The sequence below is a fragment of the Nesoenas mayeri genome, assembly GCF_963082525.1.
Source record: "Nesoenas mayeri genome assembly, chromosome: 4".
Taxonomy (NCBI): Eukaryota; Metazoa; Chordata; class Aves; order Columbiformes; family Columbidae; genus Nesoenas; species Nesoenas mayeri.
In genome coordinates, this window is record NC_137540.1 from 14,578,256 (window position 1) to 14,722,434 (window position 144,179).

The 144,179-nt window shown below is 38.6% G+C and overlaps 4 protein-coding genes across 11 annotated transcripts; 2 read left to right on the forward strand and 2 right to left on the reverse strand.

Moving 5' to 3' along the window:
* Positions 1 to 1,135: 1,135 nt before the first annotated feature.
* Positions 1,136 to 13,190, reverse strand: MFSD8 (major facilitator superfamily domain containing 8). Of its 2 annotated transcripts, none has more exons than XM_080343305.1 (12): positions 13,081 to 13,190; positions 11,513 to 11,598; positions 10,451 to 10,494; positions 9,042 to 9,282; positions 8,590 to 8,703; positions 6,981 to 7,125; positions 6,311 to 6,369; positions 5,117 to 5,225; positions 4,048 to 4,182; positions 3,560 to 3,663; positions 3,206 to 3,462; positions 1,136 to 2,456 (listed from the first exon to the last, which is right to left on the reverse strand). In XM_080343305.1, exons 1-12 carry the CDS (start codon positions 13,173 to 13,175, stop codon positions 2,241 to 2,243), a joined length of 1,605 nt encoding a protein of 534 aa, XP_080199431.1. In that variant the 5' UTR covers positions 13,176 to 13,190; the 3' UTR covers positions 1,136 to 2,240. The 2 variants fall into 2 exon arrangements, with proteins under 2 accessions (XP_080199431.1, XP_080199432.1); XM_080343306.1 differs by lacking the exon at positions 13,081 to 13,190 and adding an exon at positions 11,124 to 11,146 and having other exon boundaries at positions 11,513 to 11,601.
* Positions 13,191 to 13,331: 141 nt separating this feature from the next.
* ABHD18 (abhydrolase domain containing 18) lies at positions 13,332 to 35,826 on the forward strand. Its single transcript, XM_080343223.1, has 14 exons — positions 13,332 to 13,439; positions 16,707 to 16,826; positions 17,643 to 17,751; positions 21,029 to 21,113; positions 22,232 to 22,332; positions 24,141 to 24,219; positions 24,515 to 24,609; positions 25,413 to 25,430; positions 27,723 to 27,861; positions 29,840 to 29,929; positions 30,522 to 30,623; positions 32,110 to 32,488; positions 33,822 to 33,984; positions 34,966 to 35,826. Exons 3-14 carry the CDS (start codon positions 17,660 to 17,662, stop codon positions 35,015 to 35,017), a joined length of 1,395 nt encoding a protein of 464 aa, XP_080199349.1. The 5' UTR covers positions 13,332 to 13,439; positions 16,707 to 16,826; positions 17,643 to 17,659; the 3' UTR covers positions 35,018 to 35,826.
* A 6,391-nt stretch (positions 35,827 to 42,217) lies between these two features.
* On the forward strand, positions 42,218 to 76,258 carry LARP1B (La ribonucleoprotein 1B). Of its 7 annotated transcripts, none has more exons than XM_080343505.1 (19): positions 42,218 to 42,859; positions 50,948 to 51,009; positions 52,091 to 52,150; positions 55,159 to 55,327; positions 56,723 to 56,866; positions 59,338 to 59,493; positions 59,722 to 59,890; positions 63,618 to 63,762; positions 64,029 to 64,203; positions 65,622 to 65,770; positions 66,283 to 66,654; positions 68,385 to 68,508; positions 69,363 to 69,574; positions 70,004 to 70,110; positions 70,620 to 70,777; positions 71,052 to 71,196; positions 72,917 to 73,026; positions 73,246 to 73,373; positions 74,045 to 76,258. In XM_080343505.1, the coding sequence occupies exons 1-19, from the start codon at positions 42,577 to 42,579 to the stop codon at positions 74,297 to 74,299; spliced, it is 3,123 nt and encodes a 1,040-aa protein (XP_080199631.1). In that variant the 5' UTR covers positions 42,218 to 42,576; the 3' UTR covers positions 74,300 to 76,258. The 7 variants fall into 7 exon arrangements, with proteins under 7 accessions (XP_080199631.1, XP_080199632.1, XP_080199633.1 ...); XM_080343506.1 differs by having other exon boundaries at positions 42,219 to 42,859; positions 59,338 to 59,481; positions 70,617 to 70,777; positions 74,045 to 76,253; XM_080343507.1 differs by having other exon boundaries at positions 42,220 to 42,859; positions 70,617 to 70,777; positions 74,066 to 76,253.
* Positions 76,259 to 80,777: 4,519 nt separating this feature from the next.
* Positions 80,778 to 92,442, reverse strand: PGRMC2 (progesterone receptor membrane component 2). Its single transcript, XM_080343353.1, has 3 exons — positions 92,064 to 92,442; positions 82,736 to 82,891; positions 80,778 to 81,984 (listed from the first exon to the last, which is right to left on the reverse strand). Exons 1-3 carry the CDS (start codon positions 92,428 to 92,430, stop codon positions 81,887 to 81,889), a joined length of 621 nt encoding a protein of 206 aa, XP_080199479.1. The 5' UTR covers positions 92,431 to 92,442; the 3' UTR covers positions 80,778 to 81,886.
* Positions 92,443 to 144,179: the final 51,737 nt, after the last annotated feature.

Consider the following 144,179-nt stretch of genomic DNA (forward strand, 5'->3'; position numbering starts at 1 on the left):
ATATACACAAATACAGTTTTCTTGAAAAGAAACATTTTGTTTTACTACTTTTAAATCAACTGACTTTTCAAGTAGCACATCAAGCTTGGCAAGGTGTTAAAAACTTGCATTATGTGCCACACTGATTATCTTAACTGCAGACATAATATAATCTAGTTGGATGTGAAAGCTCAATGTACAAACAGTTGAAGAAAGCCTAAGCAGTAGATAGCAGAGGTTGGAAAGGCATAAATGCTTAGAAAGAAGAATCAGCTAGTTTGTAAGGAACAGTGTGACTTAAGTGCTGTTTCACTACATTGTTAACCAGAAGAAAGAAAGAAAAAACCCCAGAAGCCCTACCTTAGAATAACAAGAACATGTTGTGTAAGAATGAGAAGATGATTATCCATAACAAGCAAGACATAGCTTAAAACACAGCAGACCTTGGAAAATAAAAACAACTCTCATGACCAAAGAATTTCAAACCTTGCTTTCTTATTTTAATAGTTATGTATACTATTAACGTGCACAGGCTACCCCTCCTTTCCATGGGTATTCTGTATTCCATAGGTATTAACTGAAGAAGAGTCTTGAATCTAGTTTTATCCTTAACCCTTTAAATAAGTTACCACTACAATAATCCCTCCATGTACCCAAACATCTTCTCACTCATAAATTAGAAGTTAGCTAGCTTAAAGAACAACGGTAATAAACCCCCCAAAACATACATACTTTGTCCAGACATTCAACACAAACTGGGTTGTAATCATGTTGTAACCATTTTGAAGACTTCCATTTCTCATTTTCAAAGTAACACCAGTTTCTCATAACTGAAGTAACTTTCCATTGCTGTAGCTCTGGGCACTTCATTTTGCAGTCTGTTTTCACCACCAAAACACAGTATTTCTGGTACTATTTATTACAAATTAGCATATAAAATAAATGCTTATAAAAGCAAAGTTCTTTCTCATAACACCTTGCAATCCTGCAGCAGAAATACAAGGGAGAATACAACTTCTGTATTCTCTTCAGCCAGTATCGAAAAAAATACTGTTAACTCAATAGTCTTTTAGTGTTTGAACAATCACATAGGAATATTTAATTACATTTAATAAATTCAGTAAGCATCAAACATTAGACACATTAAACAGCAGCTACAACTCTCATACTGGAGTTATTCCAGATTTTTTTTTCCTCAGTAGTATTGAAACAGATCAATCCATACAGATGATTTTAGGCCCCATTATGAAGGAAATCTATTCTTTCACGTTTTAAAATAAACACTGAATTATTCAAACATCGTAAATTCCTGTTTCTTGTACCGTATTATCAGAAAAAATAAGTCTACACATAACAGTCAACACCAGGAGCCAGTTTCCTCCTTTTTAACTTCACCAACCATGGTCACTCAGCACAGTTGGTTCCTTCTCACAAATGACAAACCAAAGTGTAAACTATCTTGCTTAGTATTTCCTTCTGGGAACTGTATGTAATTCAACTCTGTGCAGGTTCTCTTTCTTGTTACAAAAAGGCACTCGGCAAAACAGTAGAAGAAAAACTGCACATATGATTTCCTGTAGTTCAAGTAACAACCACTGAGACTGTGATTTTCAATGGCTCTTAACCAACTTAAATACTCAAATTCCAAATAAACTGCTTGTGAAGTAGGCACCCACCTTCCTCTACCATTCTGTCACATTTAGTTTTAAATCCTGGAGGAGATTTGTTATTGATATGTAAGTTTCCAAAATGAGACATTTTGTACTAACCAGTGCTTACAAGCTAGCAAACAACATCAGGAGGTTCACTTAAGAAATTATGTTTTCATACAAAGTGCATGCAGCTCAACTAATCTTGTAGTTACAGAAGAGTTACTAATCCTGATTCACAGAATCAAGATAATATTTATTTTCATTCTTTCTGAAAAGAACGCACTTAACCTGTGACCTTCACAGCTGCATTCAGTACACAGACACATCATTTGAACTATACACACTTCAAATGTGCCATTGCATTGACCTAACTCGTTCACATCCCTTCTGCTGCTGCTAGGAAAGCAGAACAGAAAAGCTCTACTGCAGCAGGTGTAAACATCGGTTAAAATATGACCAAGTTACATGTTCTGTCAGTGTGTAAGTACAGGTCCACAGTTCTTAGCATACAGCCAACAAGGTCATTGGTTAGGTACTCCTTGTTAAAAAGCAGTAATAAACTAAGTATTATTTCAGTTTACTTTTGTTGTTGCTTTTTAAAATACTCATTTAACAATTCTGTTCTTGCATCCTTCCATATCTGACAGAAAATGCAATAAGTCTCTTGTATACTATCTCCAAGAGTAAGAGGGAGACTACAACTACTCCACAGATTAAGCTAAATGCCCAGCGTGGTCCCAGGTGAGTGTATATTTGGCTCACAAAGACAGGCCCAAGTATTCGTGCTCCACTTCCAGAGGCAGTTAACCATCCCATGTAGACACCCTACAGAAGATCAAAAGCTTGTGTTAGTGACACAGGAATTATTTAGCTAGCCAATAATTCCCACCAATTATCCTCATTAGAAAATTTAGAAGTGTTTTAAGTGATCTTTTGTAAAGCATTCAGATACTTAGTTTCTAAGAGCACTGCTCAGCTTCTCCAAGCATTAATTTAAAGGCTTCACTGAGCTATATACTCCACAGCTTTCTAATGAAAAGGCATTATGGCTCAAAGCTTTTAGGCTCTTATAGCAAAATATAATGTGGAAAAAATAAGGCAAGTGGTGAAAAAAAAGACTCTTTTTTTAAGCAGTAACGTGAGCTTGCTATGTGTTTCACCACTGTAAAATGTCAATAACTTAGAGGTATCACAGCATTTGTAGTCTTTTTATAATATACTTAGTAAGTGGAACTTTCTTCCAAACTGATATTCTAAATATATAATTGGTTGTTACAAAAACGACTCTTCCAGCACAGTTGTGAAAGCCATAAGCTTTGGCCTTAGTTGTTCTGAAACTTTCACATGGTTAAGTTTTGCCATAAATTGTAGTACAATCTTTGCTTTCTCATTCCTCTAGGGAACTTGCCTTGGATTTTAAATAATATTAGAGTTCCTGGAAGCTTCTGCCCCAATTGAAATGTACTATTATTTTGGTAATGACTAAAGGAATTTTAGCCAGATCACTTATTCTAATAAAGAGGGTGCAAGTCTTAGAGAGCAAATGAAATAAACTGTTCAGATATCACGCTTACCTGAGGCTTTGGTCCTAGAATTTTTGAGTATAAAGTGTAGGACATGACATTACAAACTGGATAGCCCAATCCTATTAGGATGTCAGAGCTGATATACTGGGCCAGATAGATCATAGGAGTATTCAGGCACCAGGACTGTGTGACGGGGCAGCCTACGGGTTCCACTGTGTGGTTGGATGGAGGCTCCATCGCTTCCAAAGTCCAGAAAGGCATTAATGTGTCAATGGAAGTTCTGGGAATTGAGTTATTCTTTATTTCTGTAACAATAAGTTATGCATTGCATTAAGAAAAAAATACAGTAGAAAGCTTTCAACAAAACATTATGACAATAGTTTAGCATGACTTGAATTATACCTTGCCACTGAATATTTGGCAGTTTTTTCCCCCAAGGCAGTAAGATAAAGAATCCAACCAAGACAATCAGTAAGCCTCCATGGAGTATGGCACGTTCACCAGTCCTATCAAACAATGAAATCACAATTAACTATATAATTTAATTAAAGTAAAATTTATGAAGGTGCTAATGACACAGCCCATTAGTTTGTTGAAAAGGTGCCTGACCAAAACACCTGCAACAAAAATTGCAAAATCACAGTATCTTAAAACCTGTTTTTCTTGTGATTCAAGGGTTAAAGACAGATAAGCAAGGTGGTTACATTAACAGAATAAAGAACAGCAAGCATCATGGCTCTGTCAAAATCGGATCTACTTCTTTGTCATAGTAAGCCCAAATTCATTAGCAAGTAAAGGATTTCAGTAATGCAGATTTGGCCCTGCCATATAGCTTTTCAGACTTAGCTAATAACATAAGGAAAAAAATACCAATAAACTCCAAAACTTACCTTTTAGATAGTGCTTTAACCGCCATGAAAACAATAACTGACTCAATGCCAACCACACTAAGGATTATTCCATTATAAAAAACAGCTTGTTTCCTGGTCCACGAATACATATCCATTGTCAATGGAGTTGCTATACTAAATTCATGGGAAAAAAAGGACATTAATTAACAAAAAAGCTTCTTCTATACAGCCATTTCCATATACATATTGTCCCAAACAGCAAGCACAGGGCTACATAAGTCTTTCCTTTTGATGGACATATCAGGAAGCACAAGATAGTTATAAACTAAGTCTGTTATGCATCATTTATTAAAAATAAATCCACTAGACAAAATCTGCAACTGCATTACATCAGCCATACACTGAAGCATGCTTAATCTACTTCCGATAGTTTACAAAAAGATGATGGAGTTAAAGCAAAGCGAGAGTAATAGAAAGATAAAGGAAAATCAGATCCAGTTAGTATAAAATTAATAAATATTTAGACTGTTTCAGTTTTGGCAACAGTCTCTAGAAACTCAGTTTTCTAAACACAATGCAATTAAGACAGACACATACTGTTAAAAGAAATTTTAGCTACATTACAGTTAAAAAAACTTTCAAAATAAATCTTATATCCTCAAGGTATTTTATAAATCAAAAAAATACTTCAGTCCGAGTTAATGTTGTTATATTTTACTTATTTTCTTACAGAAAATTTGGGAGTGAATAACACATCTCTTTAGGTAAAAAAAAAAAAGTCATGTAAAATAGTGTATTTAAAGATACAATTAGATTAACTATATCAAATAATTGCTGAAATAAGAGCTTCACTGGAGCTTTTGGGGCTAATTAGAATCATACTAAGAAATTACCCAAAATTAGAATAAAAAGTATAGAACAAGGTACTCAATTGAAGACAGTTTCTCCAAAGATTTTAGGTAGCCCAAGTTAAGCTACTTCTGGTTTGCACTTCTATTAATGAAGAGTACAGTTAAGAAAATGAGTGCAACAGAAAAGCTTTTACGTGCACGTCCAGTTTAACTACATTATATGTCTAAGTATTTTGAGAGAAAATAGGCAAACTTACGTTTCAAAGACAGCAAACACAAACAAGATGACAAAGAAAAGAAAATTGATTGCTACCACAGCAACATGGTCAACATTTCCTTCTGCGTCCTGATCCACACCACCACTTCCTGCAATAAAACAAAATAGTCATCTAAATTGTAAACTGAGCTTTTTTTATACCACCACCAGTTACAAACTGTAATGCTTTCCTTACTCTGTTACATATTAAACATGCAGTTTGGTGGGCAGCTAAGCAGCTATGTTTTGACAATCTATGTATAACATTCTTCCATCAAAATGCAATTGTTGAAACTTCAATTTCTCTGACAACAAGGGAGAATTATTTCCAAGTTGGTTATACCATCCTTTGTCCTGCTGTAATGCTGGGACTGACAAATCCTGAGTCACAGCAAAATAAGCAAACTTCTTTAAATGTCTCTACAACGGAAACAGAAACGCTTTCTGTTCCTCTGTCAAGGTCAAAAGTGTACAACTTTGCTCCTCTAACCCCAGCACAGCATTTCCATACATGGAACACCTGTGTGTGGTATGCACATACAGCTCCCTTTTTAAACAGAAAACAAATACAATACTGAAACTGGAGACTTCCATAGATTTTAAAAGAGGTTTAAGATAATCTTTCATATACTTTTTAGTCTTCAAGTAAAAGGAGCACTCACAACATTTAAAAAGTTTGAACTGTGTACAAAAAGGGTACATCTTGGTATATAAAAGGGCACAAAAAGGGTATATATTGAAGATAAGCTGTTTCACTGTATGTGGCCATTACTATAGCGTCAGCAACCAAATTTACTTATATAACATATGTCTTTTAATAAGATGCTGTAGGGGAAAGCTGATATGCAGTAACAAAATTACTCAGCATGATACAGAGCAGAAGTATGGCTAGAGAGTAGAAGTTAAGGGATATTTTTTTGATGTCCATATTCACTTAATCCTGTCTCTTGGAAGAGACAGTTCCAGGGTGAAAATCTAGAAGGATCCATACAGATTTTACTTCTTTGCTGCCAGACAGGACTAGGGACACATATGGACACAAAGTAATTTCTGGACCAGTTAGAAAGAGACATAGTCTATTTTCCAGTTGGAGTTCCCAGTCCATCAGACTTTAGAATACTTCTAAATGCTTGCATGTAATAAGAGAGTACTTCAAAACTATCATCACAGGATAAGTTCTCAAGAAAACAGATACCTTCTCCTTCAGAATTGATACTTTTGCATTGACGTCCCATGTCATCCACACGATGCTCTCTAGAAATGTAGAACTGTTTAATTAATACACATATTTATTTGATCTACTATTGACTGAAGTTTCTACTAAAATATTTCTAAATGGCATAATCTTAGATTCTACTTATTCCCAGCTCCTTTAAACATCATCTGTGTAGTCTACATCTGACTGCAGTGAACACCATCATATTCAAGAAAGAAAATATTCTAGCAGGTGAATATCACATATCTGTGTGAATCTCTCTCTTCTCCTCACTGCGACCAATAACATAATGCATAAAAATTCCTCCTCGGGATTCTTAAGAGAAAGACACAGACAGTGAGAACCCTACAGACAAGCTAACCTTATTTCTCTTCAGATAAAAACATGGGCAGATACCATCAACATTAAAAATAAACCAAGGCTAAGCTAATAATCTAAAAGCTCAAACTTTTTTCATCAGTTTATATTCTAGCTGTTACATCACTTAATTTATCAGCATAATGAAAAAGACTTGTATTAGAGCAGGTAGAAACCCTAAAAAGTAAATAACAGCTTATAGTTTAAGTGCTCCTCCTTCTGAGCAGCATATTATTCATTACAAGTCAGCCACTAAAACAGGTAGAATATTTCTCTTTTTTGACTTGATTACCTGAATATGGCAAAGATGAGAATAATATTAATTACTCCTAAGAGAGCTCCAAATAAAACTGGTGCCGTATACATGTTTAGCTGAAGACGAATTAATTTCCATGTTATTCCTTCTTCTCCAATAAGTGTAAAACATGTCTGAAAAACTTAAAAACATAATTGTATTAAGAACATCTTGAGAATCATTAATATAAGAACACATCAAATAAACACATAAAACTGGATAAGCAAAGTTGTTCTAATTGCTAAGTGAAATTTAAACATTACACTTGTCAAACATTTTACATTTTGAGAATCTTACTCTAAATAAACTGACAGATACCAGTGGGATCTCAACTACCCAGAACACTATTTGGTTAGATATAAATATACTGCATAAGCAACAGCACAACACTGAAAGAACAGGAACTGAATTCTGAGTGTACGAATGGTTAAATTTCTGGATCATGTGCAGATGGTTGATTCACTCTTTTTATTCTTCCCCCTACATGGAAAACCTTGGTCGTGGGACTGGACTATCCCTCCTGCTAAGGGCAAGCTAGGGAAAAAAGAAGTTTGGGTTGTTTTTGTTTGGTTGGTTGGTTTTGTGGTTTTGTTGTTGTTGTTGTTGTTTGGTGTTTGTTTTTTTTTTTTTTTTTTAATCAATGTTTACATCAGTGCAGAGCAAAAGAGGATAAGATCAGGTCATCTGCTTACTACTAGTTAGGAAACAGACTGATATCTCATAACAAATTAGGAAAGTGAATTAGTTGAATTTATACCCTATGTAAATCACACAAAAAGTGCAGACTGTTGTTATAGACACTTCAATGCTCTATTAACAGCACTAGTAATAATCAGATAGAGAAAAATCTTTCAGCCTTAAACATTCACCTCATCATATTATTATACACAAAGCATTTCTGCTGTACTAATTGGATAATCTTAACCTCCAGCTATAGGAGACAAGTAATCTGTAGAGGCTGTTTAGGACAACACTGCTGTTCCCTTTCTATAACACAAGACAAATAAGCACATTTCTCCCTTGAAGCAGATAGAACATCTCAGAAGACACAGGTAACCCTGATGTAACCAAGACCCCATGAGCTCTTTGTTCCCTTAGCTTTCTGTAATATCTGTGCTATGTCTTAACTTTTTTGCCAATATGAAGATTATGTGATTGATACTACAAGATCAGAAAGACCTGTTGGATGTCATTTTCTACAAAATGTGAGACACTGAAATTTTCAGTCATTTTGGAAAGGTGGAAATGTTTGTGTGAGTACAGTAATGTTAAATTCCTTTCTTTGTGAATAAAGAGCAATTGGTCGTAGACTCTTTAGTGCTTATCAGTTACAAGAAAGTATCTAGGAACTTCTTGTTCCTACAGCCAGGAGTCCAAACCAGCTAGTTTTTAACTACAAAAAGTTAGAATTTCTTTAGACTGGAATATTCCATTTATGTGGGCATACACAAGTACATATGAGTGGCTCCCATTTATTTGGTTTTGATACTATTAACAAACAAATGCCTTAAAATCCCCAACATACAGCTGCTGAGGTTTCCTATTTCCAATGCCTAATTTCATCCTAAAAAGTATTAGAGAAGTGAGGAAAGAAGATATGCTTTACCTGGTCCTAATATGAAGCCAACTGCTTGGCAGGCACTGGTATTGGCCATGGCACTTGTTCTTTCTCTAAGAGAAGTGGCACCCGCAATATACGATCGAACTACAGCCACATTTCCTTAAAAAAAACAAAACCAAGGAAGTGTTCATGTAAATACTAAATTATGTCCTTAAATTATCCAGGTACATATATTTTAGTCTTTTTTTTTTTTTTTTCATACTTTACAAGAAAATAAAAGCCAGCACTCCCTCTAGTATTCATACACAACTGCATGATTACAAAATTTTATTAATATCAATTTTATTAAAATCTAGAATTGGCTGAGTCTATGCTTCATTAAGTAATACATTTTCAGGTACCAAATGGTAAATCTTGTACTAAAATATCATGTTAACTATCTTATAGAAGATGCGGAAATAATTAATTTTCAGAAACATACGTTCCGCTGGGGTTACCTGCTCCAAATCCCACAAGAGCACGTGCAGTCAGCATGTAGTATTTGTTGTGCGAATGAGGTACATGGACGTAGGCATAAAGACAATTAGCAGCTACAGAAATGGCAGTTGAAACAACAAGAGGTTCTCTCCTTGGCCTGTAATTGGACCAGAAGCCAAAGAGGGGAGAGGCGACCATTTGGCCAATGCTATATGAAGCTATAATCCAGCCCAAGAAACTCGCATCTGCTGTTGGATCAATCTGCAGAAACAAATTAATCAACTATATGAGTAAAGAATTTTAATATTTTATAATATCATTGAAACCATTTTAGAATCAGTACCTGAAATATCTAAGTCTCTGCAATGTAATTAATTCTGAGAGTAGATGGCACTATGCAACACAGTGTCAAACCTAAGCTATCGCTACATGTTAGTGCGTCTGCATAGCATTGCATGGTGTTACAGAAACACTCCACTTGTGCTCTCTGAAGCTGTTGTTTTCATATAGCACTTTGTCTGGGACAACACAACTTGGCTAATTGTCTCCAGCAATGCACCAAACCGATAAAATATGCTTTGCTTCTGAGACTGGAAATGGCTCGCAGCAAATTCAAACAGTTCTCATACCGCACTGCTGATGTTATAGACCATAGACATAATTTAAGCAGCACGGTAGACAGTTTACAGGCCAGGAACAAGGAATCATTTAAATCATCTCTGCACACGTCTGAGTCTGTCCAGATTTACAAGGCTGATGATGCATTTTCTCTTCTCCAAGAATTCAGCACCAGCCTCAATTTTAACAGTATCTCTAGGACCCTGCCCAGGATAAGTTCTTTCACATTTGCATCTGGAACTGCCTCTACAATTCCAGGAGTAGTAAAATCCTAGAGCAGATTAAAGTTTTAGAGACCATTTATGCCACTTTTAACAATAATGTAATAAAGAAAAAAACCAAACCAAAACAACAACAAATTAAAAGCACTATCCAGGAACACAGGCAATTTCTTATTAAGAATATCAAGAAGGTCTACATGCAACAATCTGACATTTCCAGAGCAACTTCTACCATCAGCTCCATTTTTTTTTGTTCCAAAATGCAGACAAGTCTTGTATATTATGTTTGAACACTACAAATGCATTGTTTTTATTGATTCATTGTCCAAGAAAACAGTGAAATAATATTGGAAAACCAAACATGTTTGGATTATGATGTACCTTGATCAATTCGGTAGATCAACTGACTGATTTTACATCAAATAATGAAAGCTAAGCGGATGGCAAAAATAAAACTCTCATATAACCACACACTTTCCCTTACTGTTTCTCTTTCCTAAATAAAATGGCAAGTTTTGTACTACATACTTTCTGAGCAGGAGTTTTGTGTTCTTATTAATTTTTAAATAAAACAACACATATTTACAAACCTTTTGGAGATATGGCCACACAGACATAATTACAATTGAGAAACCTGTAATGCAGTAAAAACACAATTGAAGTTACTTTACTTGCCATGTTTATGAGTAATTTGCTTTACTGAAACAGTTGCTACAGGTTCATTCTTCTGCTCTTAAGCGTATTACAGTCTAAAACTGCACATCAGTCTATCACCTCAAAAAACTAGGTATTATGTGCTTGCTTAAGCAGTGGTAATTCCTCCTAACAGGAGGAACTGTTTTTAAAAGGACATTTTATAGGTCTGTACACACTAAACAAAAAAACTCTTATGAAAAGAATACTGATGTGCCAAGCAAACTACATGGGATTTTTCTTCTCAATGGAAAGACAACAAGGTTCCCAGAGCAAAAAAGAATTTCTTGATATACTGACATACTTATATTAATTTAGCAAAGATATTTTAATTCAGCAAGTTTAAAAAAAAAAAAAAATCACTGAAGTATCCTATGATTTTCAAGATCATTTCTAGGCCCACAGAAAATCATCAGAAGTCAAAAATCAACAGAATTCTCATTTCCAGGGGCAATTATTTAGGAAAGAAACACTAGTTTGTTTTGCATTGGAGATGTAAAATCCCATAGGAGAAAACAAGCTCTCACACACATTTGAAATAGATAACATATATTTCTACAAAGATCATACCTCTTAAGAACTCAGCATTATTTCTATTTTCATTCCTTAGTAGTTTCACTCTGGGTGATAAAAGTGTGACATTTGTTTTGCTTGGTTCTGAGCAATAACCTTATTTTGCCACTATCTTTTACCCCAAACTATTACAAAGCCATACAACAAAGACTTAGGTAATAGTCATTTAGTCTCAAAACAGAGTATTATTTATCTTATTAAATGTAACTTTCTGCTTGATTTGCTCATGATATCTTTTAAAGAATCAGAAAATGCAGCTTTGTAAGGTTATAAAAGAACAGTAGCATTACAGGAGCTATGTAGTTGCAATCCAAAAACCATATAATTTTCATACCAAAATGTATTCAGCAAGCAAATAACATTGAAATCCACCTGTGTTTACTCACCTACACTACTGAGGAACATAGTAAGATACATAATCCAGATGGACCGCCACCTGCTCTTATAGTGCTCTTGTGTTTCCACAACATCCCTGGTTTCAACCAAAAGCCAAGAGAGAAATAAATCATTATCAGACTCTCTTCTAGTTGTTCCCACAGAACACTGAAAACATTTTTCACAAGCCTCTCAGCACAATTGTGTAAATTGTTTTGCAGGAATGGACTTCTACACAGTAAAGAATACAAACAAATTATTTTAGAAGCAAACTTATTTTTCACTGAAAAATACTAGATTGACAAATCAAAAAACTAATACAAATGCTATCACATACCATTGCATTCAAGTGTTACACAAACAGCTCTTTATCTAGAGATCTTCAATCCTGCAAACTCTTCACAGACACTTTGAAGCACCACAAATCTCAGGTAAAGGCTTTAGGAAGTGTGTATTAAACCATAAACCCCTAGATATCTCCTCAGAACTGTGACTGTAAAGCAAAAAAATCAAAATCTGAACAACTACTGATAAGACTAAAAAGGTATGGCCAGTCTGTTCTTACCATGAGGAAATAACTAAAAAAATGTAAAAATATGTCTGTCAAAAATATTGCTAAAGATTGTAAAGGCTGCAAAAAAATTTACAATAGAAGTTACAAACTTGATGAGCACTAATACATTTTTCTGAAATTCATAAGCACCTTCTGAGACCCACGTACTTTTTCAGATGCAAGAACATTTCAGGGTTCCTCACTTGTTTTGATTTTGAAGTATTGTAAACAAAATAATCTCTGTCCAAAAGATGCAGACCTAGGTTATATATGCCTGAACACAGTTTATAAACACTGTTTACCTAGGCCTTAGGCATATACACAATTTTAAAGCTAATATAGCTATTCCACAGCATGACTTGTACATTTGTTTCTTCAGAAATGTTTAGACCATTGAAGTGCCCTGGTTCAGTGAAACTCTAACCATATAAACAATGTTTCTAAATGTAATCTTATTGCCTGTCACGCATAGGAAGAAGTCTGTCAAACTCTTGTATATGCTATGTGCATGTTATGTTAGGTTATTTTCAATATTTTAGTTAAATCAAGCAGCACACTTCAAGTATGAGAACACTTCAGCAAAGACCACAGCAGCTGCTATCCCAGCACATTCAAGATGCTGTTGTTTTCTTGACAGAAGGAAAAAAAAACCCCAAGCGATCGACTGCTGCCTCCACAAGAAGAGTGCTATTAAATATATAGATTACAGCACCACAATAATCGATTTTTGTGGTTTTTTTCAGAAACTTCCCAAGCGAGTGCGTTTTGTTCCCACAGACAGAACCAGCCCGGCCGGCAGCCTCCCCCAGGCTCGGCCTTTCCCTGCGGGGTGAAGCGCCCACGCAGGGGCCAGAGAGGCTCGTCACCCACGGGCGGTTCCTCTCAAGACCCGTGGGGGTGTCTCCCCAAGCCCCCGTCATTCGCGGAGCCGCAAGCGCCGTCGTCCCGGAGCGGGACGGACAGCAGGCGCCTGTTGGCGCAGCGAGTCGCCTCAGCGCGGAGCGCCGTGGGAAGGAAGGAACCCACCTGCTCGCCTCCTCCTCCTCCTCCGCCCCTCCGGGACCCAGCAAAGGCTCCTGCCCTTCAGCAGCCACCTCCGGACTGGAAACGGCAGCCGCCATACCGACCTGCGGCCGCTCCCGAGCCCCGTAGCGCCGGGATCCGCCCCCAGGCCGTCCCCCCCCGCCGCCGCTGGCACCGCCAGAGGGCGGGTGAGGAGCGTGAGCGCGGGGCGAGCGGCCTCCCGCGTGACTGCCGGGCGCATGCGCACATGTGCCCGCCCGCCGTGAGCCCGGCCCGCTCTTCTCCCTCCGCCTCCTCCTCCTCCCCTTCGCGCCAGCTCATGTGGTGCCCGAGCACGGGCGGGCGTAGCGCTGGACCTCCGGGTGAGTGACCTTCGTGGGGTGGCCGGGAGGAAAAGGGACAAGACGCTTTCTGCCCGCCCAGGTAGAGGCAGTTGGTCTCAGCGCGGCTCTCAGCTGAGGAGCAGCTGCACCCCACTGGGGCTTTACCCCCACGGCTGCGCCCGGTCCGGGGGCGGTGCGGACGCGTCCGTGCTGCCAGCCCCAGGGTGGTCTGCTGAGCGCTGCCCTGGCTCGGGGGACGGGCTCGGTGCCCGGTGAGCCCTCGGAGGCTGAGGGGGCGCGGGCGGCCGTGTCCCCGCCGGGCTTGGGGCGTTAACGGGCCGCTGGGTGGCTCGCGCCGCGCCCCCCGCTTCCCGCCGCGGCTGCGGGAGCGCCGGGGACCCGCTCGAGGTGTCCTGACGGGCTGTCCGCGGGTCCCGCTGAGGTTGCGGGGCTGCCTGCAGGGCAGCGCCTGTGCAGCCCGGCACTTTGGACCCGTGAGTGTTGGGTTTGGGCTCCCCAGCCGCTGGAAGCCCGATAAAGCGAGTGCAGGGAACGGCTCGGCGTAGTGCTGCCGGCTTAGGCCCCTTTGTTTATCCGCGGGCTCCTCTGTATCCCAGCGAGTGGAATTGTTGTGGGGCTTGTTTTTGACTCGTTGTCGTGACTGCTCAGTGACTCTTGTTTTGTTTTTTTTCCAAGCCTACTCTCTTCTGCTAGAGGGAAAGATGAAAAGCGTGACCTGATGTTAATTGGAAGAGAGTTTTCGTTCTTGTTATTTTAGTGTTTTTTAGTAATGGAACAGGGGAAAGTTAAGACTCTCAGTAAGCCTTTTAAAATAAGTATGTATTCCTGGCTCTATCAGGTTCATTTCTTGGTTGGAGCTGTTTCATATTAGTGTGTAGAAGCAGTAGTCTGTGTATATAATGAAGTCTTTATGTACTTTTCAGGGGTGCACTGGATAAAAGGAATAACTGACCTTTATGTATTGGATTTAGGATGATTTCTTGTGTTTGTTTCTATGAAATAAGTGTACACACACACAAAAAAAATATAATTAGTATTAAGTATGAGGGTTCTGGAAGCAAAGAAGAACACTCTTCCTAGAGCAAGACCCTGGTTTATAATTTATCTCTAGGTTTCCTTGTCTTCTGTGGAAAATACTGTTTTCAAATGTAGAGGGTTTTTTAGTGGATCACTTCTCAATGTGCCTTTGTATCTGTCACAATTTTTTTTCACAACTTAGAACATGTAAAGCTTACCATGTTAGCAATGTACTCATTGAATATTTGTTACACAGCTAGTGTTTCTTGGCCCACACAACTATGCAGCATCTTTGTCAGGTCATTGCTTCCAACTGACCTGTCTTACAAAGGGATCATGATGTGACATGTGGTACCAGGTGGTGGAAATCCAGTCTGGTTCTGAAACAAGCTCTGCTGATTATTTTCTCAAGTTCAAACTGTCACTGCTAAAATAAACGTTTTACTTCTACTGTGAAGTTACACATATTCAGCCTCCAGCAGCTGGATTTTTTTTCTGACAATGAAAGTACTTGTAATTGTCATTCCTTGTAGACACTGATGGGCAGTGACTGAAGCATTTCCAGCCTTTTTGTTACTAAGATGATAAACAAAATGGGAGAATGACCCTTAATGTGCCTCAGGAATATTTCTGAGAAGTTCTATACAACAGACATCACATACTGTCACCGTTTACTGCAGGGGTGTATGATGTGGATGGGATGGAATACTCCGTTGGTCAATTTTAGTCACCTGTTCTGTTTGCCCCTCCCTCTTAGAGGATGTGCAAATATTTCCAGTAACTTTGGCTGCTATAGTAAGAAATCTAAACCTGGGGCTCTTCTGCATACCATTGCTCACCTTATCAGCTCCGGAGTGAACAATGTCTCTAAAAACATGCAGCTAAATAGAAGTTACATAGCAGAACTTACCTGAAAGGAAAATTCACTGAAAGAGAACTGGTCTTGTTTTTAGTAAAACCAGGACACATACTTGGAATATTTTTTTTTTCAGTGTTTCCTGTACTCCTTCCAGTAGTGCTTTAATCTTGAACCTGATTAATTGAAATATCCTGAATTGCTTTGAAGTCTTTATTCAATCAATACAATAAAATACAGCATAAGCGAGCCCTTTCACCTCAATCAATATTGCATTTAAATATAATTTACTTTTCTAGGAACTTGTTTTGGCATTCCCTTGGTGCAACAGCTCATCATGCCAGCCTTAGAACTCATAGCAAAATCAATATCTTGTTGTTTTTTCTCTTATTTGGGTTTTATTTTGGAGAGGATTTAAAAACAAACACCAAAAAACCCCACAAACAAACAAAACCAACCAAACAAAAACCCCCAAGCAAACTAAAACGTGCAAGGCTGATTCTCTAGGCATCAAAATATTTGTTAAAATTTCTTCTCACAGTGACTGGTATTCAGTATACCAATAGAACTGCAAATATAATTTTAGTACATTTTTGACTGTATAGATTGTTCTGTGTGCATTCACTCTGAAGTGTCTTTCCAGCCCATAGAGTGCACTCTGTATTGCTGTCCCTTTCTCTACCACCCGGTTCTCTTCTAGCACCAGGAAAATATCAAGCTGTCTCCCTGCTCCAAAAAGCAGAGGAGGGACCTTGCGGAGGCTGGCAAACATTTCCCATCTGACACCCCAACAGCATGTGAGGTCAATGAATATCTCCAGAGTGGACAAGGAAAGAGATTGTATTGAGGTTGTGATTCTATTCGACCAAGCAGATATGCATCAGAATAGTAAGATTATGCAATCAGCTGTTTGGGACTGGTAGAGTAAAAACTACAGTGTTAAAATAGAAGGTTCCCGCTTTGGCTCTCTGGTGATTTCAGGTATTTATTTCTGTCCTGTAATGACTGAACACAGAACTGTTGTGGTTTTCTAGGATGCTTGTTCTAGTGTTCAAGTACCTTAAGTTGTCTATAATTTCTGTTTTGATTGTAACTTACTCTAGGGTTTGGGTTTTTCTCTGTGTATCAATTCTTAAGTATTGGATTTTTAGAAGTGCAAAGGAGTGTATTTATTAATCTGACATAATTCTGTCATGTTGTATTCAGACAAGTTTATTTTAAGAATAACCATATTAAAGTGAGGCAAAAGAAATGAACTTTGGATTAAAATGGGAAAAAAAAACCCACTTCAAAACTCTCAAAAATAGTATAATTTATTTAAACCACTTAGTATGGAGTGATCTGGAAATACAAGAAAAAAGTTGAAGTAACTTACTAACCAAGTCTGATTATTAAATCTGTTGTTCTCGTAGGTATACACAGATCCTGGACTTCGGTTTCCTTTACTTTTTTTTTTTTAACAAGAAACGAGATTACAGTTTTCTTTCCCTTCCTCATTGGAAGAGCACAGTAGTGGCTCCCTGTTCACTTCAGTAAGTACTACTTTGAAAAGAATACTGAGCTTGCCTAAAATCTTGTTGGCTTTAGCTTTATTTGAGCTAGTGTATTTGCTAAAAGATAAATGGTACTGTTAAGGATTTTTCTTCTGTGAAGGGAGTGGGAGCTGTGTTTTCCAAACTGTAAGAGATGGGTCAGTAAAAATTGGAAAGAAAGGGATAAAATAAGGGTTAGGATGTGTGCTTAAGATACTAATGAAGAGAAGCTTACAAAAATCAGCTTTCTCTTTATCAATGACTAGAGAGCCTTTTCTTTTTTTAATATAAACAAATAATTACATAGCTAGAGATATAGTCTTCTAGTAGTTTAAAACCAAATATTGTCTCAAGCTTCCATTCAGAAATGTGTTTATGAAAGCCTGTTTTGACTGAAAAGTTTTTGCCATCATAGCTGTGTAGACAGGACAGAGGTCAATGCCAGTCTTTTTTTTTTTTTGTCTGTTCAAGTAAAATAGAGTTAGGACTGGTTGAAGATGTACTTCTTTGACCTTGTGTGCCTCTTTAGTAGGCTTGTCGTCGATTTATGTAATAAATTTCTGTTTCTATTAGGCATGTTAAATTCCTATTCTTAAATCCATTTTCCTAAAAAAGCTTGAGTTTGTATTAGCTTTATTCACATTTTGCTTAAAATGAATTTACCTGAATGTCAAGGTTAACTTCTTGGACTAAAATGATATGGCTTTTCATTAATACAGATACCAGAATAAGAACCTACTTTGTGTTACAATCAATGAACTTGCTACTCAGGTTAACCCCTTTAACTGTCCTGTTCTTATCTGTTCTTTTTTCTAGATGTCAGTTTGCTGCTAATGGGTGTAAGTAAATTAGATGTCTTGTACAGAAGGCTTCTCCTTACTAAACTTTTCATCAGAGGATGGGGAAAGCCAGAGGATCTGAAAAGGTGACTCATTAAAAAATAACTGTATGAACAGTACTTGATATTAAAAAAATACCTTAAAGTACCAACAATTGTTACTATCCTGTATTTAAAAAAAAAAAGAAAAAAAAAAAAGGCAAAAAAAGCTAAAGGTTGTTCTGTTAAGGAAATCATTTGAAATCATTTGCCACCATACCAAGAGACGAACTGGATTTAAAACAAGTCTTTAAAGGGATTTGCTAAATCTTCTGTGTCTAAAGAGGCTCTTCTTGAGAGAATGTATATGTGTCCAATTACATTTTTTGCTTAAGCATATCTACTAACATATTTCAAGCAGTATGTCTGAAGAGCAGTGTCAAAGAACAAAACTTGCTGAATTTTTGCAGAGGAATTGTTCTATGTAACACTGAAGAGGATCTTGCTACCTTTCTGTAACTTATTTATGATAATGAGCTTTAAAAGTGTAAGATATGATCAGAAATTTCTCTCTTAGCTCTAAGTAGTAAACCTATTTTCTTTCTTGTTTTCAGACTCTCTCTTGCATTTTTAATTTGCTGATTTATTTTTTATTAGTTATTATTAAGAGTAACACCCGGAAGCTGAGCACTTGCATTTCTTAAGTTTGAAAATGAAGTGACTTAATATGTTCTGCATTTAATAACCTAATTCTTATGTATTTGAAAATCAATAAAGAAAATTTCAAACAAAAGAATACTGAAAGAAAATTTTGTTCACTGTGGATAGCAGTGGAGTAATGTGATATTTTTAAGTCCAAGTGAAGCATTTGTTAGATTCACAGCATGTCATCTTGAAATAGCAATTGGATTGTTTTATATGTCTGTCTTCAGTTGATTTTTCTTCTGGAAGTAGCAAACTTCCCTGCAAAATGAGTGTTGGATTTTGAAAATGTTTAGTTTACTTCTGTTGGTTTAAGCAAAAGATGTGGTTTTTGTTTTGATTGCAGCATTTCTGTATTCTATTATGTATCTGAAATTAGACATTTTAATATTATCAAAACCCTGTCATAACTTGTAAGTTATTGGTGAGATATGATGAAGTTTCACTCCCTCATCCTCAGCACAAATGCTTTATAGTTCTACTATTAGCTGTTGCAATACTAGGCAAGGCTTTTCTCTTGCTAATGTCAAACAGCAATAAAGAAGCATTGCTGGTAGTAAGAATGGTATTGGCTCCAGCTCTTTGTTTTTAAAAGGGGGTGGGCAAAAGTCTCACATGAGATCAAAAGCTTTTGAGGAAACAAGGCAGGCTTGCTGGCCTACTGATCTGAAAACTAGAAGAAGAACTTGGTCTATATATTGCCCATGAATGGGAAGAAGATGAGCTGTTCTCCAGCAGCTTGGGTTCACCAGGATGAAGAGGGAAGAGTTCCACCTCCTCCTGACTCCTCACACTGGCTGTTGGGAGGAGGGAGTACCACTCCCTAGTATGCATATGCCCTGTCATACCAGAAGCAGTGACAGTGCTGTTTTGTTTTGTTTTCTTTAAACTGATCTGTCAAGATCCAATAGAAGTAGTGATTAAATCTCTTCAAGCATTGAGTTTGATTCATATTGCAGACTACGCTGTATAGATGTAATCTGAAGTGTAATGTGCACACCCTTGATGTGATGGCTTGATATCCTAATGCTTTATCCTCAACTCATTAGCATGTGTTGAAATTCCTCAACACATACAAGATCTAGCCTTCAGTATCCTAACTACAGAGGACATACATAGATATACTACTTTTAGAGGATTTAGTATCAAGTAAAACATCTCTCTATTTAGCCTACCTCCATACCCATGTCTCGTACATTTACCCTTGTTTTCTCAGAAATACTTAATGTGCTTGCTGTTCTTTGTAAGAAAAGCAAAGGCTATAGAGTAGGGTGTGGTGTGGTTTCTTTTGGTTTTTGTTTTTGTTTTTTAATATGGTAATAAACTGAATTTTCTTTTCTTCTCTTTGGCTTGGTTTTCTTTGTTGTTGTGAAGGTGGACAGATCACTCCTGTTATACTATTGTTTTGTACTTTACACCCAAATCTGCTGGTTTAGTTGGTCAGATAGCATCTTTGGGTGTATTTACAACCATAAGAATGAGCAAGTTAGTCTTACCATAGAGCATTTAAGATTGAGAGGATCATCTTGAGGACATCCAGTCCAAACCCCCACCTGAAACAAAGCTAACTTTGTAGCTGATTCAAGTCACTTGGCACCTCATCCATTTGAGTTTTGAAAGTACCTTGAGCATGGAGATCATTCATAGAGTCCCTGGGCAGACTTTTCCAGTGCTTAACCACTACCATTGTGGAAAAAAATAAAAATCTTTCACTGTATTCCAGTAGTAACTTATGTTGCAACACGGAGCTGTTGCCTCTTGTCCTCTCAATGTATACCTCTGAGAAGAGTCTTGTCACATCTTCTCTGTACAGCTCTGCAGCCTATTTAAGTAGCAGAAGAAAGCAACTACGTTTCCCCCTTAGCCTTCTGTTTCCCAGCCAATGCAAATCCCATTCCCTTGACCTGCTGGCTGCCCTCTTGCTAAATGCAGAGGGTGTGCCGTTGATTTTTCTTAGCTCCAAGGATGCACTGCTAACCCTTGTTGAGTTTCCTGTCAACCAGAAACCCCATGGCTTTTCCCACAGAGGTGCTACCTGCGTGGGAAGTCTCAAGCCTATATTGTTGCATGGAGTTATTCTGTCCTAGGTGCAAGATTTTGCATTTCTATTGTTGAGCTTTAAGATGTTTGTTGACCTGTTCCTCCAGCTTATCCAGCTTGCTCTGAACTGGAGCCCTACTTACTGGCTATTAACCTCACCCTCCAGTTTGTGTCATTCATGAGCTTCACTAAATGCTGCTAGTAAACTTGTTTCCAGCTAGATTTCAGATCATTGGTAACTACACTTAGATGCTGGCAATCCAGGCCTGTTTTTCACCTGTTCCTTCTCTGTCGCCTCAATGTACCTACAAGAATGTATAAGTGTAGGAGGATTCTATGTCTTAATTTGGCCCTGAAAAATGTTTTCAAAATATCAGGTGTAAATACAATTTAAAAGCTGTGCAACTGCAAGCAGTGTACCTAAGCCTTTTTTTTTTCTTTTTTTTTCTTTTTTTTTTTTTTTTTACCTTAAAAATATTCTTATATACCCGGTTTATGGTAGGCTAATTAAACTGTAAATGCAAAGCTGGCTTCATAACTTTTATTTTCTTTGTGGCTTACTTTAGCTCCTGAAATTATGTATATGTATATTTTATATATATGTATTAAAAGTTTAACTTCTCTACTTGTTTCATTTCAACAGAATATTTGAATTCAGAAAGATTATTGGAAACAGGGAAAAATGCCAGACACTGGTTTCGAAAGATTACCCAGTGTTCATTGACAAGGTATTTAAAAGCAAGAGACAATGCAGTTTAACTAAATTTATTTTCCTGATGGTATATAAAGGTACAATCAATGTAGTACTTACTAGGCTTCTTTTATACGATAGAGTTGAATCTTGATATTATGTGAATCTACGTTTTCGTGACGTTTGATGTTATCACAGCATGAATTGCTGCTGGGATTGACAACTGGGGACTTGGGTTAGGGAGTACGTAGAGGTAGGGTGGTGAATGTACCTCTAACAATATTCAGTTAGCTTTTGCCGATCACCGGTTTTCTAACAGGTGACATTAACTGACTTCACAGGTGTTATTAGCCCTGTATCAAGGAAAGGATATTAGAATTTTTCTGAGAGGGAAGAAGTGGTGAGGCTGTAGAGGCAAAAAAAAAATCAATATAGTGTGAGTTCTTGAGTACTCTTGGTTGGGGAAAGGACACCTTGTGCTCACAGGTGAGATATTGCCCTGAAGACTTTTCAGTCTAGGAGTGTGAATAGAGAGTCAGAAATGAAGAATAATTCTAAGGTCAAATAAATGCACTGGTGGGCAGTGCTATGGCAAACTAAATGCTTTAACAATTTTCTGGGGGTTTTATGTCTTTTTTTTTTTTTTAATTAACCTGATGTGGATAGAACTAGGAGGCAATGGCAAAAATGTGAAATGGGGTTGGAAGGGATGGGAAAATGAACAGTTACGTTGGTTGCTAGCAGAGGATGGAAGGAAAACTGAAAGAATAAAGCAGTGGCTGTACAGATACTGATTGGTTTGTGGTTTTGTCTGTTTGTTTGTTTTTCCCATTAATATACTAGATGGCAGTGGGATGTCAGATCTTAAAGCTCAAAATTTAGTATGTGTTGTTGAAGTTATTTTAAATGGGACAGCATTACATTCCTTTAAGGTCATTTAATGAAAGAAAAGTTTGAAACAGATATTTTGATTGTGTTGATATGTGTATAGGAACATCCTATATTTGAAGTAGACCTTAGCTTTGTTTTTTTAAGTACATTTTCATCTTGTAACAAATTCTTCTATTTTAAGAGATGTTTGGTGTTTGGTATTTGGCTTTCAGAGCAAGTTAAACATTGATATGAAATATACTGCTGTCATCCTGTTCTCTATAGGTTGAGGAGCAATCTGACTGTAAAATCCTTGAGGGGCATTTCATTTCCCCGTTGGCTCATTATGTCCCAGGTATCCTGCCAGTTGAATCTCTTGTAGCAAGGTAAGAAAAAACAAGTGGTATTTCCTTTCTGAAACTAGTACTGCAGTGAAATAAGAATGGTCCATAAGTAGTTTCATTGTGAAACTGATTTATTGTAATAAAAATCGTCTGTGAGATATTTCAAACTGGTTTCTTTACTAACATGTTGAAATGTATTTTGATCTCAAAAGTGAAAATCTTATTCATGTGATAGTTTAATCTGTGTGTAAATTTAAAAAAAAAGTTCTCTGTCAAAGTATATACTTTGTGAGGGGATTTTTTTTTTGGGTATAGAAATCATATTGCACAAAGCTATGGAATACCCTGGGCTGTTTTTTTAATTTATTTGGGGGGACAGGGAGATGTGTGTGGTTGTTTGGTTTGTTTTTCCCCAAATGAACAGGATGCCAGAAATGAAGGATACTATGTATAGCCAGGGCAGCAGTTTGTGTTACACGTAGCAGGAAAGCTGCGTAAGCATAGGAAGCTGTTTATATGACAGAAGCATGTTATATTGTATTTGAAGGAACTATTTCAGCCTTTCATTCACATTGAATACAAAAATAGTGCATATGTACTGAAGTAGTAAGTTCATTTAATTATGGGAAGATAATCTGGTGTTCTCCTGACTTGGCAAGCCAAAAATAATTTTTTAAAAAGCATCCTCACAGAAAGCAGGATGATCCCTGATAGTCAGAAGATACCTAGGGGCATTTTTGTTGGTTTCACACTAACACTGCTTTGCAGTTGAGAAGCGGGTCTGGAAAGGCAATGTAATTTCTGTTTGCTTTTAGTTTTCAGCTAAACTTCCATGATGGAGTTTTTTTTTTGGTCAAGCTTTGTTTAGTAGCTTAAAATGACACACTTTTCTGTTTAATTTTTAAGTTGATATTAGCATTGTCAATTTTATCAGTATCACTGATTGGCTTTTTTATGTGTACTTAAACATGTAACACTACGAAATGTCAGAACAAGTCTGATAGTCAAAATATCAGTTCTCTTCCACCTCTCCATTGGTTAGAAAAAGAAACTGTCTCTTAACTTTGGACTAATTAGTACCATACTGGAAAATAGAGTATACTGATTATTTCCTTATCAGTGTTTTCTTACAGTGTGTAATCAAGTTATGCTAGTTGTTACATTGGACAGCATTGTTACAGTTTTCAAATGCTTTACAGTTTTCCCTTAAGATATTTGTGCCGTGTGTGAATATTTTTTCTGAAGTGTATCACTGTTGTCGGTAACAGTGCTCCATCTTGTGGGGAAAATACTAGTGGCCTAGTGGCTCAGAAGTGTTTTGGTTTTTTTTCTCAGTAGTCAGACTGTAAATAACTTCAGTAGCAGCAAAAGACACTAAGTGGTTGATGTTGGTGTATGAAATAGTTTTGTCATTTGTTTGTTGGGTTTTTGTTTTTTTAAAATTTAAATATATTGCTCATCTTAATATTCAATTTCAGCTGTTGTACCCTCAGGAGAAAAATAGCAATGCTGCCTAGGAGAGCTAGTCATACGTGTTTAGGCTGTTCTTCATCTGAAGTTCCATTTTTCCACTCTGCAAAATTTACATTGTGATGATGAGGTAGTGGTCTTTTTTAGGAACATGATCTTTCAGCTTGGCTTCTTTTCTTGTTTGGCATTTGTTCTGTCCTACTTTCAGATTCCTTTCTTTGCTGGACGTGTTTATGAAAAATGATATTGCTGAATTGCTGGCAGTTTGCCTGTATGGTTTAAGAGAATACTTTATTCTGGCTTTTTTTAAATTAATTTCCCTGACGCAGCTTGTAAATATGTATGCTCACTTTGCTAAAATAGGTGTTTGTTTCTCATAGATTTCAGTTCATCATACCCAGAAGATGGAATAGCAAGCACAGACCTGTGTGCATTCATTTAGCAGGCACAGGAGATCATGTGGGTATATAAGATGTAAAATTGATTGTTATCAAGAAATTAATAATCAAATTTCTTCACCATGAGGGTGATAAGGCACTGGGACAGGCTGCCCAGAGAAGCTGTGGATGCCCCAATCCTGTGAGTGTTCAAGGCCAGGTTGGATGGGCTCTGAGCAACCTGGTCTAGTGGAAGGTGTCCCTACGCCCATAGCAGGGGGGTTGGAACTAAATGATCTTAGAGGTCCCTTCCAACACAAACCGTTCTGTGATTCTATGATTTTATCTTAATATATGTTTGTACATCTTTTCTTTAGCACTTCTGGAGGAGACGCACGTTAATGGCACGCCCGATGATTAAAGAAGCCTGTATGGCTTCTCTACTGCTAGAAAACCCTTATTATATCCTTTTGTGGAAAGCAAGACACTTATTCTCAGTGTTCTCTCCAGAAGGCAGAAGACTTGTCGCACTGGCATAATATCTATAATGCTTTGTGGATCAATTTCCAGTGGACTTTTCAGTGGACAGAAACAAAGTATGACCATTGCATGAAACACAATGTGGAACGCTGTTAATGTAATGCGCTACTTTTACACCAAGTATTTATTTTCTGAATTTTTTTTAATGTCTTCTACAGCTTCTTATTGTAGTCATTAGAGTAAAAGTTCTGATATGAATCTGTGTACTGATCAAAGTACTGATATGATTCCTTTAGCCATGACAGAGTGAAAACTAATGCATTCATTCTGCATCATACTGTGTGACTTCTGAATGTATTAAAGGCAGAAGAAAAAGTTGCCTTTCCTGCCTTCTCAAATGCAACCCTTTGGTACCTCAGATACTTTTGAGAAACTTACAGCTACCATTTAAGTTGTTTCTTTTTTTTAAGTTAAGTTTGGTCCTGTGATCAACTCATCAGTAACTTCTGTAACATTGTTACCCTGTTTTATTAAATAGGATCTCTGGTTACACTTTTTTTCCTGCCCATATACCTAACAAAATGAAAATCTTCTGTTGCAAATTATATCATCAAACTACATTTAACTTGATTTCATTCCAGTGAAACATTTGAAATTTAAGTTCCACATTTCAATTATTCAGTGTACTATTTATGTGAATTATTTATTTTATTTTACTTTATTCTTTATTTTGATTGCCAGTTATTATATTGGTGTGTTTTACTTTCTTTAACTTAGTCTTCTACATGGCTGTAGAAAACCTAAGGATCAATTGTAAGTATTCCCATTACATTCATAGATACTGTCTTTTCAAAATACCATTTTTGATAGATACTGTCTTTTCAAAATACCACTTTTGGTTTTTTCTCAAGAAACTCAAAGTAGTGTAAACTTTGCTAGCTTATTAAGAAAAAAAAATCCCAGGCATGGACCAATGGACCATGTGTAACTTGCTGATGTGAAATTGTGCACCCTTTGCTAAGCTGCTTTGTCATTTTTTTTTGTGTTAAGAGATCACAATGACCGGGGAAGTCTGCACAAGATGAATTGCAGTATGGCGTGAGATGCAAACAAGTTATGTGAATGCAAGCAGGTGTCAGTTTATTTTCCTGATTCACAACTGTGTGTGTACAAATGCTGCAATTATATTTCAGTCAGCTGTGGATAATCTTTGTTCAGATAGTATATTTTCCTGTTATAATTCCTAAGGTTTTGTTTTTCCAAGGTATTTTAAGGATTTACAATCAGAAATGTAAATAAATCTGGTGTTTCTTGCTTATTAGTCAGTGGAAATTCAGTATTTTTCAGGACTTGGCTCCCTTAGTCAGTTTTTAAACATGAATTTAGGAACCTAATTAGGAAGTCCTGTTTTTTGCTTTTCACGTTTTCTGAACTGCTGGAGTGTAAACAGAATTCAATAGGATATGTGTCTGAGGCAAAGTTGTTTTTTAATGTACCAATATTTATTAAAGTCCGAGTATGATTTGGTGTTTTAATCCTTTTTAATCCGAACTTGAACATTTAACATGAGTAGAAGACTCATAGAAGGTGATTTATTTTGAAGCTGAAATTCTTAAACCTGTCCATTTTATGAGGACTTCTCTAGGAGCACAATCTCACACTGCAGCATTTTAGATTTCCTAGGTTTTATTTAGATTTCTTAAATCCAAAAGCTTAAAAAAATTGCCTTTAAGGAGGAAATTTTTATTTGAAAATAGTTTATAGTTTTGTTTTTTTTTTTTTTCAAAGCAGATGCGAATTTTATTTATTTTGACATAAGAAACACTTTTTAAAATATTTAATTACATTTTCCAACTAAAATGAGTGTAAAATTGGGGGTTTTTTTAATAGGAAAGCTGCTTAAAAATATATTTATTACTGCATTTAGAAGTGGGAGATTATAGGGAAGTGACAGGAGGGAGTGTGTGCTGGAGTACATGCATTGTGTTTTTTCTAGTTATTAAGGAACTGATGCCGAAGAATAAATAATTTGGTGAGGATATTTCTGACTCTCTTCTCAGTTGTCTAACTGGACAGCTTAGTATATGCATAATATAGAGAGGGCTTCTAGTCCTCCAACTAGTAATTGCCAGTCTTCGATACAAGGTTGCAAAGCAGCAGCAGTGGTTTTAGTTAATATGCTAGTAACAGTGTTTAAAGCAGCTGGAGAGGGCTGAGGAATCTCTCATAACAAGGCTGTGGGAAAGAATGACAGCAGCCTGTAAATACTGCTCTGCAGCAGGGATGTTCATTTCTCCTGTGACTTGCACAGTGAGCTTTGTCCTTGGGCTTCAGAGTGTCTCAAATGTCATCAAATGCTGGCAGAAGCGGCCAGTAGCCTCTTGTAACCTCACTGTGTGATACTGAAAATACACAGCCCTCCTCCCAAAATTAGAGGTGTATTAATTGCTCTGTAAAATACTTATTTTTTTTTTTTCCCCACACTTTTTGAGAGTCCTGCTGATGGTTCAGCTGAAGAGATTTATACTTTTTTATTTCTTGTCTTTTAATGCTTTGCAGTTCACTACATGAATTTCTCAGTACAGTGATACACTTTGGACTTTACAATTTCAGTCTTATAGTGACACTGAGTGCTTCCAAAACTGACATACTGATTGCTCTTCAAAGGTTGTGTGCAATTTTTCAATTATATAAAAAAAAAAAAAAAAGGATTGTTTCTGCCAATGGGACAGTGTATGTCTAGGACTGTATCACTTTGATTCTATTTCTAAGAGACCTGTTGTAACTTTACAAGACAGCCGATTACTACTAATGAGATTCTAATGTTGGTAATATCTGTTTCTAGAAGACTAGGCTGTCAGTTATGTTCAAGAAGATATTAGAAGCTTAGCAGGTGTCTGTTTCTAGTCCTCATTTAGATGAAAAGGTACAAGTGGTAAAGAATCTAGACTAGTTTTTTCACCTGTTGAATCAACAGGAGTTCAGCTTCTAAATACTGTGGAAGTGTGATCAGGCTTTGTATAAAAGTATGCATAGAATGATGAGCACTGTCAAAATCTAATCTTAGAAAATAAATCCTATATTTTCCTTTTCTGGGGAGAAAAGACGGTCATGTTTAAAAAATGTCTCGGACCTGTTTGTGATGGGAGGAGCTCTTGTTCTAGAATCGGCAGCTCTTTTGCACTGGCTAGAGAGAGAAGGCTATGGACCGCTAGGGATGACTGGAATATCCATGGGAGGACATGTAAGCTTTTTATATTTCCTGTTGTAATTTTTGTTGTAACTTCTCATTTGATCATTTAGCGTATGGAAATAATTTATTTTATAGTGATCCTCTCAGAAATACTTTAAAATAAACATTTAGAGTCATGGGAAACAAATTGTTGGCAATTTTTGTGTTCTGTGGTGCTGAGTTGGTATAATCCTCAATAAGTACTGACAAATCAGAGACCTTTGTCAGCCATCTCCTGACAGGCTTAATACTAATATAAGCAGCTCACATAATTCTGGTTTTTTTCCACAAGAAAGGGGGAGAGCATTGTTTTCTGAAAGAAGGTCTGTACTATCAATTGCTGGTTCTCCTTCTTTTACTCCTTTGTTCTTGCTTAAACTTTGTGTTTGAATGCATTGTATGAAATGCTTCCTCTTTGTAGGTGTATTGTAATTGAGATGATTTTTGGTGTCAGTTCTGTTCTCAACTCATCTTTTTTCCTTGATCATTGGTATTGATTAGAGAAGATTTCTGTGGTGACGTGGATAACATTCTGTGTATGACGCTGTGCATATTCAAACTAAAACAGCAGTGTATTAGTAAGATGCTTGAAAGACTAATAGACATTTAAAGTAGTACTACCTGTGTCTCTACAGATAATCATTGGTCTGTGAGACATATTAACAGATGTTACTACAAAGCTTATTAAAACAAGATAGCTTCATTTTGCTTATCCTTATTTGTTTGTTGTTAAGACCTAAGTAAATAATGTTGGAAAGGAAAATTATTTTGCCCCAAAGCACAATTTTATAACTCTAAACATTGTAAATGTACAAAGCACCTTTGATTTACATAAATATTGAAACAACAACTTTTTTGTTAAAAGTGTCTTCCTTGTCTTATTTGTGAGTTGGATTGGAATTATCAAACTGGTATATGCACCACTAACCATGCAGGACAATTCAAATGCTCTGCAAATGCTATAGGAATAATGGACTACTGTACCCACACCAATTGTCACATATAACATGGGTATAGAAGGAGGCAAGATCTGAGAAAGTGAGTTTGGAAAACCTTTTGAAATTTTTTATATTTTTTTTTGTCCAGGAAAATACATTTTTGGTTAGTCCTGACTTGTAGGAGTTCCCGTACAATTTAAAACAAGGGAAACAAATAACATTTGATGTTGATTGTCTTTAGATGGTGTTTTACAACAGGATGTAGGTAGCATTAATTCAGTTCTACTGATGGGGAGAGGTGGAACGAAGCCAGAAAATCTGGCTTTTTTTTCTTCTATTAGAACATGGATATCTGGTGTTCATATCCCTTTTTATTAAAAAAAAATAGAATTATAGTTCAGTTGTATAAATCCATTTATTAGAACAACTGACACAGACATAGGATATTTTGTTTTGGGGGGTTTACACTTGTTCAGTTTAGAGCACTAAAATAAAAGTTGGCCAGAACATACCATGTAGGGAAGTTCTGTATGTTGAATTTCTGTGCTCTTTTTAAATTTTTTTTTAATGTAAACTTTAAGGACAGAAAATCAGTCCACTTAACATACTGAATTACTTCTCTATACTTTGTTTCTAGTGTACAAATTAAAAAAGTATAGAATTTGAAATAGTCCTTCTCATAGATTGCCTTCACTTTGGTTTGAAATAAATTTGCAAGAGTTTAATTAAAAGGCTTAATGTATGCTTTTCATGATTTTAAACAACTAAAAGGTCAGAATAAATATTCCATCAGGAATTTTTATAGTTAGAACAAAAGCCCATTCAGCCTTGAAATTAGTCCAGAGCAATATATACTGATAGACAAATCACTGAAGAATAGGCTCTGTCTTCTTAATAGGTGAAAGTATATCCAATTGCCACCATCCTTAACTGCTTTGGCACTGCGTATTTGATTGATACTGTATAAACAAATAAATTGAAGGTGAGAATGTTTTTTATTACCATATTGTGAATTCAATATTAAAATATGTAATAAGTGCATTTGATTCCAGATGGCTTCACTGGCAGTGACAAACTGGCCTAAACCATTGCCATTGATTCCGTGTCTTTCCTGGTCAACAGCTTCTGCGGTCTTTACTACGGTAATTAATGTATATTTTTGTTAATATACTTGAGTGTGATTAGATATGTAAGTTGAAAGGCTTGGCTTGGCCACGTTCACCTGTTCAGTTAGGGCATTTCATCACCCTTTGGCTTCTGTTAGCGACTAGTGGCAAACCCCACCCTTCCTGCCTCAGGATGTCCGACACATGATAAGGTTGGTAGCGTTGAGCTACTGCAGTGGGTTATGTACTAAGTGAGAGGCTCGCACTGGTTTGTAGGACAACAATCGGGGTCCTGGTCTGAATGTGGGAAGGTGAGGAAGCGAGCTGTGTAAACAGGTTTTTTCTACTCAAAGCCTGGCTTTAATAGTTATGTGATAATGCTGCTACTACCGTGAGTACTGTTTTCAGTACTGCTGCTGGGGTGGGTGAATGAGTAGACTGGCTTGGACACCATGAATGCTTATGCTTTGATTCCAATAATTCTAAGGGTTATCTGGAAACTTGGGCAGAAGTCCACTGGAAAAATCAAGTCACAGAGAGAAACACATTGATTTTCTCTGTATATTGTTATTTTAGAATGATGTCTCGATTTTACTTGTGTACTAGACGCTTGTGTTTATAATCTTAGGGTGTGTTGAGCAAGGCAGTGAACTGGAGAGAGTTGGAAAAACAGTATTATACACAAACTGTTTACGAAGAAGAAATCATTCAAATGCTTGAATACTGTGGAGTAAGTAGAGTTTATTTTCCCTATTTGCTAATATTTACATGTGCAAATCTAACAAATAATGTAAATTCTTTTTACTTCTAGTAAAACTAACCAATTAGCCAGAATATGTTAGCTGGGTTTTTTTCCCCTTACACCTTTGATAAATTTAAACTTTGAAGGAAAACCTGAAAACCAGAAGCTAGTACTTTGGTTATATAATATCTGTTAAGTGTAGCCCTTGCTACAAGTTTTTGTCATGACCATGCTTAGTGTAATCTGCAGCATAAAATAAATTCAATCAAAACATTGAGACTCTAGATAATATTTCCCTGTAACCAGCTTTGTAGTCTGGAAAGCCGGTAGCCTGACATGTAAATATAAAACCATGATTTATTGCCCTTTGAAGCATTTTTTTCAAATATTCAATACTGTAGAATATTTTTCATATGTAGCAAAATTAAATTACTTTTCTAGGTTGTTTAGAGTACTAAGTCTCTCTGTTTCTTTTTCTATGTGTGATGGTAGCCCTCCCTCAGCTTTAGACTTTTATTGCACAGGCAGATGATGTGAGGTAGAGCTTTTGTAATTAGCTTCTTGCTCCTTACAAAAAATAATTTATTGTCTACATTTCTTTTTCTTTCTTCTTGGATTTTTTTGAGTAGGGTTGAAAGACTCTTCCCAAGGAGAGTTTTGTTGCCTCAGCTCTACTCTACATCGGAGTGATAACTGTTTGAGAGTTTTTTGTGTGTTGCAAGACTGCCGCCTCCCAATTCTGATAAATAACTTTTTTCCTAAGATTCTTTACTTCGTGACAGTCCTTTTTCAAATATCTTATGACAGGAGAAGACGGGCTGGGACAGAGACTTAGACACTTGCCATTCTTAGGTAAAATACACTCCATAAAGACGGATGGAGCAGACAAAATGAAAAGAAGAAACATTTCAAAATATTCAGCTTGTGTCTTCCTAGTATAACATTTAGAGGCAGTAGATTTTTCAGTCCTAAACCTAACATTAGACTTAGTCACGTATGTTTATTGCTATTGCCTGTGTTTCTTCATGTCTATTAAAAATTGCTGTAAGTGTTAATTTTTTAATACTTTGCCAAAAAGACATTACTCCTCTTCTGAGAGTGGAAAAAATACCTGAGAAGTGCATAGCTTTTATGAGTTATTTGCCCAGAAGTTTAAGCTTAAATGATTGCAATTATAAATTCAGAGTTTAATATAGAGTTTAAACCAGACAAACTCTTGTCTCATAAGCTACCATGTATAATTACTTCCTGCATATTATAAGCTGACAGAAATGTGGAATTAAATTATCAAGAGGTTATGATGATCAGGAATTAATTAATTGAGTGTTATGCAGGCTGAAAATAACAAGTACTATGGGCAGTGATGTTGGTTTGGGGGTTTTTTGGTAATAATATTGAGTTGATCTTAAAAATAAGTTTAACCAACTGGTTTAAAGGAGAAACCCTTAGTTAATGACCTGTTGTCGTTGTTTAGACAGATTCTTTCAAGATGGGACAAGACTTTGTTAAAAACTTCCCTGATGGTGTGGACAGTGTGGAGGATGTGGATGTGACTTCCAGAATGTTCAACCTTGATTCCTCAAACAGGATTGTATCTAAAGAAGTTGTTCACAGCTTTGCCACAAATAAAAGTACTCTAAGTGCCTCATCAGAAAGACTCTTAGTACAAGATGGTCCTAAAATGCAGTTCATAAATCAAACATTTTCAACCAGTAGTAATAGCAATAAAAACTTATCAAGCCAACAAGGACACAAGATAAATAAAATAAGGAAGAGTGACACTTTACAGAGAGAATCCTTAAGGTTCATGAAAGGAGTAATGGATGAATGTACCCATGTAGCTAACTTCTCAGGTATGTATTTCTTTGTTTTAATGTGTAGTTTGGAAAACTGAATAAATACTAGGGAGGGAAGGTGTCTTCGTTCTCCATTTTGTAGACCTACTGGCATCTTAGCTGAAATATGAAAATATCTTGAGGTTTATTCAGTAATATATATTTACCACCCCATTGCCTAATTGTTTTTCTGTTTTTTCTTAGTGACCAACCTGTGATAAAGTGAATTAAAAATTTGCCCTTCGGTATCTTTGCTTATTTTTTCTCTCCCTTGCTGTGGCTACTTTCAGATACAAGCCGGTGCAAATTTGTGTTATTTCAAAGAACAAAACTTCTGTGTGATTTAATATCTAGATCTAATTAAGCTGCTAATAAGGTTTTTCAAGCAGCTTCAAGTAAATTCCCTAAAGCAGAGATGTGATATTGACTTCAGATAGAAAATAGCCCATGTAGCTGAGAACCAAGCTTGAATGATACTTTTAGACAAGTGTGACCAATAAAATGCACAGAGGTCCTTCTGGGATGATGCAGTCTGATGAATATAATGTTTCCCAAGACTGACATAGCATATAGAGGGAGCTGTAGCTCAGTGAGCCTTAGATCTGATGAACCGGGGTTTCTTGGTGTCCCAGAAAAATCCTTTTCAATGGCCCACTTACAGGCAGAGCAAACATGTGGTTTATCCCTAGAGCTGATTGAAGGTGTTTTGCTGGAGTGAGAGCTTGTGGCAGTCCGTTCCGACAAAATGGTTCAACTGTGCACTCTCAACATGTTTTAGAAAATGCTTTGACTTCAGACAGGTTTCTGACAGAGTTGTCTGTGAATGTCAAAACATTATGGATACTGAGATCCTGTGCCACCTCGTTTTTGAATTCTGGCATTCAGTACTCACCGATAAATGTTAAAAAATCCCAAGATTTCTACACTAGCATAGATTTATTGACTTGGAAAATGACCCTGATCACTGCTAGTCAGGGATGTTTTGTGACAGATACCAGTTAAGTGCTTTCCTTAAAGCTATACAAGTTTTTTTTTTCTGTCGACAGAAAAAACCCTGTAAACTTCTGTTGATAAGAGGAAAGACAATTCTTCTGCCATTTCCCAAAAATGTGTGAAATTTTCTGTTTTAAGGGCGGGAAGGGGATTGATTAGTTTGTTTTTCTACTGCTGGCATCACTACTGTAGTATTAAAAAACTGATACATTCTGCTGGACTCTTCATACAATATAATTTTATTAAAGCTTAGATTTTTTTTTTTTTTAGCAATAGAGGGCATCTTTATAGCAGAAATTTCAGCTGAATCGTTTCTATTTCTTAACCTTAAATTACATTTTGATTTGTTTTTCTTTAGTTCCAGTTGACCCAAGTTTAATCATAGTTGTACAAGCGAAGGAAGATGCTTATATTCCTCGAACTGGGGTGCGCAGTCTTCAGGAAATCTGGCCCGGATGTGAAATCAGGTATCTGGATGGAGGTCATGTCAGTGCCTACCTCTTCAAACAGGGACTTTTTAGGTAAGTTTAAAAATAATAGAGAGCTTAAAACCATAATGTTGAGACATATTTTTTCTTTTAAAATCAAGTCTATAATTACTTCAAAAGAATAAATACCAAATACTGCTTTAAAGAACGAGGTATGGGATCTCAAATAATTTTAAAAGAATGTCAGTGTTTCCATTTTATGGGCAAAGATGAGGTGAAATGTGGCTCAGATTGTTCAGTGACCTGATAGCAAGAGAATAACCCTTCTCATTCTTGTTTTCCTATAAGAGCTTTTCATTAGTTTGTTCACTGGACACTAGAAAATATTTTTAGGTGGTGACCACTTACGTTGTACTGTGCAGCTGCTCTCCTTTTGTAATTGTTGTCTTTAAAAAAACCCACACAACTGAATATAAGAATTAAAAGCTTGACTGTGTATCAGTAGTACTTGCATGAATTTTTGTCTTAGCAATGCTTCGTATTGACTTTCTGAAAACAGTTAAATAAATGCAGCTCCTTAGTTTTAAAAAGTTAAATAATTGTGCTGTTATTTTAAAATAAAAGGAATTATTAAGAGTGTGCATCCCATTTAGGAAGTCTAAGCAACAATGAAAAAGAATAGCAAGTTACCGGGTTAAGGTATATGCTAGCCACTAACATATTGCTATTTAAAACTACAGCCTTATGTTATGACACTTACTCAAAAATTATAACTTATGCATGTGTCTTTGACCCATCTCCTGACATGTTTGAGTAGAAAGCTCCTAATCCTTTAACATCTGCACTCATTATAAAGTTGGTAAACGGTCCCACTCATTCCTGAAGCATAAAGAATTTACTGGATTGAAGTGAGAGATCCCGGAAGTAAGTGAAGGAGAAAAGAATACCTAATATCCCATTTTTAATGAATACTGTTTTGAAATAGTGATGATAGCTTTGTAAATTTGGACATACATGACTTATATCTGCCTTTCCTAAATTATACAAATAATCTTCTTTTTTTTCTTGTTTTAGACAAGCAATTTATGATGCATTTGACCGCTTTCTTCAGAAATACGCAGTTTAAAAACCTTCATAATGTATTCAAACTGATCTCATTTGTACTTCTGCTTACTGGAACTCCTATTTGGAAAACAAGCCTCTTGCAATGTTGAGTAGATGGTCACTGATTTGACTATTGTAGGTAACAATTATCAAAAATGGTAAAGTACCAGTGTTACTTTTATTTCAATCAAATGCTATTCTGACACACTTCAGCTTTACCTGTGGAAAAAAAGCAATGGCAGCAATACATTTGTTAATGTATGAATGGTTCATGTACTTCATGTTTAATCACATTGTGTATTCCTTTAATTCTGAATAAATTCTGAATTGTGTATAAGTTGAAAACAGAGCAATCTAAGTATTGAAAGAATGAAATATTTGCTGTAGGGCTAAGATGCCGTCCTGCATTTAGTGTATTTCCAGTTTGTTCCAGGTACCTTGGTTTCCTCTTGCTTCCTTGTCCCCTTGCTATTCTTATTGTGTTGTACTGTGGTTTTGCCAGCACTCAAACTCTTGTATTTGTCACTGATTTTCTCTATTATGAATTGAAAATGAGCTCTAATAGAAGGGCCGGCATCCAATCTTGCAAAAAGAGACTTTCAAAATTAATGAAGGGTGAGAGACATTTTCATTCAATATTTTTCTGCCACTGAACTAAACCGTGCCATTCCAGAATCATGTAGCCATTCATGGTTCAGTTTCAGAGACTAGAATAAGTGAAAATGGGAGTATCTAGTAATTAATTTTTTACATACATGCAACTGGATAACATATACGCCTAGATTTTTTTTTTAGAATGCTAGAGGAAATAAAAATGTAATAATTTTTATTTAGAAGCAGTCACACAAAGAGTCTGATTCTTAAAAGTTAAATCAACAACAGATTATATGGTGCTATGAAGACCTGTTGGAAATATTTCAACGAGGTTCCTTTTCAAAGTGCACTCAGTGCTGATATGCAAAATACAGTTTCTTTGTATAGTAATAAAAATGTGTATGAGACTGAGAATTATCAAAACAGTTAAATTAGCTCCTTGTTTTTCAACACTATTTTTTTAATTGGATGGGAAAATTTAAAAAAAATAGTATTATGAGTGTCTTCTAAGAAAATCCAAAGTCTGTTTCATCTTTTGGGGTCAAAAATGCCAACATATTACAGTAGGATGAAAAGTTCATCATGTATCAGCTGTGTATGTTGTCTGTCCACATCTTGTTTTGTAGTAATCTCCTGTAACATTATTTTAAAGCTAGTTTGCAGATAAATTGAATCTGAAACATTTCTATATTAATTTTAGTACAGTAATGACCAGAGTTACACAGAAACAAACAGAAAAATCCAGCCATTTCTTAGGATATGTGACTTCTGTACCTTTCAAATCAAACACTTCACTGATCTCTGAGGCCAGCACCATGGTTTTTAATAGGCAGAGTATGAAGCAAACAAAGCTCAGTTCATATATTCTCTTGAATTTTAGTCTGGCGGACGGGACTAGTAACTAGGAAGAAATCATGGTTCACTTGAAAATCAGATATGTTCAGGTGAAACTGAAGCGCAACAGTTTGTAATAACCAAAATTATTTAACACATAGATTTACTGAAAATGCAAAAGGAGTTCTATTCTGTTGGAAGTTAAACTGCTTGTTTCAAGCAGGTTTTAATAATTTCTTCAGACAGTGTTGGTTTTATATATATGTAGGGAGCACGTGTGAGGTGACTAGCACATTTAAATATAAGAAAAGCATTGAATGTTGGAAGATTGGAAATCCAATATAAGTAAGCTTATAATTTTAAAATTAATGGCTTGAATACTATACTAAAGGATTTATGGGGCTTACCTTTTACAAGCTCATTCATCAACTAAGGGTGTTTTACAAGAACATTGTCTGCTGTTCACTAGCTTTTTTTGATCTCGCATTTTAAATGTATTTCTGTGCTTTATGTCCCTATTTCTGTTGCAGCCATGAGAAAGGGAGATAACTGATGGCAAGGGAAAGGGCTTGAATAAATGGAAGAGGAAAAAGATTTTATAAGGAGGGAAGTAAGCACAAAAAAAAATATCAACTTCTCTACTCTGCAAAGTATAACATGCCAAAGTAAATATTTTCAAAGCGCACAATATTAGGAATTACACAACCGATGGGAACTTGGCATCCTGAGGTTAGTGTTCTGGTGATATTACTAACAAGGTTTAACTTGCCAAACGGGCATACTGTTCACAGAAGCAGAGTTATGCTACTGTAACTCATGTTTGTGAGAGTGTCTTTGGTATAAATAGTGAAAGACAAGAATGAGAAATCATACTTTGCTATGTAACTGAAGTAATGTTGCCAAATATGAAATCCCAGTAAGAAGCATTTAAGAAATTTCTCAGGTTAGAATAACAAAAAGGAAAAGTGAGCTGTGTAGTCTATTTCTACCAGCTATCAGACCCAGGAAGCTATTAGGTGGTCTGTGAAGAGAGAGAATCTTGCTGTGTAAATGTTTTTAACCTTTGAAAGTTGACTTTTTAACCCAGATTTTAAGGTTAAAACCTTAGAAAGTATTATTAATAATCCATTTTAATGTTAAATGAGAATGTGATTTTTTTAAATCCAGCAATTGCATGAGAAAAATATTGGAATAAGGTTCCTGCACTAAATCTAAATAGCAGGTAAGCCATGCTGTATGTCTTAAATTTATTGTAAAACTGGCCTTGATCATTTTTTGTTTTAATGTTTTTCAATAAAAGTAAAAAAAACAACAGTTAGGTGTGAGGTTTTTTCTTTCTTATTAACAGGAATTCAGAATTCATCTCGCTCTTATCCTGTAATCCTTTGTATTCCTACTAGTACTGTAGCATGAGATGAGTAGGTAATCTATGGTACAAGATAAAAGCTTCACCTAACAAAAAACGATACTGCTTTCATGTTTTTCTATATATGGTACGTATTAAAGACAATAAGCTTGTAGCATCTAATTAAGATACTGTTGTGATTCCAATTTTAGACTATTCTTTTCAGTGGCTTCATTGTGCTAGAATTTCCCAGACTTACTTAAAATCCCTTCTACTTTTAAAAGGGTCCAAAATGTGTACAACTTCTTCCTGCTTGCTGCTGTGTCCCTAACAAGAATGTGTTATATCATAATAAACTCAGAACACATTGTAGGACTGTCCATCAGTAATTGAAAAAATCATCCTTGCTGTTGATGGTTGTTGAGGTCTAGGGGTTTGGGTGTTGCTCCTGGGAGAAGAGGAGGGTATTTGATTGTCTGAAGCAGTCTGTCCTGTGAATGGGAATATCACACGCTAGCTGAAAGTTTGCTTTGAACAGGTAGCTGTAAATGTTTCTGATGCATCCGTCTTTGAGTCATGCTGGTGTTTGTATTCAAAACAAGAAAAAAAGCCTTGGAAAATTGTTGTGGCTTACTCAGTGGAACTGGAGCAGTCAGTCTGACTGAAGCCTGCCAGTTATACCCAGCAACTGAGATGCAATCAATTTTATTTTGATGCTCAATAATGCCATCTGAAAAGTGAAGACTGGTGTAGCACCTCTGCACAGTAGTAGTAAAACTGACAAAATATGGGTAGTACTACCGGAGGGGGTAGCGAGTCTTGTCTCCATTTGAAAGGAAAGGCCCAGGACAGAATGAGAGATTGGTTCTGGTGTGTTATCTGTGAGTAACTCAAGTAATATATATATATATATATTTTTTTTAGTGTTTTATTTACAAGTTTTGCTCCTGGTACCTCTGTGCTGGTCACGGCAAAAAAATGCATCTAATGATTGTCACTTGGAGCATTTTCTAATTATTTTCCCCAAGTCTGAAAAACACCCCTCTTAAAAGTGGCCACTCAGTTGTGGTTTTTTTTTAGCAAGGGTAGATAATTTCTGTTGCATTAATCTAGAAAATGAATTACGCTTTCAAACTGAAAAAAGGTACCATTAAAGGAGTCTTACTGTTTTTTCTTACAGGAATATCATATGCGTATGTGTAGATACTCTTCAAAAAGTATATTAGAAAGTCCTCACATTCTCAAATGCTGGTTTTGCTTGGTAGGCACTAACATTTTGAGGCAGTTAATATTTTTTAATTTATCTTTCAAATTGTTTCTGTCTTGTGTCACTTTTTTTTTTTTTTTAATGTTGATCTTAATTACGGTTGTTTGGGCAGGGAAATTTCTTTATCTCAAAGTGTCAGGTTCTCTGTCAGCTTGGCTCCAATGATAAGTTATAGAGTATTGAAGGGAGGTTCATATAGTCTGTAGGCATGTAATTCCTCATGCAAAACTATTACATGAGTAAAATGCTGCTATATTATGCAATCCTGTAATTTGCTGTGTTTCCTGACATGCTTGGATGCTTCTACACAAGATAGTGCAAAAGCTTTAAAATGTAAATTAGCTTGTAAGGATTGTTCTTCTCCTGGTTTCATGTAGTGTAAAGCAGCCTCTTTCAAATGTATTTTAAATACTATGCTCCTAAGGGAAAAAGTATTGTGAATTTTGCCAAGGAAGTCTGACTTGCCCTGCTAGAAAGTAACAAGAGGCATGATACAAAGTGGAAAAAGAATTAAAAATGAGTCTCAATGCAACTGTAAAAGTTTTTTATACGCTACTCAAGCCCAATAAAGTATACACTAAACCGTCTGTTACCACAAAGTTAGCCAAACAAGTATCTATAAAAGCTTCTCACGCTGCCATGTTACTGGTCACCTTTACTGGTTTTGTTTTGGTTTGTTTTTTCCCCTGCGTAGTTAACTCTTAATCAGTTTCCGGTGTTTTTCCTGGTCTGTTCAGGTTCCAGCACTGCAGTATTGTGGTGTTCCTGAAGTCCCAGCTGGCCTACACATCTGCTTCCTTATCTTCTAGCGCTTGTATGAGAAAAAGAGGAAACAGGAGGTTAATCCCCTTCTTACCAGTGACTTAGGTAGGGCCTCCGTACTTTCGTATCACTCTGACCTCTGCTTGACTTCTGAGTTTAAGGAACCAAATAAAAGATGTGAAAATGGTTTTGAGCAGGAAGCATGACTGGTACTTCTTCAAGAATGTAGATGTAAACTTACACAGATATTGTGGGTTTTTTCCCCATTCAAAATTATTCACTAGGAATGCTTTCCTCTGTTTCAAATGAATTTGCCACTGCAGTGTGCAACTGGCATGTCCTTTACTTGTAAATTTATTGCATCTGAAAAAAGTGAGTTCTTAGTTGCAAAGAAAATACATCTAAGAGTTTGAAGATTTGCTTTAATTGTAATAATACTACTTTTTTTCCTCTTTCTTGGTATAAATTTAAGATGAAATAATATATGTGTAACTTCTTGTACAAAAAGTGCTTAGAAGAAATAGCTGTCAGGGTTTTTTTTTTCTATTTATGAGAAGCTCCTTTAATACCAATGTTTGGAGCTTAAATCTGCAGTTACACAGATGTACATTAAAGTATCTATGTGGTTTGCTTATAATAGCATAACAATTGTGGTAGATGCTTTAATTTCAAGCCTTTACCACAAAAGGTCATTAATTTCCAAATCTTGAACAAAGCAGAAAGCACCAAAGGGGTTTCTTCTTTGAGGTGGACCTGGGCCTCCCCCAGGTGATCTCATCTCATCTCATCCCATCACACCTGATGCAGTGGCAGTCTGCTCGGGAGGGACACGTCCATGAGCTGCTTCTGCTGGTTGGGAGAGCCCAAGTCCTTGGTGTTATAGATGGCCTGTGCATCTACAGTTCTAGAATAATCATAGAAATGCTGTGGTGCCTAAAGAAGTGTGGGCTATGGTAGAGGTTTGTTGGGTTCCTTGGGGGATTGTGGTTTTTTTTTTTCCTGGTGAAGGGGTAAAAACTCCACACAAATCTCATTAAAGCAGAGAATAATGTTACCCCAAACAAAATATATTTTGCTGCTGCAAAACACTGGAAATACAGCTAATTGTAGCACTACTTTTAAAATATTTGACTAGCTTTACAAAAGTCCATTAAAGAATTTGTTTAGTCTGTCAAGAAGATGTTGGCATTTTTTGTGGAAAACCTCTTAGAGGGAGTAAAACAGGGCCAAGAAACTGAACATAAGAAATGGGAGAGGAAAGGGTGTCTTAAGGTGTAGTTAAGGAGAATTATAGGAGCACTAGGAGTCTGTGAAGAGGGAAAGGCCTGATTAATTTTGTGCTATAGTGGCTTTCCTGGTTCTGTGACCATGGTGTTTGTGGGGTAATGCAGTGGCAAAAATGTGGGTATAACCTCCTAATGAATCCAGCAGGTGTGGTATGAGTGCTCATGTGCTGTTGCAACATTACTTTTGGGAGATTTCTGACAGAAAGTAGAAAGGTACATGAGATGTGGCATGAAAGCAAAGAAAGCTATTGATGTGCTTAAATTGTATGTGATTCCCTTGCTAGTTGGGCCCAAGTGTGTTCTTAGGTGCTGGCTGAACAGGTTCTGGAGGCTGTGCTGTTGGAAGTGATGAACCAGAAATGTCTACTCTGCTTCAACAACACCTGGTCATCCGCCTACTGTATTTTGAGACCCTCATCATATTGTGCAAATATGGGAAAGACCTATAAAAATGAAATGTCCACTGAGCATTACTTGAGAGCTTAAACCATCTTTAATTGGGTGTGTCAGTAAGGCAAAGTAGGAACACACCAGCTGCTGTATTTTGTGCTTTCATGTTCTACACTGCCTACTGTCTTCACCTGTTTTGTTTCGGCCAGTTTCAAAGTAGGCTTGATATTAAAAAATCACTTATTTTACTGTATTTTTTGAAACGGAGCCATGCCCTCGGTTCAAATAAAAGCGACTGTTGGCTGATTTATTGTTATTTCTCGCAGAAGCGAGGAGCGCTGAGTTGCAGAGTCGGTGTGTTTGTGTTTGCGGTGGTGGGTGTGCCGCGAGCTCGGTGCGGGGCGCCTGCAGCTGACTGGCCGCCTGGCACCGGCTCCCGCTTGGGTACCTAAGTGGACTTTTGTCTTTTAATTAGTGCAAGCTCATTAATGCAAAGTCAGAACGGGGTATGTTACTAACAAAGGTGCCTAAGCAACGAACAAATTACAAGGTTTTTTCGCAGGGTCCCCCTGCTGCCCGGGGGCGCACTCGGTACGTTACTTAAGCAGGTGCTTTCCGCGGGGGGACGCGGAGCCGGCGCGGGGGGGGCTGGCGCCGCCGCCGCCGTGAGGTCATAACGCACAGGAGTGTCCCGAGGCCCCGCCCCTCCCCTTCGCCTCGCTGCTACGGCGGCCGCCACCCGCGCACCCCCCTGCAGGCGGGCAGGGCCGCGCCGGGGCGGGCGAGGCGCAGCGGGGCCGGCAGCGCCTCCGTCCTCCCGGCCCTCCGGAGGCGGCGAGTGGCGCCGCGCGGCTCGTTCTCCGCCCGCGCCGCAGCGTGGGGAAGGGGTTGCGCTGCGGGAGGCGCTCGCTGAATGAGCGGCTGAGGTGAAGGAGGAAGCGAGCGGCGCTGCGGCCCGGCCGGGGGAGCTGACAGGGGATCCCCCGGAGCCCCGGCCGGCGGGGCGGGGCGGCGGCGAGGGGAGGAGGCGGCCCCCCCCCCCCCCGCCTTGGCTTCCCCGCGGCCGTCCCGGCTGGCGGCCCCTCGCGGCGGGCGGCAGGGGCATGTCCGCGGCGCAGGTGTCAGCGGCGCCCGCCGAGCGGCGGGGCTGGGGCGCTGAGAGCGGCAGCGGCGGCCCGGCGGTCAGCCGGCCCCGGGAGCCGGAGGAGCCCCGGCGGCCGGAGCTCGGCTCACCCCGCGGGGAGGAGGCCGCGGAGGAGGGCGGCCGGCGGTGGAAAGCGGTGGAAGCCCCGCCGCCCAAGGAGAACCCGTGGACGAGGCGCAGACCCGCGTGGGACAGCCCCTCCCCGCCCGCGGCGGACGGGCAGCTCGTGCCGCAGGACCCAGGTGCGGCGGCCGGGCCGGGACCCTGCGGGGAGCGGCGGGCCGGGTGCTGGCTGCCATGGGGTGGGGAGCTGGGGTGGTTTGTTCGGGGTTGATTGGTTTTGCTTTTGGGTGGGTTGGTTGGTTGGTTTGTTTCGGTTTTTTTAGAAACGAAACGCGCGTGTGTGCCGTCGCTCCCCGGGCCGGCAGCGCGCTGCGGAGCAGGGCCCGTGCGGGGCGGCCGGCGGTGCCGCTCCGCGGGAGCCCAGCCGGGCGCTCTCGCTTTTGACATACATGGGCAGAGGAGGGAAGCGAGCGAGGGGAGGTGGGGTCCGGCCGCCGCCTTCGCCCGGCTGGGGAGCGGGAGGGAACGGACGGGGCGGCTCGGCGAGGGGAGCACCCGGGGACACGGTGAAGGGTGAGCGAGCTGCTGGCTGCGGGCTCCCGGGGCTTGCAAATGGTTACTGCGGCCCGGGGCGGCGAGGGCGACCTCCAGCGAGCCCCGCGTTGCTCTGGGCTCTGGTACGGGAAGAACAGGACTGGTAAGCTGCTTGTTTCACTTTGTTTTTCTTGAGACATATTGCTAAATCCCGTGTGTTTTACCACAGGTCTTTTTTTTCCACCTAATTATATAGTAAGGCCCTCCGTATGATCCGTTACTCGGTTTTGCTTTCCAGAAGATTTGGGTTGTGGAGGCTTTAAACATTAACAGAAGCAGCTGGTTTGCTTGCTTTCAGGATTCAAACTGTTTATGTGGAAAAAGATGAACCGAGAGTAGCCACAGTATAATTTTCTGGTCTTTAATCCCTACACATAAGATAAAGCTACTTTATAGGCTCCTTACTGACTAAATAGGCAGATGGCTTTACAGAATTGGTCACTGAAGACCTGAGTTGAAATTGTCAGGCTTTGTGCTTAGGCTAGCAGAGTTCCTAGAAGTTAGCAGCTTCTTGGAGTACTTTTCTTGGCTGGAAGCAAACTGCTGACCTCAAAATACATATTTCAACCCACGTTTCCTGAGAACGTCAATCTCAGCACTTGCTCCTGAAGGCACTTGACAAACCTTTTTGTGATCCGACAGTCACTTTCATCCTTGAATTAAACATGTACTTCCTTCACAAAGAGAAGTGTGTAATTTATAGTTTCATGTATGCAGGTCATGCAAACAAAGAGTTTTCCAGACCACAGCATTGCTGCTTACCTGAAGATGAAACCTTTTGGCAACATATATACTAATCTTTATCATCTCGACTGTTTTGTTTGTGTGTACTGACGCACTCGTAAATACCTACTTAGGCATGGCTTCTACAGTCTGCCTTGCTGGGCAGCAGCTTGTGGTCTTGCCCATACATGAAAGAGAACTTGTCACTCGTTGCTTGATGTGGCAGTAATAATAATGGTACGTCAGAAGCACTGGGAAAACTTCTTTTGTTGCATTAGCACCTCATGGTCCCAGTCAAGCCTCATCTGAAAATGCCTAACCTTCTGTGAAGTTTACTCTTCCACTTAGGTAAAACACACAAATAGCTGTTGAAGGGAGAGAAAGGAGGCAGTAAGTTCATATACTATGCACATTTTGTGCTTAATTTGATTATTTCAGAGAACTTTATTTTTTTTCTATATAAAAGTTATGCTCACCATTTATCAAATTAATACTAAATTGAGTAGTTGCACTAGGATATCTGTTTTAGTGGTGAGTGTATAATTTAGCAAATATGGGAGTCACTGTTGCTGGTAATGGCGTTGGTGAAGAACATACGCCAAGGTGCTTGTTTTGGTTTGGCCACCACCGAAAGCACCTTGAAGGAGCCACCGCTCTTTCCTTTGTAAAAGATGAAGCAGCTGATCTTTCCTGGCTGTTTGAAGGAAGAAATTGCCATGTGCCTCCATCTGCAATGAGAGTTGAATTTTGGAGTAACTAATTGCATGTTGGCCAAGCAACATCAGTCACACTAGGCCCCTGTGAAGGTAGTAGTATGGAAATTAGTCATGCAAAATAATAAGTAGATGAGCAGAAATACTACTGAGTTGGAATGTAAAAATATCCATAAAGAGGATAGTAAAATGTAAAAGAATCTCACATCAAAGTAGTGACTGAATCCTGTTTGACTTGTTGATCCTGGCTTAATTTGTTGGAAGTTTCCTGAGACGTGTACGTATGGCATGTTCAGTGATAGTTAACGCACTGGAGAAGATTGACCCCAGTCATCTTTTGACTTTCAATTTAGTGCAGTATTCGTTTGTGACACAGGCAAGCTTGACTGTTGCTACTGAAACTGTTAACGTGACCTGACAGTAGAAGGAAAAAAGTAATCTAAAAGAAAATTCTTGGCAAAAGAATTTGGTCAAAGCATTGTTAATGTGACCTATTATTTTTTTTTTGTCTCAGATATGTTAGTAGGTTTTAATCATGTTCTAGTAAACTGAACACCTAATGTAATCATATTTGAATTTTTCATGCTATGTTACCGCAATTCAGTGTTCCTGACTAAGCCTGTTATTAAACTTCTCTTTTAAGCATAATAATTTCAGAATTATACAACTACTTTTGCTTCCTAATCTGCATTTAATTCAAGGAGAAAGACTTGTAGCAGTATGGAATTGCGAGTGAAATTAGGCTTCTGTCTACTCGCGGCGATCCCGAATGCAGGGAGTCAGCTTTAGCATAGGCTATCAGATGGCGACAGGTACTGCTGGGCTGTGTCTTCCTCCCCTTGTAGCACTCAGGTGATATATCACACTAAGTCTTCAGATCTTTGAGTTGAAGCTCTTTGAGTAAGAGGAGAGGAGCAGTTGTGAGGAAGAAGTCCTCTATAATCTTGTAGATAATTTTTTACAAGGTTACAAGATAAGCTTTTTTTAAATTGAACCAACAAGATGTGTCCATATGGAAGCTGTGGAACAGCCTCGCGTTACTCGTGTGTTCCCTGTCTTTCCTTTGAGTCAGGTTTTTCCTCAGCTATACCTCAGAGCTGGGCTCTCATGGAAGGGGCTAGTTACCCTTCCTCCGTATAAATCATTTGTCCAGTATAGACTTGTTGAAATTGTTTTATTACAAAAGTTCTCCCGCCTCTTTGATGAACCCTGAAGTGCTCCCCTTTATGTAAGCTTGCAAAGGGAATCTGAAGGACAAGTTCTCTAGTCTTTGCGTGATTTGTTATGGCTGATGTGGATCTCTAATGATTATTTAGATAATTATCTAAATTTTTTTCATTAAATTTATTAAAGTACTCAAGCAAAATACCTGCACTGTGTGAGTGGTTGAAGTGAGTTTGCTTCCTAGTGTGCTTGAATGATGTAGTTAATTAAAATAACTGCACGTTTCAGCCTTTTGTGTTGTGCTTGTTTTGTCTTTCTTCATTGCATTTATTTCTGGGCATCAAAGAACACCTTTTATCTGATTTATATTTTGGAAGCAGAACTAGTTCATTGTAGTGCTCTTGTATAAATTAATTTGCTTTAGTTTGTTAGCAAACAGGTTGTAAAAGTACAGTTTAGTGAAGATATACCGTATCACTAGGAATAGCAAGCTTTTGATTAGTAAATTGTTAAACTGTTTATCAATTTTTTTGGTGTATCTGAGACAGGTATCATCATTAGTTTTCATGAATTCGCTGAGTATTTGAATAGCAGCTTTTAAAAATTATTTTAAGATTTATGAGAAAGTACAACATTGACAATTACCCCAACCCTGAACGGATTAAAAACATTATAAGCTGTCTGTATTTTAGTTGTACATAATAGCATATGTAATGGGGGTGGGGGGGGGAGGTGTCTTTCCAAACCAGAGACCTGTTATGAGACAGAAACCCCTCCTGCTGCCCAGTCCCTAAGATACAGCACTGGCTTGCTGTGTTCTAGCATAAGTTCCCTTTAAACCACAAAAGCTTTTGTAGAAGTAGAGTCACAGGTTGCAGAAGCTTTCTATGAAGAACCAAATTAAAAAATCAAGGTGAGAAATGAAGTGCAAGGAAAATAAATAGTATAATGATTATTCAATCGTGTATCAAGGATTTTTTTCCCCTATTGCTTGTTGTGTTGAGAAACGGACCTTTTCTGAATGTAACTAGGTAGAAGGATGCAAGTGTCATAACTGACTGCCTTGGTTAGTTATTCAGTGTGAAGAAGGTCAGTCTAATGTAGTTTGGCTACAAAGTGCTGAAGTATTGCAGAAAAGGATGTTAGCATAATTACTGGGATTTTTCTTTTATTTCTCAGAATCTTGGATCTAAATCCATGCTCTAGATTTAAATTGTTATATACTCCCATGGATTGTTTTGTCACATTTGCAACACTTTCACGTTTATCCGTTAAAACAATAGATAAAAGTATAGCTTATCTTGTTTAAAAATTGATTAAATTGTGAAGCTTCAAACTGAACATTGAAAGCAAAATGTTGTACAAGTTCAACAAATGTGTTCCTCTGAAGTTTTGAAGAATTGTTCTGCTAAGTGATTTCAGCTGCCTCCTGAAGCACTTCTGATGTTTATATGATGTTACTTCTTTACTAAAGGAAATATATGTGCAGTCCAAGTAAAAATAAAACTTGAACATTGCCTAGAAATCCTTACAGCATAAACTACATTTGTATCAAAGTTAGAATGTGTTCCACCTTTCATTAGTAGACTTTGCTTTCAGAAGAAACTGGCAATATCATCCTTCTCCTTCTATCAGAAAAATAATTACTTGCTGACTGGTTGTTTGCAGAGCTTCAAACCATCCAAAGTACTACTACTGAAAATGTAATTTGTCTTGTAGTTGGTTGTACTTTCGTGATACATTTTTTTGGTACAAACTTCTCTTATTTCTGCACAGCATCCAGTCTGCTTTTCCTTTTCTGTTGGCATTGTCCCAGAGGATTGCTGCTGTTTTCATGGTTCCAAAATTCATCTTAAATTTTTCAGAACTCTCGTTCCATATATCTTGACATACTGCACTTGGCGTATCTACACATCTATGTCTTTCTGCAGAAAATATCTCCTGTTAAGATGTGGTGTATTAAGAGACTTGGAAGAACCGTAATACAAGTAGCTTTGAAGGCTGATTTCTGTTTTCAAGTGGATGGCATCTTCACTGGATAGAGTTCGGTGATTGAAATATGATCATGGGCAATTAAACTTTCTCATCTTTGGTTGGTTTTATTATGTCCTACCTTCTGAAAATTCAGCTGAAACTCAGCAAGTAAAGTAATTGAAGAGAACTGAATTATTTTATCTACATAGCATGCCATTACTGAACAAGTTAGCTTGTAGCATATGACTGAATAAACCATTTTAGTACAGTTAGGTTGTAACTAACAATAAATAGTTTATTTGCAAGGGCTTGTTGGGTTCTGCTGCAGCAATGTACTAAAGATACCATTTCTGGGTGTTCAGCGCTGTTATGTGATGTTAAACCCAAATGCCGGGGTAATATTAAGCGTAGAACATTTATCTAAATGCACACTGAAGTGAGTTTTGCCTGAACAATGGCTTTAGGCCTGTTGATGACAGCACAACAAACATGATCTGGCTAAAACCTTCAAGTGATCTGATGTTTTGTCCTTTTTCTCTTTCATCCTTTTTTTTTTTTTTTCCTTCTCCTTTATCTCCCCTTTCATCCTTCACGCTAAAATCTGACTCCCATTCAATAAGCCCCAGAAAGCTGGTCAGGAAAGATGAGTTACCTTTGGTTTTGAGCACGGCTCTTTTGGGAGGACCAGGAACTCTGTGGAGTTGTTGTGGGTAGGGAAGTAGAGTGCGGTGAGATCTCGGGCCTTTGAGTTTGGAAAGGGCATCATCAACTAGGCGGCACATTGCCTAATATTAATTTTCTATTCATTTAGTGTGCAAATACATCTTCCGAATCCTGGATTGCTACACACAGATAAGACAGATTCCTTAAAACGAGTTGGATCTCATTCTACTTGATTCAGATGGCCTCTCCTGCCATCTGGAATAATATCTCATGACTAAGATAGTGCAGTGACGCTGAGTCTTTTCTTTTTTTGATCCCTTGTTACGCCCTGGTGACACACAGAGTAGAAGTTCTGGCAGAGCAGTCCTACAGCAGCAATTTAAGTAAAAGTGCTGTGAGATGGGAAAACGGTTTCAGTAAGCTAATTGAACAGCTAAAGAGAGATGTGTATTTACAGACTATGGAGGCCAAATGCTATGGCCAGTCAGTTTACCTTTACAGATAATTAGCAGTTTTGGTATTGGAGAAAATTGCAAATTTGTTTGCTATTCCACCTCTGTAGCTCTTTGTCTTGTTTTGTAAAGGGCCATTAGTTTACTATTGAATGACAAGTAAAAATGAGAACTACACAGTCACTGTGTATTTCTAAAACTGAAAGCTCTCAGTCTACAGCTAATTGGGGCTGAATGACAAGAGAGAGGCAGTTTGGAGGGAGGAGGTGCTTTGTTTTAAAAAGCAGATCTTTAGGAGAGGAAAATAACCTGCTGGTAAATGGTGCCGCAAAGGTCCCAGGTTGATCAGGATTCACGTCTCGTGTTGCATATAGCAATATTAATATAAATTACAGTGGAATATTGAGTGTACATAAGTTTATGCCTCTAACGTTCACAGTATATTCCAGGAAGCAGACAGAGGGTTTTCAGAGTCACTGGGCACGAGGGTGGGGTTCCCAGTGTGAAGCTGTGATAAGGAAGATTAGCAAAGTCAGTGGATGTCAAAGAGATAAGGGCTGAGGAGGTGATGTTATCCCCGTATGAAATAATAATCCACTAGTGATTTCAGTCATGTTCAATGTTTCAAGCTTGTCTTGCAGTAAAATACTGAATAAGAAGTTTCAAAGAAAGGTTGTGGCCACTTTTCTCTGGGAAAATACGCGTTGGGAGAACAGAACCAGGATTTACCAGGCAAAATTAAGAGGTGATTTCCTCTGCCTCAATTCTAATCTCCAAGAAAAATTACCTCACACTAGTGGTTTCTTTCCCCTGAATGCCCAACACAAAAAGTAAAACACAACCGTCCAGAACAAGCAAATTGAATTAATATACAGAAGGGTAATTGCCCATGTATTAAAAACCTTTGTAAATTTAAATAGACTGTTTTTTAATGTAAGTTTTTGATCCCTGATCATTAGACCAAATAATATTGCTGTATAACTTGTTTCCCCCCAAATAAGACAGGATCTTATATTAACTTTTGCTCCAAGAGTTGCTTACTTTTTTACATGTATAGCTGCCTGGGTGCTATTTCTATTGACGTTTTTAATGAACTGTAACTAGGGCTTATTTTTGGTGTAGGGCTTATATTTCGAGCATCTTCAAAAATCCTGAAAAACCATGCTAGGGTTTATTTTCTGGGTAGGTCTTATTTTTGAGGAAACAGGATATATCCGAGAGTTATTTATATTGATTTCTGACAGATATTACTGGTAGACATATAACAGACTCTTGCTCAGGAGGTCAGACAAGATCATTATTATAAAGTTTAGGTCTTGACTCAGGATGGTTTTGAAAATGTAGGAGTGTCAGCTTCATTGCACATGCTCATATTTATCATGTATCCATTCTGGAATTTGGACATTAAAATTTATTAGTCTTAATGTAATTTTTTATAGTAATTTTATCACCTTTCCTTTTAATTTTTGGCTTGATTATGAGCAATATGGCTACATTTTATTTGGCATTTGAGTAAATGCTTATAAAATGAAATTTATAGGAATTTGTGAATATGTCATTTCTTCTATGCTTTTTCATGCTTGCATGATGATCAATTTTGTAAATTAGTTCTGTTTTCCAAATATAGCTTCTAATAGGAAAACTTTAAAAATATGTTCATTTTCTTTGCTAATTCTTAGGTTAAAATACCAACATTTTGAGATAGTCTTGATCTTCTAGCTGAGCAAATGATTAAAGAGTGTGCTATGCAGTATCCTGCACACCCAGTTTTCAAATTATTTGCACTCATTATGAATGTGAGTTTTTCAATATTATGTACTATTAGTTACTTTTGGGAAATGTTCCTTTACTTTGATACCAAGGCATCAAAAAACCTTTGGTGTAATGTGACAGATAGTTAAATAGAGCTGTTACAGTATACCTTCCATACTCTTCTAAAATGCAGTCTAATTCTTCACCTGAAAATATTTTTTGTCTTTTTCAGAACTGCAAAATTCCACTAAAGTTATAAAAGCAGCAAAACCCAGGACAAGGAAATGCAGCAAGGTTTGTATTTGCCAGAAGGATGTTTAGTTATGTTGAACTGATTATGGTAGAAATCCAAGTTAATCTAACCTGTTAATCTAAACTGGCATGTAGCTCAGCTGGTAATATGGTAGGAAAATAAAATAATTTCAAAAGAATATTTCTGGCTGTAAATATTCACTATGGTAAATAGCTAATATTACTAAAATAAAAAGATAGCAAGGTATTTTGAAGTTACAACTGAAATATTATGTTCTGTCTTGGTGACGGTAAATTTTGAAGACAAAAAAAGTAAAAAAGGAAAGGAAATTAAAATTAGAAGGGAAGCTAAAGTGCTATATGTATAAGAGATAAAGAAAGGCACTGTTATTTAACAGAGCAATGGAAGTATATAAAATGTGAAGAGTCTGCAAAGAAACAACTTCATTTGAGCACGAGTGATTATAGATTTGGTTTGGAAATCCTTTTTGCATATCATGTTAGTGATATGCTTTATGTGCTGTTATAAAATTGTTATTATGACAACAGGAGACACTGAATCCTTTTACTGAAAATTTAAGTTTCTAAAATTTTGTATAACCACCCCTTTTCAGGTTGAATTAACACCTCTGCTCAAAGGTCTTCCAAAAGCTAAAAGACTTTTAAAGCGTAGATACCCTTAAATCACATAGGAAGCTACATGTAAAACAATATTTAGTCTGACAGTTTTGTGTGTGCTCAGAAGTTATAAGCCCTCTTAGTTTTTTTAATAACAGAATGTAGAAAATTTTGCTTGCTTGCTGTCTTTTTGGCCGTGCTTACTTAATGTATTCCTCATGAAGGTGTTCTTCAGACAGTTATACTAATCACAGGCTAGGTAAGATGTGTTGGACCGTGATTTGGATGTAACTGCAATTACTAGCTCTTTCTACAGCTGATCATATTCTTTTTTTTAAGAGTTTTGTGCTTATTTTCTGTTGTATTTCTCAGTTTCTAAAATTTGCTACTTCTAACAATTCTGCTCAAAGGGATAGTTAGGGCGTCTGAGTCATGACTGACATCTTTCATGTGTTAAAAAGGACTGAATTTAGGAAGTAGTACAAACTGTTTGTCGTCTTTGCAGGCTAGTGATTTTGGTGATATCACAAACTGGCCAACACCAAGTGAGATAGCAAACAATGAAGTAAGTATCCTTGGTTACCTTCGGTATTATTTTTTAAAAACTATATTGACTAAATATGATTCCCTTCCCCCCCCCCCCCCCCCACCAGATGTGCTTTGGGTGTTGTAGGGTTTCAGCAGAAATGTCCGTAATTCGGAATACTGATCCATGCTTAACTGTCTGCATTGGTACAAGAGTTCTGAACCCTTCACAAGCCCACACATCTATATTCCATGTATCATTAGTGGTGTGTCATGGACATGTAGGCAAAATTGTGCCGTGTTTACTGTACCATTTTAGAACTTCTATTTTCCACTCTTTGGGAAGTTTATGTGCAGACAAGAGGACCCACGACCTTTGGGTTTGTGAGTGTGCTGCCCTCCCTTGTCACTCAGATTGATTTGTGCAGGTTGTCTTAGGACAGCTTATTTGTCCTTGCTCCATCCCTATTCCTTTGATCTAGTTTCGCCTTGCTGGATGTTTAGTTAACACTGTTCCATTACATTATCTTCCTTTTCCTGCATCTTAAGTGATAAGTACATATATACCTTACACCTCTTTTATGCCATGTTATTTAAAATGAGGACAGAGCACAGCAAGCTATTAGGTGCCTGTCATCTTTCACTGCAGGGTGACAATAAACTGAGGCAGATGCTCTCCCTTAACCCCCGCCCTCCCCACTAAGGAAAGGGAATAGGAGGAAAAGGGAGAGAGACTTGCAAGTTGAAAGAAGTTTAAAAATGCTTTACTAATGCTACTAATAATTAGAGGAAACAACACAAAATATACAAAACCAATCTTTAACTTCCCCGGGGGCAGAGCCAGCACAGCTTGAGTGGCTGCAGGGCAGGCACCCGGAAGTCCTGGGCTGGGCTCCACAGCAAACTGGAACTGGATTGAGGGATGCAGGGTCTGGAACCAGGCCTGGGATCGTAGGCACGACTGGCAGGGTCCTCTTCAGATACCAGCCATGGTTGAAGAGAGTGAGACCCTCATGATCTCACACTTTTTATAGGGTGTATGATGTGTATGGGATGGAATACTTAACTGATCAATTTTAGTCACCTGTCCTGTGCACCGCTCCTTGGAAATACGCCCCTCTCACTTACAGAATGTGTGAAATGTATCAGTAACCTTGGCTGCCATAGCGATAAGTTCAAACCTGGGGCTCTTCTGCATACCATTGCTACGGTTAACACCTCCAGAGCAAAGAGTATCTGAAAAACAGGCAGCCAAGTTCAGAAAAGTGCAGTTACTTATAAGAACTTAACTGAAAGAGAAACTGGTCTTGTTTTTAACAAAACCAGGACAGTGCCATTTCACTCTTTGCTTTAGTTCTGCAGCACCCCTGTGATGCTTTTACTGTTTTCTTGGTGAGGGAAACCAGTAGATTTGGGTTCAACCATGTGCACTGTATAATTGAAAGTGTCCAAACAAAAACTGAAAAAGAATACTAAGGTAGTTTGGCATGAATCATTTGTCCTGCGGGCTCAGTTTCCAACACCCTCACTTCTCCCCCAATTGATTGTCAGAACTTCGTTGTTTATATCAGCAACAAAACGTTTTCAGGTTTCTAACCAGACTTTTAGCATCAAAGGTCAAAATTATAGGTGTCTGTAGATGTGACACAACCTTATGTTTACTACTAGGTAGAATTTGCCTCCTCTGATAGCTTGTTCTACAGGATCTCAAAGAAAATCCTTGAGATTGCTAGAAGAATCTTTAAAACCTGAATAGATTATATGCCAAAAATTTAAATTGATGCTCAATCGTTTGCCCAGATACCAGTTAGAATATTTTGGTGTGTGCATACATCCCATCAAGGCTGAGGATTTAGACAAGATCCTTGATTTGACTTTTTTTGAAAAAAGTATTTATAAGCTTTGTCAGAAGTACTCATTTACTGTACTGTAGCATATACTTGATACTAGATACATATGTAGTGTTTCATAAGAATATACTTCTTTTATGTTTCTGTCTGAAATAGTCTGCGTTGAGAGTATTTTCTTTCTTTGTTTTACCAGATGATCTAGATTGTGTTGCATAGATGTTAATTAACTTTTTGCAGACTTAAGTACATGAGAATTTCAGTACACAAATTCATGTTGTGACGGTTAAACCAAATAACATTTAGTTGGTCTTTAATTGCAATTGATTTGTCTGGGGGAAGTCTTTGCATCCAAATTCGTTACAGCATAGTACTGCAGTATCTACCATATGTACTCCAGCAGGTTCAAAGTCATCTCCACAACATAGGAGAATTCTTTCCGTTTGGCAGAAACATCTGCGAAGCTTAATTTTGCAGGTAGATATTATATGCAATCCAAAGGAAGCTTTCCACTGATTGCTAAAACGCTGTTCATTTTGCCTACTTTGAAACTTGTTGTTCTGTGGGATTTCCAAGAAGTGATGATCTGCAGGATGCTGGCACTATTCAAAGGCACACAGTTCTCAGTAAATGCCATATCCTAATGTGGGGAAAAATAAATCTGTAATCATACACCTCCACATCCTCTGGTCTTTGGTTCATGTGCTGATTTAGTGGAACAGAACTGTCGGAGTTAAAACCTTGGGCTCCCTATAGTTTACATGAGCTTCTGGCATGCTCTTGAGATTGTACAGCATCATGGGGATTTCTCATTTACCATTTAGCATTCTGTAAGCACAGATTTTTAGAGATAATCCATCTGAATAATAGGTACCAGTAAGTAATCTTTCTTTCTTTCCTATAAAATATATTTTGAGGTATTGGAACATGATTGTTATGCGCTCTGCCATTTTTTTTTTTTAAAAAAAAAAGGCAAACAAACCTTTCTTAATCTAAAAATTATTTTTATAGTCTTGCCAAACTAGCCAAAAGTAGAACTATTTAAACTGAGACTTTACAGAACAGCTCAGTTCTTAAAACTCACCCTGCTGAAGATGCTGAGAACAGGTAATAATAAAGGAATTTTAATAGGTAAAGGAGATTTATACCTTTTGCTGCCAGCAGCTGTACTGTCAGAAATAATTACTGATATCTCTTGCAGTGTAAGACTGTAAGTCACACTAAGAAGCCAACAAATAAAAAAGAAAAGGAGGAGAAATCTGATCAAAAAAGCAATAATGGAATCAAGGACAAACTGGAGGCAAAGCCAGATGGTCCAGGAGATAATATTAGTGAAGATGAAGCTCCAACTAATAACCAAAGGAAAAAAGGTCAGTTTGGGCACTATGTATAATGCAGTAAGTCACCATTGTTACAGTTACATTAATTCCAGTTGAAAGACTCAATGAAACATTTCATGTTTTGCATTTTCTAGGTGATAACAAGATATATTGCCTTCTGCTATGAAGCTTAAAGCAGGTTTCCTTTCTCAGGTTTTGGAGTGTTCTCTTTAGTCAAATAGGAATTCTGAGGAAAAAGCAGTTTGTGTCCTGCTGGTGTTCTTACAATTTCTGGAAATTTTTAGCATGGCTGTTTAAAACATTACTGTCTCTCATATCTTTATTTCAATAAATAGCATTATGTTAATTTATTTGCATATGTATGTGTGTCTGTTACTATATATACTAACACTTTAATTTTCATGTTTTACTATTAGCTTACACCTTGAAGTGATCACTTGAAAACTAAACCAGGTTATTCATTTCCTTTTGATCCATCCTGTTACATTAAAAATAAGAAGCAAACCTGTATCTCATCTGGTCAATTAGACTGGAGAAGGCTGGAGAAACAGCTGAGATAGTTTAAGATATTGCTGCCATCAGCTGCTTTTTTTTCTTGCTTCTCTGCTGATATTTCTTCAGATCCTAAAGACCTTTGTTGTTTATATTTGTTGATCTTTTTGTAGATGTATTTAAAAACAAATCCTGTTTTGCCTTATTTTTTTCAGTCTAAGTGGAAATTGAAAGCAAAGCTTTCCACATTCACAAGCTATTATTTTTTTTCCCCTGGTGTGGATAACACATTTTATGTATTTGCTTATATTTCTTGGCTTCGATGGTATGAAGCCCACTATCTCAATCAAGTATAGAACAGAAAATATTATAGTTAAATAAATGGTTAATGGCTATTTTAGGCCAGCCTACAACAAAATACAGCTTTGCTAATAATTTTTGATGCACATGAATGAACTTAATCTGAATATTTCGAGGTAAAACTATAGTACTACAGCTAAATTCACGGGACATTTTTTATGGTGTGTGATTGAAGTCTTTATTTGAGTGGTTAACCTGATGTGTTATTGTTTACCTTTAAGTTTCATGTGTAATTTTATGATAATGAATTTATATATTTAACACTTATGTGGCTATAAATTCTCAGTGATGGAGCTTACATCTAAAAATTCATTAAATAAAGAAGCTCACCTTCATTTCATATATTTAAAACTTAGGTAAGGTTACCTTTCAGCTTGAGAGATTCCTGTTTACTGCACTTATTATTGTTTAGTCATTCATAACCTCTTAAAATTTCTATGTTAAGCTTCTCCCAGTTTTTAAACTTTGAAATAAACTGTTACTAGTTCTACAAAAAGAATTGTATAGAAACTTCTCAGGAGCTGAAAAATAAAGTAAGTACCATAATTAAGAGTAATATATTAACTTTTCAAGGTAACAAACAGAAATGGGTCCCGCTTCACTTGGATGATGTAAGGTCAGACAGTCAAGAAAGACCAGGCTCTCGAACTAGCTCAAGATCTCTGCTGGAAACAAACAAGTTAATATCTCACAACAACAGACGGAATGAGACAAGAAGTAAGTAGTTTTCACTCTCCGAGTCTTTCTATTTGTGGCAAATCAAGTATAATACTGCGTGAGTAGGTATTAGAATGGTAGGTTTTGGTGAAACTTGATTTTACCTGTACTGGGTAAGAGCTAGTGTTAACGTTTGCCAATAAATAAATAAATTGTACTGTATTTTAACAAATTTTAAATTGGGAAGTTTTGTTTAAAAGCTGTCAGATTTGATTTTTTTTTTTTTAACATCTTCACAAGCTCATCAGAGTTGTGATGTCTCAGTCACTGCCTGTGTTTGGAAATAGCTTGTCTTTACAGCATGTGCTGGTGCTCTGAATCAGCAGTGTGTATTTTTCTCTTTACAGCCACCTACAGAGTCTTGGGCCACAGCTTTACAATGTAGAAAGCTTGGAAATAGTCTTATAAGGTGGCTGCTCTGTCCTGTTCTTATTCCTGCAGCTTGTTGCTACCAGAGCACTTGCTCATGGACCTACACTTTGAACTCTGCTTTGGCAGTTCTACTGATGTTTTTCCCTTTAAGCTGGACCAGTTCCCTCAGCTCCCTGACCTGTTTCACAGCAGGGCTGTGCAAAAGGTTGTACTAGCGCAACAGAGGGAGAAATGCACCATAGCTGGTTCTGCTTCTGGTCCTCAGGTGTTCTGAATACAGCTTGTCAGGTGGCAGAAGTCTTAGGCTGAGGGTAACTCTTTGGTTTATGCATTTGCATTTAAGTTTTAAGATTGTAATGTACATTAACAATTTAAATATTTGCTCATTATAGTAAGTGCTGGATGCTACTGAGATGGGATTGGTTTATGAGGTCATTTTAGGAACATTGATAGAAGGGTTTGATATGGATGTCTGAGGGATGGACGAGGCGGGGGAAGGATTTTTGTTAGTGTACCACTTCAGCAATTATTCCTCAGCAATCTAGTGGTCAAATGACCAGAAACTTGTAGCGTGTACTCTACCTCAAGGCTCTAGTGATTCAAGACCAGTTTCAGTATGAGAGAACATAAACCATCTGCTTTTCAGGAACACTGGCTGTTTAAATAAAAAACTTGTTTCAGGCTTAAATACAATACTAGCTCATTATGATGTTATATGTAGGACTTTTGCATGTGTCTAAGCCACATGTACTCTTAGAGTGCAAAAATGAAACTGATTTGGGGAACAGTTCAAATGATGCCCATGTATTTGGCGTCTCTAAGGCTGCAAGTGCAAAGGCTAAAGTCCAAACTCCCAGTGAGATGCACACATACAGATTATGATATTCATAAATTCAGAGTCTTATTTGACAGAATATGGCGTGCAGCAACCTGAATGTATGAGTGTACATATTTTGTTGTAGGGTTCATTAAAATAGTTTCTAGTGAAACAAGATTTCTAGTATGAACAGAGAATGTCTTTCTTCAATCTTGTGTTAAATCTAGCAGCTCTCAATTTGCTCAGGTAGGGGCTGCATCCCCAGGCACTCCACTGACAAAGAGGCCCCTGGGATCTGGAAGACAATCCAATTACAACTTGGAGAAACTTTAAACAAGGGTGACTGACTGAAGATGGAAGTCTCAAATGTTAGGAAAAGAGAGGGAGAGTGTGTGTGAGAGAGGGCTTTGTTTTCTCTCATGGGTAGAGTGAGAATTATACCTGTTTTGAAGTCTTGTGATGAGTGGAGCTGAGGTCCCTGGGGTCTGTTTTAGGTCTTTTGTCATGTGCAGGCCACATACTTATGTGGAAATCTTCCAGAGATTGTCACAGAATCATCTTAAATTTGTGTGTGTTGCCAAGAACTGGTTCTTAACTTAAAAGCTCAGTTTAGGGCGTGACCAGTGGAGAATAAATGATTGCTGTTAAATGGGCGGGTCAGGGAGGGGGAACAAAAGGGACTCTCCAGAGAGCCATTGCTGTGGAAATCATACCCGGAGCAGGATCAAGAGCTGACAGCTCTTCCCAGCTCTCTCTAGGTGCTGGGAGTTGTTCAGTAGAGGAGACTGTATTACCTTGCCTAGAAGGAGAACTGCGTGATCGCTCTTTCCTGTCCCATGCCCATTGTAGGTACTGCAATCCCTGAGCTGGCGCCAGAGTGTCCAGTTGCTTCAGAAGCGTTAGAGACTGACTGCTAGTCAAGCCAGTTTACTCTTCTTTATTGCTAAGAGCTTCTGCCTGACTCGCCCTTAGGCATGGCTGGTGGGGCCTCACCCTTTCACCCCTGCAACTTCAGATCTGCCCTTCTGCTCTAGCCAGCATGGCTGAGTCAGTGGATTGCCTGGGCCCAAGCTGAGAGCTCCGTGTTACAAAGGCCTTTTTGTCACTGATCAGATATTCTGCAGTGCCATTTCCTTCAGACTTTCTGAGCATCCAGAAAGCAGAGACACATGTTTTTCACTGCAATGTTTTCTTGTTAATACCTAGGAATAAATCAGACACTGCTTAATTATCCTGTGATATTTAACTACGATTGCAAGTATTGTGCTTTTTTCTCTTAAAGATTGGCGTCGCGATAGAGAAAAGAGAGATGATCATGACGAAGTGTGCAGCGTGAGAAGTGAGGGTGGCAGTGTTCGAGGATTCTCCAGAGGCAGAGGAAGAGGACGAGGCAGAGGAAGAGGACGAGGCAGGGGAAACCCCAGAAGTATGCAGAGAAGTATATACTTTAAAACTGTTTTTATAATGTTATTGTTTGCACATGAAGTAAGAGTTGTCTCGAAAAACATATCCTGTAACGTAATATAACTAAGTAACTTGAGTCTTTTTAAAATCAGATACTGAAAACCAACAGTAAAATAGCAGTGTGTATCTTGCCTTAAAGTATTTGTGTGCTCGAATTAATATTTTTCATCATCTTTCTTTTATGTTCTCCTTTATTTTGAAGTGAACTTTGAATATTCAGTTGGTTATCAGGAACTGTATGGTGAAGGAACTGACCCAGTGTTTCAACCTGAGCTTAGTGCTAGTATGATGTATTACTATGGGGACGGAACAGGAGTGCAGATGTATTCTGTGGATGAAGCACTTCTCAAAGAATATATAAAACATCAAATGTAAGTAGATTGTTTAATGGACAATTTTAGAGAACTCTCTACTTTTAGAGAACTAGTTAAGTTAAAATAACTAATTTCAAGCAGTGTTGAATCCCTAATATCTATATAAAGAAGGATATTAATGCATTTCAATTTAACTTTTTGATTTGACCATCACCAGTGTCAGTTTGAATTTATTGACAGTGGGGTGGAAAAACTCGAGCGATGGGGAGGAATTATAAGGAAGCTGTTCTGCATCGTGTGCTGTAGTCTGGCTCTAACTCGTATACCCGCTTTATTTATGGTACATAGCCCTCTTTTCATGTTGTCATGTAATTGAGATATGGATGTCTCTGAGCTTGTGCTTTTGAGTACCGTTGGTGTTTGCCTATAAAGCTTTTCTTGGGTGATGTAGCTAGAGGTCTCCCCTGTTTGCTCTCAATTTCACTTTGAGAAGTCTTGTTAGTTTTATATGTTCAGAGTGTTTCACCTGAAACATTTAATTGAAAGAGAGTGGTTTTGCAATGGTACTTGATTTTTCGATAATCTGAAATGTTTACTTTCTCGTGTGCACCATTAGGCAAGGAGAAACCATCTGGAAGACTGATTATCACCAGGAGGCATGTCAAAAAGGGCCTGGAAACCACTAGTTCATTTTAAAGAGACAGTTTCCACCACTGGCAGATATTTCATCTTCTGTACTTGCAATGGCATTTCTCTGCGCTGCCTTCGTGGTGGTTTTTGATTGCCCTCGTATTCCATAAAGCAACTTGCTTATTGTATTCTTGCTTCTTTTGTTACAGTTGACGCAAAAAGGAAGAAAAAAGCCTCTTTAAGGGCAGAAAGTATCTGGCATGGGGCTATCAACTTCAAAACTTCTATTGCAGTCTTTTTTGTTGCTCTTGCTGCCAGGCCCCTATGACACCTGACAGTGGACATGTACCCCCATGTCAGGATAATCGGCCTGCACTGTCCTCAGACAAGTGAGGGAGGAGCACAGACACTCCACTGTTGGCCAGATTTCTGGGCATGCAGTGTAGAATCCAGACCTTCTAAGGTAGGACATGATGATGTCCCCCTTTGCTGAGAAAAATGTCAGTTACGGCATTGGTCACATCTGACTCCTGGTTATATTTGTATTTTATTTTAGCACCAAGAGGTTGGCAGTTGTCTATAGAAGACTTGGCATGGCTGGCTAAGCAGAGCCTTTGGTTGCTTGTCTCGTATAAACTCCTAAGGCAGTTTGATTGTGGAGTTTGCTTTCCGTGAGAAAAAGGGAGATTCTTGAGCAGGTTTAGAGCATAACTTCACTATTTTTATACTCCTTAAAAAAACCAAAAAAGTGGTTTTGTTATCACTTCTTTTATCACATTAAAAGATTATGGGAAAGAGACTTTATTCATCAGTTACCTGTTATTAACTTCTAAATGGGGATGGTTTTGTCTGCCTTTCATAATTTAGTTATAAAATATTAAAGTGACTATGCCAAAGAAGGAAGTTTATACAGAATAAAGCTACACAGAAATGTTAGGTCTCAGAGTTCCTTATGGAGTCCCAGATAAATCGGCATATATTAGAGAAGTGAGATTGGTTTGAATTTTAAAACAGTTTACCTGCTTAATAGGGAAAAATCTTAGAGACTGTGTGCAACTGAGTCCATGTGCAGTTACAGTAAGAAATATATTGCTATCAAGCAGTTCATTCTTGTCCCACAAACCAGCTTGATGTACAGGAGAGAGTAGTATTTGTATTACGTACAAAAATATCTTTAATGTTTTTAATTACAGGCTGAAGTTGTCAGTCTTAAAAGTTTCAGTGCTTAACAACTCCTCAGTCTGAAACATACAGTAGATCTTTATTCAAGTCCTCTTCTTTAAAAAATAAAGAAACAAACTGAAGTTCAGACATACATCCAAGTCTGCATCAATTCAAGAATAACTGAAGGGACTCCGAGGAAAATGAAAAAGAAAAGCTGGAGGGTGTGTGTGTGTGTTTAGTTTTGCCCTTCTACTTGGAGCAAGCTTGTGCATTGTCTTCATTTATCATTAATGGTCTTTCACATTCCTTTTTCTAGAGTGATGGACATCAAGTGAGGCAGTTCAGTCATTGTCCCTTTCTGCTTGTGGAATTTTTAACTATGTGAATCCTTACAAGATTTTACCTTTACTGTATGACTGTAAAGGTAACCTTAGTAGAATGTTGGTACATGGCTTTTGTGCTTGCTTATCTTCAAGATGGGGAGGGGAAAAGAAGCATAGCGGTTCACTAAACAGAATACTCTTGAAGGAAACCTTCTCTTTGTGTGCAGGTGCTTTGCTGATCAGTTTACGTAGCTCTGAGCAAGAGCTTAATTCTCCGAAAGCCTTATTCTCTTCTCTTTTCACTCTGATGTAATGGCAGTGTTTTCATTTGTCCTATGTCTTATTGTCTAACTTTGAGACTTTGTATTCATTCTGTCTTGGAGCTGAGTGTTTCATATAGAGAGCTTTTGCTTCCAATTTCTTTACCAAAAATTATAGAAAGAAATTATATCAATGGTGGCATCACAGTCCTCTCCTTTTGATAACTTTGGCCTTGAGCCCAACTTCAGTGGAGACACTTAGCATTTGATATTTTGTTGAAATTAGAATTAACTATTTATGTTTGCATGTGGGGTTCTTTTTCCTCAGCGTTTTAATGCTCTCTTGTTTTATTTTGCACTGCCTCTGGTTTTGTGTTGTAGAATTTTGAATTGTTCTCCATTAAATATTTCCCTACCTACATTGTCATGAACCTAATGAGGGAGTAGTAATATGGACGTAATATGCAAAATCATGGTATGATGTGTAAACTCTGTGAAAGGCCTAGATTTTAGTCACCATGATAATCTTCTTTCCATTCTTTTTCATAGGATTTCTTCTCCTTCCCTTGCATTGTATGACAGATCATGATTTGAATTCCTTTTTCTCTGCACTAAGTGTAGAACATCTCGACACCCTGATCTTTTCATAGAGCAACTTCATTGTTTAAGAAGATTAGTGTTTCTGCTGTGTCTTTGTCCTTTGTCTCTCTTGTTCTGTGGTATTGTCAGATTCCTGCAATGGTCCTTGTCCTTCTTTATCCACTAAAAATCATCTCTTCTTTTAGACTTTACCTTTCTCCATGAATTGTTGTGCCTTTTGGTACAGTTTCATGACAAATACAGAATTACTATTTTTGTTTTCTCATCTTCCCACAAGCATGCTTGAAGTAGTGATTCAGAGCACATAGACGTGCCTCAACACTCAGATAGGATATTTAAACCTTGTAATGTACTGGAACTGGGAAAAAACTAACAGTTGAGGATGAAGGTGTGCTGATACTGCTGTGTGGGAAATAACTTATGCCCTGACTGTAAGCAGTAGGTGTCCTTCATCTATATGGAGGCTAAGAGAATGTTGTTTCCTTCCGTTCATGTAAGTAATAAGGGAGAGGATGGGTGAATGAAAAAATTGAGCATAGTTTTTCCTTATGCAGTTCATACATGCAAATGTTGTAGAGTCTTTGATTTATACTCGTATGTACTGGACTGTAAGTCTCTTAACGTGTTGAGCATGTATGCTGTTCTGTAAGTCATACTTGTAATGATACACCTGTTGAAAGAAGGATTTTGTTGATGACAAAGTATGCTCTGATTTAATGGAAGACTTTAACAGCAAATCTCTAAGTTGCTTTTTTAGGATTTTCTTTAACCTATAATAGACTCATCTTCACATGTTTCTTTCTGCAGTGAGTATTATTTCAGCACAGAAAATTTGGAAAGAGACTTCTTTCTGAGGAGAAAGATGGACCAACAAGGATTTCTGCCTGTTTCATTGATTGCTAGCTTCCGTCGGATGCAGGCTCTGACTACAAATGCTGCACTCATTTTGGAGGTAAGAGAATTCTGAAGTATGTATGTACAAAGTTGCTTCATTAATCTTGTAGAGCCATTTAAAGTCAGTGCTATGAAGTTAAGAAAAAATTCTGTTTGCTATGACAAGGATTTTATAAATTATTTTATAAACATTTTTTGCTATTAAATTGCAAAGTTTTGTGGGTTGGTTGGTTTGTTTTGTTACTGGTTTGTTTGTTTGTGGTTTTTGGGGCGGTGGTGCTGGATATGTGAAGTTTTAAACGCTATAATATGCTTTGCACACAGGCCCTAAAGGACAGTACAGAAGTTGAAACTGTGGATCAGAGGATAAGAAAAAGGGTCGATCCAGAAAAGTGGCCAATTCCAGGTCCCCCTCCGTGCAGCCTGCCACCAACTGACTTTTCTCAGCTCATCAATTGTCCAGAATTCATCCCAGGCCAAATTTTTGACTCACATACTGGTAAAGGATTTATTTTATAGAAACATAAGTTTAGGACTCTCTAGGTTAGGCTATTTGCTTCTTGCTACTGATTTCATAATAGAAGTTGTACATTTGGTAACCACTTATTCAGCTCATACGCCTGTCAGCATTGCAGTTGCCAAGTCACATGGCTGATGTGAAGTCCATTAAAAATGTGTCTTATGCGTTATGGCTGCAAACATTCTCCAGAATATAGTATAAAGGACTACGGTAGTAGTAGTAGAAGTAGTAATAGTAATCTTAAGTTAGTCATAAAATCTGCTTCATTTTGGTAACAGCTGAAAGTTAACTTGTTATTTGGTGCACCCTGCTTTTGGATGGGGATCTCATTGACATTATTAATAGGAGATGGCTTTGTTTGCTGACAGCCCTTGGCAAGGAAATCTTTTTACTAAAATGTTGGCTGGAGGTAAAAGGGAAATCTGAAGACTGAGTCAGGCACTCATCCATAGAGCTAGAGAATGGTGAAAACAGGTCCCTAATGTGCTGTTCTTCTTTACTGAATAACACATAATTTTTCCTCAAACTGTTAGCTACTTTCTTTTGTAAATAAGTTGCTGTCAAGGTTTGATTGCAGGGTGACAATAAACAGTGGCAGATATATTGTTAACCTACTCTCTCCTCCGTTTCCCCTTTAGCCCCCCCCTCCCCTCCTCCCACTCAGGACAGGCGGTTGGGAGGGAAAGAAGGACTGAGAGAAGAGATTTGGAACAATTAAAAAATGTTTCACTAATGCTACGAATAAAATAGAGAAAATATTACAAAATACACAAAACCAATCGTGAAAGTGGCAGCAACTGCTCCGGCAGATGTAGGGCCGGCACCTGAAGTCCTGGACTGGACTCTGCAGCCAACTGGAGCTGGATTCAGTCTGTCACTAGGCCTCAGTTCGCAGGGACAACTTGCAAGGTCCTCTCCTAATGTCGGCCATAGGAAAAAGGGATGAGATCCTCATGATCACCCACTTTTATATGAATGGGATGGAATACTTAGTTGGTCAGTTTTTGGTCACCTGTTTCAGTTCACTGCTCTCGTGGGACATGCATCCATACTTGTCAACGACCGTGCGTTCCATTTCTATGTCTACCAAAACATGTATCTACCTTTCAGAAAAGTGCAGTTAGTAAGAAGACTTTAGCTGACAGGAAAATTCACTGAAAGATAAACTTGTTTTTAACAAAACCAGGACAGCTGCTAAAATTGATATTTTCTGAAGATGTTGAGTGAACCGTGAAAAGCTATCTCCTAAAAATGAAAAGGAGTTCTGCTGATAAGTGTTATATTTAATCATAGAGCTAGAAAAATAGTACTGTGGTTAGAAGAAAGGCTACTGAAACCATTAAAAACCAAACAGAACAAGCCCTGATGGGAACTGAACTACTGTTTTCCAATGCTAGAGTCTGCACCAAGTTCTCCAAAGGAAAACACTGAAACGAGTAATTTTCAGACAATGTCTAAAGGATTGTCTACAAGTTTGCCAGACTTGGACTCTGAGCCTTGGATAGAAGTGAAGAAGAGGCATCATGCACCCACGGTCAAACTAAAGGTAAAATCAAAACCCTTTAACTTATGGTTAAATAAACAAATGCAAAACCTGCCAACTTTCAGATTATACTATAAAACAAGATTTTTCGTGTCTTAACATATGTAATACTTGATAGTGCAATACTGTTAGTGTGCGTACTTCTCACTCTGCCATACCCGGAATAACTAAATGTGTTTAAAATCCTGATCCAAACCTCACCAACATGAAAAGGAAATACTGCGTGCGTGGGTTTTTTGGTTTGTTTTTTGTTTTTTCTTTCGCCACTGAAGGGACAGTTGTTGCTGTTGATTATTGAAAAATGTATTGTAATGCACATTGAGGATTGTTCTAAAAGCTTATGGCAGAATTATTTAGAACAGTAATTTATGTAATAAACATCTGAAAGTGGCTGTATTGTTTCTAATTCCCATACATTCATTTATTGCAAACATTCTATCGTGTTCTATTTGTCTCCCATTTTGGATACTCACTATCCAATTCAAATATAAAATACATTACCTTTTCTAACTTAGGAAAGTGTTCCTATACCTGATCAAACATCAGATCACCAACAGCCACCCCCACCTCCAGAGGAACAAGAACAGGAAGAACTTGATTTTATGTTTGATGAAGAGATGGAACAAATTCAAGGTCGGAAGAATAAATTTACTGATTGGTCAGACAGCGATTCGGAATATGAAATTGATGATCAGGACATAAACAAGATTTTGATTGTAACACAGACACCACCGTATATGAGAAAACACCTTGGTGGAGGCCATACTGGCAACCATGTATGCCATGCAAAAATTACATCAGAACTTGCTAAAGTTATTAATGATGGCTTGTACTATTATGAACAGGATTTGTGGACGGAGCAGAGTGAAAATGACACTATCATGAAGGTAACTCTCTTCATTTTTGACCTGAAAACCACCATACCTGTCTAGACAGTTCCAAAATTAATTTCAGCCATCTGCTATGTAATTACAAAATGCTACGCTTTCAAAAATGAAAAGTGTCAGTAGTTGAATTTACAGCTTCATTGAATTATCTTTATTTTGATAATATTGTAAACAGTTGAAAGCAAAACCAGCAAGTTTTTCTTGTTACAGATTTGACCAGAAACATTGAATATTTTTTAGAACTAGTTTTAACATTTTGGAGATGGTTCAACTTTTTCCAGTGTTTTCTTGTTCTGTGAATAATTTGTTTCATAACATTTGCAAACCCCTTCCATAGGGGCAGGGGGCACATGTCTGAGATGAGATGAAAAGAGACAGGAAGGTAAAGCAGTCATTTTGAAGTGGTTTTTTTACTAAGGTTCTGTTTCCTTTGTAACTTGTTAGAATAATTGCTCTGTGAGCAACTGAAACTTTGGATTGCACACCTTATTTTTGATGGAAACTCTTTTAGTTTCTAACCTGTGCGTAGGCCCAGGTCTTGGAGGTTTTCAAAACTTTGCAAGATTGTCAGCTTTGTGATTTCTTTTTTTATTTTAATCTATTTGTTTTGGTATACTAAGCAACTGTAAAATTACATTTGAGCTGAACTCCAGCACTTCATAGGCAGAGGTCACCATGGCACAGTGCAGTGCTGTCGCTCACTGCTCTTGGATTATTAAGAACCCCCCTTATTTTGTGCGAGTGAAGCACAGCCAGTGGTGTATCTGTAGGCAATCCTATGGTACCACGAGCAGATGTTATGTGTACAGAAATATAGAATTACCTAAACACTAAGCAGTGAGGGGAGCAGCTGTATCTGTGCATCAGGGCAAAGCTGGGATGGGCGGGGGGAAAGCAGCGTAAAGGAGAAATGGAGCAGGTGGGTATGAAAAAGAGCTGGCAAAGGTAGAAATGAGTGTTGAGAATAAGAGCCAGAAATGAAGGTAGAATTCAGAATACGGAGTTTTTATTAGAAAGGAAATGGACCAAGAAAGCCAGCAAACTGGAGGAGGAGAGTGAGAAGTAGCGCACAGCAAGAGAAATTTTAATTGTTGTTATGTACTTGGCAATGATTTAAACAAGATTTTTTGTGCACACACATGTGCCACCTCATCTTCAGTTGAGTAGGGGCATGAGTGATTGGAGATGCTGCTGTGCGTCTTGGAAAATCCTGTCCTTTTGCATTTTAAGCTACCAGTCCTAAAAAACAAAAAAAGGCTGAACACTTTATTTACAAATACTGGCTTTTCTTTAGATGTAGCCTGAGAAAGGGAGCAGGACCTCTCCCCTGAATTGCTGGGACCTTCCTTGGCACACTTACTGCAGAAGGATGGTTTTGGGCTTGGCAAGGGACAGGATCTCAGTTATATCTTGTTCCTATTTGTCTGTGAACAATCCTATGTAGTCGGCCTTACTTGGCTCCATTCACCCATTTGTTGGCACAACCGTTTCTTGTAGCGAGAGAGCATGAGCTCTTTTTGAAGGTTACATACAGTGTTCATGGCAACGTTTTGACAGTGTGTGCTGGAGACTGCTTCCATCTTCCTTACACAAAATCTGTGCTGGCTGTGTGCAGGTAGCTGCCTGTCAATTCTGGCTTGTTTATTTTCTCTTCTATGAAATTCACCCATTGCTCAGGATGATATCTGTTGCTGTGATTTGTGTTTACAATTTGCTTTCTCTAAATTCAGCAAGAGATCGAGAACTTTAAGAAGCTAAATCTCATTAGCAAAGAAGAATGTTATCATCTTGCACCAGAACCAATTGCTGATCCAACCCAAGAAGTCCCTCCAGCACCTCCAGGCTTACAGAAAGGTAAGTAATACAAATATTGGTTTTGAGAATCCGTGTACTGGAGAACCATTTTGTAGGTGTGTTAACTCTTTCTGCCTGGGTAATATTTTAATTTTGGTTCAGTCTGTAGTCTGAGGGGCTTTTTAATTTTTTTCTAATTTTTTACATAATCAGCTGTTTATCAGTGCCATGATTTCTGTTGCATTAGAAGAAGCGACTTTTCAGGATATATATGAACATCAACAGGCAATGTTCTGTCTTCTTGTCACCATATACCAACACCAGGTCCTTGCTGGGTAACTTGGCATTTACAATGTGTAAAGTAATAGGTAGGAACATTGTGAAGCATCTAGAAACTTGGATTTTTATGGGAAATGGAGTAGAAGGAAGGGAGGTTAGAAGAATCTTCTAGTTGTATCATAACATTACTGAGCAGTCACAATGTTCAAACCTTATCTTTCAAGGTATTTCTGATATGGTATTATTATTAACATTTACTAAGACACATGCTAGTAGCATCTTCAAAGTAGTTGAAGAAAACCACCTCACCAAAAGGCAAGAAGGTGGTTACACTTTCACAAATGTTTACTTTCCATTACCTTGCTAATGTGAATAGAAAAGAACAAACAAGTAAGAAAGAAATAGATTTGAATTTTCTAGCAAATGCCTGCCTGAAATATTGATTTCATAGTTTTGAGCAGTCAGTTTGTATTGCTTGTACACCAAGTGCTTTTTGTTACTTCAACTATCCTTTTGTGAACGGTGTAGTTCCCTCAAAATTCAACAGGCCTTTAAGGTACTAGATACTAGGGGAGTTTAGGCTTGGAAATCCTAAGTTTGTCTTGAAAATGGAGGTTTTTCCTTCCTGCCTACAGATTTAGCAGGGGAGATGGCTTCTGATCTGTCAAGTATCGAAGTACCGCCAGCAGCAGCAATGGCTCAATCGTTGCCAACAGCAGTTCCAGATTCTCCCTGCGTTCACCCTGGCGTCACCCCACGAACACCTCGCACCCCAAGGCTGCAGGATCCCAACAAAACACCCAGGTTCTATCCTGTTGTTAAAGAAGCACAATCTGTTGATGTAAAGGTAAACGGAAAGACGTGATATTTTTTTTAAAACCAGAAAAAGCTTGTAAAATTCATGTCTGTGCATACAATTTAACAATCATGAAAAGGCAAAAAAATGAAACACTTGTACTTTTTTATTGTTTATCTTAAAAATATTTACCGTATTAATTCTTTTTTTTATTTCTACAAAGTGGTTTCTGAGTTTTCTTTGTAACATTTCTTAAAAGTCCTTGATGAAAAACTGTAAAGTCTAAAGATTTTCAATTTGTTACAGAAGATGAATCTTTAGATCATGAAACTTGAAAGATGAATATTTAGATTATGAGACTGGAATGTTGTGACTTTATAATGTCTTAGATAGAATATAGCATTTTTAGAACTCTGTTTTAAGAGGGAGAAAACGAGTGAAATCAAATTAGGGAAATAAATACTTCTTTTACTTTCTTAGGCCCCAAGAAAAAGAAAAACACGACACAGTACAAATCCTCCTTTAGAGTGTCACGTTGGCTGGGTGATGGATTCCAGAGACCACAGGCCCAGGACTTCCTCTGTGAGGTAAATTTTCTTTGTCATAGAAAATCTGTTGCAGTGTCATTAGTTCTCACTGCTAATGAAGAAACAGACTGTGGTCAATATAATGGAAGCAAGAAAAGAGCCATCAAGAAAGAAAAAACAACACAAGGCTGTTTGGAAGTAAGCTAACTAGACTGTTCTTGCAGTGTTCTTGGATCCATGCTTATAGTAGCACTAATATTGCTTGATGTACTGATGTTCACTTCAGTCATTTTGCTTGCCTTTAAATGATCATTTAAAAATCAAGCCTTACCAGAATGTTTCACTCTTGTTGTCCAAAATGCCCTGTTTTTTGACATGTTGGCACAGAATGTGATTTTCTTGAGGTGCATGTGGGACCCCAGGCACACGTTGTAGTGGTCATAGGTGACCGCACTATTCTAACAGCTCTTGTGTTGATGAGAATGGTTGAAAACTGATAGTGTAGAAAAGCACTGCTTGGGCAAAAATGTATTGTGGTGTTTTTGTTGTACTTTTTTTTCCTTCAGCAGTTCCAGTGCTTCGCCTTCAGAAGGAGCTCCACTAGCAGGAAGTTACGGGTGTACCCCAAATTCTCTCCCAAAGTTTCACCATCCTTCTCATGAACTGTTAAAGGAAAATGGCTTCACTCAACACGTGTACCACAAATATCGGCGAAGGTGTCTAGCGGGTAAGCTGCTAAAAGGCGCATCCTAAAATTTTAGGTAGAGGTTACCAGGTATCATCTGATACCAGCTTTCTCCACATTGTTCGTTATTCTTAATATTTTCTTGGGAAGGAAAAGAACTCTGCTTTGCATTTAACTTTAAATTCCCTGACAAAATAATACCCTCAAATTTTAACTTAAGCTACTTGAAGATCTTGTGTGTGTATTACTAATGGGAAAGCACCTGAAAATATTCTGCCGAAAAATTTAAAATAGCTTTTTTTTCCCTCCCCGCTAGAGAGGAAACGGTTGGGAATTGGCCAGTCCCAAGAAATGAACACACTTTTTCGTTTCTGGTCCTTTTTCCTGAGAGATCACTTTAACAGGAAAATGTATGAAGAATTCAGACAACTTGCTCTAGACGATGCAAAAGAACACTACAGGTATTCAGCTCCTTCTGGAGGTTAAAAACTGTTGAGGTCTTACCATTCATCTTCATGACTGTGAAGTTTATGTATATCTGAGGTGAACTTTTTTAATATTAGCTTTGACTCTTTGTAAAATTTTAAAATAGCAGTCCGCATGTTATTTTAATACCAAAAAACTGTTCGCATATCACAGTATGTTTGGGATAGGAAGGGACCTCAAAAGATCATCTAGTCCAATCCCCCTGCTGGAGCAGGAACGCCTAGGTGAGGTCTCACAGGAACATGTCCAGGCGGGTTTTGAATGTCTCCAGAGAAGGAGACTCCACAACCCCCCTGGGCAGCCTGTTCCAGTGTCTGTCACCCTCACTGAGAAGAAGTTTCTTCTCAAATTTAAGTGGAACCTCTTGTGTTCCAGCTTGATCCCATTACCCCTTGTCCTATCATTGGTTGTTACTGAGAAGAGCCTGGCTCCATCCTCGTGGCACTCACCCTTTATATATTTATAAACATTAATGAGGTCACCCCTCAGTATCCTCTTCTCCAAGCTAAAGAGACCCAGCTCCCTCAGCCTTTCCTCATAAGGGAGATGCTCCACTCCCTTGATCATCTTTGTTGCCCTACACTGGACCCTCTCCAGCAGTTCCCTGTCCTTCTGGAACTGAGGGGCCCAGAACTGGACACAATATTCCAGATGGGGTCTCACCAGGGTGGAGCAGAGGGGAAGGAGAACCTCTCTCGATCTGCAGATAAATAGCTAAACATACAGCATGTCCTGACTTGTAACTGGTCCCGAATTCTACACAATCCTGTAACTTAACTGTGACAAGTCAGCTCCGTACTTACTAAATGCTCATGAGATTCGTCTTCCCGTAGGTGAAGACATTCTTAACCTCATTCAGCTTGTTCAGACTGTTTCTTGCCTTCCAAAAATACCAGAAAAATGACCCCAAAGGATATTACCACTGCCCCCGGAGCTTTTTGATGTTATTCCCTTCCTTTCACCCTCTGCCCGCTGCCCATTTCCCTCACCAAAGAGAGAAGGTCGCGCAACGTTCTGAGTGCCAAGTGAGGCCGGACTGGCCATGGAGATGGCAAAGTGCAGATACCTTGTCTGAGACTGCAGTGACAGACCCTGAGCTGCAGGGGTGGCTTTACTAATACCTTGTCTCTGCTCTGAGCTGTCTTGATCCTCTGCGATTATCCAGGGATACACTTACCAGGAGAAACTTCCGAAGGCTCTTAAAGGGTCTAAGGTGACAGCCAGTGAATGCAGAACAGGAGGTCCCAGCTGTCTGAGGCAGCTCTGGTGACCGTGTGGCAGCCAAAGCCACAGCGTTGCTGCCTACCGAGCCAGAAACCCTGTTGCTGAGAGAACACAGTCCTGCCCTACGCAGGGTGTTTGGTTGTTGGGGTTTTTCGTGTGCTGTGTTTTTCGTTTTTGTGGTGTTTGGGGTTTTTTGGTCTTTCATACGTGTGTATAGTGTCTGTAGTTCTTAAGTTAAAACCGTGGGACAAACCTGCCTTTCCTGAGTCAGTTTGGATTATTTGTGGAGGTGTTACAGAAGAATAAGTCGATGAAAAATAGCTGTGAAAAGCAAGTTTTTTATTTTGTTTTGTTTTTAGGAGAAGGGTAAAATAGACTATGCCATTCACTTAAATGCAAGGACACACTGAAAACTTGGATCCTCTGGGGAGTGTATGTGTAAGATTTTCGCACCTCTTTGTTCTCTTACAGGTACGGATTGGAATGTTTGTTTAGATTTTACAGCTATGGCCTAGAAAAGAAGTTCAGGCAAGAAATATTCAAGGATTTCCAAGAAGAAACCAAGAGAGATTATGAAGCTGGTAATTATCATAAGCCAGTCACTGCTCACACTGGGGTAACTTCAGTTGGGAGATAATCCAGTTCCTTGGCACTGACTTGTTAAATAACCCAAGAGCAACTTTTGTTCATGTTCTTTTTATTTTACCGTTCTCTTAAGCATATAGTTACCAGTGAATAATTAAGTTTTTAATTAAGTCTGACCTTTATAAATTGGTAAAATTATCTTTTTCTGTTTTCAGGTCAGCTATATGGACTGGAAAAATTTTGGGCTTATCTAAAATATTCTCAACACAAGACTCCAACTATTGACCCCAAACTCCAAGAATACCTTAGTAAATTTAAGAGACTGGAGGACTTCAGAGTGGATGTAAGTTTCAATACCTATTTTAGATAAATATTGAGTGTACAAATATTTTTCCTTCAGGGTAAACTGAGGTCCTTTTTTGACCCAAAATATGGTTCCATTGATGCCTTTTTATTGTGTAATGAAATAAATAGCAAAAAATAGTTTGTCATCTGGAAAGACTGACGACTTCGACACTGTTGAGGAATTTGGCAAATGAATTAATGCCCAACTGGCTTTTCTTAATGAAATATGACACACGTTGTTGCTGAGACTTCATATGCCAAATTCGACATGTCCTTTCTGTAGAATGCTGAGTTCTTGAACCGTGTCATCCCAGAGTACAGTGCTGCCCTGCTTTTCATAGATGGGTTGAGGAGTACTACCTCACCATCGGCCTCTGGGATCCTAGTTTTCTAAGAGCTCTGGCAAATATTTGGGCAGCGATGATTAAATAATGCTGCAAGACTGTTCAAAGTCCTTAGTTATGTCATGCACTTGCACTTCCAGCTAAACAGCCGGGAAGGCTTTGGAATATCATCTGTGAGTTGTGAATAACTGAGATTACTAGGCCTGACTGAATATCTAAGATTACTAGATCTGAGGTCCTAATTATGGAATGCTCTGTTTTTTGTGATTCTTTATGTATATGCAAAGGCAAATACCACCAGTCCTTACAGAAAAATCTTTAATAGGTTGACAACGTTTATTTTCAGCCTCCTATGAGTGAAGAATCTGGCAGAAAGAGACCGGTTGCTGCAACATCTGAGGATTCAGCTCATCGCAGACATCAGTCTAACTCTTCTAAAACGCTTCTTGCGGCTAAACCCACAGTGGCCTGTCAGTCCCGGGCACTGGGAAGTGTCACCGCTGGCCATACTGTGCAAGCGTCCATAGGCCATAGCAATGCTGCCGCCAAATCTATAGAAAGTGATGTACCAGAAAAATAGACTCAAAGACAGACCTGCGTCCCTGAGAATCAACTTTTACATCATCACTGTTTTAATTCGGAGATCTTGAAGGTGAGCCAATCTAACACATGATTAAAAATGTATGGGAAGACAAAGGATTGGATTCTCTTTTTCACAGGATTTAGTTCCAAAACACCTACCCTAGGAGAGTAGCTCTTGGTTTTGGCATCATCAGAAGGATCCTAGGGAAGATTCTTTGGCTCCAGTATTGCTTTCCTCAAGCTTTTGTTTACAAAGAACCGCATTCCTTGCATATGCAAAAGATACTTTGGGGGATGCCTTACATTTCAGCTCATATTTCTTAAAAAAGGTATGACATATCTGTGGTATTTACTGTGCTTTCTTTACCCAGATTTTCTCATTATTTGTATTTTACCAAAGCAAAAAAGATGATGTTATATGTATAATTTTAAATGTAAAAGAAAGGATTTATGTGATTGGTTTGCTCCTGAATCTGTAACTATGAAAAAGTATGTTTTTGTGCAAAAGCACACCCGAGAATGTGCAGCTATATAGGAAACTGCATTTCTGGATTCTATTTAAAGACATAGTTTCTATTTTTTTTTCAAGGTCTCCATAGTTAGTATTTTATTAAGTATGGAGTTTGAGTGGACGTAACTGGGATAGTTTTGCAGATATTTCCTTCAGTACTGGTTCTTAGTAACTTGAGCAACAGGAAAAAAAGGGGGGAAATGGATCTGTTGATTTCATAGTGTCTTAAATTAACAGACAGTATCTACAGCTTGTGTAGGTTGATAAAACAGCAGACTTATTGAAATTATTCTCAGCCTGAGAGGTGTCTTCATTTGAATTCTCTAATGATGAAGTACTCTTAATAGGAGAAGCAGAATTGTTTAAAATCTTTTTTTCCTCCGTATTTCAACTAATGAAAATGAGTTTGGAGGGAAACAAAGTATTCCTTGTCAAATTATTTTTTTTGCTTTTTTTTTTTTCTGCAATATCTGAGTGAATTTCTGCTTAAATTGTGCTAGCTAAGCCTAAATAATTTCAAACAGGTCTAGATACAATTTCACTGAATGTAAATTAGTCAAATACAAATTAATTTGTGTAGCTGAAAGAGGGGGATGTTTATATCCTGTAATTTCTTATTAAACTCATTACTTTGTTTTTCAAGACTCAAGGAGAACTGATTGGGCAATTTACCTCTTCTAAGAGTAGGTGAGCAGAATTTCAGCTCTTTGTTAGTTAACAGTAAATAGTTCTGTCTAGCACAAATGCCTTAAGCCCTGAGGGTGTCCTAACTGACCGCACATCCACAGAGCAGGTTTTAAACCTGTATCGGATCTCAGAGGCTCTACCAAGTCCATTAATTCTTTAGCCGTTGTCTGGTGAATCTCAATGAAATGAATTAGGAATGTTTGCATTGTAAATGAGAACCTGTTAGCAGTGGCCTTCCCGACACTTAATGCAATTTCAATACAAAATCGAGCCTTTTGTAAGTGGCCTGTTCTAAATGGATTTAAATGAACACACACCGATATTTTAAATGACATCCTATAAATGTGCTGAAGTGACACATCTCAATCCTGTGTTTGATCCATGCCTCTTGCTACTCAAGAAAATGATGCAAATGTAAATTTGGATTGAAATTGTATATACAAGTAATAGATTTAAGATATTTCCTTCCATTTTTTCATTGGAAAATGTGCAGATTAAGCTTTTTGTGTGTGTAATTTTGTGATATCTTGACAAATTTTATAAAAACAACCAAAAAAACCCTAATAATGTTGTATATTAACTTTTTTTTTTTGTCCCTCCGAAGCGTGAAGAAAAACAACTTGAAAGAGCGTAAGGCTGTAAAATTGCAGTGAATTTCTGTTGCCTCTGGGGCATTAAGGTACTGGGGAAACCCAACCTGTTAAGGGCTGAAGTGGTTCTTAGAATGCGAGCCAGCTTTTGTCACGTTCAGTATTGATTGATTTTCATATCACTCGTTTTTTGTCAAAGAAAAATGTGTCAGTTGAATGATAAATACGGCTGAAAGCAAAGAGAGTGAATACTTTACCTGCTGCCTGTCCTGTTGGCCTCTACAGGGCCAGTTGCTTAGACAGTGTCCCTTTATTTCTGCAGATAAAAAGCCACACAGGTCCCTTGGCAGCTCTGGCTGCCTCTCAGCAATGTCCCCTCTCACCTCCAAGGAGCTTGAATCTCCCTCCTTTCCCCTTGCACACAGGTGTGAAGAACGATCCTTACATTGCACACCGAGCTGACAACTGTTGAATTTTAGAATGAACCCCAAAGACTTCACTGGTTAAGCTTGGTTTAGCTTTCTATATGTGGCTTTCAGGTGCTTAATCACCTTCCAGTAACTGGCATAGTTGCAGAACCATACATTTGCCTTGGAACACATGCACACGCATGTGTCCAACATGCTTTCCAATGCTTTTCAGATCCATTTAAGCCAGCCTTCAGTTTGTCTTTCTGATGAATGGCTGTCTCCTAACAGCAGTCTGGTACTGAACACTAACCAAGTCTTCGACCTTTCCTTGTCTAAAAATTCTCCCCTGTGCTTATTAAAGGTTTATTAGGTTTGTCTTCATTTCTTCTGGTGAGGAATGACCATACAAATATTTCGAAATGCCACCCTGCCTAAACTCATTAAGATTTTTCCTTAGACAAGCTCAAAGTACTGGATTGTAAAGGCTTTTTAAAAGGGAATGAGGGGAAGACTCAAGCTGGCTCTTGTTCGTGATGGAGACCAGGTAATGTGTTCCTATCCTTAGCAGTACTAGACTGTGTGACTGGTGCTCCTGGAGTTTAACAGGGATCGGGGTCTCTGTGGGAGGCAAAACTTGACCCCATAGTGGACTTAACAGCTGTTAACTTTTCTAAGGTACTACCATTCTATGAGCTAAGCAGTGTGAAACTTCAGAGCACAGCTGGAACAGCAACATTATTTTGAAGGAATCTATTCTAAAGTAGTGCCTTGGTTAGTAACCTCAACTAATCACCTTTCAATGTTCTTTCTAGTAAAATAATTTTTAAAAATCATGCCTTCAAGTACCTAAAACCAAAAGAGAGTGATTTCAGTGCTGTGAAGTGGGTGCTAAAGTCAGTGAAGAGAAAGCTTTTGTTCAAACAGTAATTGAATGATTGTGGTTAAGTGACAAACCCAGAACTTTACACCTTCACAAGGCTTTATTATTAGATGCTTACATGGTGTATACACTTGTAGGTTTTGCCCAGCTACCTAAAACACTTGACAGGTCAGTAAAATATTATAATATCTTAAAAAAAGAAATAAACTTTGTAACCAGAATATGAGGGCAATTTATTAGTGAACTTTTTGCAGGAAGGTTGCAGTGCCAGACTAGATCTCTATGAAACACATTATAAATTGCTGCCTTCTGGTACAAGAAAAAAATACACAAAACCACAAGAACCCCCAAACAGAAAGGGTGAAGAACATGTTTAGGGTTTTTTTTTTTTGTGGTTGTTTTAATTTACAGGTGAACAAACCTTAACCTGCATTCGAACTAACTTTGGCTCCCATGTTCTATCAAAAGAACCCAACCTGTAAACATTTACCTTTAACCATAAATCAGAAGCTAGTGGAAGGATTTGTCAGTAGCTTTCATATTTATTTGGTTTCTGTATTCAAGTAAGCCTTTGAGGCCAAAGTTAAGTAGGAAAAGGAGTAAAGAGCCAAATCTCCAGCTGCAACTGGATCATTCCACTCATGCCTGAGCATCAGTCAGACAGTGAGGGCAGGTTCTTCCCCACAGCCCACACTGGAGTCTGCAACGTGAAACAACATAACTAGGACAGCAAGAAGGGTTCTAAGGCCACAGCACCTCATCACAAACGTGCTCTCAGCTGAATAAATGAATTTCAGCCATACTTCAGTAGGTAGTTGCTTCATGAAAAACTACACAGCTTGGTCCAAAAATAACCCAAAGCAACCCCAAAGCACAGCCAGGGAGACCATTATTTTCAAAGAACTAGATCTGATCAATATTTTGTACCATTCTGCACAACAATGCCTCTATTTCCTGGAGGAAATGAGATCCCACAAGCTTTAAGTGTAGAAAAAAAACAACTGTAAAGGAGACTCAAACAAAACATAAGTGAGGTTTAAGTAACTATGCCTTGACCTTTAGAATGAAGATGATGAAATCAAACTGATTTTGTGGGAATTAAAAAAAGTTAGAAAACAGCTTAGAACTAAGATACTTAAAGTGAAACAAGATCAGAAGGAGAGTGCCAAACTGCTTTTTAATTTTGTATGCTGGGGCTTACTCTGAAGGATGGAAAATTGAAACATCAGCCAAGGAAAAGTAGATTTAACTCGATAAAAAGATACAAGCGAGGATGAGCAGGTAAAAGGGTAATTCTGTAGCCCTTAGTGGAAATTCATGTTCAAATTAAGTACCAACATGGTACTTTTTTTTCTTTAATCAAGAAGGTTTAAAAATAGGTTTCCTGCCATAAAGGATTTTTTGGGAAGCAATGTACAAATGAGGCAGAAATGTCAAAACAAATGACTAGTCGAACTAGTTTAACACTAGGTCTAGCCTAGGAAAACAAGTCCTTTTATTAAACTGGAAATGTATTTTGTTTCTAAAGATGATGATAAATACTCCCTTCAAGTCCCTTATGTTGCTTAAACAAAATTTAACACATTGTCAGTACCAAGCTGCCTGTCATTTTAGTTAATAGCGAATTTTGACCAAGTGATTGACACAAATGTTACACAGATGAATGCCTCCATAAAATTATTATATTAATTGCACTGAAATTTTGATGGATCTGACATTATTTTAAGTTATTCTTTGTAGGTGTCAACTTTTTATAAAAATGAAAGCTACAGTGTATGCTTTAAAGCACTTTTAGTTAGGTTGTCAGCTTTAAATCACCAGTGACTTTGTACACAGGATGAATGAGGCTAATTTAGATCCACTAGACATTGAAATACAGGATTAAGTCTATGCAACATACTTGCTGCCAGAGATGACAGTTTCGTATTCTTTGCAGTTACCAGTAACTTGCTTCAAAGCAAGTCATCCTTTTCCTGGCCTGCATTTCAATCCTGTCATAAAAATTTGAGCATTGTTCTTTTAAAATAATAAAAAACCACCAAAGGATAGCCAACTTCACATAAATTCAATGTGACTAAGCCTCAGTGCCTGTTCTTGTAGCAAGGGAAAGGAAAACACTGCACTTGGGTCAGAAGTCACAGCATATGCAAAACTACTGTTCTTTCAATACAAACAGCTGTAACGAGGGAGGAGCAGAGTAATTCATGGCAAGTGTTACAAACCACCAGTCATCACTTTGTATGGAAGAAGCTGTAACACATAGTACATATATTTTTATGTGGAAGCCTGGGGAAAAAGAACAAAAAAGTTGATCTGGTGTCCTTTCCTGCTCCACACATCGTTGTGCCGTGACCAGGTGCAAGAGCTGGAGCAAAACATAAAAGTGAAAAGCAGTACATGAAATGTAGTGTAAAACCTTTCATTGAGAGATTTAGTGTAAAAAAACAACAAAGAAAAAACAAACATATCACCACCTAGTGAAGCAGCCAGGTAAAGAACTCCCAGCTCCTGTCCAATGCAAGCAAGCTTTCCTTTATTCCTTGGTAACTTTCATCATTCCACCTAGAACACATATTTTTGCGGTTAGTTACACCGGCATACCCAGCATTTCAGCAGTGTTAGGATGAGCAGACACTTATAGTTCTGCTCTACAAACTGGAGGCTGGATGCTGCACTAACGCTCAGCTTATAAGGACACGGCTGAAGCGAGAACCAGCGCTTCCGTCAGTTACGGGCAGTAGCTGAACAGCCACAGGCCTAACAGGTTGTTCAGCCTGTGCAAGAACTAGCGAGTGTAACCTGGCCCCAGCTGCTGCTGCGATCAAACTATTCTATGCCAAGCCTGGATATGCAAAGGAGAGACTTTAACCTGCCTTTTAGGACACATGAACTACATGTGATTTGATGGCAGATTTTTGTACATACAGAAATCTGTTACTATAGACTTACCACAGGTGAAATATGCAAACATGGGTACAGGTGTAAGGCATAAAGCTTAATAGTGTCACAGTTCTGAATTTAGCAGGGTACAGTGACATTTCTACAATATGTTGAGTGATAGCGTTCTTGTTGTATCAGTGCCACAAGATGTATTTACTGTACATTACATGATTTTCTAGAATGCTTCTCCTTTATTTACAATCACTGGGGTTTTTTTTCCCCACCATAAATGCATCCACATAGGTTTATTCTCTTAAGTACAGCTTACCTGAGTAAGTCCTTAAGACTCTTCAAAAGCTGGGTCTTGAAAGGAAAAACAACTCACAAGAGTGAGGAACAGGATTAACAGCAGTGGATGTTTCGTATCGAACGCTTCTTTGCCTTGCTTTGTGTTCCATCAAACTCCAGTTCTGCGTAGCAGCTTCTACATAAAGGCTGACAGCACGTTTGGTATTGTACATGCTTTATTAAAATGGTACTCGTATTTACAATATCTGCAGAAACAATCCCTCCCAAGTCTTGCATTCAGACACGCACACAGACACACGCGCGCAGGCCCCTTCCCTCTCCGGGGTGTGAAGGCTGTGCTCCCAAAAGTTAGGCAGCTTCTGGAAGAGGAGGAAGGGTGATTTTTTGTGTGTGTTTGTAATTACTTAAGAAGAAGCATGGGAGTATGCATTTGGCCATCACAATGCTAATTTAAGTATATGTAGTATTAACATATGGCAGTAACACTGAGTATTCCTCTTTTACATTCTATACACAGAATGACATCAAGGTTTTCCAGTCAACAGAACATTCTAACTTCAGTCTCAATGCTGCTTGTAGTGACTATGAAACCACAATTTTGGGGCTGTCTCTTAAAACGATTCAAGTCTATGTAAGCGAAATAAGGCACAATTAAGATTTGATTTGATTTGATTTAGAGTATGGGAAAAGAGGGGAGAGGCAAGCTTCAGATAACAGTTGTTGCAGAGGAAAAGTTTTACCCAATCCTTTTGAGAAAAGGATGAATTTTACCCCCATCCTAATCTACATGGACTTCTCTTAGAGAACTGAAGTATTCTGCCGGGGCTACTAACGCCCACATACAAAACAAAATTGGAAATTCACATTTTAGCACCAGCTTCAGTAGTCTAACCTACTGATACTGATGTACATGAGTACGTCTGTCTGTAATGCTGAAGGAGAAGACACACACGAAACAAGATTCAAACCTTCCACTGAGCTTGAAGACTCACGTCTTTTAGAGAGCTTGTAACACATACTATTTGAAGGCTTCAGCTTACTGATAAAAAGGAATAGCGTTTTTTACCTTTAAATCCCTGGCCCCTCTTCACTAACGAAGCTTAACCAGACATTTCGAATAAACTTCAACAAAAAGTTTGGCAGCACAAATAATGTCTAGTATTCAAATCTTCATTTGTGAGTATATTATTTTCCTTGTACAAAACCTGTTGAATGTTTTTCGCAGCAGATGAACTGTACCCAAAGATGCAGGACATTCTGTGATGGGGAATAAGAGGTTGCAGTTCCGAAGGCCCCTGACTTTGGTTGTTTACAAAGTTCATTCCTGTTTAGTGTGATCCTTGGTATCTTCCTCATCTGTGTATTCTGATGGTTCTTCCCCTGGTTTTAGGAGTCTACCTACGTAGTCGTATTTTTCTGAAAAAGATTTATGATTCCATTACAATCAAATACAACTGCATTTGCTAGTAAGCCTGCACGGCTGCAAATTCACTTTTTCTTCTACAACTATGGTTCTGAACCTGAATCACCAAAATAGATGGCAATTCATCGGTAAGCTCAGCCTCCTAAAGCATTCTTGATGCCATTGCTGCTAACTTATTTTTCTACTCCAAGAACTTTGTTTCAATTGTTCCACAGCTAACCAGGCGAGCTTTATCAAACAGTGGCTGGAAACGCTGCTATTAAAACCGGCACAAATGCCCTCAGCCTGTTTTGATTTCAATTAATGTGAAGAATCGCTCCCCCTCCCTCCAGAGGCATGCTTCTTTATTTTTTAGAAATTATTTCAAGACAAACTTGTTCAGTTCTTCATGCCAAAACAACTCTTAGTCCTAATCATAATTCCATGGCATCCAAAGCCAACAGCCTGTGAGCAGGAATTCCACTGGCTGAGCTACACTGAGGTTCAAGAGTGAAATTCTGCGCCGAAGAGCAGAGAACAGCTTTCTTGTATAAAACTAGAAGACTGAAAAAGCTCTAGTGGGATATAGTGGAATCCTCTTTATGAAAGGCTGGCCTGAAATCCCTGGTCTTTTCTAAGAAAGTTACATTGCATTATTAATGTTGCTGTCAACATCTCTTCAAAAGCTGCCCCAAGCCCAAATCAGTCATTTTTATTACGAGCGTTTCCTTAACTTAAAAATGTGCTGCTAATTTGATAATTTACCTTTAAATTGCATTTCCCACTCTCTGACACTTTCCATCTGTACAGCATTTAAGTCCGATAGGTCATCATATTCATCTTTGAGTGCATCTTTATCTAGACAGAAAGTTGCTAGTCCCCTGGAGGCATCTCTGCCAGCAAATATTCCATATGGACCCTCTGAAAACAGAAAGACAAAATCGATACCTTCAAGTCTTTGTATATGGTAACTGATCTCAGTTTTTTATACAGTGTGCCAAAGCCATACATTAAACTTCTGCAGTGATGGGAGCAGGGATAGTTGGAACACGATGGCTGTTGGACGTTCAACAGCACTGCAATTCAATCTTAAGAGTCATTAGGAGATAAAGTCTGCCCAGGGAAGCGGTACCAGGAAAAAGGCTTTGAAGGGATATCTGGGAAAACCCCTTCCATTTGATGCAAGTCAGTTGATATAAATTCCAAAGAGACTGGAGGCTGGAATTCAAAAGAAACGTACTTCTATTAAGCAAAACATAGACTACTTAGAAGTCAGGCATTAATAGAACCAAGCTGTATAGACATCTTTCAGAAATCCATTGAATTTTATCAATAAATAGAACTTAAGAGTGCTAATTAATAACTTCACTTATAGAACCATCACAACTTTCTACACACTTGACAGACAGCACATCTTTTGACACGTTTTGTCCTTCTGTGGACACAACCTAATTTATTCTGGGCAGCAGAATCACCCATATTCATGTCCTGTGTTGTTCCTGAAAACTGCACAAATCTTCACATTATGAATATAAAGTGGCTACTTTCTTTGTGCTTTTTGACTGATGCAAAGCAGCACAAACATGCTCATAAGATTTTGAGCTATGACTATCAAATAAATTCTATGACAAAGACAAATGGATGATTTGCAAACCAACAACTTTCAGGACAAGGTTGGCAACTGGCTTTCCTAAATTTTAATTAAAGAACTTGGAGCATATTGTTATCTTAGATTTTCTTGACCTAAACCCAAATATCTTAATTCAGCTCAATTAAAAACCAAAGATATACCAAAAACAAAACAAAAAGAACACTTGAAAATTTTCTGTACTAACTGCAGCAGCTCAGGACCAGGAAAATGCCCAAGCCATTATGAAGAGTGGTCACTACTTGAAGATCAATAGGCCAGAAGCCTCCTCTGGCTTACCTCTCAGAAGACGACAATGGCCATCAGCCTGAAGGCAGCACCCGTGGACAAGAATAAACACAAGGAAGCAGCAACACACTGTCCTTCACCCCCTCTATTGCCTGCTGTAGCACCTCAGACCTCTTCTGTGGTGGGGCAAGCCATAGGACATCATGCATTCAGAGAGGCCGGGTTCCTCCAGGCCGCTTGCTCCAGCCACCACACCTATCTGCTCTTGCCGGGCATTGACTTCAGGGTTGAGAGAGGCTGAAGGTAGCAGGAAGAGCTCCCGAGGCAGGGAACCCGAGCACCATATGGATTAGAAGAAACTACAGCCTGCCCAGAACTGGTGGTGGTTCTCCACTCCAGAGGGCTTGGCATTGTAAGCTGCTTAATGTCACACCTGAGAACAGAAAAGCGTCTTGTGCGCCAAAGACAGTTCCCCCATCTCTCTGAAAATAGCTGATTTAAAAGCAAAATTTCAGAAGACAACTATCAACTGGAAGCTTGCACTGTAGAAATGGATCTGGGCATAAGGGGGGACCATAATGATTAACAGCATCTCTGTGCTTGTCTTTTTAGTCATTTAACTCCATGAACAGCATCCCCAATAACTAGCCCTGGAATCAGGGACTAAACTTACAATACTCAAGAGAAACAAAGTGAAGAGTGTTAGTGAACTCTGTTTTCCTATTTGTAGCCCGAATTAGATGTTTATTTGAAAAACAAGATTCAGGGACTGAAATCAATCCTGTACTGAGATATTTAATCTACAAATTTTGCATGCTTAGTCACTGTCTATAAAACAAGGTAAGAGGTAGTGACCGCCATAATTTGCAACATAACAAAAAGCTTCAAACAAAAAGTCTTGCTTCACTTCAAAATAGCCATCACTGAAGTGATCTAGTTTTTGATGTCTATAATGAGCACAGGAGCTATAAACAGCTTTTAGAAAGACCACACCAAATCAGCACATCCTTCAGAGCCATTGTAAATTGCTACTTAATGTCCCCACCGACAGTATTTTGTCCCCAGTTCTTCCTTTCCCTGGAGAGTTTAAAACACATCTTTCCATAAACCCTACTAGTTATTTGTGCAACACATTTTCAAAATTCTGGCTAACCAGAGTTAGAGGAGCATGCTCTTCCCCTTCCTTGACACCACCTACTGAGATGTCACCTCTTGGTCCACCACCTTGCTTCCAATTATTTCCATTAAAAAGAGAATTACATTACATTTATTAGTATCAAGCCCTGAACACCCTTACATCTCAATAGTATACTTAAAAGCATCAATGCTTTTAGAATGTATCAGTTTGCATCAAGATTAATAAATGCAAAATTTCTGCAAATATATTGTAATGTCAGATGCTATTAAACCGTTTTTTTTTCCCTTTTAAAAAATGCATTTTAAATGTTAACATTCTATCATGTTTAGCATGGAAGCGTTCAGGACTCACAGAGAAACCATCATGCCAGGTCCATACCAGGTTCTGGTAAAAACGGCCTTTGGATTTGGTAGACAGCATCTCAAATTCCAGCTCTGCAAATGTAACTTAGAAACATGTGCCATTCTTTAATTCTTTACTAAAATGCAAATATTGAATTTTGATTATTAAAAAAAAACAAAGTGCAAGTCTGGATTCACCTTAGTTGCAGGGCTGCTAAAGCAGAAGTTCAGAGATCTCTGTATGAGCAATTATTTCTAAAGTTTCCATCCATTCAGATACTTTTACACAGAGATTAAGTACAATATTTTATATTAATATAGAATATACACGTCTGGGGTTTTGCTATAAGCCCTAGTCTGTTATTCACTTTTATATAAATACTGGTTCAACAATCTTGAAAAGGTATTTCGCATATCAGATTTTGTCACGCTTGGAGAAGCATCCAGCAAGGTGCCAGCACAGAGAACCCCAGGAGAAAACATGCTTCAAATACGTGATTCCGAGGTAGAGACAGCAGTGCAACCCTAGAAGTGCTCATACAGAGTTCTTTCATGACCAGATGCAATTTACTCTGTAAACCCTACCCATAGTCCTTCTTTTCTTTCCTTTTGTCTGACTACCTATTTAGACCGGCTCCTGTTCTAAATAATTGATCGCACCACGACATGATATACATACTGAAGAGATTGTAAAAAGAGATGCTATTAACATCGGCGTGTAGACCAAACTGATTTTTTTAGGAGCCTGTCACAAAATTTCAGTGGTGGTCTTTTGCTATGCCCCCAAATTAGCTATTTCATAGTAAAATATTTCTTTAAAAAAATTCTCCTCCCACTCGTATTTGGCATCTTGCAGCAACAAAAGTCAGGGAAGTACCAAAACCCTTTTAAAACATGTCTGCTACATGTTACTTGGCTACACACAGTTATAAGCCTTACATGAAGGCCATTTTTTCCTTGAAGAATGCTTTTCTTCCCATCATTGCTTCCACATATTAAAACACTTTGTTCCAGACCCTGCCTTTATTTTTGCACTGAAACCAAACAGTTATCAAGACTACACATTTGTCCGTGTATCTCCACATGTATCCCCCGCCTCTTCTCCCTGTATAAAGACCTAATTTACCTTACACATCTTCCCTGTATAAAACCCCTCTCCAAGGTACAACACATGCAAAACGCTGCTGCCCACCACCTGCTACCACTCACAGGAAGCACAGATCCTCACTTTCTTTCAGAATACAGTTAAAAATCTGGCCACCTGGATGAATTCCACATCTTGTTCCAGGCTGACATTCATCTTTATTCACAAATGAACTTGGCAGCTTGAGAACTGGCAAAATCAAGCTCTTCAGCCAGTAAAAATACCTTTCCAATTCCTGCACTCAGGATTTGTTTATCTCCTAGCCCTGTTGCAGTTCTCAAACAAAGATTTAATTTCCCTTTGCAGACATCCTAAAACAACAGCAGGTAAAGAAAAACATTAAAGCACTGTATTTAAAAATGTGAGATATAAAGCTGTCTAAGCTGAACTTTTTTCTGGAAGCACTGCTTCTAGTCACTTGGTCCAAAACAGGCTAAACTGGACTTTGGTACACCATGTGCATCAATTTTCAATTGTTTTGGCCAACAATTTCCCCAAAACCTATGCGGGTGTTCAGATTTTTAGCAGATATTCTTGGTGTACCAAAGAAACTACCTGACCATTTCAGTTCTATACCAGTTTTACAGAACACCCTGGACTATTGCTCCAAGACCAGTAATGAAGGTGGACATTGTACACTGACCTTTGGAGTGCACTGACTGTGAGCACAGGGACTGCATCACACATCACTGCGTGTGGACTTTTTATCTATTTAAGTGATATTATAACCTAAGAATTGTACTCATTCTCACAAGACTCATACAAGTTCTTTGAAGAAGCCACACAGGTTAACAGTTCAACTTTACAACAGCTTTAGTTTCTTCTAACAGTTAAAGGGCACTTCCAAGCCACCACCAAATATGCAAAGCATACCAGATGTTCTTTGCACTGGAAATACAGACCAGTTTGTCCGAAGCTTAGAAATTCATGGACAACGTTTCTTAAACTGCAGACAAGTAGACTAATCTCTCCTTTAATATAAGCTAAAGCAACAAAGGGAAACAGAGCAAGTTACTGACAGCTGCTCCATTCTACCACTTTGTTTAGCTTTTCCACTCCAAATCAAAGCAAAATCTCCACTATTTAAAATTTTCCATCTGAATCCTGACAAGTTGGTTTCTGTTTCATATTTTATGAGGGAATGACAAAGCTACAAATTAGACAAAAAGCCATTTTGAGATGCAGCTTGAAAGCAGCAGCTTTCTAATAACATTTATCACTGGGAATTCAGGGCGACATAATTTTAACTTTACTGCTCCAGATTTACATGAAAGGAAATATTTGGGTCAATTTTAAGTTACAGCTTGCATCAAAAGTAAGTGTTCTTAAGAGAGCGATCCACAAAGACTACATGCTGAGTACTGGTTAGAAAGAGGGGTCTAAACCTAACTTCTTAGGCATAAGACCAGAGGGCCTCACTCTCTCTTCCTTCCTTTTTAACTCAGAGAATAAAGTGCAAGAATCAGTCACCTAATTTCAACTAAAAGGGCAGATAACGAGTCAGAAGATTCCTGGAAGACAGCTCCATACTTGACAATCCATATAGGATCTAGATCCTGTATCTGGCTTTAGTGCAAAGTGCTCTGACTACTAGTTTATTCCATAATAAGGCAAACAATGCCGGCCAGGTTCTTCTAACTGAAAGAGAGCTACACTGCTACATACTGGATTTAACATCTATGTGTTATTAACAATGATGACACTACCACATCATACTATCTGACATACTGACAATCTGGAAGTAGAAATCTTCATGACACTTTGAAAGACAAGAGTGGGATGAGAAATGAGTTGACAGTGACAACGTATTGCAGCAAAGTCAGGAAACTGATTTTTTTAAAATCATAAAACATTAAGAAGCAAGAAGTGATGTGGAACAGCTGTATACACTAGACTGCACATAATCTTGTCATGCTCAAAGCTGTATATTTTTCATAACTGCGCAAAGTATTTGATAAATTAATCAAAACCTGTTTACAGCATCATCATGGCATGCCAATTTAAATGCTAACTATTAAGATTTGTAAACATTAAGTTATACTATGCCCTTCTATAGACCAACATGCTACCAGGAATCTTGATGCAAACAAACATGAAATTAAATGTTGCAATAAATGGAATGGTAACAACTATCTCTCATTATGAGGATATAAACCCAACACAGCACACACTGTGCACTAATCATTAGACTCCAAGTCATGAGATGTGATTAGAGATGGGGAAATCACCCCCAAACAGCTTCTTTGAAATTCTGGTTCCATGATTTTTTAAATAGTGAGCCACTAATTGTTTACTTTATCTCTTTTAGAGTTTGAGGGTGATAAGTGGAAAAGTAATTAATTAAAATTAATAACCATGCGAAGCATTCTAGGACACTGACTCATTTGAGCACAAATGGAGGTGGTATTTAATACAACTACAAACGAAGCGCTGAAACAAATGGCATCCTTGCAGGACAGAGGACTATCCCAGGAAGCAGCATTTTGGAACAGAACACAGCAAGTAAAGTTTTTAATTTAGAGTTCAATGTAACCAAAGTGATTTTTGGTGGCACAGACAGTTAAACGTGTGATATAATCATTTCTTGCTCTTAGCTAAAATGCCTTATAAACATACCAAAGATTAATAGGATAAGAATCAGATAAATTGTGGAGGGCTTAAAGATGACAACATGAGGAAGACCAAAACATTAGGAAAACATTTTGATTAAATGTTCAAGAAACTGAGGTTTTCAATCATGGCTGTTGGAAAGGATAACTTGAATGATTTATCAATTTAAAAAAATCTTAACTGTAAACGGCTCTCCATTGGAACAGACCAAAGTATAACATGATTCAGTATATGGAAACTTAAAAACAGGAGAGCTTCTAATAAAATCAGAAGCTTGGTGGATGTTTTAATGCAATATCAACTGCTGGACAAAAATCCAGACTAGATGACACTTCCATGCATTTTTAGGCTTCTGCTATAAGCAGAAAAATAAGGAACGCCTTTGCATCCAAACTACAGCGAAGAAAAAACCCTATACCTTAATTTCAAAACATCAGGAGTCTTCTGAGACAGCCACATTATTCAACATTAACCCAAACAGATACACTTAAGATTTGATAGTGAGCCCTCAGCCAATGCTTTCTGCCACCCTCAATGCTGAAGCACTATTTCGCATCAGTACCTCAACAAAGTACAAAAGGCTCACAGTCCAAGCCTGCAATGTCAGCAAAGCCAGTGCCCTCGACTGTTTCTTCTGTTAAACAAAATGTGGCCATGGCTTTGTTGGTGCACTTTGCACTCCTCCTGCTATACTCCAGCTATGAGCCATAAAATTACCTAGAGAACTGCTGTGGATATCCGGCTGCTCTGACTGAAGTCTTTCTGAAAAGACTTTCTCAACCACCTGTAGAAGACTTTTCCACTTAACTCTTCTCAGATCTTTCAAGGCCTGCAAACCATCTACTAGCTTTTCTTCTTTTCAGCCACAAAACAGTTCCAAGAAAATATTCCCCAACATGCATCCATACAGGGAAACCATGTCAGCACTATTCAAAAATAAAGACATTTGGTAGAACACACAGCCAGTAACACACAGGTTGAGCATCACTATCCTAATGTGCACGGTCCCAAGTAACAGAGATCTGACAGCCAAAAATTATGCCAGTTCTGTTATAAAAAGGCAATATTTCACTATGAGGGGGTGGGGAAAACAAAACAAAGCCAAAAAAAAAGCCTTTGTCCCTCTCCATGAAAAACTGGAAGCACTGCTTTAGGAAAAACAGTGGCTGCCAGTTATCAAAAAAGCAGACATGTCCTATTACATAAACCTTTAGCTTCCTCACAGTAATAGACCTCCAGAGAGAGGCTGAAGACATGAACTAGTGATTATATCTACAGTGAAGAGTCTAAAACTTAATTTATGTTTGATACACATTAAAGTGAATGTTTATGGTTCAGTATTATTTCATGGAATAATTTATGAAGCAATCTGTAAATTTACTTAAGTTTTAAGTTTCATGTGCATATGCATTACATGCATTTTATATCAGCAGACAGGTCTTGGTTTAAAAACCCTCAAAGTGAGAAAGCCAAAAAACGAGCCAAATTCAATGTCATGAAAGCTGCAGCACACCAGACTGCACTTCCTCAGCTGTACTGGTCAATAAGCAAAATAAGGCATGGCAAGGCAGTTCAGATTTCCTGTTAACTTTTACAGTATCCAGTCAGAAAATTTCATTCTCAATTTCTGTGACTGGTAGCAGAGTTGGTACCACAAACTTTGAGGATAACAAGAATTACAAAATGTTAGCCCAACTGAACTATACAACTGCTTGTCACGTCCCTGGTAAGAACCAAAGACTTCTAACATGTCCATTTCATATTTTTATTTTTGTAACCCAGGATTATAAAATAATAATTACTTAACTTACACTATTTTGGGGGTAGAGGGAAGTATCCTCTCTTTCCTCCACCCCTCATATGAGGACATTTGCAATACATACTACAAAAACTCCCGCATAATTTGATTAGATCAAGTTTTCCAAACCACCATTGTTTAAGGAAGAAAATTATCAGCAGTCATAACCTTCATTTCCTTTGGCATCAGATTTGAACACAGTGCTCACTAGTAAGTTTATGCAGCTCATTATTAAGAACACTGCTTATTAGAAGAAAATATGCTGCAGCTTCACAACCCACAATAAGAAAACAGAAACATAACACTGCCTTTGAAGCATACTTTTCAGAACCTCTGAAGTATACATTTCTGCTCCAAAGAACTCTATTTTCTGTATTTGTGTTTATTTCTGCACTGTTCTCAATGGTAGCAACAGATCAGTACTCGGGCTCTCCCTGCTTGCCTCTATCCTGACTAAAATTCATACCCAATATGTCATTTGCACCTTTTAATAGGTAATTAGTTGTTGTTCTGTTGTTTTCTTTTTGTTTGGGTTTGGTTTTTTGTTTTCTTTCCTGAACCATAAGAGTTAGAATGAAGGAATCATTGCTCAGTTGCACTTGGCAAACCTACTAGAAAAGATAGGGAAAAAAAACAATTAAACGTTGCACATCTAAATCTAGGCAACCAGAAAACTGGATGTGTGATGGAAGCCTGAACAGACCTGAGACCCGTTTTGCTTCACCTGTATAAAACTGCAGGACGGCCCCGGGCAGGCGTTCCGCGGGGCTGCGGGCCGCAGCGACAGGTCGCGGTTCGCACGGCGGGTTCCCCTGACACCCCGCGGGCAGCTGGCGGCCCCATGACGCGTACGGCCGGAAAGCGCAGGGTTGCCCGCCCGAGACAAACCGAGAGCCCGAGTGGGGCCACCAGCGGCGGGACGCCGCCAGGCCTCTCTGAAACCCACCGCCCCCGAGGCGGGGGTGCGGCCCGGGCGCCGCCAGCACACAGCCCGGGGCGGCGGGGCAGGGCGCGCCCGCCGCGGCACATCCCCGCCGTCCTTCCCGGCGCCGCCTCCCCCTCCCGCCAGAAACGCGGCGGGCAGCCCGGAGGAGGCGCGGAGCCCTCGCCCGGCACGGCGGGAGAGTGGGTGGGAGGGAGGCGGCCGCTGAAGGACCCCCCAGGCCCCGGCGCGCTGGTGTCTCACCGGGCCCGTAGAACTTGCTGCCTTTGGTCACGTCGAAGACTTTGCCGTTGACAGCCAGCAAGATGCGGGGGTTGCGGGTACCGTCGAACTCGCGCAGCTGCTCCAGGGAGAAATCCCGCCGCTTCATGCGCGGCAGAGCCGCGGCCTGGTTCTGCCGGGCCGCGCCCCCCGGCCCGCTCCGCGTCCCCCAGCGCAGGTACAGCCGGTAGGCCGCCAGCAGCGCCAGCGCCAGCAGCCCCACGTTCAGCAGCATCTCGCCGCCCATCGCCGCCGCACCGGCCGGCGGGTCCCCCGCGCCCCCCCCCGCTGGGCCGCTGCCGTCGCTGCTCCCCTCAGTCCTTAACCTCCCATCCCGATCGTCCGCCATCACTGCCAGGCCAGCGCCCGCCCGCCCCACGGCCCCGCCCCGCTCCCGCCCAGGGGAGACGAGAGGCAGCCGCCGCCCCGCCCCCGCCCGCCGCTCCCCGCTTCCCATTGGTGCTCGGGGCAGGCGGCACCGCCCCCGGCAGGCTCGCGCCCCGCGGGCGAATTGGGAGCGGACACGCCCCGCCAGCCCAACGGCCGCTGCTCGCGAGAGGCGGCGCCGCCGCCGCCAGCGCGCCTGCGCGTGCTCCCAGCGCCCCGCGCGCGGCCAGGTGGCGTTGGCGGGAGCGCGAGGGGAGGGCAGGGAGGTGCGTCTCGTCTCGCGCGGTGTAACCGCCGTATCGGGCGCTCAGCGGCTGCCCGCCCGCGCCTCCCCTCAGCCGTTGTCCCGCCTGGGCCTCCCCTCAGCCGCTGGCCCGCCGTCCCCGCCGCAGCGACGGCAGGACGCGGGGAGGAGGTGGCGTCGCGCTCGCTGCGGGGGGGACTGAGGGCGGCGACCTGTGAGCGCCGCGGGGCCGCGCGTTGTGTCCCTGGGGTGGCTTGCAGGACGCTTCCCCTGCAGGGGAAGGGGTCGAAGGCCGGCAGTGTTTGCCACCGTGGAGTAACGACCTTTCGGCGCTTGCTGAGTAAGCGGCGCGTCTGCCCAGAGCTCTGGTGCAGAGGGGTTTCTGCTGCCTGCTGGAGCGAGTTCAGGCGTGTCCCTGAGGTGACGCAGCTGCCAGCCTTGGCGGGAAACCTTGGGAGGTGGCTCCGGGGGCTGCTTGGTGCACTTTGCTGTTTAGGCTAAACATACCTTGCTGCGTTTTCTTGTCAGAAAGCGGGATGATTGCTATCAGTAGGCTGGTTCACCTGAACTAAGCTTGTGCTGCGAAATAAAGCAGTGGCAGCACATAGATGGCTTTACTGTATCTTGAAATACAACTTGTGCCTAGGAGTGAGTTTGCTCAGTTATATGAGAAGAAAGACTGAAAGATTTTATTGTTTTCAAAGAGAGTGCATGTAGGTCATCTCACGAGGACCACACATCTGCAGATGAGACAAAGACCTGGACAGAATTTAGTGCTCTTGTTCCTCTCCTTCTGTGAATTTGCTCCCAAGCAAAACTGTCTGATCAGATGATACTGAGGAGCTGCGCTACAGATGTGTAACTGGGCCTAGGGAGCATAAATGAGGCTCAGCCACTCTCCATGCCCTCAGAATGTGATACAAGGAGAACTTTGGACTTGGAAACGTTGTTATCCAATGCAACTGTGTGGGCTGAAGCATCCATGCTTAGTACTGTCACCATTAAGAATAGGTCACAATTACGTAACTGGGCCACAAAAGTTGGAAAACTCAAATGTTTTCATGAAGACCGGTAGTGCAACAGACTCAGGCCAGCAGAGAATAACATCAACGATGCTTAGCATTTACATAAAGCTCTGAGTTCTCAACACCCTGTGTGATGATTAGGTATGTAATCTTCTGCCCTCTGAGCCAGTTCAGTAATGACTGCCTCAATGAGGAAACAGGATAAAATTCTTGCCAGTTAAACACCTGCAATTCAAATGCTACTACTATTCCCCTTAACCAAGTAGAGTCTGTTTAATATATGTGTGAGTAAACTGTTAACAAAGTCCTTTTATTTCGACAAGTCACAGCTTGGTTGTAGTTAGCAACAGGTTTTATCACAGAATCGTAATATGTCTGGCTTGTCTGGGTACAGCTACAGTGCAGGTCAGAAAAAGGCACTCTTTTGCACTCTTACCTCTGGATTTCCTTCTTTCATGGGTTTAATTCAGATTTTCCACAACATCTTACTATGTTCTCTTCCTTCGTATTTTAAAGATGGGTTCAGAAAACAAAAGTAGTAAGACAGGTAAAGTATGTTTGCTCATCTTCCTACCACAGTCTTGCCTCCAAATTCATACAGACTGGCTAGATTATTCTAGAAATTCCTTTGAAAGCATGTGGTTTCCCACTGCATGAATGTGGTGTTCTGCTATATTCTGAAAGGAATTATTTCAGAAATTAGCATGGCTACTGTAAGTATTCCAGCCTTTATTTGTCTGTTCTGGCTGCCCTCTTCAGAGATTATATTGCCACCTGGGCTCGGCTAGAATACCTCAATTTACTTGTGTGACCCTTGGATCTAGTGCAGCAAAATGGTGGCTATTTTTTGATCCCCAGATAAGAGCTGGAAACCAAGAGAAGTTCCTGGAATGTGCTTGCAGGAAATTGAATAGTTTAAAAGACTGAGTTGAGAAGAATTTAACTTGAAACAATTTAAACACTAGAAAATACACAAATATATTAGAAATAATATAATTTGACTACTAAATACACTAAGTATACTTGGATTAGAACATTTCCAAACCTAGCAGAAAGAAGCCACTGAATATGCATAGGTTCTGAACGGGAGAAAGAGCAGCTGGTTGCTCCCTTGTTAGGAGTGCACCTTGGGCAAGTCCACGTACCGAGTGCCAAGAAAGCAAAGATCCCGGTGCAGCTGCAGGCACCTTCAATGCCAGAATACTTCATTAGAAAACAGAGGCACTCCTGATCTGCTAAGGCATATATGGCAAGCAAATGTCTCCCTGTCATGGGGCAGACTGCAGTCAAATTTTCCTAATGTGCTGTTAGCTTTACCTGCCAGAGAAATACCACAAAAAAAACAGCTTCTCCACTATGATTGTTTTCAGTGTTTATTCCTCACCCCTTTTTAGTTTGCCAAGACAAAAGGTCGCTCCCCCTAGAGTATAAAAATTTTGTTCTATAAACCTACAACTGGTACAGGGTGCCCAGAAAGTCCCTTTGCATTACTGCGTTGCCTCTGCTGTTTTCTATGTGCACTTGTTTGTGGTTCTTTTGGCGTGACCAAATCTTATCTTGATCTCAGTGACAGCCAGCTGTCATAGATCCTGAGCCATAATTGGGAGCTCAGGTATTGCTGATGTGTATAATTGAGAGTGTCAGTGGGGTAATCACAGCAGTATGATTAGAGGAGTGAAAGGAAAATAGGGTGTTCTGAGTTACCTGTGGAAAAAAAGCTCCATTACTTTTCAAAATGCTGAAATTAATGCACAGCTGATTAATTAATACAGATTTGGTCTGAAGAGCAAACTAAATAGTACCTACATATCACAGTTTTCCAGAAAGAGCCTAGTGAGCCCTGAAAAAACATGTACGAAAGAATATTACCAGGTTTCTAGTTACATATGTTATAGCTTTAGTTGTTTTTTAATTTTATAGTGGGGTTTTTTTGCCTAACAATTTGAAGAATACATAGAAAAGGAATCATTAGTGGCTATATTCATATGCAATCTCATCTATTGATACTTGTTTATCCTCTAGTTCTTGGAGGGTAATAGCCATTGGCTTTCATAGGAGTGCCTCTGCCATATCTGGCATGATTTATTCTAGCAACAGGGGAAAAACCAGTATCTTTTACAGTTATTTGATCACTGGTGTTAGATGTTCAGAGTTTTCCTACATCAGTATGCATTTTTTTCTTCAGAATAGAGTCTTCTGTGTTATAATGTGCCAGATATACTATGACTGACTATTGCACCTTTGTCCTAAGAATTTCACAAATAGATCAGTTGCCGCTTTGCTCCATATCTGAAATAATTCCCTAACATTGTTTTAGAGAGAAGCAGGTAGTATGCTTTTGGATGACTTTTCCATTAGGAGGTGAATGCCTCAACTCAGTTATATTCTTCACTTTTTCTTTTCAGATACTGCTTATTGCAGTCTCTGGAAAGAAGACTGAACTCGATGAAAAGCACAATGAGAGCACAATTTTACCAAAAGAAATTGCACTGTGATACAAGACACTATCATGGCTGAAGTTTATTTTCCACTGATTTTGAAGCTGATCAAACATAAAATGCAAAGGCAGGCTATGTTCAGGATAAATTAGGAGGTGAACTGTGTGTGAAGGAACGTAGAGATGTCTCAGTAAGCTTGGAATAATAGAGCAATCAATCGGCTCAATCGATTTTGGGTATTTTTAAACCCAGCTTAATGTATGGAATGCACTAATAATTCTGGTTTTAGCTGATACAGCTAGTAAATGCTTACCATTGAGATCAATGCAATGCTTGATGACTTATTTCAAAATAGTATCTGCTTACATTTTTATTTCATATTTATTTTAAGTGCTACATGTAGACCTATTTTTAATATCATGCCACAGGGCCTTTTAATAAAGGGATGCTGAATGCGTTCAAGTTATTCAGGAATTTCTTTCAAAAATTTGAAAATATAGTATGAATAGGCTTATAGGGAGATTCATATCAACACATTATGCTGGTTTTAGCTGGGACAGAGTTAATATTCTTCACAGTTGCTGGAATGGGGCTCAATTTTTCCTTGGTAAAAAGTTACTATTATTTCTTAGTCTTTGTAAATGGTGTGATGTTTGAAGTGCCTGGCCATAATATCACAGAAATAGATAACATTTATCTCTAACAAAATGGTTTGATTTTGTTCATCTATTATAAAGTTCCTCTGTCTAATGGTGTGCTTCACAGAGAAGTCGCTATAGTCCAGACTGGGACTAGCAGAAACCTGTGAGCACCAGCTGGCCAGTTGAGTAACTGTTGGTGCCTTGCTACAGAGCCAGAGGTGGGTTTGCTGAAACTGGAGCTCAGCTTGGTGTACAAGCTGAGAACAGCTTTCCTTCAAAAATGGAAAGCTCAGGTTACTCTGGCTCTCAGCTCTTGGCCTCACAGTGGCTCTTGGCATATATTACTCCAAATCTGGTCAGGTAAATTACTGACTTGTATACTAGAGATACATTTAAAAATAGATATATGCGCCAATGCATTTGCAAAGGCAGGATTTTGACAATACGGGTAGTTTGGGATATTTGCAACTTTATATATGTGGCTATGTTTTCAAATGTTAATTTCAGAACTGCAATAATTATACTGTAGTGAAACAACAGAGAAAGCACCCAGGCAGGCCTTTGGGCATAGCAACCTGTAAGCAAGAAGACAGGTTTTTGATATAAAGAGGGCATGCTTCTGCACTAACTGTGCTTTCGTATTTGACTGTAGATGTGTATAGGACAAATACTAAATGCCCAGGACTCAATGTATTGTGGGATATATCTGCACGAAGTGTGGACGCTACATAAAAGCTGCAGAACAATATCCTTTAGCAGGTCTCCATAAAGGAACACAATACAAAAATAAGTTACACGGACCTAAGAGTGTGTCAAGGACATTGGGCATAAGACCTGTCTGGAGGGTTGGGAAGCAGAGTCTTTGCTGATACGTTTCAGTTCATGAGCTCAGATACGAGTATTCTTGCCGTAACACTGGTAGTGTGTGGCACTACAGGTTATGAAGTACTCTCTGTAAAATGTAGAATTAAAGTCAGAAAATCATTTGAACTCCTTAATGAAACTGCAAATAATTTTAGTATTTCCCTTTTTCCAACTCGGTTCTTGACCATGCAGGTATGACCTTTTGCATACTGGACAGATTTCTCCTGTGTGTATTTTACCAGAACACTGGCAAATCAAGTACTTAAGCAAACAGATTATGTTTATCCATGCAATAATATAGTTAAATCCTATGAAGCGAATGAGAGCTTTTCCAGTGGTTTTAATTTCGCAAATTTGATAATATTAGTAATGTTGTCTTGGTTTTAAAAAGAGCTGAATTTGTTAGTTTGTTTCCCCTATAGAAAACACAATTAACACTTTTCATTTAGTTTTAGTTTAGCCCAATTTAAGTTGATGATTTTTTGCATTTTAGTTCTGTCTTAGGATTGTTTTTATAAGATACTCCTGTGTTTACATGTATATTTTGTTCTGTAGCATGGTGTCACATTAAAAAAATCCTGTGGTAATTTCTTTGGTTCACCCCAGTCATCATTTGCTAGGTTGTCCACAGGTGTCTACTTCAGCTGCTCTCAGCGTTAGTGTTGATATACAAAGCTGCTAGCTGGGAGTTAAAGATTGCAAACAGAAGTAGGCCACTGCTGTCATGCCTCCTGTTCTGCATTCTTTTATCTCATCCCGCTTACCTGCCTTTCCATCTCAGTTCCATTAATTCTTTGTGGCATTTTATATTCTGTTCAGTCTTCAAACACAATTTTTTTAATGGACTATTCCAGGCTGCTGTTCAGAGAGACAGCTAACAAACTCCTGTTTTGTCAAGCTAATGATTCATTGTAGATATATAGTAGCTGACCAGAGGAGCATGCCTGTGTTTGATAAGGAATGGTGGGAAACAGACTACACACCTGGTTTTGGGTTCATTTCAGGGATGATCGCTAGCTATTGTGGGAGATTTCAGCAATTAATTCACAGGTCCCCCTGCTGGATCAAAGCCATGTCTGTAACATTGTTGGTTTCCCTATACAGATCGATTTCTGTTAAGGGCAAAAGCCATTTAAGCAGCTTATGCAGGAGTTTATTGCCCCTCTTCCATTCCAAAGTCCATTATCGACGAGGGAAAATTGTAAATACACAACCAAGTGTAAATGTGTCGTGGTAGTGACTTAATGATGTTAAGTAGGAATATAGGACCATTCGTACCATTAGATGCATTTTCTTTAGTGTGTTGTCATAATCTGTAGAACTGTATTATTCACACATAATAGGAAACTGAAATAGGTTTAAATCATAACTTAGGCTACTGATAATAGACCTCATCATTGGGCAAAATGTCTCAGGGTTAAAAGTCACCAAATGTCTGTCTGATGTCTGTCTGTCCTTGTTTTTTGTTGTTTGTTTTGTTTTGGTTGGTTGGTTGGGTTTTTTTGGGCGGGGGGGAGAGAGGGCAGGGAGAGTGTGTATGAAAACTGTGCACACATGCAGCTCCTGTTCTTTGGCAAGCATTCATAGTGAGTAAATTGCTGTGACAAAGTCCACGTTTTCTGTTTTTTTGCACTTCGTTTTTCCAGTTTTCCAGTTTTTTGTGTCCCAAGGGGAGGAAGTTGCAGAACACAGCCAGATTATACTTAGGTAGCAGCAATTACATCAGCAGCCCATCAGTAGCCTTTGCCACTTTCTAAAAAGCAATACTTAAAAATTTATTATGCAACCAGAATTTTGGTCAGTTTGTTTAGTTAATAAGGCAAATTTTGCCAGGCCACTTCTGTTATTAACAAGCACACTCACTGATATTAATACATAGTATTGTCACTAGGATCTACAAAATCTCCTTTTCATTGGCTGTAGAAATCCCTCTGTTGGAACAGAATGCCCTCTCCTTGCTTAGAAAGACAACATAGCCATCGTGTTAAAACTTGTAAACTGGGGCCTTTATCACAAAGCAGCTAGGCAACTCTTTTGTTTTGAATTTCTGAAAGTTTGCACGATGAATGAATTCACTTTCTCTGGTTTTGCAGATACTCCGAGTATGGAAGGGCCAGTTAGGAGACTGAGCAAAGTTGCTATGTATAGCAAACAAGTGCATCACATTGCCAGTGGCATCACTGTGGACAAGCAAAAAAGGATCACCAGATTCTGAGACTAGCTGCAGATACAACAGGAACAAGGGGTGAGAAACGCAGACAACTTGCTGGCATGAGAAAAAAACTGGGAAAGAAGGCTCTTGTTAGAAGGGTAATAGATAGTTTCCAACATCTAAAGTTTATCTGCAGATTCTAGGAAGAATAATGTCAAGTTCCCTGAGCAATAAACTGTACGGTGTAATACAGAACACACAAAAGTAATGACTGTGCCTCTATAGGCTTTATTTTCACAGATTTCTCTTTAGCTTTAGTTTGCGCTTGGTATGCCAAACTGTACTGGGTACTTGAAAAGACATATATTTGTTAACCTTCAGAAGGCTTGATAGCATTGTTCTTAAACTTTTTGTTTTATGTGTTTCTAGTATTAATGAAGTTGTTTATTTAGACAGTGCTTGTCCACTTCATCATAAAGAAATGGCAGTTATTACAGAATGTTTTAAAGAAGAGGAAAGCAACCAATCTGTAAGATCAAATACAACAGCATCCTGTGGTCATGGAAAAGTACACACCAAGATTTATGTTTAATTTGGCATGTAATTTTTAAAAAAGCAATCAGCCCTTATCCCATGCAATCCATATAATTAATCTGACACTATACAACTGTATAAACCTATGGTCACCTAACATAAAGCTTGCTGAAGAATAAGCATCACGGATGTCTGTAAAGCCTCATAATACATATAAATGGCATGTTCCATAGCATTTATTTAGCCCCCCAAACACCCTATGTATTAGCAATAAATTGCTCCCTAATATGGGCTCATCTGAACATGTATAGTCTTTCTAAATTTAGTCTTCTTGATTTCTTGATTTGTGAAAGGTATGGATACTTCCCGGAAGTGTGAGTCAGCTCAAAACAACCAGTAGCAAAAGTTTACAGGATCCAAACCTTGCCAGAATCCTCACTTTAAGTTTCTCAAGTAATGGTGCAAAATGAGTACGTCACAAACTTGCTTAAATTGTTTGTAGTATAAAAGGAACTATTACCTTGTCTTCCAAATGCATGTTCTACTTCAGCAGTTCCTAAGAACATAGCTGGTTTTTCTGTGCAGGCCACACATCGTCTGGGACTTGCTTCTAAAATAATGTCAGGAAAAGGTAAATGAGGTTTACCCAAGTAAGTCAACAACTAATAACCCATCACAAGCCACAGTTTCTGAAGAAGGTTCTGGTTTGTCTAGTGTCTTGTCAGTGCCTGCCACTGTTGAGTAGTGTTTTTGACATTGGTGTGACCAAATTCCTCAAGACATTCAGAATTAGAGTTATATTTCTTCTAGTTTATGCAGACGTTAAATCTTCTAGGAAGACAAATTAGGTGGCCAAGTTTTTTTGGGGAAAGTACTCCTTGTGCTAGGTTATGAAGGCAAGCGTTACCCGAGAACAGGTAGTCATGTCCTTTGGAGAGTAATCAACATCCTGTGAAGAGAGCAATATAATTGTTTTGCATATAATAAATATGTTAAATACTTAATTATTTGAAGGACAACTGGAAAGAAGAAGAATGTCATTTTTGTGTTATGGTTGTGTTTTCTTGACCACAGACATCAGTCTGAAAGTATCTGAAGCCAGAGTCAGAGTTTCTACTTCATGTAAAAAAACAGCACTAAACCTGTTAAGCAGGCAGGTTTAATTGTTACTAAAGTACTTTAGAGCAGGTGATCCCAATCCTTTATATTTTACAGGGAACATTTTCGTGAAGGGTAATATTAACTAGTTCTCTCATTGAAATTCATCTTTTATTTCTATATTATAAGGATGCAAACCTTTATTCTCTGCTGCTGGAAAAAGAGAAAGCACCAAGCAAAACAAATTGCTGTGTAAGCAAAACACTCCAGTGCATGTGTTTTACATCTCTCCCCTTGGAAGAGACAGATTGTAAGACCACCAGCCATATGGCAGATGGTGGTGACATTACTCAGTCAGGAGTCAGGTGCAGCTACATGTACACGACAGAGCTGCTCAGTCCCATGGTTGCTACTGTATGGCATGAGCAGGATCATGCCTGCCAAGCCAGCCTGTGCTACCAAGGAGAGGAAGGTTGAGTGGGAAGGGACTGGAGTCTTTTAAAGCTCACTCTCCTGTTAAATACGTACTTTCCTCAATAACATTCGTGGGAATTTTTTAGATCCTATAGCAACAAGTGAATATCTTGCAAATCTTTCATTATTAAACCCTTTGGAAAGTAAGTGTATAATACTAACAAATCAAAATAAGAGCCCTTGACCTGTGTTTTGCACTCATCTACCAGGGGTGTGTATGACTTAATAAAACACAAGACTCTGGAAAAGCAGGCTTAGTGTCTGTATTTTATCTCTTTGCATCCCTATCTCCTCCCTTCATTTTGAATAATGACCAAGGCTAGGCTGAAACTGACAAGGAAACCCATGTTCCAAAGAAGCAATATAATATTATAATTTAAAAATCGGTTTGTTAGAATTGGAAGCTGGAGGGGCATTAGGCAGAAACAGCCTGAAGAGAGTCAGGAAAAAGAGAGAGGTTATCTTTAACACAAGTAAGGATTTGGGAACTTTCCTATTAGTCTTTAGAGACTAAACTTCTCCTCCAATGGTAGCACCAGCTGTATGTTCCAGTAATTTGTGCTGAATAGGGATTCAGCTATGCAGACAGTGCAAGGTGTGCATGAGAGTTCAGCCATGGCATAAAGCTTTTGCAAGACTACCTCCTGTTGAAAACAGCATAGCCTGTTTTCTTTGTTCCAGTGCTGCAAGTGGCTGCAAAGAGGTGAAAAATAACACAAAAGTATCTACTTTTCACATTAATGCACCTCCAGTGGTGTAAATATGCTGCCGGTCCAACTTTTTTTTTTTTTTTTTTAAAAAAAAGGGCTGTTACAGCCTCTTTTGCCTTGAGTAAACTGATTTTTGTTTAGACGGTAAAAGTACAAAATCAAGCATGCTGGTGTTATGAAAGAGACATTTGTTCGGTCTGGAGATCATGTTTGGAGAACCATTGTATTACAGTAGGCTCACTCACCACAAGTATTTGTCAGGGAGATTTCAAACAAACCTGTGCTCTTTATTTGTACCCATAATAAAGTAATTAAAAGTCAATTAATATGCAGAAAAAATGGACCTATATAAGGTGGTAGTTCTGCATTGAGTACTACAAAATCTGTGCATGCTGGATTTCCTGGCAGTAAAAATTTGATCTGTATTGGTGTGAGCACACGGCTGCATTTTTATCAAATCAGCCGGAGCATATGTTACAGTGTTTATTCGGATTTTATGCCAGCTTTCTGTCAGTAGAGGAGGATAAATTATGCCTGATCCAGCATAAAGTTAGAGTGGTACAATCAGACAATATCTTGTCTGATAGGAACTCTCCTGGGACGAAATTATTTCTTGGAGCTATTTACTGTCTCGCAGAATGATAGCCTACCACCCTTATATGCTGTAAACCCTGCATCGTCCTAAGACAAATCTTTTTCTCATCAGAGCATGTCTATATCTGATTAGCTGAAGTACTCTGACAGTTTTTTCCTCAGAGGGAAAGAAGGGGAGAGTCACAAATTCAAATTGTATTTTACACCTTAGGCAAATACACAAATGTTTCAGAATATCATTTGTATGGAAATCTCAAGTGTACTTGTGTATAAATGTAAATAATGAGATGGGAAAAAATGAGTCGTAATGATAATTAGGAACATAATTCTTGAAATTATGGGGTTAAGTTCGGGCCCATATTATGAAAGAGAAAAGATTTGATTTTGTGATTCCCACTGTTTTTTCTTTTAAATATGCAGCTGCTGTGTCCTATTATGGATCTTTGGAATTTCATTCTGAAGATGAATTGTCATGACACTAGTTACCAGAGGCAAAGATAGTAAACAAGAACATTACAGTGTGAACCAGATGATTTTTGAGATTTCCTAAGTCTAAGGGCCGAATCTGTCAGTCCATATGTATGGGGTTTACTGACTTTGATATAGAATTGGCAGAGGTTATTTAAGATTTTGCTGGAATTTTGTCAGTTGTCATTTAAATTCCATTAGAATTTATGAATTTACTCTTGTCACTGCAGTATTGCCTGTCTTTGCCTGGAGACTGTAACTGGCTGCAATTCGACATTCAATGACGGCACTGCTTAACATTGTTTAGGCAACCTTAGCTACTCATTTCTGCACCTGCAACTGCAGTCTTTAACTAGGCTAGCACAGCAATTTTTTTGGGGGTGCATAGTAGACTAGCTCATGGAACTGATTTAACTGAAGAATAGCAGGGATTATAAAAGCTGGCACTGACACTGTTATTTTTTTTCCCTCCAAACTATGTAGTGTATGAAAACAAATGGAGCTGGGAACTTGGAGCGGACTTGGCAAAAGAGTATGGTGGTGTGAGATAAACTGAAAGAAGGATTGTTCCTGACAAACTCAAGGTAAGAGCACACCTGTACTGCCATTCCAGGGAATAAGTTAAAATAGAAAAACTTATCCTGAAGTAGATGCAGTCATATGAGTACAGAAATACTTTTGAAAAGTACAGCATGTACTGGGGGCTGTAAGTCAGCTTTGTTCTGGTATAACCACATCTATGCCAGTTGTGCTGGTGTAAGTGTGTTAATAAAAATGTTCTTATAACTGACAGTTGTGCTAATAAAATTTTTACAGTACAAGAGCCCTAAAAGTTGGTATCATTAGTAACTAACATAGCCGTCTAATGTAAACATCACACACCTCAAATTCAGCAATAATTCCTATTATGTAGATCTTATTTAAGAGTTTGTAGAGCTGTAATCCTGCTAAGATGACACTGTGTGTGAACTCAGAAGTTCCTTTTTACAAGTTGAAGAGCTGTTCCATTTCTCTTGATACATTTTTATGAACTTCCCAAAATTGTTCCTAGGACAGCTGAAGCATCCATTAGTATTCTTCTACTACTATTTCTTTGACCACTATCACCTCTTAAAAGCTTATGTTTGTTCTCAGGATGGGACCAGATTGTACTGAAAGATTGGTATTTTCAATAGAGTTTCCTGTGGAGGAATAACCTAGACTCTTGGCAGCGAACCACTATTTAGTTCATACAAAGCACTCGCATTATTTGCTCTAGATGCAGGTTTGGGCTCGTGGCCATTCAGATGTGATCTGTACTAGCAGTGCTATTTTGACTGCAATCACATCACGTTCTGTGCAAGTATTAAATGTATACGAGAAGAGAAGGTAACTTAAAACAGGCACTGGAGTTGAATTTTGCAAAAAAGTGATGCTTCATAAAAGCTCATAAATAGAAAACACTTGCAAGAGAAAGTTGATTAAATATACTAATTTCAATTCTGATGATACCTAGCAGTTTGCTATATATGTAAATATTTAATCCAAAATGTGATTTGTGTGTTTGACTTCCACCTGCGAGAGAAACAAGAGCTATCTTATGTGCGATGTGCCAGTGTGCTCTAGGTGAACCTGCTTTAGCAGGTGGGTTGGGCTAGATGATCTCCAGAGGTCCCTTCCAACCCCAACCATTCTGTGATTCTGTGATTACAATGCACTTGGGACTGAATGGGTCCAGCTACTGAGCAGCAGACGTTACAGAAGCATTCTCTTAGATAGGCTGGTTGCAATGTTCAGAGACTCAGGAGCAACCACCAATTCTAAAGCAAAGAAACTACTGAAGACTACTGAGTGTGGTTGCCCCAGATACTACAAGGAAGGTCTGATATCTCCTTGAATGACAGGGCCTGTTAATTTGTGATAAACCTGATGGGAATGGCAAATTTATATAATACCTTTAACTATTAAAATCATAATTAATTTCATAATATGCTACTGTGACTTCATTGTAATACTCATGGAACTGTACCTACATAGGAAATTTTTATATTCCCACAACAGCTGTGCATATAGTTTCCACACTTGTCTAAACAACTTGCTTTTGTTTGCCACTCTGAAGTCACAGTGGTTGGATTAAATGTTAAAATGCCAGTTTGCAGCCAGGTTTACTATCTCTATGTGTGCATACCCCAGGAGCCAGCATTTTGCCCTAGCTCTCATTTGTGCTTCCCAGAAGTGCTCTGCTGAGGTCCTAAAAAGAGGCAAAAGTACAGGAAAAACTGGAATTCCGACTTTTTGAGGGAACTTGTGAATTGATCTGGGTCACAGGCAGGCTTCATGCAACATCACATTGGAGCAAAAGGCACAAAGATGTCCAAAAAGAACTGATAGATTCTGGGCCTTTATCAGAATTCAAACTAAATAGGATAGTTTTAAAGTGTATTGACAACTTACTCTTCCATTTTGAACATGGACGATGTGGAGGAGGGTAGCAAGTGTGGTGTGACTGAGGGATGCTTGTATAACTATGTCCCCAAGGGATCTTTGGTACACCAAAACTTGATCCCTCAAATATGGACATAGTCCTTTATTCCTCCTCCTTGCTGCTTACCTTCCTCCCAATGTCCCTATGGCTGGCTAGTCTTCTCTCAAAGAAATACTCTGGCTGTAAGCTGCACTGTAGAAGAATCTCTTAAGAACCATGTCCATTGTAAGTCATGTGGATTAGGTTTTGTGATGTGGATTAGCTTTTTTGAATGCTGCTTACCTCTCTTTAAGTTGCTGTCATGCTCACCAGCTCCAAATGACAGTGTCTTTCTGAGTAGTAAGACAGGAAACCGCAACTTTTTTTCTCTTTCATTCCAAGTTCCCTCTTCAGCCCTCTAGGAAACTACGCATTCTTAACACACGCTTAAAATGACAGTGCCTTCAAATGGTGACCTATAAGAGCCAGATCATTTGCTGGTAGTTTCTGCAGTGGACTAGACACAGTTCTCTATGCTCCCATGCCAATCGTATCAGCCTCTAGAACCTGCCCTGTCATCAAAACATGTATGAGTAAGAACATTTTGATCACACAAGAAATAATTCATCGTTATACAGTAATGTCTATAAAACTTTGCCAATGCATTTTTTATCAGTAAAAACCTAATTAACCTTTTTTTTAGAGACTAAAAATCAACACAATAAACCCTTACATTGCACTAGTAAAGTGCAAATGTGCAGAAACATTTTACACAATGCAATTTATAATTATATACAATTATTGTAACTGTTACGCTGTTAACTCCCAGTGTGCTTACATCTCATTGCACAGCAATGGTATTGGCACAACTAACTTAGGATTTGCTCACAAATTAATGAAAAAGAAATTCCCCAAAACAAAAAATGCTTGGAAATGATCTAATGCAAGGCAAACCCACTTTCTGATTTCCTGAGTAGGTCTCTAAGGCCTTCCACTGTGACAGAAAATTAGTACAATAGTGTTCTTGTAAATAGATGATTCCTGAATTGCACTTAGTTATGGCCTTGTTTTCCCTATGTCAAGGCTTCACATGGGCTTTGTACTGGTATAACCAATATTTAGAGAACAGAGAATGAGAATATGCCGTGTTCTACAAAAAAGCCCCCATTTCCTTCACTGCCCCGATGCAACTACTAACAGTATCAGAGCTACAGACATTTCCTAAATTTCTAAAGCATATGAAATGAGAGGTGGGAAAAGACATAAGATCTCCACAATCTGGAAAGACACTCAAAAACTAAAACCAACACCTTCTCCTTTGCTAGTATAAAGACTGAAAATTGAACAGTAACCCTTCACCTTTTTGGTTTTGCTTCTAGGCTCTGAGATCCTCAAAACCACTTGTATTATCTAGTGCTTTCATGGCAAATTTCAGTGGGGAACTAAATTTTTTTTTTAAGTAAATTTTTTATGAACTTATTACATTCTTGAAGAAAGGAGAAAGTAATTTTGTCTCTTCTAAATCTCCTGCTCTGGTCTCTTTTTTTCCAGTCTTGTATTCTGATGTTAGCAGAGCACAAAAGGCAGGAAATTGTGAGTTGGGACACCATAGACTTAGTTTGGGAAACCTTCTGGTCTTCTGGTTCTTACAGCCAGAGAGGATTTTGTGCAGTGCAGTCCAAAGAAACTTTGGACATGATCTTAGCATAGCTCCCACTGAGGAACTGAGCCGAGGAGTATCTTTTCCTGTAGGCAGTCAGGAGGGTCAAGGTCTGCATATATACTTCAGTGGAACCCAAATTTGGTGTGTTTTACTTCTTTTTTCCCTTAGGCTGGTGATTTACCATCAGGTGCCTGAACACTGCTGTTTCTCCAGTCCTTGCCCTGTTCCCTGAAGGGCAGGCAAATTCTTTCATGAACACTGGGAAAGGATTGCTGGTGCCTCAACTAACTGCAGTACATAAAGTCATGGATCAGAGCCCTGGAGCTGGCCAATGCACACGCAGGTATGCAGTGCCAAGACAGCTACAGTAAAGGTATTGTTCCATGCACACTTTTTCCAGCAGCAGCCTGTTTTAAGGCATTCCCAGTACCCACCTCAACTGCCAGCTGCTTGTTCCTGACACCTTTTCAGCTGTGCCAACACAGCTGTTTATGTGGATGTTAGTGAACTGAATCAGGAAATTAATTCAGGTTAAATGGCCTAACAGCGCTTTTTTTGCAGAATTTTTCTTTAATACCTGTTTAATTCCCTGGGCCTGATTCACAGTATGGCCTTACAGATGATCATGTTGATAAAATTAATATGGCTGTCAAGAGAACACGACAGGCAGGAAAAGAGGGAAAAATTGTTTGAAGTACCTTAAGTCAATATTGCTACCAAAGGCAATGTAGCTTCAAAGTTACAGCTTTGTGGTGTTGCTACTGACAGCTGAGCTAAACTACTGCTATTGCTCAGAGTCTGGTGTCCAGCTTATTGTCAACCTTAGCAGTGCTGACACGTCCATAGGTATACTCCTAGCAGTTTGCTCATCAGCAGCGATAAGCTAAAGGTTAAATTAAAAGAAGGTAGTTGCCAACTCTGCACTATGCATACCTGCTAACTTCAGGACTAATAATCTTGCAACATCTTCTGTCAATTCTCATGGTCTCAGTTCAGTGGAAAATAGTTTCTGGAGTGGCATTGAATGATATGCAGGTTTACCATACGCTTAATCCAGAGTAACAACGGCCAGCCAGTGGAAAGAGCCGATTCAGTCAATTCTACTCTTCCCTCAAACTTAAATACGTCAAGTGATGGCACTTCTCTTGCACCAGATCAAACAGCCATGCAATGCAAGAAGGGTTGTTTTCCTTTGAGTATCAGATGGAAAATAAATTGAAGGGATTAGGAAAAGCAGAGGTTAATGAGCTAATCCATCAGTGAGGATATATCTATAGAAACACTCAAAAAATGATCCCTCATAAGCTTGCAGAATTTTTTAAAAAGGACTCCTTGCCCTTTGCAAACCCAATACTGCTGAATTTGCAGCACTCTTCGGGGTTGTGAAACATAATCTGAATTAACAGTGTATTTGAAACTGAAGTTCTTACCTAAATTTTTGTGTTAATTTTAATCTGCCACTGATGTCGCACAAATGTAGAGCAGGAATAATTTTACTGAAATCACAGGTACCGCTGTGTCCCTTGAAAAGTTAAATGCACCTATCTAAAATACATACAAAATGTTACTAAATCACATCAGCATTTAATACCCACTGACACTCATATTGCAGCGGTTTAAATTACTACAATATGAGGCATCAGTGAATAAAATTACACTAGAATAAAACTCTTGTGTCAGAATCTGATCCCATATAAGTGTTTTGTACTGTTGTTTTAATGGAACATTGCAAAACTGAAAAATCATTAGTAGTCGTGCCAATGCTTTAGCATTTAAAAGGTCCTATTTTCTGTTTCCTCATAGTCCCTTAATGCTACTCCATTAGTTTAAAAAGGCCATAAAGAGAGCACATTTAGTCATTTGGGAATATTTTCATTTTTGTGTTGCTCTTGCCTTTGGCATAGTAGATATGTTAGGTTGTGGCTGAGGAGAAAGGGTCACGGCTGGCTCACCTCTCTGTTCCAGCTATTCTTGGTTGCTGGAACAGCTCCTAGGGGCCCCAGGCTGCCAATTGTACTAAAATTGCTGGTAGCCTTAAGACTATTCAAGGAGTAATTAGCTACCAAATGTGGGTAATTGTGACAGAGTCTAGCTAATACTACCTGTGTCTGAACAGACTAATTAAAGGCTGCATACATGAGAAGAAAAAAACCCTATTCTTTTAAAGAAACGAATTATTAGAAGAGAAAAATTGATCTAGTATATATAAAGTTCTATTCCTTCTAGTAGAATCCTAGCAGTTTTTGCTAATTAAACTTGGAAAATGGAGCACAACTAGAGTTTTTAAATTAAATACTTTCACTGTGGGAGCCTTCATATTCTGCTTTTGATTTCAAAAAGCCATTTTATATTTTTTACAAAAAAGTTGTTCAGTGCAAGAACATTTAAAAATTATTCTTGCCTATATGAAATCAGGAGTTCTGTTTCTGCTATCAGATATTTTTAATTTTAAGACCAGTTGGAGACATATTATCATGGGTACCTAAGCTCTGTTTCTCCCTTTTTGCAAAATGAGATGGGCAGGGAGAATAATCTGCTGCTGGTTTGACAAGACTGCAGTTCTCCGTGCATCAGTATAGCTGTAATTGTTTCCTACATGTGTTTGTCATAATTTGTACCTGTGCTCCTGCCTTCTGCTGCTCCTACAATCAGTTGTGAGCAATACCATTCCATCCCATGTATGTAATGCATGTCTTAGGTGGTATTTAGATATTTGCTAATACAATCATAAAATCTCACAGCTCAGCTGAATTTTCTGTGCCTCTAGCTGTGCTTCAGGAAATAGCAGATTTCTTAGCTGCAGGAATCTCATAGACAGCTGATTATATCTACCTCTTTCATCTGAAGTAGATTACAGTTAGAACAACCAGAATGAGGCCCTCACAAGAGCAGCAGATTCAGAAGAAAACAGCTCCCTTTACTTCTTCCTGCGCAGCTAAAACAGATTATTTTAGAAAATGAGAAAACGCTTCCTTGTGTTCTAAGATGCTGCAGTATCACTAATGCCCTCTCAGCTCTTCTTTGGGTGCCATAGCCACCAGCGGTCTCTGTGCCTCACTTAGACTCCTAAAGTGTCTCTCAGATACAGCAAGCAACTTCTGGTCTGCTGCCTTGTCCTTTAACCATAGTTGCTAATTTTGGTGGAGTCTCTCTTTCTCCTCTATCCAGATGGACTGACTGAAAGTCTACATTTAAGATGTAGTGCTCTGGAATACACAAATTATCTCATTACATACAGCAGAACTCCAGCAGGCTTGGTAGCTGTTTATGGCTGTAATCAGTGACCAAATGCAGAGTTCCAAGCTATCCATTAATGCTAATTTTGCTAAGAAGACAGGTAGAAAAGCTGTAATTATTTAGAAAGAAAGCCACTTCCTTTTCTACCTGCAAAAAGGGGCAAACCATGCTATCTTAGTCTGTCCGGAGAGCAGAGAACTGAGAACTGCGAACTGACACGTGTGCAAACACTGCAAAGTTCAAATCTGATTGAATTCCAGACATTTTACAGCCAGGAATACAGGTGTTACCTCACCATGGCAGCTGCAATTCCTTTTTTATAGACTGCTACAAAGAGCAGCTGATAAAGCCTGATCTCCCTGTTTAAATATCTTCTTACCCCATGTTGTGAAAGTGGATTAGAAATAACATATTGCAACTGTTCCTCATTCTCCAAAACAAAAGGAAACAAAGCACTGTTATTTAATGCAGCCTTTATCTAGAACAGTCAATTTATGATTGTCTTTTTGATACAAATCTGGTGATCAGCAGAGGTTGTGGCTAACTCTTGCTCTTCTCTATCTTCTCTGTTAATTTACCCTTGAGAATTCATGTAGGTGAGATGTTCTGTATTGATGTGAGAGCTCCCTTGGAAATGTGAGGACATGGTCGCTGATTGTCCTGCTCCTTGAACTGAGAATTTGAGTGACCTGACTGGCAAGTCATAAAGAGATTCTGAGGCAAAGAGCAGCAGTGATACTGGTTTAGCAGGACAGTCCAATCTGAAATAGTCTTCAGGTGGCTTTAACTGGTTTTAAGGTTGAGGGTGGAAGTTCTGTACATGATGTATGTGGAAAGATGGCAGAAGGCTCAAGACAGAGAATTTCAAGAAGTCTCTTTGTTTTCAATCTTTATAACAGCATTACATATTTTGTGGTCCTTGCTATTAGCAATTGGAAACATCTTAAAAATGAAAGGCAATCATTCATTGCAGCTCAAAGGAGGGGAAAGAAGTAGAAATTGCTCTGTAACCTCATCATTCTTTCATACAATTCAGGGAAGAAGAACCCAAAAATAGGAATGGCGATATGTCTACATTTTCTAAAAGTCTGTCAGATAGTGCTGTGGCATGCACCTCTGCTACTTGACCTAGAGACATTCTGGCTGAGGCAGTGAAAATACAGCCATATAATCTACATTTTAGAAATACTTGTCATTGTTCATCATTATTCACATAACTTTGCGTAGATGGAAGTAGGGGGTTCTGTGTGAGTACTACCTTGCAGTAGAAAATGAAGGCTTGATAAAGTAAATTTGTGTGACACATGCATCTTCCATCTGGAGGCATGAAAAAAGACCACATTCTTCAAGTTTTATAAGATAAATCTGTGGTTTGGGTTGTTTTTGTTGTTGTTGTTCTGTTTTTAATTGACAGTAATTAACAGCTCACATGTAAGGAAACTAAAGCCTTTTTCCCTCCCTACATTCCGATGCAGAGCTGCATTTCCTATACCTACGATTGGTCATCATGTCATTAAAATGTGTTCTTTCTTTGTTTCTTTTTACATGGGAGGATTGTGTCCTGTTTCCTATCCTACCCAATGAGCCTGATATTCTCTTTAAGTGGCACAACTTCAAGTAGCACAAGTGCTTGACCATTTACTTTATTCTAGCTCTGATCCAACAGCAAAATGTTAGCCTGATGACCAGCACACACCTCAGAGAGATCTGTGTTTAACCACATTTGGCCAAAGCAGGAATTAGGCTGTATTTCCCACCTCTGATAAAGGACTAATACTGTTTTGTAAACTGAGATGCTATCACCATGGTGTTCCCCCCTGATAGATCATGTTAGCAGAGGACACTGATCCATCCTGACTTCTTTCTGGAAATTCTTCATGGTGACACCCAGGTAGATGGAACAGACCACCTGCAGCCCTGCTCTGAGGTTTTCCACTGTAGGCAAGTACTTCCTAGGACAGTGGCTTCAAGAAGCATCCTGATCAGCTCACTAGTCGCTTTGGATTTCATTCAGAGGCATGAAAGCGTCCACTGTGTCAGGAGCTTAAGCGTGAAAATGGATCTCTGGATTCCAGACTCACTCACACCTCATTAATACTTAACCTAACTACTACCTAAGACCTCTGCACAAATTGTCATGGAGTTGCTGCTGTGTTCTCTGAGCTGGCTGGTTGTAACGTGGTCTTGTTCAGGAAAGAGAATGGCTATGTCATGTCATGGTGGTGTTTTACAGTACAGTGTCTTGACTAGGGAAGAACAGAACTTTTAGAAAAGAGGTGGAGGAGAGGACAGGACAGCTGCTTTCCATGATTGTGCAAGCTTAAACTGCCTTAAGCTGCTCATGAAACCACAGTTAGAGTCTTTAAGTATTTCTAGGGAGAAGCATTTTTCTATTTTTAGATTAAATGACATTGCCACTCCGGTTTATCTAAGTAGTGCTCCTACACAATACCATTATATTTAGAAATCACTGAACTCCTTTATGCAAGAATGTATTTTGAAAAAGATCACAGTACCCTTCTCTGTTTTATTAGTACTATGAGTCTTGTAATTTATGCTAGACCGCTATATTCCTTTTTAATTACCACACACACAAATGTACGTCTTCCCTATGTAACTGTGGCATTCGTTTCCATCAATCTTTGTCTCAAGTATGCGTATAAAGACTATTCCCCTGCTTTTCAGTCACTATTAGCTCTGAGCTTATCCAGAGGCTCTGGATCATGGATAAGGAAAATGCATATTGGTACATTAAATTCGTGTGCATATTGGTCCATGAAATGAATACTTACTCTGCATTGTTCTCCCAAGTCCTTTTGAAGGAATCCATTCCCTCATCAGGGTTGGACTGGATGTCTAATGAGGGTGGATTTGTGGCATGCAGCCTGCACATTAGCAAGCAGTGCAAGACTCACATTTCTGAGTGAAAAGTACACTGTATAACACATTTTCACATGTCACATTTCAAAGACATACCTCATTATAAAGCAGTGAGGATCAAGGTCAGACACGGGTAACTGGGACATAGTACAAGGAGTCTTTAAGCACTGAAGACTAGCAGAATAGGGGGAGGGTTATCTCTGGGTCAGGACTTGCTTCGCTGAGTGTGGTTATGAAGCTAATTGGTCAGCTCTACATACTCATTTGCTAGTGGGAAGAAAAATCTGGTGTTAACCAACTTCTGGCTTTGGAATTTGAGTATACATAAATAATAGCAGGTGTTCTTCAGGACAGAAGGTTTATAAATTTCTTCATCTGTTGTTCAGGAATTGCAAATTATTATTTTTCATGTCAAATTCCTTTTCCCTTTATATTTGCGTGGATATTTGTTTTCAATGACCTAAGGCTGTGTGTGTGGTCTCAGAAATTAAACACTGAATTGAGTAGAAATAGGTTACAGAACACATGGAAACATGTACTGATAGTCTTTATGCCTTTAAAAACCTAATCTGAAATCAATACCGAAATGCCAGGAGATGAGAAATACCTATCAGCATGAGTATGTGCAAGCACTTTGGATATGCAGAAAGTAATTTGGCACAAGGTTTAGACATTTCAAATGTCGGGGTTGAGCAATATGAGTAGTGTAATCTTGTTACTTCTTCAGAATGGCACACATGAATCCCCAAAAAGAAATCAAAGCTGATTTTCTAAATTTTAAGAATATGCTACTAAAATTTTTATGTGTCAGAGAAAGTACATGATGTTAATGAAGTGAGGGAATTCATATTGAATGTCATATGTCACCCACACTTGCAGTGTTCCAAGCTGTGCTTAGCCTGTGCTGCGACATAATATACGCAGTGGTATTGCACAGAACAGGTGGGAATCTACAGGCCTCAACACAGACAAACTTGGCAACGTTTTTTCTGATATTTGTCATTTGGCTGTAATAGGACAGATTTGCTCTTACACTTTCAGGTGTACAGTAACAGGAACAGATTGGTTACTAATTTGAATTATTTTAGTAGTGCATCCAATGCAAATAAAGCAATTTAGCAAACAATATGTGACTGAAAAGATTCAGAGCTTTGCATCAGCTTTGTCATTTGTGGATATAGCAACTAATTGCCTGACAGAGCTTTAATTAAAAGCAATATTTTATGTATAGATATTTATTTTCTATTTCCGAACTAGAGTTGATTGAAAAGTTTGATGTAGTGACAGAATAATGAGATTATCCTGCAACTCTTTCATTTTAGAATTTTAAACAAATATTCTATTTGTAGGAATAAACAGTTTCATATTCAGTAGCTCATCTAGAAAAATAAATTACTTAGATTTTCTGTCTGAAAGAGGATCACTCCAAAACTGAGCATGTATCTTTAAGTAGCTTGCATTGTAACATGTAATTTAGAAGCACTTTAAAAATCTAATTCATGGTAGTCAGTCCACCATTATATATCCAGTATCACATGTATGTCTGAGGCTTGGTAGACCAGTAAGGTAGATGATTCACTTGATTTGCTTATGTAGGTGGTTAGATCAGTGGTACTAGTAATTCCATAGGCTCTGTCTACATTGCCTTCTGTACTATGAGGGTGCTGCCCCACCCAGTTTATTGTTCCAGCTTGGAGCTGGCAGCTCTTGGTGCCACCTACCCTGGAAGGAAGTCTGTGACCTAATCTCTGAATGGTGGAAGATTCCCAATGCAGCAGCTTAGCAAAGGCTTCCTAAATCAGCCCTGGTATGAGAAGATTGCTGTTTGGTTGGTCTGGCGTGATTAAAAGCAGACCAGCACCTAATTCCACAACAAGGTCAAGAAACTAAAGGAGGTCAGAACAAGCTAAGAATAGCAGGTTGTGCACAGGGGCTTCACAGGGGAAAGCATTCTTGGCTGAGTTGTGATCTTTTCCAGGGGGTTTTTAGCAGGGAGGCACACACCTGTGACATGACACTGTATGTAGTGGGGAGAACAGGGAGGGGATCTCATTGCCTAGTGAGAGATTCAGGAGAACCTGATTTGTCACAATTTTTCTTTTAGGCAATTACGTATATTAGGCAGTCTCTAGAGTTGCCAGCCCCATTCCTAGTCTCTGACTCAGTCATTCAATATTCTTGTAGCCTGACTTCATTCCTGCAAGATCACTGTATTTGTAGCTGTCAGAGAGGTGGGGGGAAGTGGGGAGGGAGAGAGAGGAGCCTACAGTGCCAGCTGCAGGGGTTGTATGCCAGATGGTATTCCCCCATATGAGGCCAGGACAGCATATGGCATTCAGGAGCCTTGGCATGCCAGAGACACATTCCATGCATTTCCAGCCAGTGTCCAGTGATGGGCACCACAATTGTTGTAATCCTAAGAGTTGTCATTCCATCCTATTCCATGGCCTGTGTGGCCGTCATAGGCACTTAATTAATGTATATCAGCTCCTGATTTAGAATGGTGTTAAAATACATGCATAGCTTTAAATGTGGCTGCGAAGTTAGTTTGTTTTGAGCCTTATATCAGGCTTGGTTGCTGTTGTAGAAAATAACAGGAATTTACAGAATAGGATAGAAACCAGCAAAATATTGGTGAAATCCAGAGTGATTTTTCTGCAAGTGTTGTTTTATCCACAGAGTTGCTGTTGTAGGTGGTTAAGAAGTGAATTAGGATGGGGATGTTAGCTGAGATGTGCCTATAGTGTCCTTTCATGTTTTGTCCCAGAAGGGGACTGAAAGCAATACTGAGTAGCACTGAAGCTGACCCAGCCTCCCTTCCCTGCTCACATGCTGTTTTGAACTGTATCTCATTCATCCTGACTATAATAGATACCTGGTAAGACTATCTCATGCAATCAAATAGAGTCAGAGGATGCTCACTCACCACACAGACTCTCTATATGACCTTCAGAGTACAATGACAAAAGAAATTCAGGCATGCAGAGTAACCTCAGCTATAGTTAGGTTTAGTGCTATTCTAAATTCTTTGGGACAGAATAGGGTGATGGCAGTCAGATAAAATGATAAAACCATGCAATCCACATTTAGATCCTGTAACTGACTGTATCTATAGAGAGGGCATGGAGGGGCCATGTTAGTCACTGTCACTGCCCACGGATGTAGAACAACAGGTACAGGGAGATTATGCAACAGCTCTTCTTTTTCCTAGGCTCATACATGTATGCTTTTAGTTCTCCCCACAGCAACCCTGTTTACTTGGACTTTTTTTGATGTGGATTTACTGAGTTCTCCTGCTGCAACTGATAACTACTACTTAGCTACACAACAACAGAACAAAGGATATGGTATCACATATATATTTTGTTACTGCTGTATATGCTGAAATGGTAACTGGTCTAAAAAAGTGCATTGACTAGATTTTATTATAGTTAAGTATAATGCTTTCAAAATTCTCAGAGGTAATTGCAACAGCCAGTTGTAATAAGAAAGGAAATAAAATTTTTATATTAATGGATGATCATACTCAATACAGAGCTTGTTTTACACTTATGCAGAGTGATTCAAGCTTTCATAGGTTACTATTCCTGAAAAAGGTGAGATAGGTAAAGCAAATACTTTCCTAATTTATTCTTAAAGAATATGAGCATTTTAAAGTAGCATATGTCTTAAAAATCAATCAGAGCTTTAAGTATATATGATCTACTTCTGTTTGCAAACAGGGCTATCAAAAAACCCCCCTTATTTCCAGTACAATTTTTAGTGCTTTTACTCTAAAACTTTAATGTTGAATAATCACATTTGTAACTGACCTATATGTTCTCCTACAAACTAATTTTCTTATCACTCTGTTTCATTTCTACAGCCTAGTTTTTCTTAAACTAATTGTGTTGAAAAATAAGGACTGATTGAAGTGGAGTGACTAAAATCCCTTCTTGTACCTTGCTTTTTAGGCTCAAGCCTTTTCTACAGAAAATGTCTCCTACTGCCCAGAAGGGAAAGTTCTTCCCAGTTGCTCACCTAATTATACATCTGGTCTACAATCAAAAAATATTCACTGGGTCTGTAAGTCCATCCAGTGGCTGCATATGGGAATTGCATATTTTAGAAGGTAAATTCCAATCTCCTGCAATTTAGTTTATTGAGTAGTGTAATTAGTATTATTACTGGAAATAAACATGAACCAAAATATAAAATTGGAATACTCCCAGCCTGGGGTGATAGTAGGTCAGTATCTGTAAAGTACCCTTTGAATAATACTTAAAATCAATTTGTTATTGCAGCAACAGGACTAAGATAAAAGTTGATTATTACTATTTAAATTAATCACCTACTAGAACGAGGAATAGAAACCTGCTGAGTGAAAAGCTTTAGCTTATTTTCATTCTGAAACTTAGACAACTCAGGTAATTGTGAAGACAAGCTCTTATTAGAGTTGTCCTCTTCAATCTCAGTATGCTTGTGTTTCTACTAAAATGAATCTGTATGAAATTACATCTTCTGATTGTTCAATATGTTCTTTGTTAAATTCCATAAGACACTGCAAAAATTAACTAAAAAACTGAATGTAAAGAGGACAAGATCTGAACAGAGTGTTCCAGAAGTCACATTAAGGATTTATATGCAGACTATTTCCAGAAAATCCTGCCTAAGTTCAGTATTGAATCTTGATGGGTCATCAGACTAAATCAGCCTAGCTGGTTGTTTGAGAACCTACAATTAGACATAGCATTTCCCCTTGGTGATGACAGCAATTTGAGCCTCAGTGCCTTGAGCTCTACTTCTAACATCACTTCCATTATTGATACCAGTGCTGGAGTTGTGACTGTGGAAAATTATCAATGCGGCACTTTTACCAGTTAGAAAAAGTCCATTTGCTAAAAGCCTTTTAATTCTCTGTTCTTGACAAATACCAGCTTCTAAAATCCACCATTATTACTTGCTTTTTTCTTCCCATGAAAGTAAATGTATCTTTAATTTTGCCTTCTAGAGTGAATACATTATGATACAGTGTACAATTACATGATAGCCTATTATTTGCCATGGGGTGCCCTGCTTCTGTTAGTGCATAAGGCATAAAGAGAGAATAACATTTATAACACCAGCCTAAATCTAGCTTTTTTTAAATGTTAAGTGCTTTATTTTTCAATATACGTAAATAAATTTTACCCTAGAAAGTTTCAGAAGCGTATCTAAGATACTGTCATGGTGAGTACTTTGTATGTGTTGAAATAACCATATAGTAGCAATTGCATGCTGTGGTGTAACAGTTGCCTTTATATTCCTTTTGAGTTTTTTTTACATTTCAGATCTTTCTTTGTTTTCAGCCTAGAATTGCCACTACTGAGGTTGCTGTGGATGTAAACTTGTGCAGTTTCTCTCCAACAAGATATCTTTTGTTAGAAACAACATCTAAAGTTAGAATGTTACATTTCTTTCTTGCTGCACTGATGACTGTAAAATGAGAATGCCAGTGTTTTATGGATATGATGCAGCTCAGATTTTCTGTTCTGCTACATAGACTCTGCTTTTGGGTTTTTGTTATTGTTTTTTCTTTTTAACTAGGGCAACAATTAATTTATATCTGGTTCCAGTTACCTTATTTGGTAACCTACGTACCCTTCAGTCCTGAAAAAGAGCCCTTCATTTGGGCTCCATGGGACTTTAAATGAAAATAAGATGGCTGCAAAAGACCACGATGAAAATATACTTTTAAGAACATTAGAATTAAAACCCAACCAACCAAAAAACCAACCAAAAAAGCAGAAAGCATTCGACTCATCCCTGGACCCCACTCTAGCAGCTTTTTGCATGGTTCCTGCTTCACAGAGTTGGCTGATATCTTACAGAATCACTTTCCTCTGTAAGAAAAGGAGCTGAGTGATATAGAACCACTGAATCAGTTCCTAACTCTTCTTTCCCTGTGAGCTCTGACTCTCAGCATATTTTGAGTTGACACATAATGTACGTTTCCTTAGAGCAGGGTGTTTATTTTAATATTACGTGCTTGATCAGCCCTCAAAAGGTTGTGGATTATAACATTGCCTTTGTTTTATCCTTCCTTCTGAGCACAACCAGAAGATCACTTGGTTATTTTCTTTTATCTGTTTTGGCCAATGTTAGGATTTTATTATTCATGTATCAGTTATGACTGCACCATTTAGCAGAAGCAGAAAGACTCAGCTTCTTGGTGTATTAAATAACTATGAATCTTTCTAGAGGTGTCCAGTATATTGTTCCATTTGTTCTGTTAAATATATAGGAAACTATTTGCCCTCATGATTTATTATTATCCATAAGCTAGAAGACAAGGAATAAATAGGATGTGTTTCTGGTTTGCTCTGAGTTCCTTACTGGAGATGGGAAAAGAACTAAAATGTGGTAGGTCTCTTCACTAGGCTGTAGTAGAGCCTGCTTTTTGACCCTGTCAAGCACTACTAATCTTTTAAATCTCCTTTGCACAATAAAGCACAATTTAGTAAGGTTTGTCAAATGTTGTTGCAAAACTGGGTTAATTTAGTGCCATGATGTCATTTAATAGTGTCTTTCAAATTCGAACATAATTCTAAAAATGTCTAATCAGGGTTTATTATGTTATGTTCAATATTTCTTACACTTGCATCCATAAATCTGTTTCAGTTATATTTTCGCAGAGGTCTATCCAGTTAGTGTTTGGTTATGAAGTTACAAGCCGGTTTTGAAAAATTTGTTTCATGAATATTTAGAGCCCATCTGTTTATGAATGAAGCACAGACTGAGGAGACAGCATATCATAGGTGACTCATAAACTGGTTCTGAAATATTTAAGCTCGGAGCAGTACCAAGTGGTGTGCTTGCTTCTGTTGACCTGCACACAGTCCTGCAGCTGGTGGTGTTGGCTCTTGGTCTTCCCTTGAGTTAATCTCTTCACAAAGCTGGAGGCCTTTTGGGTGCCCAGTCTTAAGAGATGTTCGCTCTCCCATAAACCTGCCTCCAGAAATTGGTAACTGACAAATGTTTAGTGAAAAATGAAACAATAAATAATTTAAATATTCTAGTAATTTCTCTGACAGCACTCTTCTAATTTAGAAGTGTATAGTTAAGGGTCACAAAAAATTCTACATGTTTACTGGTTATTTTTCCATCACTGCACTGAGGAAGGTGCTACAGTATGCTCATTTTGCAGTTGAAGGAAGTGTGGCAGAGAGAGCAGTGACTCCCTTCAGGGCACACGTCAAGAGTGGTGGAGGCTCAGTCATTCCAGCTCGTGCTGACAGTGAACACTGCTGCATTCTTCACAGCATGAAAAACATAACTTACAAAAAAGAAAAAAAATAGCCCCGGTAGCTCAGTTGTTGGGACAGGATTTTCAGAACCTGAATTTTTGAATTTTGGCACCCAGGTGCCATCTGCTTTATACCACAATGGTTTAGTCTTCTTTTTATTGTGAGGAACTTTGTGCTTTTCAAAGGAACACCTAGATACAACTAGAAAATTCAACTGACTAAGCCAGTTTTTAAGAGGAGGGCTCATTGCAATTAGAAGGGAGTGGGATTATTTTAGCTAAGCAGTGTTTTGGTATGATGAATAAACTAGAAAAATCTTATTCCTAACGAAGTACAAAATGGTCCAGTGGCATTTGATTTGTTCCTGCTGTAAGCCCTAACTTACCTTTGAGGAGGTGTTAACAGAAACTCTTCTGTCAAGCCCATTTAAGAACAAGCTTTTACTCAGCATGAATAATATTGCACTATTTTATGAAGAAGATGAGAAAATTACTCTACTTGTATGTAAGTGAGGGAAGATTTTTACCATTTGAGATACAATGCTGATGGAGCATGCTCATACAAACATACACGCCAGAAGCATCCCTGGCAAATCAGATCACTTTTCTTAGCCAAAGAACCCAATATATGGCTTTCACTGTAGTCACACAATACTGGGTCTTGCCTTATATTCTGTCTGCTACTAAAAAGCTGTTAGGACCAATGCATTGACCTTTACTAGTCCCATTACTTAAACTTGTTCTTGCTCACAATGGCTTTCAAAAAAGGCAGGAACCACACAGAATGGTGAAAAAATTGTAGAAAGGACACGCATGGAGTCGCTGGGAGGAGAAGGCAGCTACTGTTATCACTGTCATAACATTGCTTAAGATCACCTGAGCAGGTAGCACCTGTGCAGCATCTCTGATTAAATGATGCCTTCACCTGGCTTTAAGGAAAGGCTGAGTACATGGCCAAAAAAGTTCTGCCTTGGGACTCAGTAGAACTCTATTAATAAATGAAACCAGCACTTTTTGTGCAAAAAATAAATGTTCCTCTCATCTCTGAAGTGGCTCTAACTTACTTTTATCTTGTTAGCCTTATTTTCCAGTAGTTTTGGTTTTATGGATAGTATTAAGCAGGCTGCTTCTATAGTTTTTTCCACATGATAAATGTTTTTGTCAAGGTCATTTTCAAACCTGATTGGAGTGTAGGTCCTTGCACAGCTCACTGGCAGCAAATAAGGGTTCCAAAGGATCTGTCCTGCATTCATTTGGGAGGTTGGCCATGTATAGAGTGGATGGAAGGAAACTGTAAACTAGAGGGTTATAAATACACGAAGAGTCTCTCGAGCAAAGCGCAAGTGGTTTCTAATGTTAGCAGAACCCTGAGATGACTTCAGTGTCCTGCTTAGTTTTTCCTGGTTTTCTGTTCTCTGTGAAGCAGGGCTCCTTTAAAATGGCAAGAGAAAGCCAGTGGTATTTAATAGAGAAATTAAACTTAGTCACTAAAATGGTAACTGTAAACATTTACAAGATGACTTATTCTGTCATTGCCAGAGACAGATGCATACACTTGTATTTCACCGATGTAGTTCAAACAGGAGTTCTGAACTTATTCAATGTAATTTACTTCATTTCCTGGCCATGACGCTTTTGTAATTGGATATTATGTAGAACAATCGTGGGCTTTCAAATACTGTAGGTACATGAATTAAAGTATAAAATCAGAAAACATGTTACTACAGTACAGATTTAAGCAGGCAAATTAGGAAGATAATGAAATATTTATTATGTGCTAAGGAATAACAGGATCGTTATTTTCACAGCAATGCAACAGGAAATAAATTTTTAAGGCTAATAATCTAAGATTTCCATACAATGACAATCAGTAGTAACAAAGGAAGAATAACCTCAGTCAATGACATTCAGAAAAAAGAAACTGAACTAAATTGTTCCTGAAAAATAATCCATAGGCTTCAGTAATAAAAAATGTTATATTTTGCAAAATGCACTGCAGATTACTCTGAAACCTCTAGGCAGAATCAGAGTAATAATGCCCAACTGTATATGCTTCTGGCCCAGGAGAGGAAGAGTTCTGGTCTGAATGAAAAAGATAAAATAACAGCATGTCCTGTGTGTTAGCCAAGCCTATCAGGCTTAAACTCAATCACAGCAAATAATAACCTTGTTTCTATAGAAATGTCTATTTTTCACACTGTGCAGCAGAGTAATCATAAGAAATCATTTCTGATCATGTTGAAGGATATTTACTGTAGTTAAAGGAGCTTTTAGCATGTACACAGGATAATTTGTTTCAGAGGTGAAAGGTCTAGACTAAAAAGGCAGTATTTGTCTGAACTGAGAGCTGTTCAGAACAACATCTAAGTGTGGGTGGAATCTATGAAACAGTGAAGACCTCCAGGCAGAATTACTTTGATAACATTGCTAAAATACAAGGTGCATCTTATCTGTGAAAGTTTATTTTAAATAACCCCAAAATCTGTCAAAATCCTACAACAAATTCTCATCTCAAATGTGAGAAATTAGATAAGGACGAGTACCATTAGGACAACAGGACTGTTTTGCGCCACCATCCTTCCCTATCCTTTGTAAAGCTCTTTAAAACCACAGAATATTTTGTCATATTGTTACTAAAATATGTTGCCCTGGCAAAAATGAGGTGCACTGTGCCTCAGCTGTGATTTCCAGGTGTGCACGGAAGTGTAGGACTAGAAACGTGGCTCTGTTGTGTTGGAACCCAAATGACTCCAGTCAGGCTTTGGGACCTCAAACGCATTTGCCTGACAAAAGCCCAGTCATGGGAGCAGGACTGGGCTGTTATGTTGGACGCTGCTGCATAGTGCTAAATTTGGCATGAGAAAACATGCTACACAGTTTTGGTTGATAGTGTATGAGATATAATTGATCTTCCAGCAGTTCTTTTTACAGTGTAATCATAATAATGGCTAGAGTTAAGTTAAAAGTAAGTTAGAGGTTATGGGATTCCAATTAGAGGTGTTTTCTTCATGTCAGCTTCTCTGTGGCAGCAATGAAAAGGCTCACTAGGTTTCAGGCTAAAATGTGGAATAAAGCTAAAAGTGATTACTCCTGTGTGAATACACAGTTCCTTCTTCTGACAGTAAATTTATCTCAGTTATGCTTTAAAGAAGTCTACAGGCATTGAGAATTATATTAAACATATACCATGTGTGTAAGAGTGAACAATAAATTTAAAATACATTAATTTCAGCCTCAGATGGCATATAACTCTTAATATTTCCATTTTGTACCCTGGACAATATCTCATAGCTCTATAAAATTTCTTATCCTAAATGCAGGTGTTTTCTTAGAGCAATCTTGAAGGCAAAAATACCAGTCTTTTCCCCTTGGAAATGTAGAATATTAACTCACAGTGTAGAACACTAAGTCGGTTATATCCTGGAAATGTTACTGTTTGAAAAAGGAAAAAAGCCTACAAAATACAGATTTGAAATCACTTTGCAGAGTAACGCAAAAAGGTGTTTGAACACATGGCTGCGTTGTCATACTGTGCTTAAAATTGCCAGTCATACATGGCATTGAATACAGTCCCATCACTGACACAGCCTGAATGGAAGAGAACTGCTTGCCAGAGTCCCTCAAGCACTTTGGCTCATGTCTGGTAATTTTTTCCTGGTTTACTCCATTTGAGTTTGTGTTCATTTTGGTGTTTTGGTTTTTGTTTGTTTGCTTGTTGGTTGGGGTTTTTGTTTTTTTGTGTGGTTTGTGGTTTTTTGTTTGTTTTTTGTTTTCCCCACTATATTGCTTTTAAAAAACATTGTGTTAATTATGTGAATATTTCTGGAATTACATGCATTTCAGAGAAAGGCTCTGCACATTGTGCTGTATAGCGTAAGAATGCTCAGAAATTTGTTTAAAATATTTCATCATATATATTAGAATGATATTTTAAAATATAGGTCTTATTGAAATAATTATGTCATTTGGCTGCAGTAGTGCAGGAATAAGCATACAAAAAGAAACTTCTAGAAACTTCAGGGTAGACCACATTCTTACATGTGTGTTGTCCAGAAATGAAGGATGCTAATTATAACACCAGATGATACTCACATGTGTGGATGAACACTCTATTATTTTTCCTGTTTCACTTCAACGCATTTGGGAAGGTCTGTGATGGAGCAGACCTGCCACTTTCATGGGTCATGAGAATCTATGAAGTATCTGGCAGGATCACTTACTTGAAGGTGTGATTTCTGGCTGGAATAAGATCTGGAGGCCAAAGGGGAGGTGAGGACTTTATTAATCTTAACTGGAAGTAGGATAGAGAGATCACATCATAAAACATTCTGTCAATGCCAGCTATATATTCTAAGATCGGAGTAGCATTTTAAAATCTTACTGTATCTGACAACCAAGTCTTTCCATTGAAAAACAGAGAGAAAAACCTTCTCAACTCTATTTTTGCCAGAAATTAAGGAACCTAATGTAAGGCCCACAAAACCAGCTTGCAATGAAACTATATTGGCAGGTTAAGGAATTTTGGAAATGTTACATGAAGGCCGTGGTTTTGTGTGTTTGTTTTAATGGCATGGGGTTTAGATCTATCTGCGCAAAAGACAGGTAGGAAGAAGACATCTAAAGTTTTTCTGTGTGCACCCCCTCAAGACACAATAGTCACAGCTCTTTCCTGGAGCACAGGGCTTGAATTTCTTGTTCTCTAATTTGGAGCCAGAGAAAGAGGAGAAAATGGTATTGGTCATGAATCCTGAAGAACAGGTGTCTCGCATCAGTCATGGAAGAACAAAAATCAAGTCTTCAGTTTATTCAGAGGAGGAATTCAAACATACACCTTCCCCTACAAAAGCAAACACTTTAAGTTACCAAGCATTGCAAATTGGGAAATGCTGTGAATTCTCTCTTGTTTTTAATGAGAGGGGCTGATATGACATAGACACCAGCTCTAGAAGAGAACCAGTAGCTGAGAATCCTGAATAAGGATAGACCCCTAACTCCTTAGAGATGACAAAGATTAGATCCTGTTGTTTCCTTGGCATCTTTTACTGGGAACATAGGTGGCAGTTCATTAAATTTGCTGGTTTGAATGCTTGAATTTCCTGCATTTTATGGAGAGTGTGTGTACCTTCTCTCAAGAAGGTGAATTTTATTGCAACATATAAATCCTTGATGGAACTAAGCATTTTTTTGTTATTTTTTTCTACTCTAAGAACAGCTGAGTTTTTCTAACAAAATAAAATGCCAGAGTTCTTTGTACTCATTCAGCATCAGACACAAAGCAAAAATGAGGATTTTTAAAATTCAGATGTGAGACTTTGTGCAGAACCCTTCTAGAATGTGTAACTAAAGGAATGTGAAAAGTTTTAAGCTTTAAGGTGTTTTAAGTTTTAAGTTGTCATCTGATACAATAGACTGTAATCTTTCAGAGTTTGCTGCCAAATCCTAATCTAATAAAGGCAGATACATTTCCTTTAGCAAAAGAGTTTCCAGTCACGTCAGAAAAAAAAAATAACCAGAGCAGTGAAGGAGATTGTGATCTGCCTAGGAAAACAAAGTAGTTATTAATCTGGATAATATTTGTAAAAAAAATTACTTTATTGCAAAAGGTTAGATTCAGACTGGATGCTGTTTTAGTAATTGCCAATTAGTGATGCATTTATTTGGGGAAGTATAGTAACTAAAAGCTTGCTGGACTGACAAAATAGTGCCTGTGCACAGCCGAAGTGGGAGTTCAGAAGCATGACAGGTTAGCATTCCAATGCAAGTCTGTGATTTTAAATCATTATAAATCAAAGTTGTTTCACTTCCCCTTGGAGTGGAATAGGGTCATTTGGAAATAATATGAAATCACTTCATCAGAAAAAACACAATGGCATATTTTCTTTCTCAGACCACACAATTTGTGAAGCAAAACAAATAATTTTTTTCTAGGTTTTTCTGGTACCTAGCTCACAGGCATGTTTTGTGGACAAATTAGTTATTTTAAACTGCATTAAATTGTATGAATTAAATGGAATGAAGCTGTGTCAGGGGAAGTTCAGACTGGACACTGTGAGAAGGATCTTCAGGGGGAGGGTGGTCGGTCCCTGGAACCGGCTCCCCAGGGAAGTGGCCACAGCACCAAGCCTGTCAGAGTTCCAGGGGCGTCTGGATGATGCTCTTAGGCATATGGTTTAGTTTTAGGTAGTCCAGTGAGAGAGAGGGAGTTGAATTCATTGATGCTTATGGGTCCCTTCCAACTGGAGATACTATATGATTCTGTGATTCTATGAAAAGGTGACCTCATCACTCTCTATAACTACCTGAAGGGAAGTTATAGCCTGGTGGGGATTGGTCTCTTCTCCCAGGCAGTCAGCAATAGGACAAGGGGGCATGGGCTTAAACTCTGCCAGGGGAAATTTAGGCTGGATATTAGAAAGAAATTCTTTACAGAGAGAGTGATCAGGCATTGGAACGGCCTGCCCAGGGAGGTGGTGGACTCGCCGTCCCTGGAGGTTTTTAAACTGAGATTGGACATGGCACTTAGTGCCATGATCTAGTAAACAGACTAGAGTTGGACCAAGGGTTGGACTCGATGATCTCTGAGGTCTTTTCCAACCCAGTCGATTCTGTGATTCTGTCAAAAATTATGAGGAAATATTAATACACAGTAGTAATTATATGGAAGGACTGTATTAACCTCTTAGATATCTTTTATTTTAGTGTTTATTTTTTTACTGCCTTTGTTATTTAGAGTTACTGACCTTCACATTTTGGGCCAAATCTTCACGTTTTATATTTCAGTTTTCTGGAGTAGTGACACCCAGATTTCACATATGTTGCCTTAAAAGACCATGAAGGCACTCAAGAATAAACATGTGCAATGGTAATTAAGTCATCAGTTGTCTCCAAGTTGCTTTGAATGCTCTACTGCATCAGGAACATAGCAGATGAAACGGGGTTTAGTTTCTTTGCTGGAACAACCTGTTCTCTCTGCACCTTCATTTCCACCTTCCTTCCTCCTTTGCTTTCTGCTGGAAACCGCTGGGGCCCACGAGATGGCACTGCACCATAGCAAGGGCTGAGGAGACCAGCTCCACAGCTCCCCTTTCCTAGCATGGATGGATCCCTTTTTAAACTCCAGAGATTTGTTCAAACTGTACTTTCCTAATGCCACAAATATCCTGCCTTTCCAACTGTCATCAGCTGGGAATTGCAGGAGATTCCTGTTAGGAATCATGGGGGAATTCAAGTGTGGAAACGTATCGAGTTACTAAAAAGTTCGGGAAATATTATTTAACCTAAGCTCTCTCCATTAAAGGAAACTGTGAGATGAAGGATCCTCTTAGACCTTAGATCCTCTTAGCTAGCAAGTGTTTCCAAGGAAGACGGTTAAAATATTTAATTCGTATATTCCTGGCCTATTTTCAAGCTGTTATATATAAGGCAAAAGTTATTTTTTAATTAAATAATAATAACAATAAGGATTAAATAATTTAGGAGGTGTGTTCTTCAAATAATTTTTATTGAGACTAGTATGGAGAGAGGAAATGCTGTATCAAACCCCAGCCACCTGAGACCCACTGGGCTATTCAGGCCAAGTGAATTGGTTCTGGGCAGGGCAATGTAAGCAGTGAAGAGCATACGAGGCCAGCACCTCCCCTGAAATGAGATACAAACAGAAAAAATCCTTCCTGTCGTGGAGCTGCTGTGCAGCTTTGCAGGGAGGAGAGCTCTTGCTTTCTGGAAGAGGAAGCAACCTTTGCAGCTGTGAAACCTGAGAGAACAATGGATATTCTGTGGACCAGCAGTTACAGGGGCTGCTTGCTGCGCTTCAGGGCCCGATGCCAGAGAGGTCCCACAGCAGCAGTCTTTTCTCTGTAATAAATTCTAAACTTCTCTTGACCTTATTGCTGCACTCTGGGCAGAAATGAATCCGAATAATTGACAGGAGGCACCCCATATCTTAATTGTGGATGCCTCCTTAATGCCAACAGAACTGTTCTAGACAATGTAAAGGAGACATATGGATGTTACGATGCAAAAAATGCTTCAGTTCTTTCCTTCTGATTGCTGAAATATCTGAAGAGAGAAAGAATACTCCCCAGCTTGGAAATTACTTGTTCCATTTGCTAAACAACTGAACAATTGGTGTATATTGTTGAAATTTTACAAACAAAAAAACCTGATGTTTATTCCTAGTCAGCATAGCTTGCCGCCTGACGCTTTGCTTTTGCAGATCTATGCACTCTTGGGGGTGTTAAAACCAGGAACAAACAGTGGAAACATGTGCTCAGTCTCACCTGGATGGGTGCTGGTGGTCACTAGCACAGTTAAGAATTTTGAGTGCATGTTGATTCTAACTAAATTAGTCTCAAAATACTATTTTTGCTTTTAAATGGATGACCTATTCTTCTTCACAGTCTGTTGCACTCTCTCAAACCACTGCTATACCTGTCGTGTGAGAGGGATGCATTTTAACAATGAGTAAAGCAATATTTGAGCATTGATATCTCCACCAGGATAGAGGGTTTCTCATGGAAGTCTCATTGCACTAACAGACCCCTAATGGGTTATGTGATGTGATTGTTTCAACCTAACACCTGGGTTGGTCTCAAATTGAATGTACTAAACAATATGATTTCAATGATAAATATTAGATTGAATCCGACTCTCATTTTACCTGGCAAGCTCTTTAAGAGAAATAAATAGGTTTATATTTTTGTCAACAGGAAATATGCCTGATACTTCTTCATTTAACTTTTCAACCAATAGGACTATTTGCGTAGTAAAGTATTAATTCGTATGAGTTCTGGGTATTAGAAACAGTTCTGGGTACCTTTTTCAAAGCTCCATAATGAAGCTACAGGTTCCCTCTGCTGTCATTGCTGAACATCGATGCTTTTTGCATCATTTCCAATAACAGTGAGAAGCTTGGGCCTGGTAGTGCTAAACAAAGGTTTTTATTTGTCTTGGTTACAACTTTGTCTAAGCTTATCCCAAATTCACTTTGATAATGGATGGTAAAGATAGCGATGATAAAGCTTCGAGCCTAACAACGATCAAAGAAGGGATAAAGAAAATGTAACCATTCATATACATTTTAATCATCCTTGTGAAGGATATTTCATGGTCAAAGCCTGTTTGGAGGCAGTGTACCACTAATCCCCATGTGTACAAGATCAAAAGGTAACTGAAAGCATTTTCCTCTTATTTCCAGACTGAGTTAGAGCTAAGCTTTTCTTTCCTGCCTTATCCATAGGGACTGGAAGAACATGTCACACCACTCATGTCATTTTGGTGTCATAGCAGTAACTCTCATTTTCTCATTTTTCTGTGTTCACTCCTATGGTTTTGCTTTTTTGCTTTGTATTATTGAAGTCTGGTTTAACTTTTTTAATTGTTTGTTTCTTTTTAAAAATAAGAAAAGGGTTAGAAAATTCAAATGGGGAAAAGGAACCGCTTTAAATCAAAGAAAACCAAACACCTTCAAGCTTTTACTTAAGAAAGTCTGAAGACTTCACGTTTTGCTCTACAGAATTACATTGTCCTCTGTCCTTCTCCACTCCCTTCAGCTTGCTGTTATAAAATAAGTGACTCTCAAAGGCATGATCGATAACGTGCAACTAGGCCTTTGCGTATGCTGCACATGCTCTCCTTTATTTAGCACCGGTGTACTCCATAGTAACTGCCAGGAGAGGGTGATTCCACCTTGCTGAGAGGAAAGCTGTTCCAATATATCTGGCCCATTCCCTTCTAGAAACCTTATCTGTGATTGCTGTCGCACACTTGAAAGAGCCCTTGGTTAGGCCAGGCTGTATGGATGGATGTCTTGGCAGCAAAACACACTAACATTCCATACCAACACAGCCATGTGTTATCATGGCATTTATACAGGTAGGCAGCCATAATGTGTTTATGTATATCCATAAGTTGTGCTGCAAATGCGTTCTGTTATGCACTAGAACTAAAAGAGAAGCAGTAATTCAAAAACACCTACTTCATCTCAAAAAGATTTTAGTTAAAAATATATACTGAGTTCACTCTTTTAGTTCTTTTTTTTTAGGTGAAAATCAACTGCAAAGATAGAGGAAGTAAAAGCCTAAACAAATACCAGACTGAAGCAATCCTGAGGGCTACTATTGTTTATATTTCAGTATCACTTTGGAGCATCTGTTCAATTTAAGGTCCTTGATTTTATTCCAGTTTCTATGAGGAACATGTCTAGTTTTAACAGACCCTTCTTCTCCACTTTGTCATAAAACTATTTCTATCCCTAGTTCTTCCAACTTAATGGATTTGCCTAAATCTAGTAATGTGAACATTCCCATTGACTTTATATTGTATGCAAGAACTTAAGCATGTGTACAACCTGCAAGAACTGGAACTTTATCATTACTTTGTCCTCAGAGGATTTAAGCCCTTAGCAATGTCTACTGCTTGCCGAAAGAGACATAAGAACCAGATTTACACCGTGAGTTCTCTATACATCGCAAAATTAAATGTGTTTAAACGATACAGTAAAATAATGTTTCTTGTAACATGTAACAGTGGACTTTCATAGTAAGCAGCCCATAACTGTTGGATTAATATATGTAAGGATTTGTAATTTATGTTTTAAATTATATACCAAGATGGACTGTATATTTTTAATACATATATATGTGTGTGTGAGTGTATAGTCTTGGATTGTAGCCAAGACTATGTATGAAATATTGCTTGTGTAGAGGCTCTGAATGGCCTCCTGCACAGTCGTCATCATGCAGGCATTTTCCCTGTCTAATATCTACTTCCCCTCAATGTTATTTCCTTTAGGTAACTGTATTTCTGGCTCATGTCACACTAGAAAATATCCCCTCCACCGCCTGTCATCTACCAGGCTTCATTTTAAATAAGGTAGTCACTATCCTCATCTAATGAATGATAGCACTTTGGCCAGTACAGTTTAAGGATTGGGAGGATTTATAGATCAGCTGTCTGAACATAATGCAAGATTTTCAGCGGTGAAATAAGCATTTGAAATTCAAATTTTATAAATGGGTTCTTTAAAACTATTTGATGTTTAATCACACCAAAAAATAACTTTATTACATCAGCAGCTGTAAGACTTTTGGATGCTGTCTGTATTCATACCACACCAACACAAGAGAAATTATCATTACTTACTGAAGAAATAATCTCTGCTCTTTCTAGTTGGATTATATTTAAATCCTAGAAAATTTTGACAAAAGAGGAAGATGAAAGCTAAGGTCAGTGATACATTTAGTCTTGAAATAGTTGCAGCGTGGCTTGTGGGATAAGTGGTGTTTTATATCAACTGCATGTCAGCTCTCTGTATGATGTGAGCATGACAGTATCAGAGAAGATGCTTTTATAAAAATGGAATGTTGCTGGGTTACCCATGCAAGGGAGGCATTATTTTGTAACTTTGGGTGCTTTTCACACTGCCTAATTCAAGGCACTCCAAGGCAAGTGCCTGTGTTAGGTGGTTAGCCTTCCTAGGATCTTCCATTATTGTTGGGAGGAAAAGGTTTCTACCACCCAGAGGGCAATTGAGATCAAGAATTCAGCACAGGTGCCTGAATTACTCTCCAGCTAAGGCCCTCTCATCCTGCTGGTACACAGGAAACCAACGGTAGCTAGCTTCCGACTTTGTTGTTTAAATGGAAAAAAGGAGAATCACAATGTCAGGAATAAAAATCAAAGCAGCCTAGGTATGTAAGTCCGTAGTGTGCCAAATGCAAAATTAGGCACTTAGGGCCAAAATTATAATCCTGAAAATGCCTGCTTAGGTGCTACCCGAATTCTAGGCTTTGTAGATTCTCAGACTGTGCCAGGTATGCAGTGATGTGTCACTGGGCATGCCTGGAACTGCCTAAAGTTTGGTGGTGCTGGATAGGCTGTATGTCATGCATCAGCGCAATCAGGTACAGAAACTAAATGTTCTCTCCATTACGAGACACAATTTTTCTTTTCCTCTATTTCCTTGTTAAGACCATTATTAATGATTTTAGTGGTTAAAACAATGGTTAGAAGGCTCATTCTCATTTAGAAGTCGATATACAAGCAGAGGACAATTTTAAGCATTTATAATTAGAAATTAACACTCTGCAGTAGATGCTGTACAGTAACAGAAGAAAACCAGTTCTCACCTGGGGCATTTGTACAATGTAATAAGATTCTAAACCTGTTGTAATTCAGAACAAGAGAAAAAGTTTAATTGGGCTGGAGGAACTGGGGAATTGGCAATGCCAGCATCAGGTTGATTCCATCACTGCAGCACAGGTTTGAAGTTTCTACTGAAACTAAGCAAAACAAAGATTATCTTATTAATTTTAAGGGTTTTTTTTAATGCCTTAGAATCAATTGAAATAAAGCAAGAAAAGTGTTAACAGAATCAAGACAAATTGTATTAATCTGTGACAAAGGAAGATGCAGGTTGAAACTGATGTCTTGTCATTCCTTTTTTAAATGTCCAACAGACAGGTCTGAATGAGAGTCTATAGACAGTACATCAAAAGCCGTGTATGTAACAGTGCTGTTGGAAAGCTGGCCAATAACCACAGCCTACATTAATTCCAGAAAGTACACACAAATAATATTTCTTGGCTCCGATTTCAAAGCAGCATTTGGAAAGTTATGTGCACTAATCCTGTAACAATAACAGGATTTTTGTTTCCAACACAAGCACAGCTTTGAAAATCTAAGCATAAGGGTCTAATGCAGCAGTCAAAGTAATCCCTGACCTTTTACCCTCTGAGGAAAGAGAACAATTTCACAAAAATGTTTGACACTAAACTAAAAAAAGTCCTGTACCCCGGGGAATCCTCACATGAACAGTGTCTTTCTGGCTGCAGGGATGTAAGTTCATAACTAAATGTAGGAGAAAAAACAGATATTGAAAGAACCCAAATCTGCTTCTTACATATCTCTATACCCTGAAGTGGTATAACCCCTGAGATGAAGAGAAGTTGTCACTTTGAGTACTATATAATTTAGACTGATGGAAATAAATATACTAGTCTACTCTCCTGTTGCCTGACAGCTAAGGTGGTGTTCTCCTTCCATTCCTATTTCATTCAGCTGAAGGAGCAGGATGTTCAGAATTGGCATTTTTCTTTTCTCCTTACATGTAGATATGAAGTCAAGTGAAATTCAGTAATTCACTCAGGGAAGCAGCAAGTACAATCTCAAAAGTTCAGACCTGAGTCTTTCTATTCAGAATTCCTGTTGACCTCAGAGGAATCCAAGATCTGGCTCTTTATCACAACAGAAAAACAATCCCCTGCATTAAATATCTGCTGAACTGAATGGATGTTGGCAGCTTTTTGCATCATACTGAAAGTTGTCAGTTTCTTAGGATATTGGTTTCCAGTCCTGTGATTTAGAGCAGGGTTATTGGTTGTTATTATTTGTGGCACCTATTTTAAGAAGGACATATTTAATAGCTCTGTACAGGATAGCAGTATCTAAAGATCACAGTCATGTACAGCAGTGTTGTTGTGTGTCTTAATAAAACTGTAATAATATGGTTTTTTTTCATGTTAATCAAACACCAAGCCTCGCACTGTAAAAAAAGACTACTTGCAAACCAAGAAAAAGATGTAATAATAAAGTACAACAAAGGATATTGAATATCCTTCCAAATATCCCTCCATACCTCTCAGTTAAAAGAAGGGAAAGAGAATTTCCAAGACAGAAGGAGTTTGTGGAAAAAGAAACAACATTGTCCTAGTGAGGTTTTAAAAATACGGAACCTGTTTTTTTCGCAGAAAATGACCGAAAGGTGGCAGCACCCCCTGCACTGCCGAGTGCCTGCAGCCCTCGGAGCCATCCAGTACTCATTCCCGAGTGCTTAACAGCCACTTTTCTTCAAATATACTCAAGGAAAGGATGTCCTTAAAAGAAAATAAAGCCCTGTGGCTACATTGGGCTTTTCTAGAAGTGCATAAGACTAATAAACAAAATATTTAATAGGTCTGAAAAATACTGATTTGACCAATTTGCCTTTTTCTTACCGACACTCCTGCATTCTGGGCTGCTGGTTGTCTTGCTGTAGTCACACACAACATGCTGCTGTACCACAAAAGTCAGATGGTTATGCTTGTGGCATAATTGGTACTAACCTGGATCCACATCAAAATTTCACAAGATTAAGACTTGCCTGATCCTTCTACTTAAAAAAAAATCCAGATAGAGCTCATGTAAAATCATGTTGTATTTAGAGAAAAATCTGCAGGGTACAATTCAAACAGGTTGAATCTTTATGCCTAGAGGAGTCATGCTGTAATGAAAGTAAAACTGCAGCTGTTAAGATGGCAATAGCTGTGTTTTATTTTGTGTGACCATTATCCTCCCATATCCTTCAGACAGAATCCAGCCAACGATGAATGCATTTGTCATGCTTGAAAAAAAACATCTGAAGGATCCTTGCAGTGGGTGGTTATAGCATATAGTGATACATGGTGATACTGCAATTCCAAATGTACACAATGTAAGTAGCTGTTTGTGCCATGTCAGGATTGTATCTGCGGCACTGGATTTGGCTGTGCTCTATCACAGTCTGTGCGGTCTGACCCCAGGCGTAACCATGTCCCTGCCTGTGCTCTTTTGCCTTTTCTCTGTTCCCTCTTCCTTTGGCCTCCTCTCAGGGCTGGGTCTGTATTAGCACTGTGATTGTCTTGCTTTTAGGGAAATGTTTGCCCTCCCTTCCTCATGGCCAGGAGTGTTGTTCCTTTTTCCTAGTAGAGGACCAGAGCCACCACACATTTGGTGTGAGTGGAGGTTTGTGTGTCCTCGAAGGCAGTTAGAGATCACAAGGAGTTCAGTGAGGAGACAGGGAGAGAAATCTCCATCTGATAAAGCCTTCTGTATTGATTTTAGTCAAAAGCACATTCTTAGCTATATCACTGTACTTGTTACCAACAGTGTTATGAAAGACACAAATTATATTCCACAATACTACTGCCTGTCACAGCGCAGGTGTATTGCTTTCATTACAAAAAAGGTGGGCTTCTCTTGCTGCAGTTATTTTTTATTATACCCTTTATATCTAGAAAACAAGGAAGCTGAAAAACTGCTAAATTCAGCTGTTGAGCCAAATATTACAGCAAACAATAACTCAACCATTGGTTATTATTCTCAGTCAGGGTTAAGCATTGTTTTTCTTGTTCTGAGGTTGAACTGCTTTAGTGGCTTGCTACCGCTGAAAGGTCCATTCCAGTTCCTTCTCCTGGCCACACATTCCTGTTGCTTCCCTGATGATGGCTATTGTGTTTATCCGATGCTACTGTAAGACAGTTCCACTCACTAAACCAGAGAAAACTAATCCAGCGAAAAGGTGAATGGTTCTCTGATTTGGTGGGAGCTGAAGCACCTCTGACAGGGCTCACATGAGTGCTGTCACTGGTACAAGGAAGAAGTGAATGAAGGAAGCAAGACTGTCACTTCCAGTAGCAAAATGATGTTACATTGGCTTAGCCATTCAGTGAAAACTCCCAGTGTAAGCAATGTCAGAAAAAGAAGGGTCACTAGTGAAGTTTAGTTTGTAGAAGTGAGTAATGAATGGACACTGAGGTAAGCCGCCAGTGAAGTGACTGAACTCTGTACTGTCTGAAAGTACATGGATGTTAAACGTGCAGGTTTGCCCGATGCCGGATTTGCTGATAAAGCCAGTTTAAAAGTCTGTCTCCTTCCCTTGATGGCTTGTTTCCAGTCATATGTTCAAATTGTCTGCCTCCTCAGTTCTGCCAATATAATATTTTTTAGGAAAAATTGTAGACTGGATCGCTGAAATGATCTGGCTTAAAAATTCACTTTGGGGAGGGTTATTTTTATCCCAGATCATTTCAGTGAAGCCACTATCTCATGTAAGTACACCTTTGGGATGAAATTGAATGATATGGCTCAAAACAAATTAGTAATTTAGTTGTATGTCATTACTGAAAGACAGAAATTTCTCCCTACTGATCCAGAAAAAATATGCAAACAGTCTTCTGTCAGGTCCATGAGTTGAATCAGCTCTTTGTGTTTGTGTGTGTGTGTGTGTGTGTGTGTGTGTGTACACACACATGGGGATCTGAAGTGTCAGTGGTTAAGGACCTGTGGCTGGGAATGAAAGGGAGGGAAGAAAAGCAGGATCTTTCCCTTTTGGTGTTGTTAAGCTCTCATATTGGCTCAAGCCAAACCAACCATTTTCACCTTCTTGTCCATCCCAAAATACTTCGTTGATGAAATGGAACTAGCTACATTAATAGCTGTACTAATTCTGGAGGCCTATAATGATATTTTTCTGTATTTTTTCCTATTTTCCACATGTTGTGCATTAACACCGTGTTTCAGTGTTATGATAACTGTATATTGATTTAGTTATTTGTAATGTCATGGATCATTCTGCACTCAGTTACGGATTTGCTCAGGAAGCAGCCATGCCCTTTATTTATAAAGTTCCTATTTCAGTGTCAGGCTGCAGCCCCAAAGGAGGCTGCTCTGGCTGTGTCTGTGTGGAAATAGAGAAGAAGCAGTTGCCGTTAGCCATTGTTTTTGACCTGACAATATTGCTTCAATTTCTGGCTATCTCATATGGAAAATTGCACAAGATTGTAATCTCTACACCATATTTGCCTAGTGTATCAGGTGTCAAGGAAAACTTTTTCTGATCAGCAGCAGATCCAAAGTAGTTAACCACCAGAGTGACTCTCTGCAGTACATTGAGTTCATGTAAATGAGGCAATTGTTTGCTAATCAGCCACAGCCAGTTTTCTCATTCTTGGCTGAGACCAGCTACTTCTAATGCCTGAGACAGTTATTCACTCAAGGATAACTTTCTCCTCTTCGCTTTTGTATGAGGGAACATTTTGATCTCTCCCTATCGTCTTCTGCTTATACACTTTTCCTGCCAGCTTTAGTCCTGTCTGCACACCCTTTCTTCCTTTTGTATAGTTACCTTGTTGTTCAAGAGAAAATCTTGAATGAAGACTTGTTGTTTTACTGTAAAAGGGGATGCTGAAGTCCTGCACTGGTACAAACAGGGTTTTTTTGGTGCTGTTACAGCATATGCATGTTCAGATTTTGTGCTTGTGAAGTTACACGAAGTGCCAAACACATCCAACTGGATGAGAAATATTTTTATTATGTCATTTAAACATAAATTTCCTGCTTGAATTCCCTCTGGGACAATGGGAGATTGGTCACTTATTGTAAGTCCTAAAGAGGCTAAAAGTGTGTATTCTTAAACTTATTACTGAAGTCTAGCAGGCATGAATCCTTCTGATCATCAAACAAAAAGGTAAACAAATTAAAAATAGGGAGAAATACTTGTTCTACTCAGTTTTCATAACTGTGGATGTTAATTCACAAGAGTACATTAGAAGATTCTGCAAGAGTTTGAAGCTGATGTGTCTTTAAAATTAGTTATTTCTATAAGGCATTTTGAAATTATAACTTAAATAAGATTAGACTTATCAACAACACATTAAGAACACTTACATTTTAATATATTCTATCTTAATGCACTATTTAGAAGTGTAACAACTTTCTGAAAAGTCTGCCATCCTCTGACTATCAGCAGTCAGGAATATTATCAACTATTTAACAAAACATGAAGAATAAGAAGTGGTTATGGACAGCAGTGATTATGGACAACATATGATTATATGGAGAGCAGTTATTAATACTGAAGATGGTCCCAGTTTGATCTTATATATGAAAGTGTAGAATTTGCTATATTTTTCTGAACAAACAGACAGAAATGCTTCTCTGCTTTTCTGAATTCGTTTAGGGAAGCATCCCAAAAGGTGTACTGTGATATTAAAGGCCATTTTTTATGCTTGGTAGTTTTCCCTTGCGTGTGCTTGGAGGCACATAGATAGTTGGGAAATCACTCTGTGATGATTCTTCTGAATTATGTGTAGCCAAAATCTGATGCAGAGCTGATGAAAGAGTACAGGATGTGTTAGCAGTCCTGCTCCAAGCCATGCTTATAAGTAAATAATATTAATCCCTTCAGAGCAATGTACAACCAAATTATTAAAGCTGGTTCCTGAAGAAACCGGGACTGTGGTGCTTAATAAAAATGTCATGCTCCCTGAGTTATTAGTTCCTCCCTCACTATTGAGAATAGTTTTGAGTTTTTCCTGCTTTACCCAAGAATTTGTATGTTGTGAGGAGAGTGCAGCCACAGTACAATCCAGACATTGACTGTGACTTCAGCTGGAGAGGAACGGAACCTAAGCTGGGGCAAAAAACACTGTAGGAAACAGGTATATGAAAGAGATTCCTGAAGGGCTGAGGTGAAGGTGGAATTCATGTTGAAGGGGTATCTGTTACAATGTCCAAAACTAGTGAGTTCACTCTAAGTATGAAGTCCAATTACTGTAATGCCAGATTTTACAGTTTCTTTTAAACCCACAAATATGTTATAATGCATTGTTAATAATTTCTCTAAGAAGTCTCATATCATATCTGTATTTTTAAATTGCCTCCATCTGCTTACTGAAACAAAACAAACCAAAAAGAACAAGGCTAGCTGCTCAGCTGGCAAAAACTGGACTTTTGTGGAAATTAGTGGAACTACACCAATTTGTGTCAGTGGAAAAACCAGCCTACAGGTGTTAACGGCAAGAACAATGAAAGTCATCCATGCATATATATTTTCTGTGGTGATTTTCTGGTTTCATACATAGGTTATATGGGAAGTGCAAAGGTAGTAATTAAATTGCATTTGTAGATATATGGATGTCATTTTTAGGTGCAAATGAAACATGTCATTCAAAGATCATTAAGAGACAGTAAATATGCAGATTCAGTGAAATGCTTCAGACACGCTGTTTTTAGAAATTTCCATTTTAATGGCGCTCCCTGCAATAATTACCAGATGGTTTATGTAGATCATTGTTATGTGTGATTGGTCAGCAATTTACGTTAGGTAGTTTCCCTTTCATTAATACATACTCTTTGAGTCACTAAATGTTGAGATTCTCCTCAAGAGAAAAATATCACATTATTTTTAATTAAAATAAGATAATTTCCTCATTTTTTTCTATCTGGAATTTTAACACGTGTTTCTCTTGAAAGATCTTAAATGGATATTTTTATAGTAGTCAGAAGAAATTAATTTAAAATATACCTTGACAGGACAATATTTCATATTCCTGTCATACTTAAGACAGGGAAAAACATTTATTTATCTAGATATATGTACAAGAATATCCCATATATGGAAAAATTTAAACTACGTGTTTAGATGAAATTCTTACTAGTGATCTGCAAAAATAAAAAGCATCTTCAATAAGCTAAAATATCTAGACCTATATTCAACAAAGCCCTAAAGTACACACCTATATGTAAGCACATGCATAAATTCATTCCACTGTGCAAAACTCATATTCGATGTACTTCAGGGCATTGGCATTGTGTATTCCCATGGAAATCTCACTATTAAAGTTCATCCTGACTTTGAAAAAAGCTACAGATATATTCTCAGGTACAATCTCAGAATCTGTCTGCTCACCTGTATGTGTGACTTGTAAATCATGAGAATAAAACAGGGCTTATTCCAAACATTAAGACTTTCCACTTTTACAGGTCTGACATGATTTTCCACTAGTATAAGTAACTGCAAATTTAGAGATGACACATCTCATTTCAATTAAAATGTCAGATATCAATTTCTAAGGGATACAGTTTCAAATACTCCTTCGTTATAGCAAATTTTACCACACAGTGCTTGGTGTTGTGTCTGTTAACAGTGAAAACTTGACAACTGAGGAGGCTATGTGCTTTCACATTATGATTTCTGGTTTATGAGAATTTTTAGGGTCTATCCTGGCCATTTGTTATAATAATATTTCAGAGGAGGCAGCAAAGAGCTGCACTTCTTTGAAAAGGAAATCTCTGTACTGAGGAGATTGTGCCTAATATGTCTGTAGAAGCGTCTGCACTTCTCTGAGGCATACTCCATCATATACAAAAGATGTAGTAGATTTCTCCTGCTCATTCTTCAGCCTCGCTTGGAAATCAGAGACTGACTGAATTATGGTCATGCCTTCTGCTTCCCTTTTTTGGTGCCTTGCAATTTGTGGCCAAGTCTCTGCACTGCCAGAGTGCAGAGACCATGACTGTCACAAGCCCTTCTACATTGTGAAAAGGTAGATTTCTTGTGCATCCCCAGTTTATTAGTTATGTGTGATCATCTCAATATAGTTCTACAAGCCAATACCACTTTTCCAGTCTTATTCCCTTTGTAAAAAACAGCCTTTTCTGCTGTTTCAACACTAGCACCTCCTGCCTGTGTCCATCAGGAATTTCTGCTGGTCCAAGGCCCTTTATGTCAATAAACCATGTTTCAACAGCCTTAGCATAGTACAGCAGAAGTTTCTCAAAGGGATGGTAGGTGTTGGAGGGATGAAGCAGAAAGCCTGAAAGAAGGAAGATGAGTATTCTGCAATGGCTGGAGATAGATGTGAACAGCAATTTGATGAAACAGCTTCAAACAAAAACATTTTTCCTACTGTGCTCACAAACCTCACATCTCAATAACTGGGTGGAGGTACTGAGCCCAGTACTGAGGGCCCTGTTCTCTAGTTGCTCTTCCACAATCTGCAGAAGCACCCAGGAAGGAGCAATGGATTTACAGTTCCTTTGGTGAGTGGAAAACTTGCTGACTCTGACAGTTTGTGGAAGAGTCATGGATGGTTTTTGTGAATGTTTTCTCCCAGTTTTCCCCCTTCTACCCTGGAGCATTACTGTGTCCATGGCTAACTGAGTCCAGTGTCAAAATTTTGTGGTCAGATACTGGGAACTCTGCATTGCTGGAGTTACATTGGCTCATGAAGCAGTAGTCTTCCTCTCATATATCTGCACAGACTTAAATAGAATTAGCATGTACAGTCTACTTTTTAGTGTGGGGCATCCAAAAGTAAAGATCTGTCCAGTGAGTGCTTCAGACACCTTACTGTTTCCTAAATTAGGTAGGATTTTTTGAAGGTTCAGGAGAAGCTTCTTCTATTAAAATGTCATCAATTTTTCCTTAACAGTCTGAACTATGAGATGCTTGGTTAATTGTAAGTCTGTTATTTTCACTGTGAGATAATAGCTGTCAACATCTTTAATGGACTGCATGAAACAAGCACCATTTTAGACATGTTGCTGATTTTCAGCATTAAATTAAATCTTGTATGAACCAAAATTGCTTGAATTATGGCAAGAAGCAGGAATTTGCTACTTATTTTGTAACCCATATAAAAACCACTTATGATTAAGAAGATAACCTGTGGACAAATGAGTAGGATCCCCATCTTTTTTGTACACTAAGTAGTCAGGAAAATACTAACTTCTTAGAATAAAGTTGTGCCTTCCAAATGAAGTTTTAATAGCATTCTACCCCACAGGAAGGGAATTACAAGCTGAAACAGCAATGAGAGTGGGCACTGAGCTAGCAGACACTTTGTCCTGTACAGACTCATGGCTTCTGTGGTTCTTACCTATAGACATCACGAGGTCCTCCATGTGAAGAGGTTTTAATTCATAGCAGCAATGGCCGGTGCACTGGGCACTTCTGCAAGTGGTGAAGCCATAGTCCATTACTTCTGTGAGAGCTTTGCCTCTCAGGTAGCTACTTAAGATTGCAGTTAAGTTACTCACAATCTCAGCTAAATATACTGAGCTCATGGAACAATTCTCTCCTGTGATTGGTAGATAGGAAATTCTATAACTAAAGAAAAATAGAAACTGAAGAAAAAAAAGTTCTCTGCTTCTGAAAGATCAACAATGAATCCTTCCCAGCGATCTATTCAGTAAAATACAAAATTTTAGTAGAAATAGGTTTTCTTAAAAGGTATAGCAGCTAGTTTTCTGTTTCTTTTGGTTGAGAGAGTCTTGTGTCAGTCATAACTTTTAGAATTGGATGTTCTACACTGGGATTCTTTTCTTGGTGACTAACCTATTTTCTTACATTAGCCCAGCATAGTACAACTGAGCATATGGAACTTGGGAGATAGATGGAGCCATGCATTTGCAGTTGTAAAATACAGACAGATTCTGAAATGCACAAATATGCCAAAGGCAATACTTTTTTTTGGCTGAAGTGCTTAAGCACAAGATAGATAGGCTTAGATTCATAACTTAGATTTACAGGTAGCATACAGTACTATTTTGTTTTGTGAAAGCAATTCAGTATAAAATTGTTTTGCAACAAGTGGGTGTTTGCTTGCTTAACAGTGAAAAGATGATGAAGAAAGAATTTTTATTTCCTCTTTCAAATTTAATCAAAATGTTTAAGTATTAATTGGGACTATGCCGGTTCATAAAACTGCCTCACTAGACAAGATGCGTGGTTGAGATAATCATGCATCAGGTTTTGGAATGAAGTGCAATAACCTCCTAGCATACCTACTGTAGTTGTAAGTATGAATTCCAGCTGAAAAACAGTTTACCCGAGAACGGTATATTAATATATTTAATTGGGCTGTTGATAGTTTCTCTGTAAGATGTAACGAAAATGTTCCCTTTGATTTCATCTAGAAATCATCCTCTCCCTAGAAATACGGGCCGTGGTAGTCTTCATTTCTGCCACCTTCCACGTGATATTCTCAGTCAAATAAATGTTTAACTCTCTAGAAAATTGCTAGTCACTTAACATGGAATAATGAGGACAGCATTCTTTGGCATGTAAATTAAGTGATGATGAGAGTTCACAGATTTTGATTTTCAAAACATGTAAGTAAGCTCAGGTTTCATTTATTTACATCAAGAGAACCCTGATTCAACAAGACAAGTAGTGTGTGCCTATCTTTTACTGTAAAGGTAAACTCATCGATTTAAACAGGACTGCTCATGTGCTTAGTGACAGGTGTTTGTATTAGGGACATTGAATTGCCTTGACTAGACTCCAGTGAATATTTTCCTGGGGCTGCTAGCACAATGATGAAAAATTTACAACCCGGTGACTGACAGCTGCTGTGTGTCCTTGTGACTTGATGAGGATATGCAAGAAACTTTTGATGTTT

Excerpts from the sequence above, each read along its gene's own strand:
- MFSD8 (XM_080343305.1), bottom strand. The coding sequence starts at position 13,175 with ATGGCGGCTGCCGTTTCCAGTCCGGAGGTGGCTGCTGAAGGGCAGGAG. Across the intron at positions 9,283-10,450 it reads TGTGGCCATATCTCCAAAAG|ATTGATCCAACAGCAGATGC; the intron begins GTTTGTAAATAT and ends TTGTTTCTGCAG. Across the intron at positions 4,183-5,116 it reads GTGTTTGCTGTCTTTGAAAC|TATAGCAACTCCATTGACAA; the intron begins GTAAGTTTGCCT and ends CCATGAATTTAG.
- LARP1B (XM_080343510.1), top strand. The coding sequence starts at position 42,577 with ATGTCCGCGGCGCAGGTGTCAGCGGCGCCCGCCGAGCGGCGGGGCTGG. Across the intron at positions 55,328-56,722 it reads TAATAACCAAAGGAAAAAAG|GTAACAAACAGAAATGGGTC; the intron begins GTCAGTTTGGGC and ends TAACTTTTCAAG. Across the intron at positions 59,891-63,617 it reads GAATATATAAAACATCAAAT|TGAGTATTATTTCAGCACAG; the intron begins GTAAGTAGATTG and ends TTCTTTCTGCAG.
- PGRMC2 (XM_080343353.1), bottom strand. The coding sequence starts at position 92,430 with ATGGCGGACGATCGGGATGGGAGGTTAAGGACTGAGGGGAGCAGCGAC. Across the intron at positions 82,892-92,063 it reads CAGCAAGTTCTACGGGCCCG|AGGGTCCATATGGAATATTT; the intron begins GTGAGACACCAG and ends TTCTGTTTTCAG. Across the intron at positions 81,985-82,735 it reads GTGGGAAATGCAATTTAAAG|AAAAATACGACTACGTAGGT; the intron begins GTAAATTATCAA and ends AATCTTTTTCAG.
- ABHD18 (XM_080343223.1), top strand. The coding sequence starts at position 17,660 with ATGGGTGTAAGTAAATTAGATGTCTTGTACAGAAGGCTTCTCCTTACT. Across the intron at positions 21,114-22,231 it reads ACCCAGTGTTCATTGACAAG|GTTGAGGAGCAATCTGACTG; the intron begins GTATTTAAAAGC and ends TGTTCTCTATAG. Across the intron at positions 22,333-24,140 it reads GTTGAATCTCTTGTAGCAAG|ATTTCAGTTCATCATACCCA; the intron begins GTAAGAAAAAAC and ends TGTTTCTCATAG.